Here is a 141,118-nt window from a genome sequence, read left to right as displayed (position 1 = left end):
GTTGTAATTGAGGTAATTATGTCACCGTTTTTTACAAGTTAAAATCTTGCAAGCACTTTCAAAGGAAATGATACGAGATCAGTATAAATTGCATGGATCGCCGGACCAAACCTGGCACGTTTTTAATTGTTTTTGCTGTTGCGGTTAAATTCATTGAATATTTTCTTGCTTTTCGGCTACATCAATATTTCAACGTTAATAATTGTAAATCAGTTAGTTTCATAAATTTAGTGAAATCACTCTTTGTCTCATTTTACTCTCGTGCACCATCGCCTGCCAAATTTGTGATAATTTCTGGCCCTTGGTAACACTGGCCCGCGGGAGAAACTAACGATTTGTTGAGGCTAGCGACAAAATAAAGTTGGACCACGCTAATCAAACCAATTGGGGGATATCGAAAATAACTTCTGGTATTTACCGTGTTTTGTATGAGGGAAATTTAACAAGTTCCTTTGACGGCTGGGGCTTAACCTTGTATCAATAAGCAAGTAGCCACGGTTTTCGAGGGAATGAAATCCGAACCGAAAAGTTACATTTGATCCTTCGTCTGCATCAGGGTCGGCAACCTTTGAGCTGCTGAAGACCCAGTTACACTAATTTTGCACTCAGCTAAAACATGTTTGGAGCCCAGTGCATGGCAGGGATTATTTTGATTTTTTGTAAAAAGGGTCACTATAAGTTTAAAACGTTTCTTATTAGTTTGAGTCAGCTACAATACTTGGGTAGCGAAGCCTGTAAACCTGATTATCTTGATACGATAGCTGTGATCGCCAAGCAAGGACCTGCGCAGTGGGGTGATCCTGCCAATCATGTCATTGCATGAAACATCACTGTGTTATTAGTTTAATTTAAAGTTGTTTTTTCAATGTGCTTGTAAGACTATAGTCTCTATGGATCCACAACAGATGGTTACAAAGAGCCACACGTGGTTCCGAAACATAGTTTTATATCCTCGATGGAGCTTTAATCATTGAACACTAAGTTGTTGTCCGGTGTTTAAGCGTTTTGTATTGAGTACAACGAAGTCAATTGTTACAGCTTATTTATCAACATTGTCCCCATACTCTTCCCAAGGGCTGAGAAAATGCGTAGTGACCAAATGTTGAAAAGTGTGTTTGAAGTATCACTATGCTAATATCAATTGGTTTGAGTTAACAACAAAACATCAGTCTTGGATTGAATGCCCACGAAGCGTTGATCGATACTTGTCGACTGTACAAAGAAGGGCGTCGAGCTGTGAAAATGTATGCCCTTTTCACACATCACTGTATGGTTTAAGCGAGCGTTTGGTGCAGTTCGTATTTTATTGTTGTTTTTTCCGCTTCCTAGATTGGTTCGCACTTTTGTGTGAAACATTTCTATATTGAAAACTGAAAATAGGCTTTGACCACCAGGTATCATAATGAATTATGAATCTGACGTTCTTCTGATGGAGAACAACAAATATACACCTTTTGTTTAAAAAAGATTGTATTTTCTGACGTTTTCCCTGTACGTACGACTAGGCTTCTTCAGAGAATAAAACAAACACAGTAGCGAAGCGAACCCACAGGGCAAAGAAATTGAGCGACGAAAAAACAAAAGGGCGTAACAGCTAAAACACTGTGTTTTTTTTTTTTTTTGTTACGCCCTTTTGTTTTTTCGTCGCTCAATTTCTTTGCCCTGTGGGTTCGCTTCGCTACTGTGTTTGTTTTATTCTCAGTTTGGTAGTCAGGTCTTGTGTGCAAGTGTTTTTCTCGCAAAGATAACGGTTAATGGCGGATCAAATGTTTTTGTAAATCACTCTATTTGTGAACATATGAAGCAGTGTACGGCCTTGCTCTGAAGGTATGTTCTTTGACTAAACTAATAGATTGTTTAGCGATAACAGTCGGACTGGCTTGTAAACCTTCATCTGTTGCGTTATCACAAGGTTGTTCGACATTGTGCAGTATTTTATTAGTTTTATAATTTACGATATTGCCCTCTTGGACAAACCATCAAGTCCGTTCGGACAGTTTTTGGTGCCGAAGGTCATCGCGCAACAGTTTGAATATGAGAATAAATTTCCAAAATCAGGTTAATATGACAATACTGCCCAGTGGTTCTTAACCTTTTTTCTCTCATTTTTCACTGTCAGTTTAAACGAAATCCCCATGGTATTTAAATTTTCAAACTTGGAATTTAAATGACAATAAGTGTACGACACACTGTGAGTATAGAATATAGCATTTCTCTTACAACTACTTTTGTATATTTCGTTGCCGACTAATTGCCCACCTACAACACTATCATTTCCCATCGGTTAAGAACCACTGGTGTAGACGTGACGCAACCGACAAGAATACCTTTTTGTGCTTTCCGGACCGTTACTTGCACTGCCGCAGAGTTTAAAGGGAAAAAGTCAGTTTACTTATTTCGTGTGAGTTGCCTTAATCTATAAAACACAGCATTTGAACTTGTTTGTGGAGATACGAAACAATAAAACAACGTGGCTTTACTTGTTAAGTTTTTGTGCTAGAAAACGTGATATCATGCAACGATCATTAATTCATTTTAATTATGTACATGCATTGGTATTTGCCGCCAGCATGTTAGAAATACAAACCAAATTAAAATACATTAACTCCACTGAAAGTTTTACTGTTCAGCTATAGCGTTCAATTTTCAGGCAATTTTGGTTCCAAGTGTTCAATTAGCAGCTTTTAAAAGTTCTCGACGGCGATCATTAAAGTTGTACAGTTTCCTCCAAGCTATTGAGTGTCGGTTCAACCACTTGGTCTGTAAATCTCGTCCATTGATTCAGTATGTCCAGACATGTAATTAAACCGACCAGGACTTTTTCTATATATTTTGCTGTACTAAAACTTGGTCAGTGGCTACATGTGCAACACTGAAATATACTGTACGGTGATCCGATGGCTGCAGTCACATCTTGTTGTGATTGAGGCAATTATGACACCGTTTTTTACAAGTTAAAATCTTGCAAGCACTTTCAAAGGAAATGATACGAGATCAGTATAAATTGCATGGATCGCCGGACCAAACCTGGCACGTTTTTAATTGTTTTTGCTGTTGCGGTTAAATTCATTGAATATTTTCTTGCTTTTTGGCTACATCAATATTTCAACGTTAATAATTGTAAATCAGTTAGTTCCATAAATTTAGTGAAATCACTCTTTGTCTCATTTTACTCTCGTGCACCATCGCCTGCCCAATTTGAGATAATTTCTGGCCCTTGGTAACACTGGCCCGCGGGAGAAACGAACGATTTGTTGAGGCAAGCGACAAAATAAAGTTGGACCACGCTAATCAAACCAATTGGGGGATATCGAAAATAACTTCTGGTATTTACCGTGTTTTGTATGAGGGAAATTTAACAAGTTCCTTTGACGGCTGGGACTTAACCTTGTATCAATAAGCAAGTAGCAACGGTTTTCGAGGGAATGAAATCCGAACCGAAAAGTTACATTTGATCCTTCGTCTGCACCAGGGTCGGCAACCTTTGAGCTGCTGAAGACCCATTTACACTAATTTGGTACTCAGCTAAAACATGTTTGGAGCCACAATACTTGGAAGGGATTATTTTGATTTTTTGTGAAAAGGGTCACTATAAGTTTAAAACGTTTCATAATAGTTTGAGCCAGGCTACAATACTTGGGTAGCGAAGCCTGTAAACCTGGTTATCTTGATACGATAGCTGTGATCGCCAAGCAAGGACCTGCGCAGTGGGGTGATCCTGCCAATCATGTCATTGCATGAAACATCACTGTGTTATTAGTTTAATTTGAAGTTGTTTTTTCAATGTGCTTGTAAGACTATAGTCTCTATGGATCCACAACAGATGGTTACAAAGAGCCACACGTGGTTCCGAAACATAGTTTTATATCCTCGATGGAGCTTTAACCATTGAACACTAAGTTGTTGTCCGGTGTTTAAGCGTTTTGTATTGAGTACAACGAAGTCAATTGTTACAGCTTATTTATCAACATTGTCCCCATACTCTTCCCAAGGGCTGAGAAAATGCGTAGTGACCAAATGTTGAAAAGTGTGTTTGAAGTATCACTATGCTAATATCAATTGGTTTGAGTTAACAACAAAACATCAGTCTTGAATTGAATGCCCACGAAGCGTTGATCGATACTTGTCGACTGTACAAAGAAGGGCGTCGAGCTGTGAAAATGTATGCCCTTCTCACACATCACTGTATGGTTTAAGCGAGCGTTTGGTGCAGTTCGTATTTTATTGTTGTTTTTTCCGCTTCCTAGATTGGTTCGCACTTTTGTGTGAAACATTTCTATATTGAAAACTGAAAATAGGCTTTGACCACCAGGTATCATAATGAATTATGAATCTGACGTTCTTCTGATGGAGAACAACAAATATACACCTTTTGTTTAAAAAAGATTGTATTTTCTGACGTTTCGCCTGTACGTACGACTAGGCTTCTTCAGAGAATAAAACAAACACAGTAGCGAAGCGAACCCACAGGGCAAAGAAATTGAGCGACGAAAAAACAAAAGGGCGTAACAAAAAAAAACAAAAACACAGTGTTTTAGCTGTTACGCCCTTTTGTTTTTTCGTCGCTCAATTTCTTTGCCCTGTGGGTTCGCTTCGCTACTGTGTTTGTTTTATTCTCAGTTTGGTAGTCAGGTCTTGTGTGCAAGTGTTTTTCTCGCGGAGATAACGGTTAATGGCGGATCAAATGTTTTTGTAAATCACTCTATTTGTGAACATATGAAGCAGTGTACGGCCTTGCTCTGAAGGTATGTTCTTTGACTAAACTAATAGATTGTTTAGCGATAACAGTCGGACTGGCTTGTAAACCTTCATCTGTTGCGTTATCACAAGGTTGTTCGACATTGTGCAGTATTTTATTAGTTTTATAATTTACGATATTGCCCTCTTGGACAAACCATCAAGTCCGTTCGGAGAGTTTTTGGTGCAGAAGGTCATCGCGCAACAGTTTGAATAGGAGAATAAATTTCCAAAATTAGGTTAATATGACAATACTGCCCAGTGGTTCTTAACCTTTTTTCTCTCATTTTTCACTGTCAGTTTAAACGAAATCCCCATGGTATTTAAATTTTTGAACTTGGAATTTAAATGACAATAAGTGTACGACACACTGTGAGTATAGAATATAGCATTTCTCTTCCAACTACTTTTGTATATTTCGGTGCTGACTAATTGCCCACCTACAACACTATCATTTCCCATCGGTTAAGAACCACTGGTGTAGACGTGACGCAAGCGACAAGAATTCCTTTTTGTGCTTTCCGGATCGTTACTTGCACTGCCGCAAAGTTTAAAGGGAAAAAGTCAGTGTACCTATTTCGTGTGAGTTGCCTTAATCTATAAAACACAGCATTTGAACTTGTTTGTGGAGATACGAAACAATAAAACAACGTGGCTTTACTTGTTAAGTTTTTTGTGCTAGAAAACGTGATATCATGCAACGATCAATAATTCATTTTCATCATGCACATGCATTGGTATTTGCCGCCAGCATGTTAGAAATACAAACCAAATTAAAATGCATTAACTCCACTGAAAGTTTTACTGTTCAGCTATAGCGTTCAATTTTCAGGCAATTTTGGTTCCAAGTGTTGAATTAGCAGCTTTTAAAAGTTCTCGACGGCGATCGATAAAGTTGTACAGTTTCCTCCAAGCTATTGAGTGTCGGTTCAACCACTTGGTCTGTAAATCTCGTCCTTTGATTCAGCATGTCCAGACATGTAATTATACCGACCAGTACTTTTTCTATATATTTTACTGTACTAAAACTTGGTCAGTGTCTACATGTGCACCACTGAAATATACTGTACGGTGATCCGATCGTCGCAATCACTTCTTGTTGTAATTGAGGTAATTATGACACCGTTTTTTACAAGTTAAAATCTTGCAAGCACTTCTGGCACGTTTTTGATTGTTTTTGCTGTTGCGGTTAAATTCATTGAATATTTTCTTGCTTTTTGGCTACATCAATATTTTGACGTTAATAATTGTAAATCAGTTAGTTTCATAAATTTAGTGAAATCGCTCTTTGTCTCATTTTACTCTCGTGCACCATCGTCTGCCAAATTTGTGATAATTTCTGGCCCTTGGTAACACCGGCCCGCGGGAGAAACGAACGATTTGTTGAGGCTAGCGACAAAATAAAGTTGGACCACGCTAATCAAACCAACGGGGGGGATATCGAAAATAACTTCTGTTATTTACCGTGTTTTGTATGAGGGAAATTTAACAAGTTCCTTTGACGGCTGGGGCTGAAACTTGCATCAATAAGCAAGTAGCCACGGTTTTCGAGGGAATGAAATCATAACCGAAAAGTTACATTTGATCCTTCGTCTGCACCAGGGTCGGCAACCTTTGAGCTGCTAAAGACCCAGTTACACTAATTTTGCACTCAGCTAAAACATGTTTGGAGCCACAATACATGGCCGGGATTATTTTGATTTTTTGTAAAAAGGGTCACTATAAGTTTAAAACGTTTCTTAATAGTTACAATACTTTTGTAGCGAAGCCTGTAAACCTGATTATCTTGATACGATAGCTGTGATCGCCAAGTAAGGACCTGCTTGTGCAGTGGGGCGTTCCTTCCAATCATGTCATTGCATGAAACATCACTGCGTTATTAGTTTAATTTAAGGTTGTTTTTTCAATGTGCTTGTAGTCTCTATGGGCCTACAACAGATGGTTACAAAAAGCCACGTGTGGTTCCGAAAACATAGTTTTATAATCTCGATGGAGCTTTGACCGTTGAACACTAAGTTGTTGTCCGGTGTTCAAGCGTTTTGGATTGAGTACAACGAAATCAATTGTTACAGGTTATTTTTCAACATTGCCCCATACTCTTCCCACGGGCTGAGAAAAGGCGTATGTGACCAAATGTTGGAAAGTGTGTTTGAAGTATCACTATGCTAATATCAATTGGTTTGAGTTAACAACAAAACATCAGTCTTGAATTGAATGCCCAGGAAGCGTTGATCGATACTTGCCGACTGTACAAAGAAGGGCGTCGAACTGTGAAAGTGCATGCCCTTCTCACACATCATTGTATGGTTTAAGCGAACGTTTGGTGCAGTTCGTTTTTTCTGTTGTTTTTACCGCTTCCTAGATTGGTTCGCAGTTTTGTTTTGTACAAGCAGTGAGCCGATGATGATCGGTGTGTTATTGACAGCGCGCATACAGTTTTGACCTGTCAGGTCTTATCAGTGCAGCAGGTGACTAACGACGAACTAGTCAGGTAACTAGCCAGAAAGAGACTATCTTGTGGTGACTTTGCAGTCGACGTCGAGCCGCTAGATACCAAACTAAGTACGAACTATATACGAAGGTCTTGTCGGCTATCTGGCCAAAAATGCGGCACATTGGCGCCAATGAAACCATATCGCAGTTTGGAAGTCAGGTCTTGTGTGCAAGTGTTTTTCTCACGGAGATAACGGTTAATGGCGGATCAGATGTTCTTGTAAATCACTCTATTTGTGAACATATGAAGCAATGTACGGCCTTGCTCTGAAGGTATGTTCTTTGACTAAAGTAATAGTTTGTTCAGCGATAACAGTCGGATTGGCTTGTAAACCTTCATCCGTTGCGTCATCACATTGTTCGACATTGTGGAGTATTTTATTAGTTTTATAATTTACGATATTGCCCTCTTGGACAAACCATCAAGTCCGTTCGGACAGTTTTTGGTGCAGAAGGTCATCGCGCAACAGTTTGAATACGAGAATAAATTTGCAGAAGTTAGGTTGATATGACAATACTGCCTAGTGGTTCTTAACCTTTTTTCTCTCATTTTTCACTGTCAGTTTAAACGAAATCCCCATGGTATTTAAATTTTTGAACTTGGAATTTAAATGACAATAAGTGTACGACACACTGTGAGTATAGAATATATCATTTCTCTTGCAACTATTTTTGTATGGTTCGGTGCTGACTAATTGCCCACCTACAACACTATCATTTCCCATCGGTTAAGAACCACTGGTGTAGACGTGACGCAAGCGACAAGAATATCTTTTTGTGCTTTCCGGATCGTTACTTGCACTGCCGCAGAGTTTAAAGGGAAAAAGTCAGTTTACTTATTTCGTGTGAGTTGCCTTAATCTATAAAACACAGCATTTGAACTTGTTTGTGGAGATACGAAACAATAAAACAACGTGGCTTTACTTGTTAAGTTTTTTGTGCTAGGAAACGTGATATCATGCAACGATCATTAATTCATTTTCGTCATGCACATGCATTGGTATTTGCCGCCAGCATGTTAGAAATACAAACCAAATTAAAATGCATTAACTCCACTGAAAGTTTTACTGTTCAGCTATAGCGTTCAATTTTCAGGCAATTTTGGTTCCAAGTGTTGAATTAGCAGCTTTTGAAAGTTCTCGACGGCGATCGATAAAGTTGTACAGTTTCCTCCAAGCTATTGAGTGTCGGTTCAACCACTGGGTCTGTAAATCTCGTCCTTTGATTCAGCATGTCCAGACATGTAATTAAACCGACCAGTACTTTTTCTATATATTTTACTGTACTAAAACTTGGTCAGTGTCTACATGTGCACCACTGAAATATACTGTACGGTGATCCGATCGTCGCAATCACTTCTTGTTGTAATTGAGGTAATTATGACACCGTTTTTTACAAGTTTAAACCTTGCAAGCACTTCTGGCACGTTTTTGATTGTTTTTGCTGTTGCGGTTAAATTCATTGAATATTTTCTTGCTTTTTGGCTACATCAATATTTTGACGTTAATAATTGTAAATCAGTTAGTTTCATAAATTTAGTGAAATCGCTCTTTGTCTCATTTTACTCTCGTGCACCATCGTCTGCCAAATTTGTGATAATTTCTGGCCCTTGGTAACACTGGCCCGCGGGAGAAACGAACGATTTGTTGAGGCTAGCGACAAAATAAAGTTGGACCACGCTAATCAAACCAATTGGGGGATATCTAAAATAACTTCTGGTATTTATCGTGTTTTGAATGAGGAAAATTTAACAAGTTCCTTTGACGGCTGGGGCTGAAACTTGCATCAATAAGCAAGTAGCCACGGTTTTCGAGGGAATGAAATCATAACCGAAAAGTTACATTTGATCCTTCGTCTGCACCAGGGTCGGCAACCTTTGAGCTGCTAAAGACCCAGTTACACTAATTTTGCACTCAACTAAAACATGTTTGGAGCCACAATACATGGCAGGGATTATTTTGATTTTTTGTAAAAAGGGTCACTATAAGTTTAAAACGTTTCTTAATAGTTAAAATACTTGTGTAGCGAAGCCTGTAAACCTGATTATCTTGATACGATAGCTGTGATCGCCAAGTAAGGACCTGCTTGTGCAGTGGGGCGTTCCTTCCAATCATGTCATTGCATGAAACATCACTGCGTTATTAGTTTAATTTAAGGTTGTTTTTTCAATGTGCTTGTAGTCTCTATGGGCCTACAACAGATGGTTACAAAAAGCCACATGTGGTTCCGAAAACATAGTTTTATAATCTCGATGGAGCTTTAACCGTTGAACACTAAGTTGTTGTCCGGTGTTCAAGCGTTTTGTATTGAGTACAACGAAATCAATTGTTACAGCTTATTTTTCAACATTGCCCCATACTCTTCCCACGGGCTGAGAAAAGGCGTAGTGACCAAATGTTGGAAAGTGTGTTTGAAGTATCACTATGCTAATATCAATTGGTTTGAGTTAACAACAAAACATCAGTCTTGAATTGAATGCCCACGAAGCGTTGATCGATACTTGCCGACTGTACAAAGAAGGGCGTCGAACTGTGAAAGTGCATGCCCTTCTCACACATCATTGTATGGTTTAAGCGAACGTTTGGTGCAGTTCGTTTTTTCTGTTGTTTTTACCGCTTCCTAGATTGGTTCGCAGTTTTGTTTTGTACAAGCAGTGAGCCGATGATGATCGGTGTGTTATTGACAGCGCGCATACAGTTTTGACCTGTCAGGTCTTATCAGTGCAGCAGGTGACTAACGACGAACTAGTCAGGTAACTAGCCAGAAAGAGACTATCTGATGGTGACTTTGCAGTCGACGTCGAGCCGTTAGATACCAAACTAAGTACGAACTATATACGAAGGTCTTGTCGGCTATCTGGCCAAAATTGCGTCACATTGGCGCCAATGAAACCATATCACAGTTTGGAAGTCAGGTCTTGTGTGCAAGTGTTTTTCTCGCGGAGATAACGGTTAATGGCGGATCAAATGTTCGTGTAAAACACTATATTTGTGAACATATGAAGCAATGTACGGCCTTGCTCTAAAAGTATGTTCTTTGACTAAAGTAATAGTTTGTTTAGCGATAACAGTCGGACTGGCTTGTAAACCTTCATCCGTTGCGTCATCACATTGTTCGACATTGTGCAGTATTTTATTAGTTTTATAATTTACGATATTGCCCTCTTGGATAAACCATCAAGTCCGTTCGGAGAGTTTTTGGTGCAGAAGGTCATCGCGCAACAGTTTGAATACGAGAATAAATTTGCAGAAGTTAGGTTGATATGACAATACTGCCTAGTGGTTCTTAACCTTTTTTCTCTCATTTTTCACTGTCAGTTTAAACGAAATCCCCATGGTATTTAAATTTTTGAACTTGGAATTTAAATGACAATAAGTGTACGACACACTGTGAGTATAGAATATATCATTTCTCTTGCAACTATTTTTGTATGGTTCGGTGCTGACTAATTGCCCACCTACAACACTATCATTTCCCATCGGTTAAGAACCACTGGTGTAGACGTGACGCAAGCGACAAGAATATCTTTTTGTGCTTTCCGGATCGTTACTTGCACTGCCGCAGAGTTTAAAGGGAAAAAGTCAGTTTACTTATTTCGTGTGAGTTGCCTTAATCTATAAAACACAGCATTTGAACTTGTTTGTGGAGATACGAAACAATAAAACAACGTGGCTTTACTTGTTAAGTTTTTTGTGCTAGGAAACGTGATATCATGCAACGATCATTAATTCATTTTCGTCATGCACATGCATTGGTATTTGCCGCCAGCATGTTAGAAATACAAACCAAATTAAAATGCATTAACTCCACTGAAAGTTTTACTGTTCAGCTATAGCGTTCAATTTTCAGGCAATTTTGGTTCCAAGTGTTGAATTAGCAGCTTTTGAAAGTTCTCGACGGCGATCGATAAAGTTGTACAGTTTCCTCCAAGCTATTGAGTGTCGGTTCAACCACTGGGTCTGTAAATCTCGTCCTTTGATTCAGCATGTCCAGACATGTAATTAAACCGACCAGTACTTTTTCTATATATTTTACTGTACTAAAACTTGGTCAGTGTCTACATGTGCACCACTGAAATATACTGTACGGTGATCCGATCGTCGCAATCACTTCTTGTTGTAATTGAGGTAATTATGACACCGTTTTTTACAAGTTTAAACCTTGCAAGCACTTCTGGCACGTTTTTGATTGTTTTTGCTGTTGCGGTTAAATTCATTGAATATTTTCTTGCTTTTTGGCTACATCAATATTTTGACGTTAATAATTGTAAATCAGTTAGTTTCATAAATTTAGTGAAATCGCTCTTTGTCTCATTTTACTCTCGTGCACCATCGTCTGCCAAATTTGTGATAATTTCTGGCCCTTGGTAACACTGGCCCGCGGGAGAAACGAACGATTTGTTGAGGCTAGCGACAAAATAAAGTTGGACCACGCTAATCAAACCAATTGGGGGATATCTAAAATAACTTCTGGTATTTATCGTGTTTTGAATGAGGAAAATTTAACAAGTTCCTTTGACGGCTGGGGCTGAAACTTGCATCAATAAGCAAGTAGCCACGGTTTTCGAGGGAATGAAATCATAACCGAAAAGTTACATTTGATCCTTCGTCTGCACCAGGGTCGGCAACCTTTGAGCTGCTAAAGACCCAGTTACACTAATTTTGCACTCAACTAAAACATGTTTGGAGCCACAATACATGGCAGGGATTATTTTGATTTTTTGTAAAAAGGGTCACTATAAGTTTAAAACGTTTCTTAATAGTTAAAATACTTGTGTAGCGAAGCCTGTAAACCTGATTATCTTGATACGATAGCTGTGATCGCCAAGTAAGGACCTGCTTGTGCAGTGGGGCGTTCCTTCCAATCATGTCATTGCATGAAACATCACTGCGTTATTAGTTTAATTTAAGGTTGTTTTTTCAATGTGCTTGTAGTCTCTATGGGCCTACAACAGATGGTTACAAAAAGCCACATGTGGTTCCGAAAACATAGTTTTATAATCTCGATGGAGCTTTAACCGTTGAACACTAAGTTGTTGTCCGGTGTTCAAGCGTTTTGTATTGAGTACAACGAAATCAATTGTTACAGCTTATTTTTCAACATTGCCCCATACTCTTCCCACGGGCTGAGAAAAGGCGTAGTGACCAAATGTTGGAAAGTGTGTTTGAAGTATCACTATGCTAATATCAATTGGTTTGAGTTAACAACAAAACATCAGTCTTGAATTGAATGCCCACGAAGCGTTGATCGATACTTGCCGACTGTACAAAGAAGGGCGTCGAACTGTGAAAGTGCATGCCCTTCTCACACATCATTGTATGGTTTAAGCGAACGTTTGGTGCAGTTCGTTTTTTCTGTTGTTTTTACCGCTTCCTAGATTGGTTCGCAGTTTTGTTTTGTACAAGCAGTGAGCCGATGATGATCGGTGTGTTATTGACAGCGCGCATACAGTTTTGACCTGTCAGGTCTTATCAGTGCAGCAGGTGACTAACGACGAACTAGTCAGGTAACTAGCCAGAAAGAGACTATCTGATGGTGACTTTGCAGTCGACGTCGAGCCGTTAGATACCAAACTAAGTACGAACTATATACGAAGGTCTTGTCGGCTATCTGGCCAAAATTGCGTCACATTGGCGCCAATGAAACCATATCACAGTTTGGAAGTCAGGTCTTGTGTGCAAGTGTTTTTCTCGCGGAGATAACGGTTAATGGCGGATCAAATGTTCGTGTAAAACACTATATTTGTGAACATATGAAGCAATGTACGGCCTTGCTCTAAAAGTATGTTCTTTGACTAAAGTAATAGTTTGTTTAGCGATAACAGTCGGACTGGCTTGTAAACCTTCATCCGTTGCGTCATCACATTGTTCGACATTGTGCAGTATTTTATTAGTTTTATAATTTACGATATTGCCCTCTTGGATAAACCATCAAGTCCGTTCGGAGAGTTTTTGGTGCAGAAGGTCATCGCGCAACAGTTTGAATACGAGAATAAATTTGCAGAAGTTAGGTTGATATGACAATACTGCCTAGTGGTTCTTAACCTTTTTTCTCTCATTTTTCACTGTCAGTTTAAACGAAATCCCCATGGTATTTAAATTTTTGAACTTGGAATTTAAATGACAATAAGTGTACGACACACTGTGAGTATAGAATATATCATTTCTCTTGCAACTATTTTTGTATGGTTCGGTGCTGACTAATTGCCCACCTACAACACTATCATTTCCCATCGGTTAAGAACCACTGGTGTAGACGTGACGCAAGCGACAAGAATATCTTTTTGTGCTTTCCGGATCGTTACTTGCACTGCCGCAGAGTTTAAAGGGAAAAAGTCAGTTTACTTATTTCGTGTGAGTTGCCTTAATCTATAAAACACAGCATTTGAACTTGTTTGTGGGGATACGAAACAATAAAACAACGTGGCTTTACTTGTTAAGTTTTTTGTGCTAGAAAACGTGATATCATGCAACGATCATTAATTCATTTTCATCATGCACATGCATTGGTATTTGCCGCCAGCATGTTAGAAATACAAACCAAATTAAAATGCATTAACTCCACTGAAAGTTTTACTGTTCAGCTATAGCGTTCAATTTTCGGGCAATTTTGGTTCCAAGTGTTGAATTAGCAGCTTTTGAAAGTTCTCGACGGCGATCGATAAAGTTGTACAGTTTCCTCCAAGCTATTGAGTGTCGGTTCAACCACTTGGTCTGTAAATCTCGTCCTTTGATTCAGCATGTCCAGACATGTAATTAAACCGACCAGTACTTTTTCTATATATTTTACTGTACTAAAACTTGGTCAGTGTCTACATGTGCACCACTGAAATATACTGTACGGTGATCCGATCGTCGCAATCACTTCTTGTTGTAATTGAGGTAATTATGACACCGTTTTTTACAAGTTAAAAACTTGCAAGCACTTCTGGCACGTTTTTGATTGTTTTTGCTGTTGCGGTTAAATTCATTGAATATTTTCTTGCTTTTTGGCTACATCAATATTTTGACGTTAATAATTGTAAATCAGTTAGTTTCATAAATTTAGTGAAATCGCTCTTTGTCTCATTTTACTCTCGTGCACCATCGTCTGCCAAATTTGTGATAATTTCTGGCCCTTGGTAACACTGGCCCGCGGGAGAAACGAACGATTTGTTGAGGCTAGCGACAAAATAAAGTTGGACCACGCTAATCAAACCAATTGGGGGATATCGAAAATAACTTCTGTTATTTACCGTGTTTTGTATGAGGAAAATTTAACAAGTTCCTTTGACGGCTGGGGCTGAAACTTGCATCAATAAGCAAGTAGCCACGGTTTTCGAGGGAATGAAATCATAACCGAAAAGTTACATTTGATCCTTCGTCTGCACCAGGGTCGGCAACCTTTGAGCTGCTAAAGACCCAGTTACACTAATTTTGCACTCAGCTAAAACATGTTTGGAGCCACAATACATGGCCGGGATTATTTTGATTTTTTGTAAAAAGGGTCACTATAAGTTTAAAACGTTTCTTAATAGTTACAATACTTGTGTAGCGAAGCCTGTAAACCTGATTATCTTGATACGATAGCTGTGATCGCCAAGTAAGGACCTGCTTGTGCAGTGGGGCGTTCCTTCCAATCATGTCATTGCATGAAACATCACTGCGTTATTAGTTTAATTTAAGGTTGTTTTTTCAATGTGCTTGTAGTCTCTATGGACCCACAACAGATGGTTACAAAGTGCCACACGTGGTTCCGAAAACATAGTTTTATAATCTCGATGGAGCTTTAACCGTTCAACACTAAGTTGTTGTCCGGTGTTCAAGCGTTTTGTGTTGAGAACAACGAAGTCAATTGTTACAGGTTATTTTTCAACATTGTCCCCATACTCTTTCCCCGGGCTGAGAAAAGGCGTAGTGACCAAATGTTGGAAAGTGTGTTTGAAGTATCACCATGCTAATATCAATTGGTTTGAGTTAACAATAAAACCACAGTTTGAATTGAATGCCCACGAAGCGTTGATCGATACTTGCCGACTGTACAAAGAAGGGCGTCGAACTGTGAAAGTGCATGCCCTTCTCACACATCATTGTATGGTTTAAGCGAGCGTTCGGTGCAGTTCGTTTTTTCTGTTGTTTTTACCGCTTCCTAGATTGGTTCGCAGTTTTGTTTTGTACAAGCAGTGAGCCGATGATGATCGGTGTGTTATTGACAGCGCATACAGTTTTGACCTGTCAGGTCTTATCAGTGCAGCAGGTGACTAACGACGAACTAGTCAGGTAACTAGCCAGAAAGAGACTATCTTGTGGTCACTTTGCAGTCGACGTCGAGCCGTTAGATACCAAACTAAGTACGAACTATATACGAAGGTCTTGTCGGCTAACTGGCCATTTACTGGCCATCTTGTCGGCTATCTGGCCAAAATTGCGTCACATTGGCGCCAATGAAACCATATCACAGTTTGGAAGTCAGGTCTTGTGTGCAAGTGTTTTTCTCGCGGAGATAACGGTTAATGGCGGATCAAATGTTCGTGTAAAACACTCTATTTATGAACATATGCAGCAACGTACGGCACTAGGTACTAACAACGAAGGTTTTGTCGACTAACTAGCCAGTTTGTACCAAAAACGGCCACACGTATGACAATAACATGAGAAAAACATGGCAAATTGGCGCCGATGAAACCATCACGCAGTTTTTATTGGGAGTCAGGTCTTGTGTAAAAGTGTTTTTCACGCAAAGATAACGGTTAATGGCGGATCAAACTGGTATATCAGATGTTCGTGGAAAACACGCTATTTGTGAACATATGAAGCAATGTACGGCCTTGCTGTGAAGGTAGGTTCTTTGACTAAAGTAATAGTTTGTTTAGCGATGACAGTCGGACTGGCTTGTAAACCTTCATCTGTTGCGTCATCCCAAGGTTGCTCGACATTGTGCAGTATTTTATTAATTTTATAATTTATTACGATATTGCCTTCTTGGACAAACCATCAAGTCCGTTCGGACAGTTTTTGGTACAGAAGGTCATCGCGCAACAGTTTGAATACGAGAATAAATTTGCAGAAGTTAGGTTGATATGACAATACTGCCTAGTGGTTCTTAACCTTTTTTCTCTCATTTTTCACTGTCAGTTTAAACGAAATCCCCATGGTATTTAAATTTTTGAACTTGGAATTTAAATGACAATAAGTGTACGACACACTGTGAGTATAGAATATATCATTTCTCTTGCAACTATTTTTGTATGGTTCGGTGCTGACTAATTGCCCACCTACAACACTATCATTTCCCATCGGTTAAAGAACCACTGGTGTAGACGTGACTCAAGCGACAAGAATATCTTTTTGTGCTTTCCGGATCGTTACTTGCACTGCCGCAGAGTTTAAAGGGAAAAAGTCAGTTTACTTATTTCGTGTGAGTTGCCTTAATCTATAAAACACAGCATTTGAACTTGTTTGTGGAGATACGAAACAATAAAACAACGTGGCTTTACTTGTTAAGTTTTTTGTGCTAGGAAACGTGATATCATGCAACGATCATTAATTCATTTTCGTCATGCACATGCATTGGTATTTGCCGCCAGCATGTTAGAAATACAAACCAAATTAAAATGCATTAACTCCACTGAAAGTTTTACTGTTCAGCTATAGCGTTCAATTTTCAGGCAATTTTGGTTCCAAGTGTTGAATTAGCAGCTTTTGAAAGTTCTCGACGGCGATCGATAAAGTTGTACAGTTTCCTCCAAGCTATTGAGTGTCGGTTCAACCACTGGGTCTGTAAATCTCGTCCTTTGATTCAGCATGTCCAGACATGTAATTAAACCGACCAGTACTTTTTCTATATATTTTACTGTACTAAAACTTGGTCAGTGTCTACATGTGCACCACTGAAATATACTGTACGGTGATCCGATCGTCGCAATCACTTCTTGTTGTAATTGAGGTAATTATGACACCGTTTTTTACAAGTTTAAACCTTGCAAGCACTTCTGGCACGTTTTTGATTGTTTTTGCTGTTGCGGTTAAATTCATTGAATATTTTCTTGCTTTTTGGCTACATCAATATTTTGACGTTAATAATTGTAAATCAGTTAGTTTCATAAATTTAGTGAAATCGCTCTTTGTCTCATTTTACTCTCGTGCACCATCGTCTGCCAAATTTGTGATAATTTCTGGCCCTTGGTAACACTGGCCCGCGGGAGAAACGAACGATTTGTTGAGGCTAGCGACAAAATAAAGTTGGACCACGCTAATCAAACCAATTGGGGGATATCTAAAATAACTTCTGGTATTTATCGTGTTTTGAATGAGGAAAATTTAACAAGTTCCTTTGACGGCTGGGGCTGAAACTTGCATCAATAAGCAAGTAGCCACGGTTTTCGAGGGAATGAAATCATAACCGAAAAGTTACATTTGATCCTTCGTCTGCACCAGGGTCGGCAACCTTTGAGCTGCTAAAGACCCAGTTACATTAATTTTGCACTCAACTAAAACATGTTTGGAGCCACAATACATGGCAGGGATTATTTTGATTTTTTGTAAAAAGGGTCACTATAAGTTTAAAACGTTTCTTAATAGTTAAAATACTTGTGTAGCGAACCCTGTAAACCTGATTATCTTGATACGATAGCTGTGATCGCCAAGTAAGGACCTGCTTGTGCAGTGGGGCGTTCCTTCCAATCATGTCATTGCATGAAACATCACTGCGTTATTAGTTTAATTTAAGGTTGTTTTTTCAATGTGCTTGTAGTCTCTATGGGCCTACAACAGATGGTTACAAAAAGCCACATGTGGTTCCGAAAACATAGTTTTATAATCTCGATGGAGCTTTAACCGTTGAACACTAAGTTGTTGTCCGGTGTTCAAGCGTTTTGTATTGAGTACAACGAAATCAATTGTTACAGCTTATTTTTCAACATTGCCCCATACTCTTCCCACGGGCTGAGAAAAGGCGTAGTGACCAAATGTTGGAAAGTGTGTTTGAAGTATCACTATGCTAATATCAATTGGTTTGAGTTAACAACAAAACATCAGTCTTGAATTGAATGCCCACGAAGCGTTGATCGATACTTGCCGACTGTACAAAGAAGGGCGTCGAACTGTGAAAGTGCATGCCCTTCTCACACATCATTGTATGGTTTAAGCGAACGTTTGGTGCAGTTCGTTTTTTCTGTTGTTTTTACCGCTTCCTAGATTGGTTCGCAGTTTTGTTTTGTACAAGCAGTGAGCCGATGATGATCGGTGTGTTATTGACAGCGCGCATACAGTTTTGACCTGTCAGGTCTTATCAGTGCAGCAGGTGACTAACGACGAACTAGTCAGGTAACTAGCCAGAAAGAGACTATCTGATGGTGACTTTGCAGTCGACGTCGAGCCGTTAGATACCAAACTAAGTACGAACTATGTACGAAGGTCTTGTCGGCTAACTGGCCATTTACTGGCCATCTTGTCGGCTATCTGGCCAAAATTGCGTCACATTGGCGCCAATGAAACCATATCACAGTTTGGAAGTCAGGTCTTGTGTGCAAGTGTTTTTCTCGCGGAGATAACGGTTAATGGCGGATCAAATGTCCGTGTAAAACACTCTATTTGTGAACATATGAAGCAATGTACGGCCTTGCTCTAAAAGTATGTTCTTTGACTAAAGTAATAGTTTGTTTAGCGATAACAGTCGGACTGGCTTGTAAACATTCATCCGTTGCGTCATCACATTGTTCGACATTGTGCAGTATTTTATTAGTTTTATAATTTACGATATTGCCCTCTTGGACAAACCATCAAGTCCGTTCGGACAGTTTTTGGTGCAGAAGGTCATCGCGCAACAGTTTGAATACGAGAATAAATTTGCAGAAGTTAGGTTGATATGACAATACTGCCTAGTGGTTCTTAACCTTTTTTCTCTCATTTTTCACTGTCAGTTTAAACGAAATCCCCATGGTATTTAAATTTTCAAACTTGGAATGTAAATGAAAATAAGTGTACGACACACTGTGAGTATAGAATATAGCATTTCTCTTCCAACTACTTTTGTATATTTCGGTGCCGACTAATTGCCCACCTACAACACTATCATTTCCCATCGGTTAAGAACCACTGGTGTAGAAGTGACGCAACCGACAAGAATTCCTTTTTGTGCTTTCCGGGTCATTACTTGCACTGCCGCAAAGTTTAAAGGGAAAAAGTCAGTTTACTTATTTTTGTGTGAGTTGCCTTAATCTATAAAACACAGCATTTGAACTTGTTTGTGGAGATACGAAACCAGAAAACATCGTTTTACAAACGACTTAGCGTTCATTTCGTTGTTGCGGAATAGGATCAAACATTTACTTTAGGACAGCAAATGGTTAGTTTGTTCTCGGTTCAAGCCGTGCACACTAATTCAAAACTTGCAATGTTTGGTATCCTGTTCAACCGTTTCGTACCCTGCTCAACCGTTTCGTACCCTGTTCAACCGTTTCGTACCCTGTTCAACCGTTTCGTACCCTGCTCAACCGTTTCGTACCCTGCTCAACCAATTCGTACCTGCTGTCAAAACATAACATAAAGATCGTAGGCTGATTTTGGGAATAAACGTCGAACAAGCAACACTTTGGGATGTGCTGAAGGAATGGCTGCACCAGTGGTGGGATTCAGCCGGTTGGCACTCGTTCGCGCGAACCTCTTCCTGGAATTTAATGACCTCTAAGCGAACCGGTTGTTGATAAGACATATACGTTTCATTTCGACCACTGTATTCTCGTGGTTACTGTGACATGCCGCTAGTGAGAGAACCGGTTGCAAAAATACTTGAATCCCACCAATGGCTGCAACTGCATGTCAGCACTCACAGGGGGATATAAGGTTTGGTTCTCGTCTTTTTCTGTGGCAGCCGCGTGGAACGCGATGTTCTGTTCTTCGCGATAACTTAAAGCTTAAAAGGCTCAACCAAAGTGAGATTGGGCGGAACGGTGGAAGTGCTGATATCATGTTTTTTGGTAAAAGTACAGTTCCTAATGGCAAAGTACGAACAGTGGCAGTTATTTTTAAGCTTTAAAGTGCACGTTCAGTCTGAGGTTTTATGCTTATGAGTTCAACAGTTGGTTGCGAAAAACCCAACGCTTGATGTGATTTTCAATGATAAGGAAAAATTACGTGGCAAATAGTTTTGTGCATTTGATGCAAGGGTTTGAAAACAACTGTTTTCAATTGATATCGTCCGCACATAGTCAATTCTGACGTAATTTTTGCAATTATCAGACGCATGGAAATGTCAAAAGGAGTGTTTATTATGCATTTTATTAGAATTTAAATTTTATGTTTTGGCAACAAAATATAAATATGATGTGATTACAGTGAAAGACTGCGTTGTATATTAATTCAGCTTTCACGCCAGGTAGCTTTGTTGGTTCACCTGATATAGAGTGAGTCTATTATACGACCGCTGTTTGCTCGTTCTCCGAAGTTCCTATTTTGGGCAACTGCTAAAGTTAATATTGGTGCTTGATAGATAAAACATACATGCGTGTAACACCGCTGTCCTATACCTTGAATGCGGCATTTACTAAGTCATTCTAAGTAAACGCTGCTCTTCTCCCAAAAATTATAGGACAACTGATATGAGGCATATAACGGCTGTTATTGATTTTACCATTGTTGTGTAATTACACAAGCTAAAACTAAAAACGCAGTAAACTTGTATTAAATACGTCAATTTAATATTATCGTTCTTTGACAACAAGAAGCGGGTTTGAAAGTCACAAAAAGGCGGTAATCGTTTTTGTTTGAAAAATCATTTCAAGATAAAATCGCAGCGTCATGGCATATGCAAGCACAAAAGAATTCGGCTGGACAAACACAAAAGAATTCTAGACAATGGATTTCCGCTTAGTCGTATTTTAATCAAGATTCTACCAACATTATTGCCTGGTTGTTCCACGTCATTTTACGAAAAGCACTAATTGTACGAATGATGATATCAACACAATTATTTTATGATGTCTATTGTGAAAGCGGTTTCATTATATTTTTTTTAATTTTCGCTATCACATCTACCTAGCTGCCATAAAACGATACGGGTTATTGTGCCCGACGCCCATGTCAACAGAGATTTCCTCACCGAGAGTAACGACTTGCCGAATAGGATCGCAACCAGTCGCGATGGGTGGTGATGCGGGTTGACGCCTATGACGTAGTACTTAGTATTAGAACCTGGTGGGCTGTATTTCGACGAATCAAAGATTTTATTACGAAACTGTATTGTCAGCTCAACATATTTTTCTTAAAATACGGAAATGATTTTTGGTTACTCTTCTCCAACTCTCAAATTTTCGGATTTTTAGAGTAATTTGGTGTTAAACGCAGCACAAGATAGACTGCATTGATGCAGATGCAGAAACTTTTTTTTTTCTGGTTCATTGACTAGTCAAGTATGCATGCGCGTCGTTATATCTTGTTGCTGGGTTGGGTTTGGCAGCCTTTGCAGGTATTTCGTTGTATTCGAAGTAGTCCCAAGTTTAAATCAGTTTTTGTAGATGCTTTATAAACGCGTCACTACTTATAATTAAACCTCTGCTTACCTTGCAGTGCCGCTATAAATAATTCACATTGCGATCATATTATATTCACCACACTGTCTGGTACAGTCGCTGTCGGAAGAATGTCGTGAAACACTACAGCGTTGCGCCAATAGTAATTGCACAGGCGATTCCTATGTAGTGTTATTTGTCGGCATTAGAATTTGCCATTGGAGAGGTTTTAGTGCAGACGTCCCTTGTGTGCGTTTATCGTGATACTTGTCCTGGTACAATTAAGAAAACTTGTAGAACTTGGACAGTTAGCAGTGGGATACTTGAATCTTGACAAGCTTTTACTTCAAATCCAGAAGAACTGTTTATAAATACACATAAATAGTGTATGTTTTGTATCTCTTTCTAAAATCTATCCTTTGTTCGACATTTGATTAAAAAAAGTTTGCCTCTTTTTCCAATGTTGTCAGCCACAAATGCAACAACTAATTCTTGCATTATGCGCACTTGCAAAGTGTCAAACTAAATTCGCTGTGTAAACTGTTGGTGTTTTAGTTTCAATGGTTAAGATGTTTCAGTCGGTCCTCTCTAGCTATAGGCTATAGCCTAGGTATGAAAGACGTGCCATAAAGCTGTAATATTATTTTAAAGGACTGCATGGTTTCGATGTCTTACTGCCGAATAAGTTTCCCATGATAGCGTTGCCAACAGCCAAGTTTTGCGTAATGAAATAATCGTGAACAGCGCACGGGAAAAGCTCGCTATGTTAAGACATGGTTAAAGCTGTAACAGTATAACCCTGCAGTAGCGATTGGAAATCACGGCGACAAGACGCTGTCTTAGCAATTTTTGTGATATTTTGTGGCGGTATGGAGAGGTGTTACAAAAAACATGCGGAAACATTCCAGTTGTGTCAGAATAGTGGACATTCGCCCACTTGTTATTATAACAGCCGTGTACATCTCCCGGGTATCGTTACGTGGCTAAATAAACAATGCGTTTACATGCATATGAGGCTCGTACATCAGTACAAAAGGTTTACAGACATTTGTATGATTTTGCTAAAAAAAGGTTTAATGATATTTATTCGGAGTACGACTCGCTTGAAAAGTGTTCACATGACGCCTTTCACGGAAATACTTGAATTGAAAGGAAGTGACGCGCTTTAGACGACAATAAGCACGCACCCCAGTAGCGTGGCATGATTGGAGCGGATATATTATATTTTGAGACTTGATACATACAAATTATTGGCAGCCAGTTAGAGCGGTTGTTGCATGGTAGGGAAACTGCTTCAGCGTTTTGCAACATGCAACCAAACAATGCTGGCCTCAATGCTAATACGCATTTCAGCGGAAAATTCTAGATTTATTATTGCCTCTATTGTGCATTAGGTGATAGCAGGAGGAATGGTAAATCTCCTGTATTTAAATCTTGTGCCTGGAGACCATTTACAGGAGAAAAAAGATGAATGTTAACTATAAGTGATAAATATTACAGTATGCAAAAGTTATGTGAAGAATTAGGAGTTGTATTTTGGTAGGTTTTGAGATTAAAGATTACGTCATCATGACGTTTTGCTGTTACTAAGTGTTGAATATTTATTCAACTTCTAAAGTATGTCGACATAAGAATTACTATAGGTAGACCCTTAACATTTGGTCCATTTTGAATACACAGGTTTGAAAGATAATCGAAGGCCTTAGTGTATAGTGTTCGTTAGGTTTCTGTACATGCCATTTTCTTTATAATAATGCTTTTCTGACCGCGTTGGGTTTGGGTGACGAATGGCGTTGTGTTTTAAACGCAAATTCCTACCCGTGGCTGGGTTGATAATCATCCTTGTGACGTCACCCATTGTTTACATCACAATTGGTTGGGAAGGGTCAGTATTTACTCGTCGTCATATCAAGGAATCCGGGAAGTTCCTGCAAGAGTTAAAAGAGGTCGGAGGATCAGAGGCCAGGATGCGAAATCGCGATATTCCGCGGGAGTTTGGAAACTCGGAAGATGATCAGTTGTGCTGGGATCTTCTTCTTGGTGCAGCAGAAGGGAATTCAACCAATCCGCGTCCTGACGTAACGACAGACGAGCAGGTGTGGAAGACAATGCAGGACGGGTGCGACATGTTTAAAAAGAGGTGGGAGACTTTTAAATAAATCACTGTCGTTGCTTTCTATGGTAGCGGTTCTCAAACTTTTTCGCGTTTATAAAAGCTTCACCCCATTTGAGACGAATCAATCATATGAGGACGTTTTGTTACAATGTTTACAGTTTTCTGTCGCAGAACTCTGACCTAACTTGTCATTTGGCTCCAATTTTCCTAAAAGCCACAAACTAAAAACGCACCAGGGCGCCGGGACGCACAGTTTGAGAACCTCGATTCTATGGTGGAAACACATATGTACATTATGTTTTTTACACTAGAGTGTTTGTTAGGCATTGATTAATCCCATGACAGGCGCGTTATGATTTCAAGAAAACCCGGGTTACATTGGTTTGATTTGGTCATGGAACGAATTAATAATAAAATGAGTTCAAAAAGCTCATATTGTTATGCCACTGGGTGCGAGCCGATCGCTGTGTTGTGTGTAATTTCAAGTAAAAGTTTCCGTGCCTAGTCACACTTACGTTTTGTAAATTATTAAAGATCAAGTGCCGAGTACACTGGGATACCACGTACACGACTGTGAAACAAATCAGTCGTTCACGTCCACCATTACTAAAATCTTACATACTTAAAAACTTAAATGGTTTGTGGTCTTGTGTGGCCCTTAGTTAAAAAACTACATTAAAGACCATACTGCTGTAATAGCTTTTGGAAACTAGACATGATGTGATGGTGCTCGATGATATTTTGTATCAATGTCTGGGTCAACATAAAAATTCTCTTAATTTTTTCAGTGATATTTAAGGTTTTGCTGATTATATCCTTGTGCACGCGGCTTCCTTTAAGCCCCAAGTTCCAGTAGATATGTTTGGTTATTCGTGCGTAAATTGCGGCAAGCGTCACTCCCAACCACAGTGCGAAAGCATTTTACCGTGGTTCACTGGGTTTGGTTGCGTGGTAAAGCAACATTTGAGACGATGCGAGGCAACCTTGTGTTCAGCTTTCTGCCTGCGGAAGTACTGACAACCACACAAAGGCCTCATTTGCTTTCAGCGATTGCTTGTCTAGAGTGAGGTTCAACTGTAGCGGCTGAATCTTGTTCGAAAACCTAACATTTTGCACAATTCGTCAAAATTATACAAAATGATGCAATGCAAGTACACACCATTCATGTGAACAGAGGTTAAATATTACTGTTTTCATCAATGTGTATGTGGATGGTAGTGGTTTGAAATAAAGAAATCTGCCGTTTCAGGTTTTTATTCGACATCAACGAGGACCCGACCTATATAACAGATGAAGAAGTTAAATACCCGATTGCGTTTAGTATCTTGGCTCACGAAAACGCAAACCAGCTAATTCAACTACTGAGTGCCATCTATACACCCCATAACGTGTACTGTATTCACTTGGACAGGAAATCTCCTGACGCTTTGAAGAACACAGTCAACAATCTTAATACATGTTTCCCCAATGTTTTTAGGTATGTTACGCATAAATAATTGCGCTACACTGAAAGGGTTCAAATTTGGGATAATAATGCTAATGTAATGTGTGTGAAAAATAAATATTAAAACGTTGCAACAAACTAGCTGATAGCTATAATAATATGTGAATGGCAATAAGAGTTATTTGTTGGGCTATTCTGAGAGGAAATACCAATTTTATTACGAGTTTTATTTCATGGAGTGCGAAATTGTGCTGTATTCTGTTTGTCCAAATCTTACCAAACAATAAAACGATACTAAATCGTTTTATTTCGGAAAAAATATCACAGTTCATTTCGTAACAACCGAAAGTTAACAGTAAACATCAGCCTGTTGGCCCTCATTCTATGTCAACATTATGTGAAACTAAAGAAGTGATTCATAATTTAGATCAATAAAGAGCGAGGACATTGTGTACGCTGGTTTCTCCCGTCTACAAGCCGATATTAACTGTATGAACGACCTGCTGGATCACAAAGTCCGCTGGATTCATCTTATTAACATGTGCTCCCAGGTAACGGAAAAAGTTTAAATGTTGATTATTTAACTTTATAAGACATGGAATTATACAAACAATTACTGTATTTGTTCTTTCGAATGTATGAAAGGTTTGCGCAAAAACGGCCTAAACTTTACTGCGTTGGCAAACATTGCGTTGGATTTGAGCAAACAAAAGAAATGGGAGAATTCTGTTCAGAATCCTTCCATTTCGAGCGATCCTGTCAATAATTCACTGAGTATATTTTCCGTGAAAGGGAAACACCGTTTGTTAAAATGACGACTTCCCCAAGATTTTCTTCAAAAAAGTTCATTATAATTACACCGTCTTTAGAAACAGGTGTTTTTAGGGTTGAATTTGTTGACTTTTGACAAATATATTTCGCAAAAATCATCGTCATACCAGTAAAAAAAACAACGAGAAGGGAAACATTGCACATAGAGACAGAACCGCATACCTCCATGCCACAAACATGCGCTCTTCGTGCAAATAACAGCCTTCGCACATCTAATAGCCAGGTGTGTCACACTCCAGACAGGTTTTAACCCTTGAATTACAAGTTTCCATACAAAGAGAATGGTGGAAATTGTTGATCATATTAGGGCTAGAATAGGGAGTGATTCCCGGAATCGCAATCTAATATTGCCAAGAAAAATTGCAGGATTTCCCGTTGCGCACGAACTTGGAAATGGTTCAACAACTGAAAGTGTTAAAAGGTCGCAACGCAATTGGAGGCCACCCGCCGTCTGAAGGAGAGCTGGAACGAACTAAATATGTTTACAAGTAAGCACTTACATTGACTACTACATGTCGTGTTGGACTTTTCAGGCTGGTTTTGAGGCCCAAAAATAACTAATTCGGGCCCAGTTTGACACTCGGTCACATTTACGACACCATTTTACTATCACCAAAGGTCTTTTTATGACGTCAAGCGCTTCTCCCTACGCACCGACATAGCCTTGTCATAGAATCCCAACCTCCAGATTCGTGTTCTCATATAACGAACAGCGATGATTTCTGGACTTGACTTGAAAAAAAAACAATTTTCGGTCATGTTTGAGTTTTTTTGGACACGGTTACATCTTCACGTTGGCGTAACTCGGATATTCACCTGTCAGCACCTATCGCAGTTCGTTATATTAAAACAGCGCATACATGAATGAAATCATTTGTTATATGTAGCACAATCACGGCAACGTTTATTTCCAGGGTAAAATTAGCTATGTACTTAAGATCAACTTGGTACTTAAGACAATTGTATTTCGCTTTGAAAAGCATCGTTAGTGTCTACTTCAAAAAGAAAGTAGTATATCTGTTATCATAACATTTAGTTATCTGTTATCATAACATTTAGTTATCTGTTATCATAATATTTAGTTATCTGTTATCATAACATTTAGTTATCTGTTATCATAATATTTAGTTATCAACCAGTTATCATACAAGTCTCTGGCGGGCACAGGGTTGTTTTTGTGAAGCTAACCCAAACCAAACATGTCGTTTTACTGGCATTCTTTCCTTAAAACACATGCTTTTCCATGTGGAAAGATATTCGCGTACAATTTAGCTCACTGTTGTTTGTTCCCAGGCAACTCGTGGACGGTTTCAAAATCCCCACACATGTGATAAGCAAACACATTAATAGTAAACATTGCAATTTATAGTTAAGGTATTTGTACTTGTTTGAGTAAACATTGAAAACTATGCCTGTCAAACCTTTTTATTGTTGCGGGTTGGGAAAACCTGTCGTAAACTCATATATCATAACCACGTTACAAGGTCGATGACCGCATGAGATTTACGAGGTTTTTGGCAGAAATTAATGAAAAGCTTATTTTCGCCTCACAGAGTAGGGAATGTGACCCGCAAGAACGCAGTGGTCGAGCGCGCCCTCGTGCGGACAGATCAACTCAAGTCGCCGGTTCCGCACGACATGAAAGTTTTCAAAAACCTCGCGTACAACGTATACGCGCGTCCCTTTCTGCACTGGGCCCTGAGGGTGAGTCAGAAAGCCAAGGATCTCCTTGAGTGGTCGAAGGACACCTACAGCCCTGACGAACACTACTGGCGCATGTTGGATGAGCTAAAAGGCGAGGCTCCGGCGTGCGGCATTAGAACAGATGAATGGCAGGTTTCGCGTCATATACAGTGGTTTGGACCGAAGAAGAAGTGTGCTGGTTAGTTATGGTTATATGGGGTTGCCTTATTTTACGGCTGGCCTACTTTATGTGCGTATCATTGCCTATTGTTTTATTTACTCACACGACCACGTGGTTTAAGAATGTTGCTTAATTTAGGGGTAGTCGACGACTACTTAGCTATAATTAACCTTGAAATATCGTACTGATTGTAGTAATGTGTTATGACACTTTGCTTTTAGGTGATGCGAATTTTTGAACGGAACAAAATGGAATTTTTTTGTCTGTACTTTGCAGGTTACTGGCGTCACTACATTTGTGTGTTCGGGGCACGTGACCTTGAATATCTGTGCACAAGTCACGTGATGTTTGTCAACAAACTCGACTCGAGGTTCGATTCCCTACCGCTCATCTGTTTGCGCAAGTGGCTGGATGAGCGCAAGAGCCACATCCACGCTAGGAACCCACCAAAACTGCCAGTTATTCCTTGATGACGTCATAATGACGTCACCATGGTGATTGTTACGTGGGACCACGAGTGACTTGGTGGCTTGGGCTTATGTGGTGGAAGTTTCGGACAAAGGCTTGTGATCTCCGAACTCCGAAGGCGACAAATTTCGCTTGTCTTGCGGATTCGCACATGCATATGACGTCATGGTGTGCTACGTCATTTTTTGTGTTATATAATGTGTTACATTCCAATATACGTTACATAATGTTATTTCTTCTGGCACTGTTGTTTATCTTAATGTTCTGGTTTATTTGGAAGGTGCAAGATGACGTCATCGTTTGCATCAGGTGGAGTCATTAGTATGTGCAGGATATTTGGTTAGTTACGATTTTTCAAAACAGAAGATACTTTTCCACAAAAACGCCTACCCCAAAGGATCGATGTCTTAACAGCAACGAGATTTAATTTTGTGCTTAAGTTTTCTGAATGTTTGAACATTCGCGATATGTGACATAGCCAACTAACCGATACTGTGAACAAGGGTTTGTGATGTTATTACGGCTCTTGCCTGTGGCTTCATTGCCCGAACTTTCTTAGCCTGCGTGCAATTTTTTTCAATACCTTGCCACAGCATAGGTTTGCACAGGAGATAATTCGTGATCTATGCATTCTATTGAAAATAAAATGTTTGGGAAATTACGAGTTCGATTCGTATTGTTGTGAATAAATACACGGCCGTAATAACAAATGAACATATATGATTCAACTTTCTATCGGTTACTGCGAAAGGTCTTCTGGTAGTTTTCCCACTCTCTCACCACACTTAGTTGTTGTTGCGAAACAAAAAATGAGTCAACAGGTTGTTTCCAATTGCCCTGGAGATACAGTTACAGACAAAATAGAATTTTCGTTGCCCGAAGCAATTTTCTGTCTATGATATAGGATTGAAAAAAGCAAATTGTTTGTCACGTATCCTGGTGAGAACCAAAGTGTGCATTTTTCAACCCACCAGCTTTCTGTGCAAACAACTTTTGGCTGAGTTTAAGGTTTACAATGTTATCTTTGTTTGATCGAAACTTTAACTGATTATAGGCACCAACTTATACGTGCTGGACAACAGGGTATTGAATCAAACACGTATCTATATTAAGAATGAATTACCAAAACACTTCTGAATATAGTCTGTGCAATAAACTTAAAGCCCTGTATCAAAGCCAATATAACAAGCATACACAACTCCAGCCCAATCGTGTTACAGTGATTTCTACAAGCGCGCGAGCACCGAAGGACAGGATAGGTCACGGGGTCAAACCAAAAAAAAAGTAAGAGTATTTCTTGTTTCCACTTTGTTCCACACAATGTAGAATGAAACACGAAATTTGCTTAAGTTTTATTCAAAAGTTCAACGCCTGTCGAACCACAAATATGGAAAATCCTTTTTGAATGTTAAAAAAGTTCAAAATGCACGAAAAATTTTTAACTGCGGCATTGTTTGAGTTGCCTCGAGCACTTTTGTGTTGACGTCGTCGTTCGGCTAAATATGAATATAGATCTTGACATTCCATTGAAACCTGCGGACAGACATCAAGATATTTGATATTTGTCTTTGCCAAGAATAGAGGATGTGGAAAATGTCAGCACAAAAGTTGCAAGATTCGGTTGCGCACTAAAACCAAAATTAAAGCAATGCTTTAAAGTTCATGCCAAGTTTGCGGCAATGGTGTTTGGTGACCTTGATGCTGCAGAGTTGCAGATTATCGAGTACGCGTAAAACTTTCCACAGAGCCTGAAGCGAAACTCACAAAGAAACCGGTGTAATACGTTTTAAATGAAACACAAAATACGTGATTCATCGCACGATTCTAAGTGGGATTAGGATTATAAAAATGCCCACTGCAATGAACAACAATGTTAGTTGCGTTTAAGTGAAGTAGGCGAAGGTTCTGCGGCGCTTCGTAACCTTTAAAATATCGCATCAGCAGTTTTGTTTGCGTCTTTTTTCTTATATTAAAAGGTTAAGCAAAAGAGCCCCGAGAAATTTAATTTTGTTTTACCGGCATGACGGGAATTATGTTTCAGTGCCAATATGTGAATTAATGAATTGTGTAAGTAAAGCGTTTAAGGGCATAAAAATCTATTGACAATCTCACTTTGTCATTTTGTCATGTAAGTTGCAATATAAATGCCCCCCAACCCCTAAAAACATAGGAAAAGCACGAGGTTTAAAGTCTAGAACGGGACTTACCTAAAATCTTGTGCGAAACCGAAATAAAAGCATACAGTGCAGACAAAGTATAGATGACGCCGGTCGTATTATTAATGCTACATACTATTGCTATGTCAGTGACCTGTTACTCTTTTTCTACCTGAATAGCATCGAAAATTAAAAGGTTAAAATTATTTCATACAAATCCGTTTTCGCAGAATAAGATTTTTTGATCTGCTTTTTATTATATTTGTGTTTTGTATTCCTAGGGGTGTTGTTGCCTATTTTGCTTCGTAGGTGATTTATATCCAATAACCGTGATGAGAATCCGGGAAATGGAAGATTTTCACGGCACGGCCACCAGGTCGTTTATAAGAGTGAGACCATTCTTTGCCGGGTTGAAAGCCATCACGTCTCTTGCAGGGATTGCAACTCTATGTCTTACCTGCTTTTATCTGGGATCAGTAAACCGACAAAGCCAGTAAGTGTGCTTAAACTTCGTCAAGAGAAAATGTTAACATGCTTAAAATTGATGACAATAGTACAAGTGTCGATGCATCATGTACAAGTATATGAAAATATAGGTTTGATTACCACCGTGTATGAATGTAGTTTTGTAATCATTCCACTCTGAAAAGCTCTTGGCTTTGTGGTCGGATTAAAAGATCAAGGTCAGTGTTTGCAATGTTCGTGCTGATGGGTTGAAGTCGTCTCTTCATCAAGTTTTAATCTCCTCTAGATATGTCTTAAGTCTATTTTTGTATTGTGACTAACTCCAGACATTTTGTCCAAAGTACCTCAAACCGATTTTACCCTATGGGCGTCTGAAAGTTGGGACAAGTGGGACATTTGCCACCACCCTGGAAAACGAAAACTAATACATATCTATCAAGGCAGGAAACCGTAAAATTTCCCCGCCCATTTCTTTTTCTGCGTACGACCATGTTTTCCCCTTTGAATTTTGTCGAAATTTGAGGAAACTGCCGCGTTTCGTGAATTCGCACTCTTATTTTTACCATTTGTGTTGCAAAGGCTTGAAGTTCATGAGGTTGACGCCCTGAAAAATCTGCTTGAAAGCGAAGCAGTTGCCGGGCGCGCTAAAAGAAGTGCAGAAAACTTGGATTCGGCGAACGGAGCTCCTCTGCTAAAACGATTGGAAAAACGAAGTGCGAGCGAGGAGGTGAGGAAACCTTAACAGCGAAACTGGTAATAGTTTAAAATCTCGTTTTGTCTCGAAAAAGGGAAAACAGTTTTTTGTTGCTGGCGTGATTATCACGTGACGTGTTGCTCACGTGTCCTGCTTGGTTTGTACCTGGGAAATTTTTGGTACAATTTATCCATAGCCATGCTGTTAGCGTCTTGCAAAAATAAAGTCTTCTGTTGGTACATGAGCATTTAACCTTTAAGAAAACTTGATATATGAGTCATGCAATGGATCCCACTGTAAAGAATAAAGAAGTTTTATTACACAATACAAGCAATATTTTTAGGTGCTTCCCGTAACTGTGAAAAAGCGAACATTCGGTAAGATTTGGAAATACAGATATTGTGTGAAACCTTCTTTTTCCGGTTTTTAAAATTGTAATTTCAGAGGGTGGCGTGACATACACTAGATGGGGTAGAAGAGACTGTCCAACTTCTGTAGACACGAATCTCGTTTACACAGGTTGGCTTTCGGGTTTATTAATTCCAGTGTTTAAAACGTGGAAAATTATAAGAATGTCTATTTGTGCCTTTCCAACGATGTTAGAGTTAATTTGAAATTAATTAAAAAAAGACACATACTTTGAAATTAAACTTGTTTGGACCTAAAACTTCTAAATCGCGTTTTTTAATTGTGCATTCTGCATTCCCTTACCGCTTTTGTGGGCGCTTGGTCGCAACTCAGTGAGATAGTTCACAGCACTGATGATGAGCACAGCAGTGTTCGAAACATTTGTTTATATTGATCAGCATATTAGTTTTGGCTTTTTCAATTGATTGTAAACTTGGACAGAAAAGTGAAATTTGACATTGACGTCATTTTGTTTAAGGGGTCGCTGCCGGAAGCCACTACACCCACACTGGAGGCGGCGCCAACATGCTTTGTCTCACTTATAATGTAACATACGAGGAAGGAAGGTTTATCAATGGATTTCAAGGTAAAACATTGTAATCTATTCCGAAGATGCTTGTTCCTATTCTACCCTTCTGGTGTAAAATATATCCTTTGAGAAGTAACTCGACTGCGTATGTCCGTGAAATTTTGACGTTAACTAAAAACTGTCTGCAAGCAAGAAGTGTTTTCCAGCTAATAAATTTGTTTTATTTCACGATTTTTTCTGTGTTACTTCACGAACTTTGACTTTGCTCTACTGTGTTTTACAGATAGTTCTTACTTATACGGGGTTGAGTACAGAGTTCCTGCAGCGTTAGATGGTCTGTGGGACTTCACCGCTACTGAAGGGGTTGACTTTCGTTTGCACGCGATGCCGTGTGCAATCTGCATGGGTGTTGCAAGGCTTAATCAGGTAAACCAATGGATGTTAAACAGTTTATTTGAATGGCAAAATATTGTCTGTGTTGCTGCATAATGGTTGTGCAGCTGCTTATAGCACTCGTCTGGAAACTAAATTTGCCTTCTCCATAAAGTTGCGATTCGACAAAACTGATATAACTACCATGGATGATAATATTCGCACAGACGCTGTTAACATGCTGTATAATCAGGGGTTCCACAAAAACTACAACAAAACTAAACACTTATGATTCTTTACAGCTGATGATTCCAGGTGGGGATAAATGCCCTCCAGGTTGGGTCAAAGAGTATTCCGGTTACATACTTTCCAACGCTCATGGCCACAAAAGCAGCGGTGACTACGTTTGCGTTGATGACGTCCCACAAGTTGTGCCAGGTTCGGGCGGGGACCAGGCCGGTACTTTGCTGTACATGGTGGAAACCCAATGTCCTTCTCTACAATGTGAACCCTATGTTAACGGGAGAGAATTAAGATGTGTTGTGTGCACCATATAAGCACTCATATATGACACAACTGAGAGTCTAAATGCTTGAAAATAAAACTAACCTTCCGTTTACTAATGAGAAAGTGTAATGCAATTATAACTTGTGACGCTTTTCCATATAATTTGCATAGCTCGTTCTTTTTCGCTGAAATCATGAGCGATTGGGAAATTGTGGTTGTATGTGTTGCAAATGGTAAGGAATTGACTTCATTTGTTTCTGACAATAAACACATCACTCGATGCATATACGATATTATTGTCCTTCTTTCTAGATTCCAACCTATTTACGATCCGTTCTCGTGTGGAGGAGCCACATTCAGCATAGAGATAAACTTCCTGTTTGGTTTCAGTTAGGCCATGTCATAGAATTTCACACCCAACAACTTAGCTCTATGGCAGAGCAGTGTGATGACTTGTGCTCAATTTATGTTCACCAAATATGTTTAAAACTCGGGGATTTAGTTAAAGGACAGCTGTTCAGCCAACATGTTGTTTGAGGCCTAGTATTGACGTTTTTTTTTAATGTTTATTGCTTTCAAGTTGTTTCACAACACTAGCGGATTAACTATACGAAATGGAACCAATTTGATACGTTTCCGTTATATCATTTCACAATGTTTAAGAATAGGAAATTAATCCCAACAACATTATTGTGAAGAACATTTTAACCAATTTACAAGTGGGTTTGTCATAAAAGAATGCACCTTTTTTAAAATGTTCATGGACCATCTCTAAAGAAAAAGATGGAAAGTACAAAGATGTAGCTCTTTTATTTAACGTGTAAAGGAACGCGTATGGGACAGAAGATGGGAACATGCATATATGTCTGCAAACTGTTTGATTCCTAAATCAGATTGGTGCAGTTGAGTCTGTGCTACTCCGCGGTGTTCGACTTAATTAGTTTGTTTACATTGAAACCTATGATTTTGTTTTGACAACGTAAGAGAGAACTCTTTAAGGTTTCATCGCTTTAAGTTTGGGAGCGCCAAATTGTGGTAGATGTAAAATAAGAAAAAGGGAGTTCTGTGTCAAAATTGTATGATGGTTGTCACATTTGTGAAAACAGCTAAGTACAATCATTTGTAGGAACGAACTTCAATTCAAATTATGTTTTTAGCATATCGTCAGCATCGGTTTTGCGACGTGGCCAATTGGTTCATAAAACCTGTGCGATTACATCATGCACCAACCGTATGGATGTATTTACTTGCATAGCACTATTTAGAACCCGTGGTATAGAAAAATAATATTTAAAAATACATCAAACATGATCCAACCAGAACAAGGTGGCAATTAGATACATAATATATATATATATAATGCTGAATGTTTGTTAAAGTTTAAGAACCTAAATTTTAGTCATCGCTTACCTAAAGCTTTTATTATTCGTTATTTTTATATGTATTTTTTCTTCCGATTAGTAACTTTTAACTTTTACCCGCGACGTAACATTAGATCGCGTCCACGGCAATTTGGGAAGTGGCGCGCGCAGTTTCCGTGTTATGTGGCCACGTGACCAACTCACGTCATCGCTTTTTTCTCACAATGCAGCAGCGCCGCACAAGCCACGCGATCTATTACTTAAACCACAGCCGAGCCGATAGCGCTATTGGATCCCAAACAGTTGTTTTGGCCATAGTGCGCTCCACGTGGTTCGTCTGTGTTGATTTGTACCTAGTTTGGTACCCAACATATTGACGATTGACCGAAAGGTACCACAAAGTGGAAATCTGTGTGCCTGCTAGTCTACCAGCTAGCACAGTGCCACTTCAACAGCTGCACTGATGAGACCTTACAGGTGGAAACAGTGCGTGTACAGACCCTGTCTGCAGCTCTCATTGATTACTATGGCTCTTTTGCGCATACAAACCGCAGTGTATTTACATTACCAAGGTGTTTTTATTGCTTTGTATGTGCGATTCTGGATTCTATATTCTGCATTTTCGCCGCAATGACGAAATCTGAAAGTATCACCTCATATGTGAAGCTGCACTATGGGTTTAGTGTGATATCAAGTACTGAATTTTGCAGACCCAGTGGGTAATATGCAGAAATCCGAACAGGGCGATTCAAAAACACCTTTTTATTTATTTTTTTTCAATGTGGATTTTTCACAACAACAAGCATTCCAGTTCTATTCTTCGTCCTTGTCGTCATTTGCATCTGTAAAAACACGTTCATTGGATTCGATTGCGCATGCCTACAATATACGTTACGCTGGTCTTATATTAAAGCATTACTTTCAAGATACAACCATTGTAATTTCCTATGTAACAGAGCAAGCAACAAACCATTGTAATTTCTACGAGGTGTGAATGCGTCGCTAGGGATATGGTTGGGTAACTCCTCACGGCCAACATCTTCTGGGTCCATTTTCCGTGCGCTACAATCGAGAAACATATCCGGTGCGAAATAACTGAATCCCACTGCTGATTAGGACCAAAAATTATTCCCCAAGCATAATCTTGGCAACAAACAACCGACTCGTATACACTGTCTTTTTCCACGGTCCAAAAAAAGTTATTTCATGTTTCTTATTTTAATATGGAATAAAATTGAAATGAAAGCACGCTATCCACGTCATATTACATTGTTTCATTAAATATTTCAGTGATAAACATATCGAAGACCACTGTTTCGACCTGTAAGGTTAGCTCGGCCATCAGTACGCAGCTCAAAAACCCGTATTATTGGCTCCTTAACTATTAAGATAAGCATTTCGTATACACAGGTTATCCAATCCAAACTACTTACTCTACGCCACCAAAATTTCCACCAGCAAACATCAGCATTAAACATGCCACAAACAAAATGAATTTTTTCAGGACTAGAATGATTTTTTCCCAAATTTTTTGCAAAAAAATATAATACGAGGTCTCCTTCTTAAGTCGGTGAATGACTATGAGTGCCTAACTGGGAGCAAGCGTTAATATAACATATTTTATTACAACTACGTGGCCTTTCTGTTTGGGTAGAACCACGTTAGAAGCGTTTGAAGGGTTGAAGCATGTGACAAATGTGGTCAACCGTCCCCCCCAAACCTTAGCATGCGCGTAAACATAACAAGGAAGTAGAATGCGCTATCCCACAATCAAAACAAAGGAATACGACTGACGAAATTTCCAATACTGCAAAGAAAAAAGTACACTGACAAGTTACTAAACGCAAACATTGGACAACATATCGTTATTCTAAGGAAATTTTTATAAAAACTTGCCTGGATAAACTCTGTGATATTTAAAGATTGCATTTAACATTTTCAACAGCTTAACACCAGCCTTAAAACTGAATGATGGAAAAAAATTAATGAATAAGCCGCCGAGGATGGGGGAAAGCGTGCTGGTGAGTATGTAGACCCTTATAGTGTTGATCATGTATCACACAATACCGGTCTAAATCTTGATTTCCTTATCAAACTATTATGAATTACAAAACAGACTTTGAAGGGAAGATGGAAATATTTCTTTTGTTGCAGAAAAAAAGCAACATTTTGACAATAAAAGCAACTCACATTCCTTGACGTTATGATATTGAAAACCTTATCAGTTAACTTTTCGCTTCCAAATATTTCATAACGCACGCCGTCCTTTAGTTGTTGTCATTCATACACGTAGGTTTTGTGCTGTACGGTCGATAACATATGCCATAGTTTTCGGCTGATCATTTCCTAAACCCGCAAAAAGTTGCGGAAATCAAATCATTGTTGTTACAAATTCTACTGTTAACAAATTCTACGTGCTCTAAGTTAACCGGTCTCAGTCAGTACTTGTTTCGGTGAAGTTCGTACTCATTTGCGGTTTCATGCAGCTTCTATGGTGACTGTAAGTCTAATAACATTTAGTTCTTTGACGAAAAAACTTTATTTTTAGGAAATTTATGTTTAAAGTGTCTGATCATACTCCAGTCATGAACAAGTTCGTTGTACATGTGGCAAGTTTAGTGCTCATGTTTTCATGCATCCATTGTCAAGAAGCAAAGTAAGTACGTTGTTGCAAAACACTTTACTCCCGTTGTGGGTTTAAATATTTGTTTATTTAGGCCCCCAGCTGACCGATATGTTGGGCCCTCAGCTGACCGGTATGTTGGGCCCTCCGCTGACCGATATGTTGGGCCCTCCGCTGACCGGTATGTTGGGCCCTCAGCTGACCGATATGTTGGCCCCTCAGCTGACCGGTATGTTGGGCCCTCAGCTGACCGGTATGTTGGCCCCTCAGCTGACCGGTATGTTGGGCCCTCAGCTGACCGGTATGTCGGGCCCTCAGCTGACCGATATGTTGGCCCCTCAGCTGACCGGTATGTTGGGCCCTCAGCTGACCGGTATGTCGGGCCCTCAGCTGACCGATATGTTGGGCCCTCAGCTGACATGGATGTTTGGCCCCCAGGTGTCCAGTATGACGGGCCCTCAGCTGACCAGTATGTCGGACCCTCCGCTGACCAGTATGTTGGGCCCTCAGCTGACAGAGATGTTGGGCCCCCAGCTGACGCAGGTATATTGTTTTGTACATAAGTTTGACCCTACGACAATATTTCGTTTACAGCATGACTAAAAAAGCAAATTTACAGCAGGATGACTCACTAAAATGGTTGAAACATGGAACATTATTTTTTCAATACTGGTTTACTCATATTTTGTCTACAGATGGACGCGACGTAGCTCCCTGAATGCGGTCAGCTCGTAATGTGTCAACAATTAACAGGTTGCACAGGAGAATACCTATTTCGGTTGCTTGGCTTGCAAACAATAAAAATAGAACAACCGAAATTTGTTTGTTATTTTTAGTCTGTTGAGTCCGCTACTTTCAATGTTAAACTTGGGATATCACCATAAAGACGCGTGGGATGCTTGGTGTCAAGATTTTTGTACATAAATTGATGTTTTTCAAAACTATGCGACGTGATTATGTACATAACATAAAAATCTATGAAAAATATGTCAAACTCGCGAGCTTTTCAACACAGAATATTACGTGTACCGAACATAGGTTTAATCGGGACGCAGTTGTATTACTTTCCTTCGTGTGTAAGTTAAACGCGTTTGATTCATTTTCAAAATTTTACTTTTCCCTATATCACGTGTTCAAAACCCCGGCGAAAACCGTGCTTTCTTGTACATAAAAAACCGTGCTTTCACGCACATGAAAAACCGTGCTTTCACGCTAAATAAGCTTGCTGGGAACATAAAACAAAAGCCCACGAGAAGCAAAAAAGTATTTCATGGGAAATAAGGCGTCAAAACAAGATAATAATTCTTTTCAAGACAAGTAGGTAACGATTTTTTTATGACTACGTGGCCTAAACAAATATTTCCCGCCACCGTATGCTTTGGTAGAACCACGTTAGGAGCGGAAGGGTTTAAGCATATGACATATGTTTCAACCGTACACCCCAACATTAGCATGCGCATAAAATTAACAAGGATCAAATGTTGGTTACTGCTGGGCTTGATATTGATTTCATCAGATTTGAACTATCACCACACCACTCGTTAGGTACTACTTTGTATTTTGTGTTGCCTTGTTTATAAACTAAATCTATTCATAAACCGATATTTTGATGGTAGAAGCAGTGCAACAACAGACATTTCATGGCGTATTAGGAGCTATTAAACTCGCTTTCTTCTCCGTCCACACTTGCATCTGTAAACATTAATTGGTGTTGGTTTGCAAAAACTAAAGCTTAAAGCAAGTCGACAGGCAGGATACCATGGTGTGTATCTTGACGATTCCGGTTAGATGCGAATTCGCCACCGGGTACTTGGTCCAGAAATTGATCACTATCTCTATCCCAACCTTTTCCATTTACTCTGCAATTTGTTTACAAAGTATTTAAAAATATATTCTTACCGTCCATAGACCTATGAGTTATAAATTCAACAATTGATTTGTTTCCTAAACATTATTATGACCAAACAATATACTTATTCGAACCGCGATAGTAAAACACTAACAAATATACCCTATGCTAAGTACTTATGGTTTAGTTAAACATTTTAAGACTGTGTCAACCAAACAAGATTTTCTTCTATAAAAAATCAAATTTTACTGAACGCTATTCAATTCTCATGACTTCGTTTAATGAAACTTTAACGTGTTTCATTGATCAATATATTGTTAGTTCAAAAGAGGTTATATGTCAAACCACACACTTACTCTCTGCAAGGAATCATCGTTATTAAACAGGCCACACATACCAGAAATTTAATCATCGTGGAAGTAATATCAGAACTTTGATACCTAAATTTTCCCTAAAAAAAAGCACCTTTCCACATAAATAAGTACGAAAACATTAAACCGGCCTAAGCTGTAAAACCCACCCAAACAAAAGCTGGCTAATGTAAAAGGGAGATAGTTAACAACAGAATTTAAAACAATGACCACCTCCAGCTTCGGCGTGACCGGATTAAAAAACATATGATATATGTCGCAGTCAGAACGGGCAAAATCTGTTTATAAGTCTGATGCAAAGGCGATTGAACGGATTGAATTATTTTCAAAACTCTGATTTTAACCTTGAGAGCCATAAAACCCTCGATTAAATGAAACCAAAGCGTTATTTTGATAAACATGAATTTAAGTAAAGTGACTAATCAATGTAACATAGCAAGGAACTTAGAACTGTAAAACCTATATGTCAATTCTTTTCCTAAAAGAAAAAAAAGATTGGTCGCAAAATCCCTGATGGTTGATATATCCGAAACATGAAACCAATAATATGGTTAGGTTTAAACAGTGGCCATCTGTCTGCTGTTCAAGTAATTTCGCTGCAAACAAATATAGAAAAAAATGGTGTTCATTATTATTGGTTAAATTCACCCAAGAAAAGTCACGTATGGCTGGTTAAAGGGAGGAAGAACTTTAAATAGAATTTATTACAATGGAATTTTCTTTCCCGCCACTTTGTGCTTAGGGAAAACCGGATTCGGGGCGCATCAGTCGAAACATATGACGCAAGTTGTCCAGAGTGTATATGTAAGACTGACATGGACACACCAGCAATCAATGTCCAACGTTCGTAGCGAAAGAAAATAACTTTTGTAAATGAAGGGTGAAGTTTAAACAAACATTTCTGTCAACTTGTAACAAATGAATACAAACAACACAAACAAACACGCCATAGAAATCATAAGTTCCGTTTCAATCCGCTGCATTGCAGGGTGTTTTTCGCGCCTGTATTCATCCAACAGATCACATCCCTTATTCTTGTGTGGAAAAGGTCGGTCGGGGACTGGAAGGTCCAGGAAATCACACAGTGGTTTCCAACCTTCCCTCACTTCGTATATTAACAGTTGCTCTTCAGGAACTATCTAAGCATTCCAGATATAGTTAGTACATTAAAAACAGAAGATTCAATTTATATGAACTGCAGACAGATGGCAACTTTTCCGACCTATAAGAGTTCATCAGTGCAGCTTATGGTGTGACTCTTCTAGACGAGTTTGCCGACCATACGGTCAGGCAGAAACTTCCACTTTGTGGTGACTATGCAAATCACCGTCACCCACCAATATTTACGGGTCGAAACAGTGGCTATCTGTCTGCAGCTAACAGAAATCATAATATTGGCTCCACTTTGTTAAAATAGAAGATTAACTATTTGGTTATCTTCCACACTTAAAACCACTGTTTATTATTTGTGCAGTTTTAAATTATAGCTGATTGTTCGTACTTGTTTTATGTTGCGTTCGTGTCTCCTCTTAAAACATGTCAGAGCTTCGTCGCAAAGCGGAATGCCTATAAAGTTCGGCCACCTTTTGTATCTTGCAAGAAAATGATCTGTGTAGAAAAATTCCTCGTCAAAAGTTGTGAAAAAAAAACTTGTTGTGCATTTTCAGTTAGGGTCAAAGGAGGTCAAACAACGACACGAGGGAAAATACAGTTTGCCGAATAGCTGCACGTCTGTCTCTCGGGACGACATTACATACCACTAAATAGGCTATACATTATCACTGTTACGCTCTCGGTGTTGGATTAAGGCTCTGTTGACCCTAAGGCTGTTTGCAATGAGTGGCCTGCAAATACACATAGATTACGTTCATCAAGAATAACAGTACAAAAACAATACAGAACACGGCAAAGTCGTCAAAAATTTGTGAATGAATTTAACTTTCGCAGAAAACATCAAAGGCGCTTTAAATCTGAACTTCAGGCATGAAGTAAATCATGCGTCGTGGTTTATTCGCAGGCCCTAAGGCAAATATCTTGTTTATCTTATAGTAAATCAAGCAATGCACGCCTTAACAGCAGCTGTGAACGATATAAGAGAGGATTCCGTTTAATTGCCCGCAGCGAGAAACTTGTTTTAGTGTTGTATTAAACATCCTAGCTCAGGAGTGTCCGCCTGTTATAGTAGTACTTTGTTATAGAAGCGATCGAATGACCAGTATATCTCACAGCATTGCCCTTACCGCATAATACAATATGTGATTGCGCCTTCAATCCAGTGTAAGTAAGAATGCGCGCGAGACGAAACTTAAAATCGGCTCCAATCTTCTCCACATGGTTTTTCCAGCTTCGCAACCACACATCATCTTCTCGAGTTATCAGAATGACCTGAAAAAAAAGGTTTTTCAAATATGTCGTGACGTAACAAATTTACAACCTTGCACGCAAGATGACGCTTTATTGAACAACTCACGTAGTAGGCCTTACATTTACTCAGCAAGAATGTTGTGAGTGACAATCGCATTCTCAATGCACATATTAATATTTGAGCAGCACTGGCGAGTTCAAAGCAAGGGCTTTCGATGCAAAGGATATATTTGACAATAACTTATTATAAAAACTGTTTGAAATGTCACAGTACAGCAGAACCTACAGTAATCAGTGCCGATTTAACCACCAGACCAACAAGGTACGTGCCTTATTCAAACATCCAGGCAATCGCAAAAACTTTACGCAAACATTTGATGGTGTGAATATGTAATAACCTTGACGTCAGGAAATGCATCGAATATTTCCTCCCAGTAATAGTTGCACGGACTATCAACAACAGCGTCAACATTCTCATACATTCGCCTCATGTCCTCCATCTTAAAACCATCCCTGACTTGCTTCTCCCAATCTTCACCGAGGTAATATAAGTTCTCCATGAAATCGTAAACCTCGTATCCTAGCAACGTTAATGCTGTTGCCATGGTTTTAGTTCCAGTTTTTGCCAAACCGGCCACCAACATCTTCATCTTTACGACGGTGTTTATGTCAAGTTCAACTGCTGGGCCTGTTATGTAGTGATCATAACAAGTTACTGCATGCAATGGAGCGTGTAAGACGAAAGAAAAAAAGCACTACACAAAAGTCTCGCTCAAACCTTGGCAATCGAACTTGTTCATGTAAAAGGTGCATCGGTATTTGCAACAAAATACACTTCGCAAACTTAAAGTCTTTAGAAAATTTACCAACTAAAAGTAGTTTTAAAACGTTGCTCTTTAGTTTTGAAAAAAAGGCAAAACATTCCTTCAAATTTTCACATTTTATTGGTGATGTCATCAAACGGGCAACGCTGCATATTGATGAATTGATCTGATTCGTGCTGATATGTTATTTGGTTAAGTCATGTGCAGCCCAACCAGCAGAGCATTAGCCGGGTCACACAAAAAGTTCACAAATCAAATCATTTGTATTTCCTGCAAAAAACTGCTACGTAAGTTTCTTCTCAATCACAAATAATATTATAAAGATCGGAAACCCAAAGGTTTCATTCACACACAGAATTACTTTTTACGTTTAGTTTGCCACGAAACAAAGTAAGAAAAATGTTTTGTTTCGTTAAAAAACACGTCAGTTCACATCAGCATTTCCGACACCTTGTAACAACTCCAAACCAACAAAATAAACAAGCACAACATAGAAATCAAAAGCTCAGTTTTAATCCGTTGCATTGCAGGATGCTTTTCGCGTCTGTATTCAGCAAATAGAAGAGAACCCTTATTCTTATGTGGAAAAGGTTGATTGGGAACTGGAACGCCCAGGAAATCACACAATGGTTTCCAACCTTCATTCACTTCATAAATTAGAAGCTGGTTTTTGGGGACGATCTAAAATTTCATAAAAAAACAGATCAGACAAAATATGTCAAAGATGTCGATATGCAAAGAGATCATAAAGCTCACAAGAAAACTTAAGAATGAATTTTCAGATTTGAATCTCAGAAGATAATGATTGTTGGTAGGCCTATCCATAAAATACTCATACATTGTACCTGTTTCACATTTCGTTCGTGTCTCTTCTTAAAACGCGCCAGAGCTTCGTCGCAAAGCGAAATGCCACAATAGTTCGGCCACCCTTTGTATCTTGCAAGAAAACGATCTGCAAATATGAACACATTGAAAAAAAAAATTTATCACTGTTATGAGCAGTTTCTAGATAGCAAATATACGGGCACTCGATTTAACCTTCTGCATAAATTGCATAAAATTATATTGTTACATCCCCAGCGTCACTGACTTTATCAGAAGTTTAAACGTAAAAGGTGACATGTTATCTTTTCCATGTTAAACAGGTACTTCGTATACATACTGGTCAACATTATTTTAACGAAACCAAAGGCCCCAAACCAAAGCTCTCACCGCATATTAGTATATGAGATTGCATCTTCAATCCAGTGTAAGTTAGAATGCGCGCAAGACGGAACTGAATGTCGGTTCTTAAATTCTCCACATGGTTTTTCCAGCTCTGTAACCACGTCTTTTCTTCACGGGTGGTCAGAATGACCTAAAATATATGGTTATAAAACAGGAAATAGTGAGAAGTTATCATAAAATTTAGAGACCCCCTTCTACTGCAACAACAACGAAAGACACTTATGGGCTTAAGTTCAATATTTTACAAATTTTCAGAAGTGGAAACAACTTCAGTTCTAAAAAATTGTTGCACCTTGACGTCAGGAAATGCATCGAATATTTCCTCCCAGTAATAGTTGCACGGACTATCAACAACAGCGTCAACATTCTCATACATTCGCCTCATGTCCTCCATCTTAAAACCATCCCTGACTTGTTTCTCCCAAACTTCGCCGAGGTAATAAAAGTTCTCCATGAAATCATACACTCCATACCCGAGAAGTTTTAATGCTTCTCCCATTGATGTTGTACCAGTTTTGGCCACACCCGCAACCAACAATTTCATACTTTTGTTTTGCTACAACCGAGTAAAATTAGAGCCTCGCCCTTTGATAAACAATAAATACAAGTTATCAAAAAGAATTCGCGTTTTCAGACCTTCATTCTAATTAAGTCATTTGATACATCGAAGAATACGAAATTTTAAACTCCAGCTAAAAATGAAAAATTCACCCAAGTTAACGCCGACTGAGGCTGGTAAAGCGAGAGTTAATAATAGAATTCATAACAATGGAGTTTTTTCCCGCCACTTTCAGCATGGTGGTCATAAGAGCACCATTCGGAACATGTGACATATGTTGTAATCCGAACGCTTTGAAACATAACTCGCGCAATAAGGACAGCTTTAGGGAACGTAAAGACTGATTATGTCAACACCCCATAAATTGTGAAAGGAATTTCCTGATAAATCCTTATATTCAGTGTATCTTTGCAAATAGAAAACCTGAATCTTGTTCTCCTTACCGAAGTTTTGCGATCAAGCTGTGCCGTTTCATTTTTACACCTTCTTAACAATTCTGATAAGCTGCTGTACAAAGACGCCCGGTGTTGGAAACCATTTGCAGGGATTAGTTAGTTTCCAATTTCTGCCATTTCCCTTCTGATGGCGCAAACGCATTGAATCTTTGGGAAAACAAAGGTCCGTTGGCTAACAATTGCCTGAATATAAAATCGCCTCTCCACAGCATTAACTGGCAATCAGTGTAATGCGAATAAACAGTTGGTTATCGGGCTTGTACGAATGAATCCCAAGCAGCCGAACAGCTGGATGCGTCTCAGATATGATAGCAGTGTGCTGTCACAGAAATAATTTAGAATCGAATTGAAGATGTAACGATTGATCTGATTGACGATCTGACTGATTGGAATATGTAAGTTTGCACTGCGATTTAACGCTCCGATCACGTGACATAATAGAGACACTAAGAAGAGGAATGCGATGTTACACAGTTACAATTGAAACCCATATTTGTCAATCCATTTTATTTACCCCACAGTCGGCAACACACGCGATACAAATTGCCGAATGCAATGACATATGTCGGACGATCGGTTAAATCCATACTTGGTCCTAGCAAAAGACAAGACAGTAATGTTTTCATGGAATCGAATGATGGGTATGATCCTTACTTGGTCCAACAGCTGGGTATAAGAGTTATACTTCGCCAAATTTTGAGGTTTTTTTATGAAAAGTCGACGAAACCAAACAAATTTACTCGATATCGTTCGTAAACTGCAATTAAACAAAAATAAATATTCATGCAGAAAGAACCGGTTATATGACCACTCGACACGATTTTAATTAATTATTGCCAACGCGTTGGAGTTTCCGGCACGTGCAAACGACACGTTGTCGATAATGGATTGTGGCTTTGAATCATAGTGTTTATCTTACGCACATCTTATTGCGTTAAATTGGCAAACGAACTGAAAAGCTGCAAACGCAATGCACGAATGCAGCTAAACTTAATTTTTTTAATGTTTTCAGGAATTTGATCACCTATTTTATCGACTTTGTATTTAATGTTTTATTTTGCCCAATTTCGTTGATGTGCGTGGTTAGTTTTGCTTCTGCTTGTGTGAGCATGGACATTAGCTACTGGTATGAAAGTAGCGAAGCTATATTGTGTCGATGCTTTTTGTATTTGTAAACAAACTTTCCAAGTTGCAGTTTGTCCCGATGGAATGAATTTTGGTTCCTACCTATGGTTGACAGGAGAGGATGCGGAAAGCGTGTTTGCTAATATGTGCAGTGCTCGATTTTGCATATTTATTATATGATGTATAATTGCTATAGGATTGTCTGCTGCAGTTGCAGTAAATGGTTAACCGGTTATACATATATCACAATGAGTCAACGTGTTTGCAGCAACATGTCGAAGTATTTGTGCGTGTTACTCTTCTTTAATTTCCTTCTTTCCAAAATTGGTCTGAAGTGAACCTCTGAACATCCAAGTCACCATCGAAGCTACAGCCATTCCAATGTAAATCCACTGGTTCAGACGAAGTTCTGCTCATAACATATTGTGTCAGATAAAATGCAGAACAAAATAAAAGGATCATGATTTGTGTTTCTATAATAAAATAATAAATTAGCTCAAAAGAAGTTTGAGTAAATTTAATTGTGTCATATTAAAAATGCATGCAAAGTCGATACGCACATGAACAAGAAACGTGAGGCATAAATTGGCATGGGCACTATTAAAACCATAAGGGTTATCGAGTCAGGCGCACAAGAACAACCACATTCAAAGTGACACTTTTAAACTCGTAAGTAAATCAGCCCCCTGTAGAAATCCCTCGCCTCTGGTTAAATCGCCACCAGTTTACAAATAGCATGACTTAATTTGGTTTTCATTTAAGGTTTCTTTTTCTTACCTCCGTCCCACATACGATTTTTAACGGACAGAACAGAAATAGCGGTGTAGCAAAACGTCGGATAAACACTTTTTATGTGCTTTGTATGGCTCGGGTACATGAAGATATCCAAAATAACCCAACCGATGAACAACAAGATAAGTCCAGACAAGGACATGGTTCCACAAGTAGTTCTTGGGTCGCACAAACCTTGACAAAAAAATTTTTATGAGAAATTTTTCCACAGGCGTGAAGCTAACATATATTACTCTAAAAAGTATTTTAGTTTTCCTAATACAGCGGTTGACTTAAAGACTGGGGATCGCGGTTGACTTAAAGACTAACAACTATTATACTCGAAGGAAAAGGAAACAAAAATCAAATAAAACTAGTTTTGCGCTAGGGAAGGCGCGAATGAACTACGTATGAGACCTTGTGTTATCGAAATCTCTGTTGTTTTTACGGCCAACAAAGACTTGGTAACAGATTTCTCGAACAACACCTGTAACTAATTCTAAGGCATTTGTTTGACGTTTTCTTAGCTTTATATATTTCGTCTGTGCTTGCAGGCATCATGGTTATCGCTATTTGAGTAAGATTCTATTTGAATATGCGATACCGATGTATCCAAAAGTTATATTGGAATGATAAAATTTTGGAGGTTAGGTTTCAAGTCAGGCACCAAAGCATTTTTCTATTATGAACTGCCGATCGCGCAACCTTTGAAAACTGATTATTTAAAAACGAACAAAGCGGGCAATAATAAAAAAATTAAATAAAACCCACTTTAAATGATTCAGTGATTTACCATATTTAGGATACAGTCTGCGTCACTCATTTACTGATGGAAAAGAAATAGTACATTTACCACTTAATGTAGGTTGGTTCACTGGACCATGGTAACCAAGCCCAGCTGCCCCGAGGAATGTGACAGCTTGTTGGGTCCAAACAACAAACATTGGAGCAAGTTGAACGGCAAGAATATCGTACCACGAAAATTGGGAAGCTTGAAACAAAAATAATCAACATAGTTCATCCGATGTTTAAGAGTGAAAGACCAAAATTACGTTCAAAAATTTATGTTTTTTTCGAATTAAACTTTTGTCTCTTTGCAACTATTGGTTTTGCAACTAACGTTTTAGCACCTAACAGGTTGAAAATGGAGCGAAAAATCTTCAGTTTTAGCCGTGCCACAAACCAGTGTTGCATTGTCAGATGAATAGCTGTACCCAGTAACAGTGAATATTTTGCAGAGGTTTAGGTTTTGTGACATTCGGTGCCACCTATTAAAACAGGTGGCCCGATTAAGTGAAATAAATTGCAGTTGATTCATTGAATAAAAGGAGTAAAGGCGAAGGTTCACGAAGCACCAAACCAAAGCAATCAATGCCATAATGATTCAACCTCACCTGTAAGCTTCTTTTGTACTTTGCCTCTTTGTTGTAGGGCCCCATAGGTAGCAAAAATAAGAGTACAGTTCATTAGCAGTAAGTGAGCACAAGCGTAAAATAACTTGCCGAAAGAATAGGTGTAGGTGAAGCAAGTCAAGGTAACTTGCCCACCGATCCAACCCACATGGAAAATCTGTAACGTTTAGAAGCGTAGAATTGTCAAATTTACTTTCTTTGATGCAAACTGTGTGTGATAAATACTTTGTAAATTATTCAACATTTCTGTTGATTCTGACCGATATAATAGTTTCTGCTTTGTTTATTGTTTCAGTTCCCTAATAAATCGCATATAATTCTTAATAAACAAAAAACCTGGAATGATTCCCCACTGACATCCTCTATGACGTTGTTTTACGTTACTTTTGTAATTATGTTAAAAAAAAAATATCAAAGTACCGTAAGTTTGTTGCTAATGCTGCCAGGCATATTACTCAATAATTGAAGGCACTTCTGGCAAAAAAACTTGTTTGTTGAATAACGACCGAAACGTCGTCCAAACAAGTTTTTTTGGCAGAAGAGCCTTAAATTATTGATTGTACCGTTAGGTTTGGAAGGTTTTGCTTGGACCGCAGTTTCCACCACCAACCGTGGAATATGGTCGTACCGATATACACTATTGCCCAGTAGGTCCACATCTGAAATAAAAAAATGCTTGATTTGCAATCTGTGCTTGAATTGTTGCCATTTCAGAAAACTTGGAATTGTTCAAGACAAATACTTACGAAAAACCGTGGAGGAAGAATGTCCACGGTGTATAATTGGCGAAATTTTGGTCGATCCAATGAACCTGAATGCAAAGTGTAGAAAAGTTTGCAAAGCTTTTTTACTCCATGTAGAAGATAGTGAGCCAAAAATCATATGCAGAGTGTAGACGGTGCGCATTGTTTACATCAGTGCAGCTGGCAAATTAGACTGCAAGATCGTGCTTAGTCATCAGCACCACTAATGAAATCAAATCAGTTTTGTTTTGTTTCACTTGTTGATGAAAAGTAACATTATTATATAACTTGGCATCATTTTGCCTTTTGAAATTGTTTTTCAGCCAGTTTTTGTGTTTGTGTTTTGTTCCTGCAGGGTAAAACTTCGAGGGTGATAGCAAAGGGCTTCGAGGGTAGATAGCAAAAAAAAATTTTTGTTTGACAAATCCCACTTACCTGGGAAATCTGGTAAATACACTGGAGTGAGAAGAATCAACGTTAAGTTAATTACTGTCAGACTCAATACAATGAAAATGCAACATGCTTGAAAATCCATATTTGAAACTATGGCTGCAAAAAATCCAAGTTCAAGATGAAAGTAAAACAACATTAAAGGTTGCACAAGGAAAATAAGTGGTCAGTCAATAAGGTGCACAGACATCAATTCATTGTTAGCTTGCATTCAATTAAAAACTTTAGCAACTTGAACCGTGCACTGTCGAAACGACCAACTAAATACGGAAACGCTGGCTTTCCTTAGTTTTACTTACAGAGCACACTGCAATTTACGCTTTTATTTAAATTACATGGCTTTCTTTAGCGCCAGCAGTCAACAACACATTGCGTCCTTGACATTTATAAACAAGTGGAGCCAATGATTAAGTGATTAAGTGAGCGCCCAAACAGATGACGGTGATCAATTATCACCACAAAGCGGAAGTCTTTGCCTGGCCGTTTGGTTTGCGATCTTCTAAGAGTCGCACCAAGCTGCACTGATGAGACCTTGTAGGTCGAAACAGTGGCCATCTGTCTTCAGCTCACTTAAATATTGCCTCCTTGGCTACATTGCCATTTTTATTGTGGCCACGTGACTAACCACATGTGTTGCACTGCGTTTCCCTTCAATAATCACTGCAAAAAGTCACCCACGAACTAACGTTACCAAAAGACCTGTAACTGTGTGCCATAACTACATGATGACAAAAGAACGATTGCGTGACGTAGGTTGCCGACACAACAAAACGGAAAAGTTTGGGATTTTGGTTTGCAATCCGTGACGCAATATTGCCTGTCACGTCTTTAGCCATCGTGCTATTTTACTTCCTAATTGTCGCGGGTTTTCAAAATAACTCACAAAGAATGATGGACGATGAACGTCTGCTGATCTTCAATCACTCTTCGTGGGTTGTTTTGGATAACTGACAAGACAGGACAGATCCGTCGGTACCACTTAGCAAACAGGCTGATTCTAGTTGTCTAAATGCCATTTTTCGCTTGTCGCGGGTGAATTGTCAAGTAAAACTTTTAATGCCAAGTAAACAAGTCCACACAATAACCAGACAAAAATAGAATAAATCGTAGTAGTGAAGGTCGGATGCTGTTACGGAAGTGACTCTATTGCGTCACAAGCCTAATTACTGTTGTTTACAAGATATAATGCGACAATGTACATGTTTCATAAACTGTTTCGCTTTCCACGTTATTTGGCAGACGACAGTAAGACATTGAAAAAACAGCCATCGCGTCATCAATGGGCCTGACGTCACAATCCTGCAGACAAAGCATTGTTCCTCCAATCTTTACCTGCAGTATTGTGACGTCGGGCCCATTGATGACGCGAGATCGGAACCACGAATTGTGCGACTAAATGCAAACCTTACTTTTAGCGATCTACTAAACCATTGCTTCCGACTTTTCACATCGGCGGTAGGGTAAAATTAAAAAGAAAACACAGTAATGTACAACTTGCTGCTTTGGAGACCTGTTTTAGGTTGAGAAACAATCATGTAAACTTTTTTACACAAACTTTGCAAAAAAGTAGCATCATCTGGCAAATTTAATTTTCAACTAAATTTTTGCTCTGTATTTCCATGATTCAGGTTGTTACGTGTTTACGTAACATGGCATTCAGAATATTGCGAAGATTGGTCACAAAACAGCCAGATTACGTAATTGAATAACGTCAGAGCATCTCATTTCAAAATGAATTTAAACCTCAATTGTATTTTGACCAACGGACTAAGGGTTGCTATACGTGATATATTTGTATGTTAATTAACTGTATTTCGATCAACCGAATAAAGGTTGTCACGCAATGTATGTCCAGCGTTGTTTGTAATGTTATATAACATGTTCACGTTTTCGTGCGACCTGTCCCGATTTGTGCAACCGTTGTCACGCAATTCCAAGAAATGTTTCTTCCTTCGACCGATATGACATCAGATCTCCTGCATAGGAAAGGGGGCAACCCTGTTTTCGAGTCATTGCTTGCCAAGTCTAAAGGTCACTGATCGCTAGGTCTGTTGATAATCGTGTTTTGCAGAAATGTCAAGCCGTCTTTCATCCATAGGTTATATAAGTGAATGGCTTCTCGTATAATTAAGTCTAAGTCTACTCTAGTCTACTTCGTTTTCATGTAACTTTGCGTTTTGATTCGATATATTTTTGCAATCTTCTTAAATAAATAGTTTCGTACTTTTACATCTGGTTTTGTTATGAAACATAACAGCAACTCACATGCGATCTTATGTCAAATGCCCTAATCAAATAGGATTTTCTTACCAACTGTTAAGTAACATTTTTAGGACACAACTTTAAGCTGACATTGGGGATATAGGTCGCAACAAGTAGCATAACGGGTTCAATCGAGTGTACGACTTATTACAAGTAGCAATTAATCAGTAAAATATACCATCAGAAAACTTGTGAATGCGCAACGTTTGGCACAATAGTTAACGATTTAGTTTAGGTGTAGAGTTCCTTAGTAAACCTCACATTAGTTTATTGTCTGTTTTAAGGCAAATGGGCCTCGGGTCAGCAGACCTTGGCTTCATGTTACATTCTTCAGTAATATAATATAATTAGTCGTTTTTAGCAACTAAAATATGTTTATTCTTTTAAGCCTTATGAATCCAAGCAGTGCACGTTACAGAGTTAGCATGGCATTATTCTCCAGACTGCAAACGCAGGCAGCCCAGAGGAGAGGCAACAATTTACAGTATTTCATGAACTAGCACTTGACAATTCAAATCGATTTGCTTCATAATTTAGCTTGGTAATTATAAGATCGTTACACATCAAGCATACCGGCTTTTCTTACTACACCTATGCACCTACACCTATATTAAGTGCGTTGAGGTACTTGGTTTGTCAATTCACACTTTCTCCGTTTACTCGAAATCACAAAAAGTATCCACTGCCTTGAATGCCAACTTTGAAACAACAACCTGTTCTTTATTTTGCTCCAACCAGCAAACCGTAGTAAACCGTTTTCTGAAGACGACAAATCAGACGACAATTCATAAACACTTTTACAGCGAACATTCCGAAAAATTCTTTGCCAAGACAAATTTCGCAGAGGCCACGCGCAAGTACGTAAAAGACCGGTGGTAACGTGACATTACAAGTAACACGTACATATATCACACTTCCACCAGGTAAGTTTCGAATATATTCAAAACAAAACTCTCTCCGGTACACTTTAAATCAACCAGCACGATTGAAAATGTACCAAAGACTTGCTGAAAGAAACGGCATAACTTGATATTAACACGCTGCAAACATCACTTTAAATTTTGTTGTACTGGAACGTAAAGGCAAACAGCTTTGACTGAAAAGCCAACAATCTTTTCTGACTTTCTTATTGAATTATATCTCTCTTCCAATTATAACTGCATTTCCCTTTAAGACGCTGCAAACGATCAGAACAGAATGTCAGGCTTGCAAAAGCCAACGATGGTCAGTAAGTAAATGACAACGCCAGCGGGCATATGAAAAAAAGTTTGAATCACGGTAGCGTTTATACTAGCTTTAGTTATCACACGGTGTGACTTTGACAAACGCTATCAGTGACGATGTACAGGAAATTACTCACAACAAAGCCGACGGTTAGGCGCCATGTATAGCCTTTTTTTGTTGGTAATAATAATCCGTTGCATTCTCTTGCAAAAGCATGATTTCGTGCAAGGTTTTCATGTATCAGCCAGGAAATAGGGCGGTTCCCGCAGTCGAATATTTCAAAGCCTGTTTACATTAAAGCCACAATTGTGTAATCCATCGACACTCTTGCGTCAACGTACCATGCAACCTGTGAGCTATAAAACGTTTAAAGTATACAGGTCCTACTGATTGAACGACTTACGCTGTATCTACGATCTCAACATATATTTCGACTAGACTGGGTTGTTAAAGCTACTGCAAAGTATCTCAAAAGTAATATATGCAAGAAATGCATTTCTAGCCTTAAATTTGATCTACAAAACTCTCAACATAAAAAGGTCATAATAAAACGACAACAATAAACTAAAACGTAAAACGTACAAAACGTTATCCAAATATTGTAAAGTTCTATAGTAAAGGGTCATTGCATGCAAAAGTGTATGTAGCAGCATGACAAGGTATTGTTGTGTTTTACTCTTCTTTTAATACCTTCTTCCAAAAATTGGTCTGCAGTGAACCTCTGAACCTCTGAACATCCAAGTCATAATCGAAGCTACAGCCATCCCAATGTAAATCCACTGGTTCATGCACATAACATATATCAGGTAAGTCACCAAAGCAGTGATGATTTCTGATAGATCAAAGTAGTGACCCTGTTTACAGCTCACTAATAATATGTATTGTCGTCGGAATTCACGTATAATTTAAACAAACGGCAAAAATAACTTAAAAGAAATCAAATACATACGCAGTACGAAACCATGGGTCGTTTTATGTATTTTTTTCGGTCACATTTACGATTTTATTGGAATTTAAAAAAAAGCTCATTGTTCACAACGTGTAACAAAACCATTGAAGCATTAGGTGAGGTGTTTTCAACCTACGTCCGCACAGCAACTTTACCAGGCCCGCAACGTCTTTGCGAAGGGCAATAACTAATCTCCGTCCCACACACGATTTTTGACAAACAGAATAGAAATGGTGTAGCAAAACGTCGGATAAACACTTTTAATATGCTTTGTATGGCTCGGGTACATAAAGATATCCAAAATAACCCAACCGATAAACAACAAGACAAGTTGAGGCAAGAACACATTTCTACAAGTAGTTCTTGGGTTTTTTGCTATCAGGGATCGGTGCTGACATTTCCATTTATTTTTGACAAACTAGTATCATTTCAATTACAAAATCTAATGCAGCAATATACAGATGTCCGAAGGTTCCGCAATGTTAACTGGCATCGACTATAAAGTACCGGCTTTTGGTGGAAACCGGTCTACCAATTTTACAATGGCAGGAAATAGGCATTGAATTTACCGGTCAATGTCGGTTGGTTTATGAGACCATGGCAACCGAGTCCAGATGCTGCAAGGAAGGTGATAACGTGTTGTGACCTAGTAAGAAATATTGGAGCGAGTTGAACCGCAAGAACATCGTACCACAGAAATTAAGAAGCTTGAAACAAAATTAATCAAATTAGTTTAGCACTGTTTCGACCTGTAATGTCTCATTAGTGCAGCTGTTAAGTGGCACTGTGCTAGCTTTTACACTAGCAGGCACACTAGTCTCCACTTTGTGGTACCTTTCGGTCAACGTCGATCTGCAGGGTACCCTATATACTAAGTACCGAACAACAGAGACGACGAACCACTGTGGAGCGCACTATGGCCAAACGGATCTGCTTGGAAACCGATAGTGCAAAAGGCAAAAAAACACCAATGCAATATATGTGCAAAAAAAGCCATAATATTGCAAAGCTGCAGACAGGGTGTGTACACGCACTGTTTTGACCTGTAAGGTCTCATCAGTGCAGCTTTGGTGATTACACTATTTTATCAAAGATTTCTGAAAACGCTCATTACTTTGTTGAACAACACGCAAAGATACTCACTGTTAGCTTTGGTAAGTTTTTCGTGGATCGAATTCTCGACCACCAGATTTGGAACATAATAATGCCAGGATATTCAATCGACCACACTGGAAACATCTGGAAAAGAAAAGAAATGTTTTTGTTTTCCACCAATTAATTTTCCCAACGGTTAACGGGTTAATGTCTCTTTCATTTCAGAGATCAATGATTACAAATGTTTCGGTCGAAACACCGCTAAACTGGAGAAGTTTGAAACCAAGTGTTTCTGATTACCGTCAGTCAGTTAATTTATGAAATACGAAAAATCGATTTCGCCTACAAAGGCATCATCAGTTTCTGCAAATAAAATGCAATAAAGCACTCGAAGCTACCTGTACACAAGATAGGCAAGCAAATAAAATAAAACAAAACTAAAATGATGAATACACTGTGGCCCCTACTACTACTACATCTGCCCAACTGCGAACTGCACTGCTGTGCAAGGCTTTCTAACACCGGAGGCAGAAAGATAAGGGAGTGCGAATCACGTGAGCACGTAAAAGAGTAATGACAACCCGCAGCATGAACGCAGGACGTCATTGAACAACATTAAATAAAATTTTAAAAGATGTACTTGTCCATAAAACCACACAACAACATAAAGCATAACCAGCACCCGCAATTGCCAACGAATTCGGGGAGGATCATTTTTTTAATGTTTATTGAGGCTTGAGTGCGGTTCAGCCATTTTGCTTCGCACACATCCAGCTTTACGGCCATTGGTTGTTCTACGAATACCACCGAAAAACAACTTGAAATGCTCAGTTGCGTTCCTGCCAGTGGGTGCGCGTTTGCAAAGTGGTGGCGCAGAGCCGTTTAGTCGCTACCTCCCAACTTGCCTTGAGCTGAATTCCAGTCTGACCGGTGCTGTGTCCATCTTATTGAAAATTTATTTTTGGTTTGGCCAACATATTGTTCCTGACAGATCATGCATGTCGCAACATAAATGCCGAAAATCGCACACGTCAGATGTTACAGCAGTTTGTATTGTTTGCCTGTTTTTGTTGTTATTGTGGACGTTTCGGTAACCATGGATGTGTTTGCCTGTAGAAGTGTTTATCAATGTTATGGCCTGCATGTTCGAAAAATTGGTATATTTAAATAACCCACAAATTTAGGTTATTTACATTGCTATAAATAAATAACGTAATATAAACCGTTATACATCAGGAGGTTAATTTTCTTTCAAATAATATCCCAGAAACCAGGGCTTCAAAACATTGTAGCGAGATAATATCCACTCTGTAGAGTATGGGAAACTGAAGTCGATACATCGTTCCCAAAACAACACAAAACACAAGTGATTAAAGCGATTTCAGTTGTGAAGTGCCTACACTGATTTTGATCAAAAATTGTTGGTTCTTGCTTAGAAATTTTTAGACTGCTTTTTGTTTCAATCCTGGGTATTCTTACTTATTTTGACACTTTTTTAAATAACCACACTTATCAGGAAGATATGATAAATAAAGTGGTGTGGTAAATATCGTTATCAAGTTGGCAGTTGTTAAGCTTATAGCACAGCATAAATGTAAAATACTTGCAAATCTATATTCCTGCCACACAGAATCTAAGCAGAAAAAAACATAAAAGATGGCAGCTGATTTTGAAAGCATATAAAGTACTTACTCGATTGTTAGCCGCCCTCGATTGTAAGCCGCACGTAAATGTAAAAAGCAAACTTAGGTGCTCTGCATCAATATTTGTCAACAAATCAGCGTCCTCTTGAACAACTGTTTCAAAACTTAGCAATACTTCACCGAACTATAACAAAAATAGGGCATTCGATCTTTCTTGCCAACACTACAACTATAATTCCCCTGGTATATACAGTAAGCATTGCAGAAAGTATGCCTTAACTATAGGGAACAGGTATGAATTACGGAAATGGACGCCTATATATTCGTGATGTGTTCAAGCTTCACATTGCTTCCTTTGCAAACTGAAAGTACAACTTTCTCCACTGCTAGGTTGGTTTTTGAAAGCCCTCTAACACCGGTGCTTATATAACCTTTTTACAGACTGTTAGCACTTTTTTCGACAAGAAAATTTTAACCGCACAATGCGATCTAACCCATGAAATGGTTCTGCAGCCCAGAGCAGAGGAAACAATTTACGCTATATCATGAACTTACACTTAACCGTTCACGTGTAAAACAGGATTTCCTTAATAATATATCTTTGTAATTATAAGGTCGTTGCATACTAAGCAAAATTTTGTGACGATGTGCAAAATTTGTTGATTTGCTTTGTCATTGAGTACCGGAACGTTGCAGAGAATATTGTTAAATTTGCTTAACAATGATGACGAGGGTCGCACGTATCAATAGACTGAAAATTAGGTGTAGTTCCAACAGTTCTCAAGGTTTATGTTGTAGCCGCACACCCATGTTTCCCAACTTAATTCTTCACACATTTGGAACACAGACGGACCAAAGGCTGCAGACGAAACAGTCTTCTGGCATCCGGCTCGATGGCAAACCTTTTTTTCATGTAACTTGTTAAATACCCGTTCGCACTGTACTCTAACAATCTCTTATTTCACTTTGCGATTTAACTAAGCAACTGAAACAACGCCGTAATCACTCGAATCTTAGCTTTCACGCGCACCGTTATAATTGCGGCACTCGCACATAAAGTTGTGGAATGCGGCTCCACTGTAAAAACTTTGGCGTTTGTAAAAGTTCCACCATTGTATATAGACAACTTTTTAGGTGTATCATAACCAAATTGAAAAAAGTCGTAACAAGAAGTGAAAAAATTCAACTGAAAAGGCCAATATATCGGGTGATTGTAACCCGCACCATGTTACCAATAATCACAACAAACTCTCATATCCGCACTGTTGCGCATGAGGTTGAAAAGCACTGCCCTGCGCGTACTTTTTTTATGCTCGATTGGTGATTTAACAAAAAACATTCGAGTTTGGCAATGAATGAGCGGGTAAAAGCAGGCACAATTTGGTCCACATTAGCTGGCTACTAACTTCGACGCGCACCATTGTATGGGTCGTTGTCGGGTTGTGGTAGCCTTGATTCTCGAGATATTAAGTTCCAAATTACAAAAATGATTTTACAAAAAACTATTACATGTTCGCGAGAAAAAAGAAATGGTGTTTCAAAGACAACCCGACAAATAAAGCACCGCACGTAGGTTGCAGTTAAAACATCTTGGATCGGCAATTTCGATGTGAAAAGTTTGTTTATTATGCACCGAAGGGTGGTTGAAACTAAAAGGTAAATTCCCTATGGTCATCGAAATCAGTTGTGCACTGCATATGATGCTTAGAGGCCTCTGATCTATGCAGTAGTTCACCATTTAAACTAAATTGAATTAATATTTAATTGCGAATCATAATAATTATGGAAACATTTTTCTTGTGGTTGGATTTTATTTCATTTTTCCATTTCGTCTTATGAAACAGAAAAGAGGCGTAGAATTTATTCCTCGGTTTCTATTGGTTAGTCACGCTTGACTGCAAATTTCCAGTCACACACATTTATTAAAACAGGCATAAAAATGATAAATTTCATGACCAATTCACATGGCACAATTAACTATTGATGACCACATGTTGGAAAGCCTCGCTACCTGTAATTTGTAATAGAGGTCATTAAAGTTTGCATCTGTGTGCACAACTAGGCATGCAGCAAAATACCAGAGGGATGTTAGTTGACAAAAAAAAAATCGCCAGTTAACAAAAGTTTGAACGCGCGTTACTCGGCCACCTTACGAGGTAGCGCCATGATTTTTTCACACGATACAGATCATAGGCTGATCTTTCCAACGATACCAAAATTATTAAAAAAAAACATATTCATATTTGGTTATTAATATCATATGCGTATTATGACATAAGTCGCGAAAACAAGATTCGCTTCGCTAAATTTTAAAGCATAACATTCTACGCGCTAAACCCTTTCAAACGATATCAAAACTTTTGAAAAATTCGCTGGGGCTTGTACAGAAAAATGAATTTATATTTTTGAAACATGAAAAAATATCGATTTTTCCCTAATAACTTTTTTTATCGTTATGGCCCAAGTTTTAATTTACAACCATACGAAAGCCCAAAAATCAAGCTTTCCAAAAATATTAAACATGTCTAAAAACACATTGAGCTGCCGCTGTACGAGCCGAATACACTTCAACCCTACACCCCCCACTGTAAACACGGTTTAGGGGTGCTCTGGTGCATACTTTCACCGATAAATGTTGCTACAAAGCGAGTCGCAAGCTTTTCTTTTGCACAAACCACCTTATACCATCCCACTATCGAATGAAATCAAAGTTGAATCAATTCAGTCAGAGATGCTATGCTAAATCCAACGATTACTTACTCAAACCCGACCGTCGCCCGCCCCTTTTTAAACCGCCAAGCCATATGTATGGGCGTCACGTACTTTCGCCGATAAATGTTGCTACAAAGCGAGTCGCAAGCTTTTCTTTTGCACAAACCACCTTATACCATCCCACTATCAAATGAAATCAAAGTTGAATCAATTCAGTCAGAGATGCTATGCTAAATCCAACGATTACTTACTCAAACCCGACCGTCGCCCGCCGCTTTTTTAAACCGCCAAGCCATATGTATGGGCGTCACGTACTTTCGCCGATAAATGTTGCTACAAAGCGAGTCGCAAGCTTTTCTTTTGCACAAACCACCTTATACCATCCCACTATCAAATGAAATCAAAGTTGAATCAATTCAGTCAGAGATGCTATGCTAAATCCAACGATTACTTACTCAAACCCGACCGTCGCCCGCCGCTTTTTTAAACCGCCAAGCCATATGTATGGGCGTCACGTACTTTCGCCGATAAATGTTGCTACAAAGCGAGTCGCAAGCTTTTCTTTTGCACAAACAACCTTATACCATCCCACTATCGAATGAAATCAAAGTTGAATCAATTCAGTCAGAGATGCTATGCTAAATCCAACGATTACTTACTCCAACCAGACCGATTAGTATGAAAACTAACATTATTACATGTTCATATTATAAAATTGTGTTTGCAACATTTGTTTTTATAGTTCATTACTACAAAGAATCTTACTATCAGTTGTTTTCGCAACATTATTTTTGCGTTGGACCCCATTAGGCGGGGGTATCTGATAAGTCGGCGAGCCGAGTGATCGGAATCAGCGAGGCTCAAGGCCGCGCTGCGGGCAGAGAGATCGGGGGCTACGAGGCTCAAGATCGGGCGGCGTGTTTTCTGATCGGCACAAATTGGGTAATTATAGATTCTTCAATATAAGCAAACACAAACAGAAAGTCATTCATTCTCATTGAGAAACCAATTGCAAACGGCGAAGCTACGACATACGTTATTACGAAACAAGCTATGGAGAAGTCGATCATTGAAAACTGGTTGAATGTTTGTACCCAGCCAAAGGTAAGAACTCTTTTTCGAGCATTGTTTATTGTTAATGTGTATAAATTTAACTTCGTTTACTTTTTTTGCAGCCATCAAGAGTGGAGAAGTACGGCCTTGGGATATCTGGGAAGCAAACGATGTGGCGGGTTCCCGTCAAAAGCAGCCGGAAACGGTTGCTGTATATTTCCGACAGCAATGCTCGGAAATACGTTTTGCCTTATGAGGTGAAACCATCTAATTCTTTTTCTTTTGATTTTGCAGCTTTAAGCATGTCTGGTGGTACCATCTGGCATGCAATACAGGAACTATCTTCATCTCCAATCGTGGAAGACGTCGAAGTTGTTGTCATAGGGTTTGGCACCAATGATGTTCTCGCAATGAAAGGTGACAACCCTATGAATGGTGGCATTAGCGGAATTGTTGGCCGCATGAAAGCTCTTGTCCGATTGGTAAGGACACTTTACCCATTCGTCAAGGTATGTAGAAATACTATACATTACTTTGTGTCATTTAAACAATATACGTTCTAAGTATTTATACCCTATTTCGCGTTGCAGATTTTTCACACTGGAATATTGCCTTCGACAAAAAAGCCACGTTTGGTTACATCCCTTAACAAAGAGTTGAGGAAGTCAGCAGAAGAAGTGGAACTTCGGTTTATTGAGGGTGGCATCCCATCGCAGTTACTTAGTAACGATGGGATCCATCTTTCAGATGAAGGGCTACAACTTCTGCTGACACACGTGGAAAGGACTGTCCAATCACAGGAGGTGGTGGTCAAGGCTTCTATCCAAAATTTCCCCGAATTAAATGCGGGAACAGCGATAACGCCGGGTCCACTGTTGGTGAGTACACATGTGTTTACAACAAAACTATAACAATAACGACATTATGTTACACTAGGAGTCCATGGAGCAGATGGAACCGGTGAAAACAAGGCCAACATTTCTCGATATTGTTCAGGAAAAGACGCAGCAGGTAAATTATTACATAATATATCACAACCCACTGTATCGTAGTATAACTTGCAGTTAAACAAACTACATTTGTATTTGCTAGGTTGACAAACCGTCATATGTACGGTTAGCTCCAGTACAGCGATCGGCTCCAGAGTACGATTGGCTCCAGAGGCCTTCCCAAATATGGGGAGGAGGAGGAGGAGGAGTACTGGATTCCAACCTGCGGTCGTCCACCAAACTGCACACCAGACGACAACGGAATGTGACGCAAGCATCGGAGTCCGGATGGATGGTTGTAACAAGGCGAGGAGGAAGAACGTCGGGGTACTCGAGCAGCGAGGAGTTCCAGCCCAACCCATCACCAGAGGACATCGAGATGACCAGCCCAACACCAGAGGACACCGAGATGACCAACACCCCACTGAAGAAGTGTATGAAGAGAAAGAAGAAGAAGAGTCCTAACGCCAAGAAGGCCGCGTCACCGCAGATGAAGTGCGCTCGAAGGGAAATTCCCGACAACAAGAACATCACGTCACCACCGATGAAGTGCGCTCGAAGGGAAATTCCCGACAACAAGAACATCGCGTCACCACCGATGAAGTGTGCTCGAAGGGAAATTCCCGAGACCGTCTCGCCAACGTCTTGTAAGGAAAAGAAGAAACAAGGTAATTTAACAATTGATATATTTGTGAGAGCAATAACTACGTTCTCAACATTTGACCCTCACGCCCTCTCGTCGTGGCATGCTTTGGTTAGTTTTTTTTCTAAAAGAAGAATGTCAAACGCAGAACGTCGCAAAAAAGTTCGTAAACTTCAAAGATTTTGGGAACGCAATAGAATTGACATAACAACGTCTCTTCGCGAATCATCATGTAGTTGTAATATTGTTGGAAATGATAACGCCGAAGAACCTGTTTGCGCTGCTAGTCCATCCAATGTCGAATTTAATGTAGTCGACTCTAATGCCGATGACAATCTTGGTTTAATGATCACAAAGATAATTGACGCTTTAAAACAATTTCACACTTTTGACCCAAATAATAACGATAACTGGCACACGCTTTACTGTTTAATATACCAAGGAAAACACAATAAACTTTATATTCGAAACAAGATCCGGTTACTTAAATCAACTTGGGAGCGCAACCGGGATGAAATTGTAAAACACTGCGCGAGCAAATGCGAGATTTTTGAAGAGGGTAAAGAAGTAATCCAATGCGCTGATAGGGGCGACGAGAGTGATGGGGGTCAAAATAACGTGGATGTTGCTGATGTGTGTGATGAGGATTTGGTTGATGTTGTGGAATGTTTGAACAAATCGGAAGGTGTAAACGAACAGGTAACAGGTTTGACTGATGTGCGCGATGAATGCGATGAATTCGGCGAGTGCGATGTTGATGAGTTTGTCGAGTTAAACCGCGACGCGCATTGGTCTCCGAGCACTTTTGCACAGAGTGCAAGTTTTACTTTAACTACAGACGAGTTCGATCATATTAGTAAAGGTATTAAAGGTAGATATTGTACAGGAAAGGAATGGCCGGAAATCATTCGACGCGCATTGAAGGACAGTAATCCGTACTGTTCTTTCGCGGCAAAGGAGCAAAGATGGTATGTCAAGCAAAAAACGGGCCGCTTTTTTCACAGCAAATTTCGGTGCACATTTGGGACTTGTCACTGTGTGGCATCTATCGACTTGGTTTGTTTGGATAAAAAATATTTTACAGTAAACTATTCATCAATTCCTGTTCATCCAACAGGAACAACAAAATCCACCCATTTAAAAGGTTTAAGATTGGAAAAAGTTAAACAACTTGTAACGAATAATTGCCCCCGCTTAACGTACCTTGGTATGCTCGAAAAAATTGAACCTGGCGTCTTAGAATCAGGAAATAGGGATGACGCGCCATCCAAGGAGGTGTTAAAAAAGGCTCGAAACGCTGCGATTAGGATAGGCGTCCCGTCCAAACAGGAATTAGAAGCGCTTGCAATTATGCAGAAAGAACAAAAGGTCGACTGCGTTACGGTGAAAGGAAAGTTGGGCGGAACGTTGCAGCATGTCACTTCGACTCCCAGTATCATGCTGTGGTCGCAAGAGACGTTAGAGATTTTCCACGAACGCACTAAACGTGATATAATGTACATAGACGCAACCGGCAGCGTGATTAAAAACCGAGGTAACGATGCGCATTTTTACGTTTACGAAATAGTTGTTAGAAACCCCAACAAAGGAGAAGCGCCGTTAGCTGTCGCAACGTACGTCACAAACCGCCATAATATCGCATCAATTTCGCAATTTTTAAAACTCTATAAAAGCGACGAAAATAAATACATCGGTAAAACGAACGTTAAACTTATAATGTGCGATAGTTCAATGGCGCTTATTCGTTCAATTTTAGTCGAGTATATGGTCGAGGACTTCCACGCTTATATAGAACGGTGTTACGCGGTCGTATCGGGAGAAGCAAGTGACAGACAGTTAAATCAGAAGCCGTTCCTACATTTATGTAACAGTCATATAATGAAAAATTTGAAGCAATTATGCGGATTAGTAAAAAAGCGTCGCGCCGAATCGATGTTTATCGTTGGTTTGTTGGTAGCCGCAGAGGGTATGAAGGAAATTGAAGAAATTTTGTTCCACATGACTTTGCTTTATAATTCAAAAGACGCAAATCAAGCTAAAACCAATTGGGATTTGTTAAATGGTATAAGGTTGTTTGTGCAAAAGAAAAGCTTGCGACTCGCTTTGTAGCAACATTTATCGGCGAAAGTACGTGACGCCCATACATATGGCTTGGCGGTTTAAAAAAGCGGCGGGCGACGGTCGGGTTTGAGTAAGTAATCGTTGGATTTAGCATAGCATCTCTGACTGAATTGATTCAACTTTGATTTCATTCGATAGTGGGATGGTATAAGGTTGTTTGTGCAAAAGAAAAGCTTGCGACTCGCTTTGTAGCAACATTTATCGGCGAAAGTACGTGACGCCCATACATATGGCTTGGCGGTTTAAAAAAGCGGCGGGCGACGGTCGGGTTTGAGTAAGTAATCGTTGGATTTAGCATAGCATCTCTGACTGAATTGATTCAACTTTGATTTCATTCGATAGTGGGATGGTATAAGGTTGTTTGTGCAAAAGAAAAGCTTGCGACTCGCTTTGTAGCAACATTTATCGGCGAAAGTACGTGACGCCCATACATATGGCTTGGCGGTTTAAAAAAGCGGCGGGCGACGGTCGGGTTTGAGTAAGTAATCGTTGGATTTAGCATAGCATCTCTGACTGAATTGATTCAACTTTGATTTCATTCGATAGTGGGATGGTATAAGGTTGTTTGTGCAAAAGAAAAGCTTGCGACTCGCTTTGTAGCAACATTTATCGGCGAAAGTACGTGACGCCCATACATATGGCTTGGCGGTTTAAAAAAGCGGCGGGCGACGGTCGGGTTTGAGTAAGTAATCGTTGGATTTAGCATAGCATCTCTGACTGAATTGATTCAACTTTGATTTCATTTGATAGTGGGATGGTATAAGGTGGTTTGTGCAAAAGAAAAGCTTGCGACTCGCTTTGTAGCAACATTTATCGGCGAAAGTACGTGACGCCCATACATATGGCTTGGCGGTTTAAAAAGGGGCGGGCGACGGTCGGGTTTGAGTAAGTAATCGTTGGATTTAGCATAGCATCTCTGACTGAATTGATTCAACTTTGATTTCATTCGATAGTGGGATGGTATAAGGTTGTTTGTGCAAAAGAAAAGCTTGCGACTCGCTTTGTAGCAACATTTATCGGCGAAAGTACGTGACGCCCATACATATGGCTTGGCGGTTTAAAAAGGGGCGGGCGACGGTCGGGTTTGAGTAAGTAATCGTTGGATTTAGCATAGCATCTCTGACTGAATTGATTCAACTTTGATTTCATTCGATAGTGGGATGGTATAAGGTTGTTTGTGCAAAAGAAAAGCTTGCGACTCGCTTTGTAGCAACATTTATCGGCGAAAGTACGTGACGCCCATACATATGGCTTGGCGGTTTGAAAAAGGGGCGGGCGACGGTCGGGTTTGAGTAAGTAATCGTTGGATTTAGCATAGCATCTCTGACTGAATTGATTCAACTTTGATTTCATTCGATAGTGGGATGGTATAAGGTTGTTTGTGCAAAAGAAAAGCTTGCGACTCGCTTTGTAGCAACATTTATCGGCGAAAGTATGCACCAGAGCACCCCTATACCGTGTTTACAGTGGGGGGTGTAGGGTTGAAGTGTATTCGGCTCGTACAGCGGCAGCTCAATGTGTTTTTAGACATGTTTAATATTTTTGGAAAGCTTGATTTTTGGGCTTTCGTATGGTTGTAAATTGAAACTTGGGCCATAACGATAAAAAAAGTTATTAGGGAAAAATCGATATTTTTTCATATTTCAAAAATATAAATTCATTTTTCTGTACAAGCCCCAGCGAATTTTTCAAAAGTTTTGATATCTTTGAAAGGGTTTAGCGCGTAGAATGTTATGCTTTAAAATTTAGCGAAGCGAATCTTGTTTTCGCGACTTATGTCATAATACGCAAATCATATTCATAACCGAATATGAATATGTTTGTTTTTAATATTTTTGGTATCGTTACAAACTTCAGCCTATGATCTGTATCGTGTGAAAAAATCATGGCGCTACCTCGTAAGGTGGCCGAGTAACGCGCGTCCAAACTTTTGTTAACTGGCGTTTTTTTTTTGTCAACTAACATCCCTCTGGAAGCAAAATACAACGTTTCATTGATAACCATATTTAAACCCATTAAGACTTCTCAGATCAATTGTAAAGTTATTGAACAAACGCACCTTGCAACCCTAGCTTAAAGTTATTGTTGCATCTTGTTTTTGTTAAAACAAAGTTTCCCACACTGATGAAATGCCCTAACGTTTAGTGCAAATGACAACTGCAGACTATATTACTGATTTAGCATACAGTGGATTCAATAGTCGTACAAACAGAAAACACACATAGGTGCCATGCTGGTGCCATGTTGGTGCCATGCTGGTGCCATGCGTGCCATTTTGGTGCCACGTGGGAAAAATTTGGGGACATGCGTGCCATGTTGGTGCCACATGGCCCGTGCCGCTTTTTGGTTACAACCGCTGTTGTCATGCAGAGTGCAAAAGGACTGACTCTATTTTTATTATTTTAAAGGCAAATTTAACTCGTTTGTGTTGTACTACGTTATTTTTAGTACTCAATATATTTTTACTACATCCAAGTTTTTTTTTCTGTGTTTTGAATTAACTGTTGCTTTTGGATACAGTTTGCAATCAATCATTGATTTTTCGCGATGCAAAGATTCCAGCAGGTCTTGTGCCGCAGAATCAGTCCACATACCTTTGCAAGCAGGCATAGAGGGACCAGTTGTTCCCGTAGCCATCCACAATATTTATTCAAAGAGAACAATCTTCTTTTGAAACAACATTCCCAAAACTTTGTTGGAACGAGTTGGAGAACTCTTTTCACAAGCCAGACTTTAAATGGATCCACTGTGTCCTTCCAACTGTCTGATATAGGTGAAGGGATTAAAGAAGTAGAAGTGAAAGAGTGGTATGTTGAAGTTGGAGAAACAGTTCAACAATTTGACAACATATGTGAGGTAAATGAGAGCTAAATGGTAATACACCGGTTTGAAAAGTTTAAGTTTGCATGGATGTATTTTTTCGGCGAACGTCAAATGCACGTACAAACTGATGTTTTTCATATGGTAATGCATAAGCTAATTGTGTTTGCAGAGATTGCTTATAAAATTTCGAAAATTTGCACAGCATTCATTGCAATCAGAGTAATGCACTTGTTCTGATAAGTTGTACATTAATCTACTGGTTGTCTGATTGGAAAGTTTATAATTTTCTATGCACATTTTGATAAAAATATCAAGACAAAGCCTATATCAATGTATTGCAGTCGATCGGCCTAAATCAAATGCACCATTGATTTTCTGGTTTTATGCAGGTCCAGAGTGACAAGGCATCAGTTTCTATAACCAGTCGTTATGACGGGAAAATAGTGAAGCGTTATTACAATGTGGGGGATATTGCTCAGGTTGGAGATCCACTCGTTGACATTGAGCTGGATGCAGAGGATGGAGCTGCTGAAGGTAAAAATGAACTGTTAGATTGATGATGACATATTTATTGTGCTTGATCACATAAACATATTTGCTTAATGTGAAATAAGTTACTTTAGGTTACTATCTTGTCTTGAATTGATCCGTGGTTGTATTATTCATGTACAATTCATTTTTTTCATGTTATGTAATTTTCTTTTTTATCTTATGGTGGAGACTTTTACAAACTCAATATGCACATTACTATATATATACCTTTAGGTGGGTGATTAGGATGAAGCTGTTTTGTGCATTGTGCACTTTTTTGTAAAGAAATGCAATCAACATTTGTATCTTAAATAGAGGAGCATACAACAAGTCCTGCACCTGAAGTTGACGTAACTACAGAAACAAGCCAAGCATCCTCATCCACTGACCCTGTTCAATTACAGACTGACCTCACATCTGACAAAGTTCTTGCCACTCCCGCTGTCCGCCATTTAGCCAAAGCCAAAAACATTAGTCTGTCTTCAATCCAGGTAAAATATGTTTTAAACCCTGATCGGCTGGAAACTTAAGTTTTGGGTTTGTGCGCATTACCTTTTATATCACAAATATTTTTCCATGAAGTCACAGACTTTAGTATTCTTGGTTGGGACGTTATGTAATAAATAAAAAGACCATGCATATAAAGGAAACCATACATTATTGCCTAAAGAGCTAGTTCAACCATGGTTTGTTGTGTAGCATACAAATGATACAGTCATATCCTTGTTTTTGTTTTGATGTTTTTTATTAAATAGGAGGTGGCACAATTTGTTATCACAAGTTATCGGCTATAGCTACCAAAATTTTTTTTTTCTTAAATCCAAGTTGTTACTCTGAAATGGAACATTGCACTTGTCTTGTCCACCAACTTATAATGATGTTAGACAGCGAACTTGTATTCGAATGTGTTTTAATGCCACAAACTCACCAACAACTTACTGACTTGCTGCAATTAATTTTATAAAAATATTGACAATCTTTCATGTGTTGTCAACACTGCTGACACATCAAACTTGTTTTAGGGAACTGGAAGAGATGGTCGTGTGCTGAAAGAAGATATTTTAAGACATCTAGGTGAAACTACCACTGTATCTACTCAACCTCAACCACAAGCACCCAAAGTCGTCTGTTTGACACAAGATACTGTTGAACCAATACGGGGAATAAGAAAGGTTTCAAAGCACTAACATTAATTTTTCAAATTCTACCTTTTGTAAACTGTGTTATACCCAATAAACAAGACTAAGACTGTATGCTACAAATACCTTTCTGGTGTTTATGTTGGGGGTTAAGCCATTTTGTGAACCTAGTGTGCATTTTTTTCACAGGCAATGTTCACCAGCATGACTGCAGCTCTTGGCATCCCACAGTTTGGCTACAATGACGAATACAATATGACCAAGTTGGTTGAACTACGCAAGCACGTTAAGAAGGAGGTCCAGTCAACTATTGATGGAAAGCTCACTTATATGCCTTTCATAGTGAAAGCTACTTCTATGGCACTGTCCAAATATCCACTTCTCAATTCACAAATTGATGGAGAAAATCTTGTGTACAAGGTAGTTATAGTAGTAATAGTCAACAGTAGTAGTAATTACCAAGTAATCCATACAGTATATTCTATCGCCTTTACTTGCTTTATGGCTTTAATCAATCATTTTGCAGTAAAATGAAATTGCTGATTGCAAAAAACATTAAGTAAGACTTCCCCCACAGAGTTAACTTCAACTATATGTGTTGCCATTTTATGCTTGTAAATTTTAGGTAGTTGGTAGTATTTGGATTTTTTTAGGCTGACCACAACATCAGCATAGCTGTGGACACCCCTGAAGGTCTACTAGTTCCATCAATCAAAGAGGTGCAAAATCTCAACATTCTTGAAATAACCGCTGAACTGAATCGTCTGCAGGAGGCTGGTTTCAAGAGCAGACTATCTCCCAATGATCTTGCCGGTGGCACTTTCAGTCTTTCAAACATAGGCAATGTAAGTTTGTCCTTTAACAATGAATATTTGCTTGTGTTGGGGCTAAAAAGTGTGGTTGTAATTGTATTGTTAAGTGCCTGAAACAAATGTGTTGTGATGATGTCTGCATTTTGTTTTGTTTGATTTGTGTACACCCAAGGTTTTTACAGAAAACTTACTAATAATGTGGCAATAAACATCCTTTCAAACTTATTCTATAAACTATAGAATCACTTTAGTACAAGTATTTATGTGAAAAACATTTTACAGACAAGTTATTTATTGTAGATTGGTGGGACCTACATGAGACCTGTTATATTTCCTCCACAAGTTGCCATTGGTGCTCTGGGAAGAATTCAGGTAAGTTATAACAAACATAGTCTTGATTAATAGAACATGTGACAGCTATTTCAAGATCAATTTTATAAAATCATGTGTATGATAAATTGGAAAATGACTTTTTTGTGGCCCTGTCTGTATCAAAAGTAATCCAAGTGTACCTTATTTGTTTTGTTAAAAATCTCAATAAAATGTTTTTGTGATAAATGAATACTGGATTTTAACATTAAAAAATATGGGAAAAAAATGGTTTAGTTTGGAAAGTTAAACTTTGGTTATAGACACTTTTTTTAACAAAGTATTACTGCTTTTAATTATTGTTTATATATATTGAGAAATGTCAACCCGGTTATTTTGTCTCAGATATTGCCACGATTTGATCGCCATGACAATGTAACCAAAGAACACATAATGTGCGTGAGTTGGTCTGGGGATCACCGTGTAGTGGATGGGGCAACCATGGCAAGGTTTTCGAACCAACTCAAACAATATCTGGAAGATCCTGGAAAAATGATCCTCCACTTGAAATAATCATGTTTTCAAGACTTAGAACAAAGTTTATTTCATGCTAAAGAATTCTTCATTTACTGAATATCAAGGATTCGTTACACTTCTTTACACAATAGTGGTATTGGGCGTTGCTTTTTATATTGCTTACCTACACCTAGCGGCTGTTTTATTAGACAGGGCATGTCTATTAGTGTGCTTGTGTTTTGCAAATTATTTTTCTGCAAAAATTATTTAAACCTATATTTGCATTTAATATCAGAGCATTACCAAAAAACTATCTAGATAAAAGGGTTATGGTACGATTGTAAGTGTATGTGGTAAAAATGACCATTTGCAAAGACAACAGCAAAAATACTAGCAAATTATCTTGTGTACACTTTATGCGTCAAAGTGCTTTGCTTTTGTTATTGCAGACCTGTTGAGTTATATGCTTTCAAGGCCAATATGTCTTTTTATCATGTGAAGTAAAGAATTGTGAAAATGAAGTGACTTTTCTATTTCAAACGCTTTTTTTTTCAATTTTGCTCATATACACACAAAATAAATTGTGCTACTGCCTCGATGTGATGTTGTTTGTTTGCATAAGCATTTCAACAAAACAATTGACTTACTCCCCAGCAAATAATTTGTGCTTATTCCCTGGTCAACATTTTCTTTTGTATTGCGTCTATGGTATACTATATACTTTTGAAACACAACAGCCTAAACAACATCTGCATAACGTAAAAACATAAAAGTGTTTGCATAAAAGCAATAAAAATAAACAACTCTAAACATGATCCAGAAGAGAAACAAGTTGGTTTTTAAATGATCAAACAACCACAAATCTCCCATCTGATTACGTCCAAATATCTTCTAAGTATCGCTTTTGAGAAACGACTTCTTTAAACTTGACTAAAGCTTCATCATTCGTACAACTTGTGTGTTCTGCAATCATCTCCAGAAAACTCTGCCTCACATCTTTAGCCATGTTTCTTGCATCTCCGCAAATATAAAATATGGCGTTTGTTGAAAGGAGCAAACTGACTATTTTGTCCGAATGCATTTTCAAACTGTCTTGGACATATTTGGGAAATGGCTTTGCATCGTTGCGTGAAAAAGCCACACGAAAGTTTGTTAATACTTTGTCAGCTTTAAACTTTTCGAATGTTTCCTTGTAAAGGAAGTCTTGATTCTCATGGCGACATCCATAAAAAAGCCACGCAGCCCCAAGTTTTGCCTGTGTGGGGGATTTATTTTTGATGCGATGTTCTAAAAAGCCAACAAATGGAGCCACTCCAGTACCTGGTCCAATCATCACAATTGGAAAACCAGGATCTTGTGGCAAACAAAAACCCATGTTTTTTGTCGGAAAAATGTTTAAAAACACATCAGAGTTATTTTGATTTTTTAAATCAAAGATTCTTTCCAACATTCCAGTGCATACACCATTTCTAACATAAGTCCTGTCCCTGTTCTGAGCAAATCTTGTGACATTGAAAACAAATCGAACTTTACATGGATCTGTGTGAGGTGAACATGCCACTGAATACCTTCTTGGCATCAGCCTTGGCAGGTGTTGAGCCAACAGACAAAAGTCAGGTTTACAGGAAGGAAAGGTGGCCAAAATGTCCAGCAAGCAAACACTGGACTCTCGCACAAATTTTGTGTATTCTGTTCCCCCCTGTTTACTGACCAGCTCCTGCAGACGGTGCTGTTCCTTCGTGTCACCTGTACACTTTGAAAGAGCAGAAAGAAATGTTTTCTTTGGCACTGCACGAATTTCTAAATGGGACTTGAAGGCTTGTCTGATAGTGAAAGGAGACGCAAAGTGTGCTGGGGTGGATTTTTTGGGAAAGTTGTCAGAAACATACAGCTGGGCAGGTTTGTCAGCAACATCTTGTAACGACAGCCTACGAAAAACAAACTGATTTCAATTTAAAGTTGAATTGATAATATTTGGTGATTTTTTTAGTGTATAAGCTGATTTTTTTTATTTCACTACAATTTAACCACCTCATATAAAAAAATCATATTTAAAAATCAAAAGCAATTGATAAATGTTAGAAATCTAAAACATGTTGGTTTACCTTTCTATCAACCAATCCACCTCCTTATCATCATTTTCACAACAGATTGCAAATGAGTCACCAGGTTGAAATGGAAACATTTCATCTGAACTTAATGTAAACTCCAAAGTTCGTTTAAGTGCATCGTCAGATGTAAGTTGTTGCATGCTGGCAATCTTCGCCTGTATAACATCACCATTCTGCACTGGAAATTTTAGCCTTGTTTGATTTGATTCTGGTGACTGAAATTCAGAATCGAGGAACTTTACTTGAAGATAGATGGGAAAGACTGGGGGCAGAGTCAATGGGACTTCAGTTAAATCATCACTGCCTTTGCCAAGATATGGCTCAGACATTCCCTCTTTTTGAGTGATGTTAATTTCTAAGAGTCGTTTTTCCATGCTTTCAATTGCTCGACTCTGATCATTGATGTCAGATGAATTTGCATCTAGATGTTCATGGATTGGTATAGTTTCGCTTGCATTATCTAAACCACCAATTACTTCACTGTCACCACCATCGCGCACCTTTTCTTGTTGAAAATTTTTACTACTATTAAAATAAACTTCAACAGCTTCCCAGAGACCGTCCAACCACGGTTCTATTGTATCTTCCATGTCAGTTGCATCGTCAGCGAATGCGGTGTTATAGAAAGAATTGGCACCACATCTTTTGAAAGCCTTTTCCAACTTCTTCGGTCCACCACAGAAGGTTGAATAGTTGGTGTCACCAAGACCAAGTAAGGCATAGTGCAAGCTTGATAGATAGTTGTCAGGCAAGGTCTTACGATTCAAAGTTCGAATAAACTTTCGGGCATTTTCAGGTGGGTCGCCTTCACCTAACAATAAGAAGTACTGGTCAGATACGACACAGACAAAAAAAATTATTCAAACAAGTCAAGTGTTTCACAAACATTTTTGTTCACTGAACCCTACAAGACTATTGAATTGACAAGCAATCCCCAAAGTTTAGAATAGTAAACATATATTGGAGAGCTGCAGACAGTAAACATAAATTGTTTTATCATCAAAATGGCCTTTCTTTTAGAGGTAACATACATGTTCAGTAGTTATTTCTAAAAACCAGATGCTAGCAGTATTATTTGGTGGTGGAACCTCCTTTAGGAAATACTGCTTTAGATAATAAAGTAATAGTGATTAAAACAGTTCATATTAATTAACTGTAGATTTGTTGAAGGACTTCCTTGCAACAGTTTTTAATAGAAACAAGAATCCAACCTGTTGTTGAACATATAACAATGGCACATTCAACTTCAGTTATATTGAAAAGTTTTTCTTCATCTTTCAGACAAAACAGCTGCACGTCGTAGTTACGGAAGACACCATCTTCGTGTATATCGGTGGCGATTGCTTCAGCCTGCCCTGGAAGTTTTAAAGGTGTAAACAAAATTAAACACATAATCACGAACTTTATAATCAATGTACTTCGAATTTTACCTGTTTGGGATCCGTACAACACGATCACCTTTTTCCTAGACATGTTTTCGTCTTAAATTTCTAGTTCACCAAAATGACCAATTTACATCTGATCACTGCACACCAGAAGTTTTTTTGATTTATATCATTTTATATCGTTGGAAAGTTCAGCCTATGATCTATTATGTGTAAAAAAATCAAGACGCTACCTCGTAAGATGACTGAGTTACCGCGCCCAGCATTTTGTTAACTGGTTTACTGCACGCAGTTCCTCGAAATTCTTCATTACGCAATGTAAAAAAGAAGGGAAATTCCCGCCTATGACTATTAAGTTTTTATATGTCATAGAAATGTCACAGCAATACTGGTTACTAATTTATTTTAAAAATATACACTTTAGGATAGGTTATTTGGAAAACAACCTGTTTTTTCTCAGACACCCTGCCTTACGTCACATCATTTTGCAACGTAATCAGCGTTGAAAACACCACAAACAATAGCGATAAGTGCACATTTTTACGTCAAAGACGCGTAGTAAAAGAAACGTAAAAAAAAAATTAAAAAAACTTTGAAATCGTTAGATACAGGATAGTGTGAGAACCATTCAAAAGATGAGTAATTGTAAAATGTACGTAATGTAAAGCTTACGAAACCACCCCAGTTATAATCACTGCAGTGATTATGCTTACACACTGTATAAAACATACCAATTTTTTTTTTTTTGAGGTTTCATTACGGACCCCTGTGCAGTCGTTGCGGACCCCGGTTTGGGAGAACCCCTGTTCTAGACAGTAAAACAACTAAAATTACCTTTACAAAAGTGGCATACCGTTTTATGTGAAGTTTATCAGTTAATCACCAAACCTATTCACCCACAATAGCTTTTCGTTGCGTCTTGTGACCGAATTCAGGCATCACCGGCGTAATTGAAAACCGCAGTTACGTAACGAAGCTTCATTTAAAACTCGAACAATTCCCTAGGGAACATCACACACACACTCGTCCCGATGAAGGTTAATTACATGCACGATGCTACATGTAGACATGCTGTGGGGGCTGGACTCAGTTTTGTTATAACTGATAAGAGTGATGCGGAATTGGATCTGATATTGGAGACGTCGGATATCGCCGACGTTAAAACGGAACACTTTTTTGGCGACATGCGGTAGTAGTTTTGAAGTACTGAATATCGTTTGATTTGTACAAGTTTTAAAGAATATGAAAATACACTTTACAGCCAATTCAGTTAAGTTTGGTTGATACCATAGGATTACAATAGTTTTAGGGTATTTTGCTTGGTATCACGAGTATATTTATCAGGAAGCCTTCAGAGAAAACTTCTATACACGACATTTAGTTTCAATCGCGTTTATCCAGGAAGGTAGAATAATAAGGTGTTTTTTGAGTGTTTGCTCCAATTTTTCACCTTTTTATGATTCGTGTATCTAAAGTCAAACTTCTCGCAATAAGGCTATATACGTCTAACAAATGCCGGACTTGATTATCTTTATGGTTTAATCGGTGCCGAGCCATTGCTTTTATTTCTTTTGTATATTCTTCATCTGCGTAGTTGTTTTTTTATGCGCAAAATACACATGATTTGATTGTTTTTTATTTCTATTATGGATTACAATGTTTTATCCAAAATTAACTCTTTGTCATTATTTTTCACATTGTTTTAGTATACTGTTGGCACCCGGCAAGGTTGTAAGTTTAGGAACGAACGCGTAATGTATGACGACAAACGAACTGTGGCAAGTGGTGATTTCTTGAACTACAACAGAGCAAGGCGGGTCGTGTGTTTGCCTGGACATTCTGGCTGGGATCTTTTGATCGACCCTTCTACCCCCTTACGCCATTGCACGCAGAGGTAAAAACATGTGAATTTGAACACAGTGTGATGTAAAATAGCAAGCTCAGCATTCTTCAAACATAAGTATAAAAAAGTCGTTCTATTCTGTTTGAATAAGTGATGCTGATAATGCCTAATTGTTGGAGAAATATACACATCAGAAATAACATGACAACAAATGACTGAAGGTTTTTGTTGTTTAATTTGTTAAATAAATCAGATACAAGTCTTTGCTGCCCTTATGAGACTTTTTGATAATTGATAAATATAATGTTAATTTTAAAGAAAAGAATATTTTCGAAACTTTGTTATTGTGATACTGATGCTGCTAGGCACACTGGCAGTTCAAAAACGCTTTTCTGGCGATATAGGTAACCGCATGAAGATTGTTTTATGACAACTGAATTTTCAAGCGAAATGCGGCCCTGTAGCGTCACAAGAGATGTTTGCTTTCCTCTCCGACATGCATGCAAACAAATAACCTTTGCAGCTTTGGCGCTAATAACTCTTACACAATTTATACTGATTGCTTTGTTGTTGTGGTTTTTACGTATATTGTGCTTTGTTTTCAAAGGTTTAATTTATTTTGGATTGAGTTTATAGGACTTCCTGGAACCGATGCATGTTTTACAACCCGACATTATTTTGTTGAAGGCGTCTGCTGTATTTTATCATCACCGAGTGGTAGCTTACGGCTAAGTGCACGGCTTTCAGCTTTTCAATTTTTGCTAATCCACTAAACTCGAAGGTCCAGACGCGGTATTGGCTAAAAGTTACTGAACGTGATGTCATTTGATATCTATACAGTTCCGGCCGTGGATTAATATGTTTCGACCATTAACACCCTATCACAAACATCATAACAATCAAAAACAAAATAAGAATATCTTCGCACTCTGCGTTGGAATGTTTGCTTATTTTATCCATTCATAATCTCAGTGACCAAGGTCGAGTGTGCTCCCTAGAGTGTCTATTGATTTAACAGTTGCGCCCTGATGTCAAAATAAGTTTAGGAAACACTACTCTAGCGATTGGGATGTGGGTTTCAGTGCTACAACGCAGCAGACGCCTTACATAGCGCGATGGTCATTGTGACGTTTATTTTTACAGGACATTTGTCTTTTTGAATTCTATTAGACGCTACCGACCATGGAGGAAGCATTATGTGGTGCTGCGCACTGTGGACAAGTACAACACGTCATTGAGATATTAGAGTCGGGTGACGTCACCGCGGATGCATGTGACGCGGTGAGTTCACGTCACAAGTTTGTTATTTTGTAGTTCATGTGCCCGTTTTCGGTGATGGTGTAACTGCTCGATAGAAACAAGGTTGATATAACAACGGCACTGGTCGGGGTCGATTAAAAGGTCGTCATTTAGTGTTAATATTTCCATGCTGTTCGGCTGCCGGGTTGGGTCAAATGGTAGTTTCAATGTGTGTACGTTTGGGTTGCAGAAGCGATTTGGGAGTGTTCTTTTACCCCTTACTAGGGTGAAGCATTCAGTATAAGATCGATGGAAAAACGTGACAAAAAGCATTTATCAAATAATTCGACAACATCCGACAAAATCCAATTATATTCCGTGACATTTTGCATGATTGATTTCGCACTGACCATCATAATGAGAGTAATAGTTAAATATCCAAACCAATCCAACTACGCAACATCACACACTATTTTACCTCATTGTGGAGTTAGTAGTGATAATGTGTTTCGAAATGCATTGGAAAGGACAAGTATTGTCTCCCAAGGGAGGGATGTGGTATGGAGGAGAATTTGATTGCATGCGTCATACGCCAAATCCCTCATTAAACTTTTAACCGATCCTGCAGACCAACGTCAATCTGCTATTTTCAATTAGACCTGCTGTGATAGTACGACGTCATCATTCGGGCAATTTAATTTCGTTTTAAATGTCAAGTATAGGGACGAGATGGTCGAAAGTACGTCATTCTATTTAAAATCAATACGGCCATTTGGTCTCGGCCCATTGTGTTTGGCATATATCAATCAAAGTAAATAAATTCATATTTTTGCAAGTGCTTAAATTTAATTTGCGTTTAATTTGTACGATAGCAGCCCCACTATTGTAAATTCAATGAAACTCCATCAGTTTCAACGAACCCATTGTCACAAAATACTGTTATTCCAAAGCCACAACAAGTAACGAAAAAACAACACTGTTTCTTCAAATATTTTTTTTTACTTGACAAACACAAGCATTTTTTTGAAACGTTTTTACTATCATCGTGCTGGGTATAACTCGTTGTGGTATATTTCCTGCATTTCGAATTTTAGCATTGACGTTTTGTCACTTCGAAGCCTAGTTTCTGCGAAGCGTTTCGAACAGTTATGACATCATAAATAGGCCAACGCTCTGATTCACGGCGATCTTGTATGTTACGCGGCACGTCGACGGAAGTGACGTCATATTCGGCGTAAAGTTAACATGTGATCGCATGGAGTAAAAATCTTAAGGTAGAATTAAGGTTGAGCAGGGTAGGTAATGTTGGGTGAATGTTAACAAGGTTCAAAAGTAAAGGAAAAATGCAGAAAAAAGGAATGACGACTTGGCTGTAACATTGTCCTGCGTGTAATAAGTCACAAAAAATATTGAGTGTTGGTGGCAAAAAACAAAGAAAAAAACGGTTTTTGTAATCCATAAAATACTTTTTACGTTGAAATTAAGTTAGTAAATGTGCTAGAAATTGTATAGCATTATAAGTTCCTTATTTAATTTTTGTTTAAAAGCACAGATAGATTTACCTGGCAGAGTTACAGGAGTTTAAGATAGCCCGGCAGTCGATATGAGTTCAGAAACACCCGACCGCAGTCAGACCGCAAAGCCTGAAGAGGAAGATCCTTCCATTGCGAGGGGACTTCTTCTCAATTACGAGGCAGTGAAAGGGACTTTCCCGGCCATCGCCGCGACCGAGGAGCTTTCTCTGACAAAACTCGCCTCGATGCAATCCCCGGCCTTGCTCACGCAAAATCTTGTCGGAAAAGCGAATTTCGATTCGCCGATTTTGAGCCCGAAAAAGGACGGGGAATCCCCCGAGGGGAGCGGGGAAAAGAAGCAGAAACGAAAGGTGAGGAGAGCTCAAACTTTGAAGGTGGTGAAAACGGATGAGATCGGCGGGAAATCTCCGCTCGCTTTGGCTCACATGGCGACGTCTAGCGGTGAGTAAATTTGTCGATTTGTTTTGTTGTGCTGAATGCTAGTTTGAAGTAAAAATGATATAAAATTCGGCAGGTTTGGACGATAAAGAACAAAAGACAAAGTACAGTAAGGATTCAGTGATTGACGTGAAGAACTTCAAACATCAGGAAGTTAAGAAAAGCTTTAGTGATGGTAATGACAACATAATCTCAACTCAATCCGTGTTAAAATGTTTGTGGTTGCGTTCCAATAAACTCCAACTCACGTACTTTTAATGCTGCAAAGGAAATGTTGCTAAGTAAAGTTTAAATGCACGAGACAGACGAATCATCATAACTTTTTTTCACTATTTATTAGTTTTTCACATACAGAGCAGTCAATGGTCCACTATGGTGGTTAATACTTTGTTTTACGGCAATAAAAAAATGATTAATTTTGAACGTTTTACAAAAAAGTTTATTAAATTTTTCTTTAGTTTATGTTGTTTAATTTTTGCATTGCAGAAATGTCCGTATTTAAACGAGCAGCGAAGAACATCGCTCGATCTCGTAAATCAAAGATTGACGTAAGTTTACTTCGTAAAACAAGTATGTCTAAACACTATAAAACCTTACCTTATACATTTAGCTTACCAAAGACAACTCGAAAAAAGCCCAATCTGTATTGGCTGATTCAAGTCATGTGTCACATTTGAAAAGCGAAGAAAATTTTTTTGTAACATCTAAACAGGTATTTGTTTAATAATGCAGAAAAGCTCTTGAAACTCAAAATATGTACATGATACCGTTTCCATTCATAACACAACTATTAATTCTTCAGAATGAATGCTATTGTTTCATAACAAAGGTACTTTGTTTGGTCACCACGTTGTGTGTTTTAACAATAAACAATACCAAATATACAATAGCTGATTTTCCGTCCAATTTATTAACGTACAACTTTCTAAATAGTTAGTATCGAAATGCCAGCACCCTGGCATACATACTTACAATTTGAGAGTACTTTCAACTGTAAACTTTGCAGGCTAAGCCACCAAAACCAGGTTCAATAAAGCTCACGTCCTACACGTTGTGTATGGAAGATCGTCTTATTCGTAAAGAGGACCCCCAATTCCACTTTGACAATTATGTTGGTGATAGAAATGTGATCGACGTGCGTTGGTATAACTCGCTGCAAGCCAAACCTGCCCGTAAGTGTGATGTATTACTGTGCACGATAGATGTGCACGATTAACAACCTGTATCAGTCTGCAACGCAAGTACTATATTGTGATATGTGTAAATTGTTTGTGTGAATTTTAAAACTAGTTCTTTTTTCTTGTAAGCCGCGCGTAGATATTAAATATTGCAGATGTTATTACGTGCATGTTTTTACAGGTGCATTTTAATAAAATAAACTTGTGAAATTAACCCAACAGCTCTTTTTCCAGACAAGAGGGGCCACAATCGGACAAGATCAAACAGCCACTGAGAAACAAACGTCACATTCGCGGAGAGAGCAGCTGTTTGTTTGCTTCTGATGCATAGATTTGTGTTATTTATTGTAAGCTATGATGTTAATAAAACAGCGCCTGGCCATGCGGTCTGTGCTTTCTGATGGACTATAATGCATTCTGGAGATTTGTCAATGAAATATGTTGGTTGGAAGATAATAGACTGACAAATACAGCGACCAGTATTTTGCAGACACTTGCAAATATAAATGCTTCCTTTAGACTTGCTCAGTAACTGTAGAAGAATCAAACCCTTAAGATTATATTTGAAAAAGAAGCTGATGATGCACATAATACATCAGCGAAATCGATTTTTCTAAATATAAACTTGCCGACATAAATTAAGAGTCTTGTTGCTTTACAATAAAGTAGCCTTAACTAAGCACATAAAAGGTTGTTTTTCCTTTACTGTGCTTGATCATAGAGTACTAAAACAGTATTCTATGGCTTGATTAAGGCTACTTCGGGAAACTAATGTAGCTTTGTATTGCTTTACAAGCAAATCAATGTCAAAAATAACACAGTGATCGTATTTGTTTCAATTTTTCAATGTTCGTTTTTACGTCACAGGAAATGACGTCACCCCTCATGCTTGCTTGTTTGGAAGGTCACGTGGATGTTGCTGAAATTCTGTTACAGTTTGGCACCTTTCTTGATTCTAGACGAACAGTAAGATGATTGTTACGTCATAACGATCGCTTATTTCTTTTTAGAAAAAACTGTTTTGTTCACGACAGCTTGTGTTCCGTGGCCGACTGCTTGTGGTATTTAAAAATAACAACGTGTTGTTTAGTCTGGATCAACTGCCTTATTTCTTGCTGCTCAATGTGGTCAATTTGAGGTGGTCGAGTTGTTGTTACAATATGGTGCTATGATGGACGCACAAAATAAGGTAAAACATATCATGATAAGCTGTTTATCATTGTAGAGATTTCAACTCAAGATAAACGGGCTTTGCCACCATTCATAACGACAAAACCTTTTTGGGTATAAAGAGACTGGCCTATATTGCTATTAACATAGTCATGTTTATCAGAAAACGTTTCGGCAAAAACTTATGCCATCATCAGTTTGAATGACGCGGTTGGTGTAGCGAGCCTTATCTGTGACATCGGTCAGGTCAGCTCCTTATAATGATGGAGCTACACCAACCGCGTCATTCAAACTGATGATGGCATAAGTTTTTGTCGAAACGTTTTCTTTTATACATGACAATGTTAATAACAATATGGGCCAGTGTCTTTATACTCAGAATTATGTGGAAAACTTTTTTGTTTCAAAATAATTGATCTGTGTACATTTTCATTGTGACGTAACAGTCGGGAGGCACACCTTTATTTGCCGCCGCACAAATGGGACACGTGGACATTGTCGAACTTCTCTGCGCAAATGGAGCCAATGTGCATTTATCATTAAAAGACTGGACCACGCCCGTTTTTGTTGCTGCCCAAAACGGCCATTTGGAAGTTGTGCGGTTACTCGAGCGCTACCATGCGGATGTGAATTGCAGACGCGAGGTAAGATTTTGTTAGCAACCATCTTTCACAGCTACCTATTTTGCTAACGTTTGCTGCGAATTTATTTATATAATTTCGCATTATGGTCCCAATCTGTAGCCAAAACATTGTGCAATGGATATGCTGGTATTATTTTTTAAATACGTTGAAAACTTATTATAGAACAAAAATTGCACCTTATCTGGTAACAATAAAATAGGGCTAATATAATTGAATTTTTGCCAGGACGGGGTATCTCCTCTATGGATTGCCAGTCAAATGGGTGAAGCGGATATTGTCGCGGAACTGTGCAACATGGGAGCTTTGGTTGATAAGTATGTTGGAATCTATAACATGATCCTACTAATTTTTAGAGGGGTTTACAAATTCTTGGACGCACAAACGTTGATTAAATTTACATAACGTGTGTGAGCGGTTAAGAATATTGTGGAACATAAACCGATTGAGTAACATTGTGAATGTTCAAGGGTTAAGAATAGTCGTTTCCACCTTTACATGCACATTTAAGTTGATTTATTGTTTTTTTTGTGCGTTACATAGGCCTCGGAATTCCGACGGAGTCACTGCATTGTTTAAAGCTGCTTCAAAGGGTCACGTGGGCGTTGTGGCTTCCCTGTTAAAGTATTTTTCGAACACAGGCGTCCAAAAGGTTTGTTAACAAAGTTTCCCCGGCCAACAGGCCAAATCTGGACCATTGGGTCTTTTATTCTGTCGTTCAGGACTCTGTATAAAATCGTGACCCTACAGTTAAGAACACTATATATTCTGCAGTTAAATCTAATTTTTGTAAACGTTTTTTATTTTTGGTCGCAAACTTAAAAACTTAATTACTGTGATTAGTTCATAAACCTTAGTGTAAACACACAAAAATTTTACGTGTTATCTCTTCGCAGTGTGGATACTCGCCATTACATGCAGCTGTTTCCCATGGACACCTAGAGGTGGCCCATCTTTTGCTGGAACATGGAGTCAAAACTGATAACAAAGACAAGGTTAAAAGCTGTTAAAAAAACATTTCTTCTGTATATGGTAACATTGAGTGATGTTAATTCGTTCGATCTTGAACCAAAATTGCGAACGTTTTACAATTTTTAAAACTATTTTTTTGTTATTTGAAATTTTAGGATGGTTTGAGTGCTTTCGAGGTTGCAACACTCCAGGGATTCGACGAACTTGCATCTTTACTAACTTCATTTTAACCGTCATTTTGCACTAAAATAAACGTTTTCGTTATTTGTGTACATCGTGAAAATTCTTGTTTTATAAATGAATAATTTTTTTGTGCATCTGGATAGAATATTAATATCCAATAGCAGATAAACAACTCGTAATTTTAAATTAAACATTAATTGTGAAGTTCGCAAAATTCAGAGGGAATACTTAGGGATCCTGTAGCTAAAGAGATCAAATTTAATAAGGGCAGTTTCGCCTTAACATAGGAGTCTATTTATACGACATATTGGAACCAGAGGGATGTTAGTTGACAAAAAAAAAATCGCCAGTTAACAAAAGTTTGAACGCGCGTGACTCGGCCGCCTTACGAGGTAGCGACTTACTTTTTTCACACAAAGATAGATCACAGGCTGAACTTTCCAACAAAAGAAAAATCAAAAAAAAATTTGCATTAATATTCGAATATGAATATGATATGTTTGCTATGTCATAACCATAAGTAAACATCGATTCCCGCTGGAATCCTTAAGGGTAGATATTCTTTGGTGTCTGTACTATCTAAAAATAGTAAACTTTTTCGCGAGAAAAAACGCGCGCCCTCTCAAATTTGAAGAATATTAACCATAACCCCCACATTTTTCAACGCTCTGCGCTCGCCGCGAAAGGTAACAAAAAAAATCGCCAGTTAACAAAAGTTTGAACGTGTGTAACTCTGCCATCTTAAAAGCCAGCGACTTACTTTTTTCACACAAAGATAGATCACAGGCTGAAAAAGAAAAATCAAAAAAAAATTTGCATTAATTTTTGAATATGAATATGATATGTTTGCTATGTCATAACCATAAGTAAACATCGATTGTACATTTCCGACAGCAATGCTCGGAAATACGTTTCGCCTTATGAGGTGAAACCATTATGTTATAATCACCATCCAGAACATCTAAATTTTAACGAGCCATCGCTGCGAACTGATATAGAAAAAATGTTGCGCAATTAAGATGAAGAAGCTTATCGTAAACAGAAGAAAGAACAGCGAGACGGTTGCGATTCATTGTAATTGTAGACTTGCAGAAAATAAACAATATTTTATTGAATGTAGTAAGTGTAAAGAATGGTTTCATCCGGAATGTTTAGAGCGCGCCATACCGGATGAAGCTAAAATCGAGGGCGTGCATTGGTTTTGCGGAAAATGTTAATGTATCCAGCGGGATATTGTAGTATAAGCTAAGTATAGGCTTGCCAATGTAACAAATGTGTAACATATTTTTTAAGTATTTTTCAGGTTGGTCGCTGGGTTGTTTGTGGCCTATTTGGCTCAAACACCAAGTCATCTGTGTACCTCCTCGTGGTGCGACTGGAAGCAGCTTCGGCTGACCAAACACAGAGGCGATTTTTGAAAATATGGGGGTTATGGTTAATATTCTTCAAATTTGAGAGGGCGCGCGTTTTTTCTCGCGAAAAAGTTTACTATTTTTAGATAGTACAGACACCAAAGAATATCTACCCTTAAGGATTCCATCGGGAATCGATGTTTACTTATGGTTATGACATAGCAAACATATCATATTCATATTCAAAAATTAATGCAAATTTTTGATTTTTCTTTTGTTGGAAAGTTCAGCCTGTGATCTATCTTTGTGTGAAAAAAGTAAGTCGCTACCTCGTAAGGCGGCCGAGTCACGCGCGTTCAAACTTTTGTTAACTGGCGATTTTTTTTTTGTCAACTAACATCCCTCTGGTCATATTGGATGAGGTAAACACAATTCTCGAAAGAAATGCAACTCGGTCGGTCGGTTAGCACATTTGCAGTGATAACAATTGTGTTTTTAATTTTATGTTAAACTTTCTATAATTTTGAATTGTACAATTAGATCATTGTTTTTGCAGTTAGCATGCTAGAGTGGTAATGTCGCAAGCTGTGTTACGGTCAGTTATAAACCAACGTGTGCATATATCACGTGTTGTACTTGCATCGCGTTGCGTCTCAAATGAGGCTCCTTTGAATCCGGAATGGATTGAACTGGCCAAGAAACAACTCCGTGGCGTGGATCCGGCCGAAAAGTTGACTTGGCATACTCCAGAAGGCATTGATTTAAAGCCGATTTACACCAAAGACGATACCGTGTCCAAGGAAGATGAACTGCCAGGTTAAATTCAATTTATTGTTTATACAGTTATTTATACTGTGCTTGCACAGTAACTGCAACCTCTTCTGTTGAATTTACTTAAGTTAAAGCCAGTCCAGATGCAATCCAGATTGGAAAAAAATTGTGTGCAAAAAGGGCTTTTATCAAGGAATCAAGCTTGTTCTCATAAAAATACAATTATAGTTACAAACACAGTCAAGGATGGAACTAGCCACAATAAACCTAGGAATCATTCTGTATATGTATACTACTCAGCACCAACAACTCTTCCTATTTTTGTTAGCCACATTTACATTTTATACATCTTGTAATTACTTTACTATTCAATGATTACCAAATATTAGGAGATGCCTTTTGTGGGCTATTATAACTTTAATGAATTTTGTCTTTTTTAGGAAAATACCCTTACACCAGGGGACCTTATCCCACAATGTATGCAAATAGACCATGGACCATTCGTCAATATGCAGGCTTCAGCACTGTAGAAAAAAGCAACCAGTTCTATAGGTAGAAAAGTTTTTTGTAAATTGTTATTGTTATTGGTGTTTCGTTGTTTGATGGCATGTTCATGTGATATGTCAGTTTTGTGGTGTACAAGATTTAGTAAAATCATTGTTTTTATTTTACAGAGACAACATAAAAGCTGGCCAACAAGGTCTGAGTGTTGCTTTTGATTTGGCGACACATCGGGGATATGACTCGGATAATGTAAGGGTTAAGGGGGACGTTGGCATGGCTGGAGTTGCCATCGATTCTGTTGAAGACATGAAACGGTAAAATCATCCTATTTTTTAAATTGTTTCAATGATTGCAGCGTGTTGAAATTAATCTTTCTAAAAATGTTAGGTTTTTCTTGTTTCTAACACTAAATAGTTACACTTTTTTAAATTGCACAGATTGTTTGAGGGAATTCCCCTAGATAAGATGTCTGTCTCCATGACGATGAATGGGGCTGTTATCCCAGTGTTGGCCATGTTTATTGTGGCTGGAGAAGAACAAGGAGTCAAGTCTGAACTGCTCACAGGAACAATACAAAATGACATCCTGAAAGGTGGATGCATTTTATATGTTAAATGGTGTAACTTTAAAACGTATATGTCCCAAAATAGGTATAACAGCAATTTTTCATAGTTTAAATTTGGAACTCTATGTGGAAAATACTGAATATGATAACAGAAATATAGTCACTCCATTAACATATGAATGTAGTTTTTCAAAAAAGTAAGTTTAATTTTGCTGTGCAAGTTCATTGATAGTATTATAACCATTTAAACTGTTTACAGAATTCATGGTAAGAAATACATACATTTATCCACCAAAGCCATCAATGCGAATCATATCAGATATCTTTGCATTCACGTCAAAGAACATGCCAAAGTAAGGATTATTTTTGCTCTTGTGTGGCTTTGTGAGGTTAAAATAAAAATTTATTATAATACAAAGCCTTGATTAACTATTTTTTTTTTAAATAATTTGCTGTTTAGATTTAACAGCATTTCAATCAGTGGTTATCACATGCAAGAAGCTGGAGCTGATGCTGTCCTCGAACTGGCATTTACCATTGCCGATGGAATACAATATTGCAGAACTGGCATTGAGGCAAGTTTATAAAATACCATGGTGCCCATGCCATCACTAACATGTGACACAACAACTTACTTAGGAACATAACTGACGGTTTTATATATCTTTAATATAAACAAGATAGCCAATACAATGGTAGAGAACTTCATACAGACGTTTTGATTTCGAACTCACTTAAATATGTACTTGGTGCACTGCAGTTAACAGCAGCGTATCATCAACAAATTCCAATAACATTTTTACTATAGTTACTGGTGCACTATTTTTGATGGTGCTTAATTGGCATGAGCTTTTGCAAACTTCTCATTGCTTGATCAGGTGCTACCAGAAACTGGCCAGGCATATCGCAGAAATTGCATTGAAATCTTGAATTAGACGATGACTTTTTTGCAGGCCGGTCTCGACATAGACAACTTCGCGCCACGCCTTTCTTTTTTCTGGGGCATTGGAATGAATTTTTACATGGAGATCGCAAAGATGCGAGCAGCAAGAAGACTCTGGGCACACCTCATCACCAAGTTCTTTAAACCTAAAAACCCCAAATCTTGTATTTTGAGAACACACAGCCAAACATCAGGTGGGTGTAGTTAAACTTAAACAATGATATATGCGAAAAGGATAAAATGAGTGTTGGTGATATTTTTGTCTTTTCATTGTTTAAGTGTTTCAGAAATTATTTCCACCTTTTTTATTTATGGGTAACTATAAAAAATTACAAAACAAACATGAAGGATGGGAGGCATTGTTGTTAACCACAGCCTCACTTGCTTTTGCTTGTTTTCTTATCATGTTTTGCTTATTTTTCCTGGCCTTCACACAGTTTTTTTGCTTGTGACCCTTCTTCAATGAGTTAATTCCAACCATGATTTATGTTTCTTGGACAGTAATATGTAGAAATTTTATTCAGTTCCACTGAAATGAATGGAAAATTGTCAGAAGGGTGTATCTTATGAAACATTACAACTTCATGTTGTTATTTGTGTGACATTGAATCTTTGCGACTTTTCAACCGAGCATAAAAATTAACAAACAGAAAAAGTGAAAAAGTAACATGAATTGTCAACAATCACCTCAGTTGCTTTTGTGTATTCTGATCATTTTTAACTTTTCACAGCAATATGCAGTTATATTGTTGCAACAGTTGACAAAACGACTGAAATCTGTCAAGACTGGTGTATGTGATAAAATAATACTATGTAAACCACATGTTGTTATTTGTGACATTGAAGTCGGCGCTCGACTTCCAGTTTGGGAAGTCCTGTGTTTAAACCATCGTCTTCCTTAGGTTGGTCACTAACCGAACAAGATCCGTTCAACAACATCGTTCGCACAACTGTAGAAGCGATGGCAGCGATATTCGGTGGAACCCAGTCCCTCCACACTAACTCGTACGACGAAGCTCTCGGTCTGCCAACAGTCACCAGTGCCAGGATCGCAAGAAACACCCAGATCATTTTGCAGGTCGAGTAAAATCTGCATTTGTTAACTCTGAAATGTGTGCAGGCTCTTGCAAAAACTAGAGATTTTTTTTTTGGCTTTTTTTTCCTTTCTTTGCTTTGAATTGCTTAGTGACACAACAATCAGTACACTATTTAGTTGGCGGCATGCGTCGGTAAAGTACAACTGCATTTGTATCAGTATTTAAAAGTGTTAATTTATACCAAGTAGTTCCACATCATATAAAGAAGCAAAGTGGAGCTAATAATATGATTTCTTTGAGCTGCATACAGATGGCTACTGTTTTGGCCTATAAGGTTTCATCTTTTATAATCCCACATTACTTAAGATACAAATAACTGAGGATTTCGTCAACTTGGGTGTCTTTTTTAGGAGGAAAGCGGGATAGCGAACATAGTGGATCCATGGGGAGGATCCCATATGATGGAGTCTCTTACAGATAAAATATACGACGCCGCACTTAAGGTTTGTTCACTTGGTATCCCTCAAAATAGTTCACTAGACTGGAAATTATTTTGTCATTTATTAATCTTGTTTGGTTAATACTGAACTGGTTTAAATAAAAACTCTGAACAATAGAAATAAAAAAGAATGTTTTTTTTTATGAATCTTGTTGATCAAAGAAAACAGTTTTTAAATTGGTTATTAGAAGTAATTAAAATCGATTCTCTTAAGTAATAAATTTTTGAAGTGGCCAAAATAAAGACAATGGCTAACGAGAGGGAAAGATTCTGCTAACAATAATGAGTTCATCACTGAACTACGAAATATTGACGTCATCAGGTTATTGAGGAAATCGAGGAATTGGGAGGGATGGCACAGGCGGTAGCTGAGGGAATTCCCAAGTTAAGGATTGAGGAATGTGCGGCTCGCCGACAAGCGCGGATAGATTCAGGTAACTACTTTAACTCGCCCCCATTACCACGAAAAAGTGATAACATCATACTGGAATTATAATAATAACCTTGTTTTTTGTGTCAGGTATATAGATTTAAATTTTTTTTTTGCAAAAAAAAATTAAGAGGGGGGACAATTTTTTTTTTATTTTTGCGTTTTTTAATCTCCGCCCTGATACGTATATGGGTCAAGTGTCCTGATTTTTCAGGGGCAGGGAAAATCCCCCTTCGGATAAAAAATTCGTAAAACTTGTGTGGTTTAAAAAATTACCAAACATTGTTATTACCAAAAGAACTGTCCTTCTGGTACATAAGTAGATTTGATTGTAAATACTTTTGAATTTATATTACCTGGCGACAACAGTAGCACTATACTATTGTTGTCGTACCATTAATTCCGTAATTTGTTGCTTCCAGCGGTTGAGGTGTTTGCTTTGTTAAGTCAGGGTTGCTTTCCACAGGTAATGAGACGATTGTTGGAGTTAACGCGCATCGTTTGGCGAAAGAAGATCCGATCGAAGTACTCGAGATAGACAACACCCAAGTCCGAGAAAGTCAGGTATTTAATAATAAATAACACGGTTGTACTTCATATAAATCTTCATATTACTCAATAAAAAATGTCTTTGACCGTCGAACGACAATGTGAATACCGAGGTTTGCTTGGAATTAAAGGAATAAAACATAAACAGCCGAACTATTCCAACAGCTGGATGTGAGGTTTTGAAAAACAAACATATGTGGCCAAAGTGCGTTGGAAACCCCAACTTTTGACTAAAAAATGACGGATTTTGAACATTGTTTTACTGTCTGTCAGATCAACAAGATAAAAAACATCCTTGCAACACGCGACGAGGAAAATGCACAGAAGGAACTGTCAGCTCTTACTGAAGCCGCAAGGTGTGGGTTGTTATTTGATTATGGTGGGCAGGTATTTCGGTATTTACTTCCGAGCATTAATTGGGAAACAATGTGTTGTAAAGTTGTTTTGTTTCGCTTAAACCTTTGGAATATTCTATTAGGTTATCTACATAACTAGCGGCAGTTGTATATCTTCGTTAACAATTCGTTTTGTTTTTTTAAGTCATGAATATTCGGTGGCGTGGAATGAATAATTGCAATCAAAAGTAAACAGAGTATTTGAGTCTTTTATACATGTATATAATTTTCCTTTTTTTTAAAAGATTTTTTTAAGTATAATACGGCTAAATGGAGAAATAATGAATATTAGAACTAAACTATTTTCGCCTCTCACTCACTTGCATGTTTAGGGGGAAAGGCAATCTCCTTGAGCACGCAGTAGCTTGCTCGAGAGCGCGTTGTACTGTTGGAGAAATATCGACGGCAATGGAAAACGCATTCGGACGCCACAAGGCTGTGGATCGACTCGTCAGTGGCGCCTACAGGTGAGACAATGTAATAATATAAACGTCAGTACCTGATTGGCAGCATTGGTCAAGCGCCCGACCCTTATACCAAGAAGAAAACCATCATATCCTGGGTTTAAACCCTTGGTGTGGCCAAAAGAACAAAAAAAATCCTTCATTACTTGACACTTTTCGCAGTCCTTTTTCGATCGAATGGATTTCTACAAAACAAACGGCAACTTGCCGTGCCCATGTATCTACGTAGTTTTTAGCAATCGAGCCAACCGGGTTGCAACTAATCCAAGTTTGAAGTGGATGATTTCTCATTTAAAAGTTACCCGTTCTTCTGCAAATTGGCCACCAAAAACATGTTACTTGATTACAAAAAAAAAAGTTCTGCAAGAGAACGCAACTGTTTGCCGCAAAGTCTTAAGTTGTGTGACGTCACGATAGCACATTTTCCCCCCGGATAAAAAACGCACGTTTCCAATTACACTGGAAACCAACCGTTTATTTTATCCTACAGCCACATTATTTCACAGAACCGAATTCGGGGCCAGCGACGAAATTGAGTCGGCGATGAAGAAAGTTGAAGAATTCGAGGTCATGGACGGACGACGGCCCCGTATTCTGGTGGCCAAGATGGGCCAAGACGGCCATGACCGAGGGGCCAAGGTCATAGCTACCGGGTTCGCTGACCTTGGCTTTGACGTTGATATCGGACCTCTATTTCAGGTACGGTAAAACCTTTCCGGCATTTCGCTAAACAGGTAGTTTCACCGCTTATAAGTTCTGCACTGAATCAGTAGGGTTAATATCACAATTAATTGCATGTTTGCATGCATCGTCTCACAAAGGCCCCCATATTAGCGTTTGAAAAATTGTGAAATTTATGATGACGAAAAAATAAACAAATCTTGAATCTTAATGTTTAGTTCGGTTGCAAAGGCATTGTTACGAAAATGTACTAAACATGACGATTGCGGTGACACGAAGTTGAATCTCGATGTTATTGGCAATAAACATTGCTTCGTTATCTCCCGCGCAAAAACCCGTAACTTTTGAAAACGAAACGATACAGTTGGTTGCATCATTTTTGCGACAAAGAACAGCCCTGGTTTAACCTTCAAAAAACTTGGAAGTATCAGTAACGTCAATTAATGTATGACAAGTCTGATAAGTGTATGTTTTTAATATGCTATATGGGGTAGATCTTTAAACGCTGAAATATTTAACTCATTTAAACCCAATTTACTTCTCATTCTATTTCAATAAACATGTTTAGATTCATTTAAGTTGTTTATGTTAATTTATCCGCTTATTTTCAATGTTTGTGAAAGTTTAGCCAACTTTTATTAAGTGGAAAATTTCACTGGAGTTGTCCTTCTGTGAAAGCAAAATCGTATAATGCATATTCTCCTGATTGATAAGCGGTTTAGACAACCGAGCAATCATCTTTAATTGCCGCACAAACGTTCTTTGCATAAACTAACCCGTATCACGACCTTCTTCACAATAATCTTCTGTGTATCTTCTTGTTCGCCCCGCCCCCCCTAGCAAGTAGGTGCTCAGCGATGGGCGTGTATAATTGCCACTTACCGCTCTGTGTATGGAAGCACTCTCAACTTACCCGATGAGAGGGTCAAGTGGCTCAACTCCAACAATGCCCGAAGCCAAAAAAACAAATTGTGGTGAACTTATTTTTATTCTCTCCCCACTTATGCATGTCTGTAGCTTTTAAAGCCACCTGTTGCGGTTAATCGTTGGGGTTCGTAAGGTTATATTCATCATTGGAGTCAGAAAGCACAGTACTGTTGGTTGTAGCATTTGCTTGGCCAGCACAGTGTCCTGCCCTTGGTTTGTTTTTTGGCATTCCTTTATTAGTGACGAGTGTGACAATGCGCTTTGGAATAATTTGCATGTACGCAATTTTATGCCCAGCCGAATAATCGCCTCAAAAATCCCTTTTTCACATTTTGGTTGAGTTATAAACATGTTGAGTGTGGGTGCTGTTACGTAACATAAGAAAAGAAAACTGGTTCTGTTACGTAAACCATAATTGTTTGTGACATCACAGACGCCGTCGGAAGTGGCGCAACAAGCAATAGACGCAGACGTGCATTGCGTAGGGATCAGCACCCTTGCCGCCGCCCACAAAACCCTCGTTCCTGAATTGGTGGTGGAGCTGAGGAACATGGGAAGGGAAGATATACTTGTGATTGCTGGAGGTGAGAAGTTTAGCGGTTGTTGTAAATTCCTCTTCAGCATTCGGCTGACAGTTTTACATGTTTTATGATGTCACAAAGGCAGACGCGTTAGCAGTTCAGTCTTTTGCCTTTTATCGTGTAGTTATCGTTAATTTTTTTTAGTACTTTTTTAGTAAGGTTAAGTACTTTTCGGGTAATGTTACATACATGTCTATGAGTGTTTGCGTTGTGTGGATATTGTCTCATCGACAATAATGCATCATATGAGTGTTACTTAGCATTGTTTTATGATAATGTTTTACTGACACAGGTGTGATACCTCCGCAAGACTATCATTTCCTCTACGAGGTTGGAGTTTCTTGCGTGTTCGGTCCGGGCACCAGACTTCCCAAAGCGGCAGAGGAAGTTCTCAGCCTTATTGTGAAGAACGTCGAAAAGCGCAGGCGCTCCGGATAAACCTTTTATCGAGGACGCAATTTTTTTCACTCTTTTGCCTATAAATTATTATTGCAAAGCTTTATTATCGCTTGTTGCTTCTTGTGTCGATGATGGCGGGTCACGACCGTCCGCTAGGTGTCGCTAAAGAGCAAGTCGGTTGGTCAATTACACAGCGAGGTGGTCTTTCATGATACTGTGTTTTAAATTAACCTAAAAAACTTTTTTGTCAAAAAAAATTTAAAACTCGGAGCGCAACAAAGAGAGTTATTTGAAATAATTTAGAATTGTGTCTGGCATCTTCAGTAAAAAAACTACTTTTTTCTTTTCATCCATCAAATTATTTCGTTGTTCAGACGAAGGGCCGTGAGTTGGGCGGTTCAACATTTATTTCGTATCAACTTCATATAAAACTTTTAATGCGAAAATATATCAGCGGTGGTTCCAGTGTCGGAATAAAGTGATTCCAACTGCAGTTGTTTTGGGAAAATAAAGAGGCTGTATCGTCTTTCGTCGGTTCGGAAATTAAAAAAAAACTGACTCGGATTTAGGCATCTTATTCATTCGTGTCTGTTTAACGAAATCAGCATCTGGCAAAAGTTCGCCAAAACAAGTTCTGAGTCATTTTATATGTTTTCGTAAAGTTTACGTTATTTATTCAATGCCTGAACATGCGATGGTGGGGATTTCCCTAAAATATGTGTCGCTTGCAACGTCGGGTATCTGTGATAATTCGGTCCAATTACGATTGCTCTAATTTACTAACATTACCACGGATCCTGCTTTGTTTTGATGTTTATTCTGTTTATCCAGCGTCGATGCGGTGCGTTGAGAACAGGGAATACCAAAATACCCGGTGTTGGCTAATTTGCATTTTGCTTTCCAGCGAATTCTCCAGCTGCAAAATCCCAAATTCCAGAACACGACACGATTCAATAAATAAACAAAAGATAGCAGTGTGTGTATAAGACCTTTCCGAAATGACATCAATATTAAGGATTTACTCTTTTTACGGTTAAAACATTCAAATGTTTCTTTGCTGTTATGTGGATCTCCATGAAGTACATTAGTGTCTTCATCTTGAGGAAAATCTTGAAAAAAACCCGCGGATAATTATAGAATAGTGAGCCGGAGGCAGAGAACTTTAAAGATTCGAAAATTAATCGAGTGGAAAGTTTTAATTCGAAAAATGTCCTCTCTTTCGAAGATTGCTGATGTGCTGAAAAGATTTAAGTGGAAAATCTCTGCTGCAATGGTGACTGGCACAAATTAAGCCACAGCCAAAATTCATTTGTTTTGCAGCAGATTAGCAGATCGAAGCTCTTCACTCCATTAAAAGCATTTTGCGTACAAACGTGCTGACAACGCAATTACATGAATCGTTGTATATTCATAATTAGAAAAATCTCTGGTGCAACTTAAATCGTGCGGCCAATTTGCAAACTAATTCAGCTCTTGCATGGTTGAAAGCATATTAAAGCCCGCAAAATTTGCGACAATCAAATAACTGTTGCACCGGTTTAGGACGTTTCGACAACAACTCGATGCCAATAAAATTCAGTTCAACAAAAATTTCACAATTGTATGATTGCGTTAAATGGTCGTGTGTGAAGTAAGCATTCTTTTACTCACAAACATGAAAAAAATGGATAAAAAAGTGCAGCAAATATTTCAACATTTACTTTATAAACGCCCAGAAATTTTTGGCAAAGTATTCACAGAATGTGCAGCAATTGTTCCTTGCATTGGAAAGGAATCTTCACACTGTAGCAGCACGTTGTATGCTTGATTTTATCAACACATCGTCGGTATAAGCGTTTGTAGTGGTGTATTTCAATGTCAGATGAGATGACTCCAATTAAAAACACAATACAGCCCACGGTTCAAACCATGTGGTAGACTCAACTTATGCGGTCAAGTCTCATTAGAAGAGCAAGTTGTGTGTGACAAGCCATCGTCCAATCAAATCGACGAGAATTAATGGGAATTCCTCGATGGCGAAGAATTACTTGGTCACGAGAAGAAATCCGTAGAATTGCCCGAAGCTCTAAATTTCCACATCTCTCTGATGGTTTTGCGCAAGACAACACACGTAGCACCTGTTGTGTAAATATAAGCGATCCAATAAGCTCTCGTCTGACTTGTGGCCAATGTTGTTGGGAAAAAAGAGAGTGTCCGATCGTGCTTGTCACGTATCTCCGCTTTTTCTAGTTCTTGGATGGATACCTGGTTCGATAACATTTATGGCTTTACGGCTATTCATGTCATTCTATTTCTTTTCTGTATTGTTCATCAGCGTAGTTGTTTTCTTTTTTGCGCAAATTACACACGATTTTGATTTGAACTGGACAAGTTCTACTTTGCACTTTCGCGATTGCGAACGATTTAATCTGAAAAACGTGTTTCAGTAGTTTCGTTTTGCTCTTCTCTGCAGTTGCCTGCCCGCTTGTGCGTTCGCCTTGTTGCAACTGAGCGGCTTATACCGTACAGTACTGATGATAAATACAGCAGTGTTACAAACGTTTGATCTTATGATTATCGTATAAGGTCTGGCTTTTCTGTTCCGTGTAACATCAAAAACAAATGAGCCTTTTCCCCGCTATTTTTCTCGATTCTAACTGTTATGATTTAAAAATATAACGCACGTTTTGACCCCACATGCAGCTGTTTTGGATAACAACAAAAATATGTTATGTTACAGAAAGAGGCCTATCCAATCTCTAAATGTAATTTTGCCTTAGGAAATATTTGCTGGCATATTATTTACACGGGGTGTTTTCGAGACCTTGTCACGTGCGCGTCTGTCGGTTTTGTCGTTAGCTCTCCACAACTTGTTTGTCAGGCTGGAGTCTTTTCCCGTTTACACCATATGTTCGACCAAGTGCACATGGCCTATGACAAGAAAATTGCCAAAATATATTGTGCTAGAGGCATTATTTAGATACGCCCGAAAATTCAACCAATCGTTGCATATTTTTCCACCGTTTTTATTGTCGGCATTGGACAAACCGATTGTACGAAGATGTACCGAGGTATTCGTTTGGGAAATATACGATGTCAAATGCGTTTGCTTGTGCGGAGATTCTCGGAAATACCAAAACATGAATTCAACGTTTTGAAGCTATTATTGGCAAATGCTGTATTGAGTTAAATGCCACCGTACCTATTGCCTCACCAACGGAATGGTAACATTCAATCAAGGGGATCCCCCTCGCAGAATATGTTATCATGCTGAAAGAGAAGTTGTACTGTCAGAAAAAATAGTTGTCTTAAGATTTATTTCCTATTCTTTTATCACCATAGTGTGCGTTGTCTGGCGCATCATGCGTGGGTATCATTCCACTTACTTAGCGACTCACCAATTAGCTCGTCACAATAAGTTTTGGATGCTAACCGCCACCCCTCCACGGTTCGAAGGGTTTGTGGTAGATGTTTTCCTTTAGCCTCTGGTCTGTTTGGTCTACAACTCCGACAATGCGTTGACGCGTGCGAACTAACGGAAAAAAGTGTCTCCTGCAGTGCGGCTGGCGACAGGCTGTCAATCCACACAAGTCCAAAACCTGTGGAAATCCACCCCTTGATCAATCCGCGGCTAATTATAGACGCTTCCATGGCAACCACCGGACGTTATGCCACCTGTCATCCAGTTTTTGGCATGCCGACATATGACACCTGACAAATTTCCCACCACCGTTGCCCTTCCCTTCATGGGCCAGGCGTTGGGTCCACGTCAAAACACCGGAAGCGTGTTCTTGTTTGGTCACAAACGTCCCTTGTTGCGTCACGACGGTATTTTCAATTTCTCGCGTTGTCTGGATGTGGTCACGTGTTGTTAAAGGGCACCCGCGTTTAAAACGTCAGTGACGTCAAAAACCGGCTACCTATTGTGACGTTATTTGCGTTCCGAACGATAAGCTTTTATGCTGGACATGCGGTTTGTTTGTTCGTTTTGACGACATTTGAAAGGGTTTTGTGCTTTCCCTCCAAACATCCTGTGTCGAATTTTATTGGGAATTTCTTACTGTTCCTGGAACAGTTTGAATGTCACATGCTGGGTGGTACGAACGTGCGTAATCTATAGAATTATAACAATTGTAATGTGTAAAATTATGCAGAAATGCCCATATGCCCTGGTGGTGTCTGGAATGTGCTTGAGATAGCATGTTTGCTGTACTGGACGAAACACCTCACGGCAAATAACATGTTTTCCAAGAACAAACCAACTTGTTCAAAATATGAAGAGCTGCTTCCTTCATTCGTTTTTCAGTTTAGAACTATCTCCAACAACACGTAAATTATTTTTTAAGTTAATTGGGTGAAATTCGGGAATAAAAATCTTATCGGAATACAGATGCTTTATGTAGAAGTTCCGATCGCCTTCATTCAGTGGTTTTCATAGTTTGCGCGACGTACGTATGCAGCTTCACGTATAAGCCACCGAGTGATATATTCGGAATTAAGGCCATCGTTAAATATATAGGAAAGATTTGTTCCAAATAATTATTTGTCGAACTACAAGAAAAACGCAGAAATTTAAACGTCAGAGTTATTATGTGAACAGTTTTGTGAAGGAAATGTCTCATGTAAAAATATGATTTCGCAAATTATTACATGACCCTTGATAACTTAAATCGTCGCATAGTTTGGGAACCGCTGACTTACACAATGCTTATAGCGCATAAAGTGTTAACGCAGGATTACTAGTTGAACTAAGTTTTTGGTTTATGCAACAATGTAACTGGGCTCTTAAGATATGCCCGCGGCTCATCTGGGACGTCACAAACATTTCAATGTGACGTCACATGCAGATGCTTTTTTGGGCAAAAATATTGGCTTCGGGCAATAAATTGCGGTCGTTCCAAACTGTGTAATTATGGAATGAGAGGTTGTCCGCTACGATTACTATCAATCGCTTTGAGGTAAGTGCTTTCCACTTCAAAACGGCGTAAATTACAATAACAGCTTGTTGTTTACTTCCCTGGTATAGTTTCAAAGATAAATAAATTGTATAACTTTGTACGTATTTCAACGCAATGCAGCCATCGGAGTTTTAATAGGTGTTTGTAAATCGTTCTTACATTTCAAAGCAATTTTGAATACTGGATGCGAAAATATATGTCAGAACTTTTAACTGAAAAATCCTTCGCCCGACATTTGGCAATCAGCTGTTTAAATTTTCCCACTCAGAATCGTGCAGGTACTTGGATACTTTGCAGCACGCACGCGTCACAAATGCCTACGCGTTGCAACGATTATGACGTCAGAAGCAACAAATTGTTACAACGATAAAAGAGAGGCGGTCAACAATTATCGGCGTGCGTCGCGAAACCACTTCGTTGTTGGGCGACGGTTGTTTAATTTTAGTAATTTTGCTTTCGAATTTGGCCTAATTTGATCGCAGTCGGCGCACGAACCGGTGTGAAATACCGCTTTCCGGACCCAGTCCCGTTGGCGTGGTGACGTCACAAAATGTGCAGTTATTTTCGAATATTCCCGATGGCAACAGAGGTTGGTGTTTTGAAGCACTGGAGCCAGATAATTCTGGTTTTAACTTGTCCTTAAAACTATTTTTAAATTTTATGTCCTAAAATCACGATTTTGGAATCGCTTTTTTACAATAGTTTATTTCCATGCAATATAGTTGCAGCAGGTAAATATAGTCGTTTGTGAGCATCTGACCATTTAGAATAGGTACTGTTATGCTTTTGAGGTTTGTCTGGAAATCTCAACACGTTGTGTAAAACTGTAAAGTGTGAATATTACAAAAAACTATAAAGACATAATAACTGGACAGAATAGTTCGACAGGGTGTTTACAACCCTTGCAAAACGATAAAGTTTGTTTTTCGAGCAACCGAGCCTCACATATTGTTGTTTTTACGGGAAACCAAGAGTCGCTTGACCAAAAAGTCATTACAAGTACTTTTGTGTAAAGTGCCCTGAAGTATCTATGCCTATAATATTTGCCAACCTACAAATGTAAGATAGTGTTATTACTTTCTGCTCATTGAGCTTCGAACCTTTTTTCTCAGAATTAATATCCCACACCATTTAAAAGTTAAAACTACGCATCAGGGCGTTACGACGCTTAGGAGCCACTATAATATAATAAAAAGGTGATTCCAGTAATACGCGTGTTGGGCTTGTCGTATTTTCCCAAGATCTGTTGTTGGTGGGGATTTAATATATATTCCCAACGTACACAAGAGCACGCTTTGTTAACATTGGACGCAAACGCCCTTTCAAGTGTCATTCATGCATACATTTGCGTGCATAACAATACCCTCAGCCAAGCTTTAAACCATCCATCCTCAGCCGAAATTAACCATCAAAATAACACAGCGTGAAGTAGTTGTTTTAACAATGAGTTATGAACATTGCTTTCTTTGTGGCGTCACACGTAATAACGATAATGCAGCGGCGGCAGTATTTAATGAGTTATCCGAGTGCGAGTTGATTCATGGCATTATTGCAATCTCATTCCGAATGCCAAGGAATCTTGCGACGACTGTTTAGTAGTTGTTGTTGAGCATATAATGTTTTTGTTGCTGCCAGGCATATTGTAACTTAATAATCTGTTCTTCTGGCATATATAAAAACGTAACTTTATTCCGACGTTTCGCCTGTTATACAACAAGCCTTTGTTGAGCATGTTGCAAGAGCATCAGAACACGACCCCAATATCCCTAGAGTTAAGGCTTTTACTTTTCTATGTCATCAGACCATTTCCCTGTTTTAACATTTGTTTAAAAACAGTGATGCAATACTGAGTTGCCCCAGAGATAAACAGCAAAGTTTCAGTCAAACAGTCATTAAATGCATGGTAATAACTTCCAGTTCACCAGCACCCTGCAGTTCTCATCAGTCGATTATATGTATCATTCCTCAGTGTCAATGTCACCCGTCGTTTGGTTCTAAAACCCTAAACCACTTCCCCTCCATTATGCTGTCATAATGTCTCTCTGTGACGCAACCGCAATCGAGATAATGCTACCTTTAGATGCTCGTGTTGTTTTACATTTTGTTGCTGGATTACACACATGGTACTGCTCGGGAAAATACGTCAGAACAGTTCGATTATTTATGTAACAGGATTTTCCTGACCGCTGCCATAGCAACGTCGGCGACTGGAAACCGAAACGTTATTTTATTTCGCCAACATGAGCGAAATAATCGTGGGAGGGCAAGGTGTCAAACCGCTTCCTCTTCAGATGTTCCAAACTGTCGTGCCAAAATTAAGATGCATGTAAATTCAAACCGCTAGATTTTATAAAGGGTAGTATTCTCGCGAACAACACGATTTTCTTGCTATTTGCAGGTCGTCGTTGTCACAAACAATTCCTGTTAGTGAGCCTAGCTTCTATTTTGGGGAATTTGTAAACCGTGCATTTGGAATGTTATTTTTTTTCGAACAAAAATGTGTGTCAGAAAAAGACATGGTGAACTTTAATTGAACTTTTTCCATCAACTAATTAGGAATTTTTTCAAACATCATGTTTGCTACTGTTAATGTCAATCAGAAATTCGAATCAACCAACGTGAAATATGTTGATTGAATCAAGATAAATGCAGCTAGACCTGTGGTTCTGAAGTTTTTTTGCACCACGGTCACACTTGGTTACACCACTACTTACGTAAGTGCAAAATTTTCAAGTTTAACTTTAAATTACACTGTATGCAATAATCTTCTGATTTAATATAGGTACGCAAGAGCTTTTAATGCTGTGTATTAGGACAGTCTACGTCAACAAATTGTCCTAATTCGTGAATAAATGTCGTTAAATTCACCCATTATTTCGCATCCACAGCTTTCAGTTCCTAGCCTTGTTTGTTCTGTCCCGAGCGTACGCCCGCACGCCGGCGTATAATGAAACAAACAAAGAATCCGCCGGCGCAAAGCGTGAGTGTGGACCCGGCCTTCCTTAGTACCATGAAGGAAAACCCCAAAAGAGTTATAATGTCAGTGGTAACATACAAGCGCCTGTCTGCTATTTACACAACACATTCTCAAACGCTTCGTCATATGATTTACTGTTTAGTGAAGCTTTTGCCGTTTCGAAGTACACGGTTCAAGAAACCAGGCTTTAGACTTTGTACGACCTTCGGTAAATACTAAGACGTACTCAACCTAATTTAAAGGTCTTGGTGGATAGGCGGTTTCATTTCTCTTCGCCACCGGCTTTAATTAAGGCTTTGCGAAGCTGAATTAACAATCAAGACGGACAGCCGCAGAATGTATAGCCAAATAGGGAATTTGTAGAATGCTTTGGTTTATTTTGGAAACTTGGCTGCACGTTGCTGTTTTTTCTGAGAATATATATATTACTGAAAAGCAAGCTTGCACAAAAACGTAGTTTTTTTTACCATCAAAAAGGTACACCACCTCGAAGCAATCGTTTGTTTTCGTATATAATTGGTGAGTAAATACCACAAAAAATATACAATTGTGACAAATGTTGTGTAAAACCAAAATAGACCCGCGGCATTGTGACCAAGACCGCTAGGTCATTCCTTTAATCATAATTGAAACTTACAGACGTGTTTTTAATACCCCGGCCTCGTTTTCCGTATAAGGCAACGTCACGTGATACACACTCGCCAATGGCATGATTAAGTTGTCATCGACGTCAAACGGTTGCCGAGGTTAAAATGCCGCAAGCCTTGCAGCAGAGTCTGGTAAATTGCAGCTTGATGTGCGGTCTTCCTTTTGAGCCAGCGGCTTTGGCTTGCTGAATAGATGGGTTATAATTAAGAGCAAAATGCTCACATAGCATTTTTCGATGGTTGCTTTGCAGCATAATCTATTGCCTAATACCGGTATTGATTTGCTAATTTTCTTTACTTTTTTAGTTATCTTGACTTTGTAGGCAATTCTAAGAAAAGTTACATGGTTTCACATGGTAAAGCAAATTAAAGCAATGTGAGTTAAGGTAACCTTCCAACTGTAATCGGGTACTGAGGAAAGGTTGCTTCCCAACATATAATATATTTAGACAAGAGTTGTACTAAAATATTGTTATAACATCCAATATTTTCTGCCCGCTTGATACTTTTTGAAACGCGTTGATTAGTATGTTTTAGCTGTTGTTTTTTTTCTGGTCGTTTCTGCAGACCACATGCTCAGCTTGACTAAAAGGTTGAACACGTAATCGTGTATTCCGGTGCAGGGACTGTTCACGTTTGCTCTTTTGGGTAAAGAATTTGATACATTACAATGTTGTATTTGAAAATTCTTACTTTCTTATGCAGATTGTACGCCTTTTAGTCTACTGTTAGACCACTCGAACTAAAGTGGCGAAATTTATAGGTTGTACCTATTTCACCCAATAGTATTTCATAAACTATGTTTACAGATATGTGTGTTGTGTGGGTCACTATAGTCTTTTCATTGATGTTTTGATAAATATCTTTAAGTTTGGATTTAATTCAGAGACGCTGAACTAAGTAGGATCGCAAGAGAATAATGTACGGTTTCACCATATAGGCATAAATGTGTGGTTTAACACGCCGCGGTTGTCTGGGATAGGCTCTTTAACTACTGGCATATACCGGCAATTAACCTAACACTGGTGGTGTATTTCGGCCCAGTATGTTAAGTTAGTCGCGAGGTTGAATGTGATGCTTTTTAGCCCTCTACTGCTGGTATATCTTTGCATTCGTCATGGCTATTTTCAAAGTTAGCCAGTCTTAGATAGAATCAAATGTTGACAATGAACATTGGGTGTGGTAACAAGTGACTTTGTTGCGTCACAAACGCAATTACTATTTATCATTGAATGTATCGAATGTAGAAACATTATACCGGGATTAACCAGCAGGTTTGTCAGTTACTTTGTGTCTTTTGCGAGCGTTTATCCGTCAGGAGTATATACACAGGTAAATACTGAGTCGATGTTTGGGAGAAAAGCGAGTAATACCTTAAAGACAAAATCCGAAATCCGGACATGGGGTCTTAAGGTTGCAAAAACGAGTTGACTGTACAACTTCCAAAAATTCTACGCGTTTCAAGCGAAGCAGCATGACAGACAAAACGTTGGTTAAATACCATCTACGTTAATAGTATATGCCAGAAGGTCAGTTTAGATAATTTATATTTAAACGCACCCAGCAGTCTATGTAAATGCGGAATTTTCGGATAAACAACTGCTGCATTCTGCTAAGCGTATGTGGAGGGAAACCCGGAAACCCGCGATGTGTTTGTGAACTTTGTTAATCCCTTGTAAGTGCACTTATGTAGGACTGATATTGTCCGGACCAGTGCAACTTGCTGGCTTGGTGGGAGTCGCCGCTTGCCACGTTGTCAAAACCGATTTATTGCGAAATCGTACGAAAACCTAAAAACGGTTTTTCAAAGTATTTACGCAAATGCCTTTGGATATAATTCCATTATCTTTGTATGGCGTAACAACCGCTAATAACATGGTGTTCGAAAACGCAAAGCAACAATAGGACGGTTTGAACCATGGTGGGTTACGCTTGAACGAGTTCAATCCCTAAATATACGTTGTGAATTCTGGAATTACGGCCGTCTTTCGTTGTTAGCAACTACAAAAGCGAATTTTCCTTGTCTGGATCAGACAGTGAGGTTGCCAGGACACTTAAGTTTAAAACTTTGCGCTGCTTTTGGGCTCAGCGTAAGTCATATTAAGTTATAACGCGAATGTAACAATTTCGTTTCTTGCATTGGTACAGAGCAGCTATTGTTCACATTAACGAAGTTTGTCTCCGATTTGTGAAACGCGAGTTGTTTTTGTTGAAGTTGTATTGTTTTAAAAAGGGAACAAAATTCCATCCACGTGTATCGAGATTTAGGCCACCCACAAACAAAAAAAAGGCATTGTAGAATCAGCACTTTAACTACAGAAAGGAAGCCAATATACATATAACAACTAAATGATTCGATCAAGCAGATGCTTTGATTGACAAGTTCACTGCTGCTAGCGCGTTATTAAAAATTTCTCAGAAAGATGCGGTTGCCGTAATATTTGGCCTGTAAGCGCTGTTTGTTTGTCGCTTACACATAGCAAGCTTAGGGCGGGTCTACTAGCAAGATGTTCAAATACAAACTTAGTTGTATCGTATGGCGTCACTGACAGTATTTAAAATCTGTCTTTGAGCATTTTTTTTCAAGTCCAACTATTAACACAAACAGGAGAAATTCACAAACAGGAATAATACAACTCGTTTCAAATACCACGTTTTTTTAGTTTTGTCCAGATCCAATCAGGTAATTTACATCAGAAACCACATGCTTTTTAATGCAACATACGATATCACGATTTGTTGTCTATGCGGTGGGAAGTCTAATTTATAGAGGATCAACGTCGACTTGTGTGTGTGTGTGTTTGTGTTAACATAGGGAGGCGGCTAGTTAAGTGTTTTACCAAACCGGTTCTTAAAGTTTTGCAAACCATTAAAAATGTGGGTGTGTCGGAAAGTTTGTTGTGAAACATTATGACGCCAGAGGGTGTTGTATAACCAGTGCTGCAAGGATTGCTACATCAAACAGCAAACGTTCATTAGGCAAATGCATTATTAGGAATTGGTCCCTGTTGATGTTCAATTGTACAATAGATTATCGTCTTTCACGTTGCATTTTGATTAAATCTTCAGAAAATTTGGATCGAAACACGTTTACGTTTGTTTTCATGAGCTTTAAACAGTGTTTCACAAAATCTTTTTCTTTATCTAGCTGAAAAAAGAAGGTGATTGGGACAAGTTCTTTGAAGTCTTTGCTCAGCCTCAAAATGAGCCCGGTTTGCAAGCAATGACGTCACCTCCGGAAATAAACCCAATCAGGCGCCAAGCGTGGTGCAAAAGTCATTGCAATACACATTAGTCTTTGACACGAAGGCGCCGAAACGCCGACTTTCTGGTAATTATCAACACATTTGATACATGTCGGTTAATCGTGCCAGGCATACTTGTCGTCGGTGTCAAAAATAGAAGTTAATTCCTGAAACTTCTGCAAGACTGCGGGGATTTTTGTGGAATCGTGACTTGTATATTTCCTGTTTGCCACAGCGTGCTGGTCGTGTCTGGTGGGATTAAATTATGTTAAAAAGTAATTCTATATTCGCTGAACCGGTTAAAGCAAAAGCAAGACAGCGAAAAGAACATTTTACTGCTTATTCTATATAAAGTAAATTAGCGGCTTATGGGGGGATTCTTTAGTTCCTCTGTAAATTGTTAAGTGTTATGTTTACGAATCGAGCGCATCTGCACATATGGGTTCAACAACTATGATTAAATGTCCCCAAAACAGTCGACTACATCAAATTTTTCTTTATTTTGGAGCAAAGTTGTTTATTGCTCTTCAGAATACGTCTTGTATCGTGCGCAGGGCGTCGATTTTTGCTTGTTTCTCCATTCTAAGTGTTCGACACGGGACGCCACTGTTCAACACCGGCGGAATGAAAAAATGTTAAGTTGCCGGTATGCAGTACCACGAACAGACCAAATTGTTATCAACCAAAGTCCTTAAATTGAAGTACTGCTGTATATTCTTGTACACAATAATGCTTTTTTGTGAATTTATAAAGCCTAACAAATTGGTCACGCAAATTCTGCAGCATTTTTCTGTTTTCGAAGATTGGGGGCATTCAACTGATTTCGAAGATATTTTCAGTCATTATCAAACCACAGCATTCAACTGATTGGTTACTTAAAGTCAAAAGCCTAATTCCATTATCGTTTGCTACGCCGTATCAGCAATGAGATACTATACTGTTATGTTTCCAAAAAAATGGCATGCAGGAAAGCTTCTATTTTTCGTGGAAAAGCTTAGGCATATCTAGGGTGTGCAAGGGTTCCACGCTTTTGTGAAATATTTTTGTCTGTTTAGATATCTCCGAACAAACGCAATCAAAATACTTTTTGTCGAAAATATAATTTTTTGTTGTAACACCAGCACTTTCTTTAAAGTACAGCGAAAAACCGCGTTATGCTTAAACTGACCATTGTTTGAAAACGTGGAACATTGTTACCGAACACATGGCATTGTTATCGAACAAATGCCCTGTCACGAAAGTACCATTTTTTGTTCAATTAAACGCTAAAAGACATGCAATGTTTGAAATGAAAACTACGCCAGACCGTTCTCATGCGTTAGTCACCAGACTACGATTTTTTGCTATTCGACCCCCGCGATAATTTTTCTCTCCTTGTTCGACACGCAATAAAAAACCGATGCCCTGATCGTACGAAAGCGAACTTGGTAGCAAAATATTGAAGCAGACATCTTCCAGGCCTAGTTTTAAGTTTAGGAACAAAAGTAGTTTTAAGCCTATGGGCCTAGTTTTGCCTTCGCAAATTTACTTTTCTTAAACTCCATTATTGACGCAGTTGTTCGCAATATAGAAAAAGCAATGATTTGATTCAATTTTGATTTCACATTAAATACCATCAGTCCAATGTTTGGTCGCTTGCGCTAGAACCTTTGTGTATTTTCGTCAAGCGAATGCAATCGCTATGCATGAATGGCACACGGTGCGTAGGTATACAACCCGGTGGGCGTAGCCTCCAGTAGGGCATTTTAAAGCGGAGAGCACACCGAAAAACAAAACACTACAAATCGCCTGGGTTATGTGAATACCACAGCCTCGGGGCAATGTTGGTGTTGTCAAGCTTTTGTTTCCGCTCTCTCCCTGTTTGAATCTGGCTCAGCGTGTCCCATGTTATTCCACCTTGTGCACACAGAGCCCGGGGATTTAGTGGCCCATTTTGCCCTGTGTGTTGTCGTGTTGGACTGTGGAAATATATGTGTGTGTTGTGGCTGTGCTTGTATGCACTTAACTACTAGTTGTTGTCGTCATGTTTTTTCTTTCGCGTACAAGTCGGCATCGTCAGTATCGCATGCTTGTGACGCCACAGGATTATATTACATGCAAAGGTTGCGTTTAATTTGAGCAAGGTTGATCGTAGACCAGACGTTCTGTGACCGCAGTACAGGTATATGGCCTGTTGCACACAATATACGCATGGATCGGCTCAAACTCTCAGCGGACACAGTGCAAAGTTCGCAACCAGCGTCATGCGGTTGCGACATAGGAGCTGTACAGATTTATGTTGCTCGTGGTCTATGTTAAAGTGAGAAAAGGTGTAATGCGATTGAATGTGAAGGTTGTGTGTCGTGTATATTATGAATGTAACATAGAAAACACTCGTAAACTTTTGACATAAAATACAATCCGCGTTAGTTTTTTGGCAGTTGCTCGTTGGTGTTGCAATAACTTATTGCAGTGCGGTTTAAATTGGCCAACTTGCACGAAAGGGTAACGTCATATAATGTTTTGCTTTAGATTAAAGTAGCAGAGTATAATAATGTGTGTCGGAATCGTTAAGTAATTGCGCATACTCTTTCTGATTGCAGATACAAAAACTATTAGTGACTTACAGACATACGGGAATAGACAACAGAAAAGTGTATTTTAGCAGAAAAGACAAATTTAATCAATAGCAATCACTAAGAATGAGATATTTCGGTTTCATTTGAGGTCCAAATTAAGCGCGAAGAATTTTTCTAATCGTGGTGCCCAGAGAATCTAAAATAAATTATAAATGCACGAACTGTGCATTTAAATGCAGAAATGTCTTGACGATTTAACGATCTAATCATCCTTCCCAGCTCTTATATAGGACTTGCATAAAATGGGCCAAACTGTTGCGTTGGTCAAGAATGTGAACATAATAACGTTGTAATTCCCCCATGCTGTGTTTCCTACTCCTCAACTAAATTTACTCATTCAATGAAAGATCGTGAATCCAAAAAACGTTTGTACCATGTGGGGCCAGTGCAATAAACTGTTCCGAACGAGCACTGCAGGTAGTAACGGGGGCTACATGTCGGTGCCTGGCGTAATTATTTATTTGCTTGTTTATTTATTTGTTTATTGCGGCGTGTCAAAGTTGTTGCGCAAACAATTTTTTTACACCGGACAAATTGTTTACTTTGGCACGGAATGTTGATCCGTCAGGAGAATTGATGTGTCCGAATTTTTGGTCACGTTTGCTAGAAGTTTTGCTTCCTGGAAAGAGTTTCTTTGCCACGTTGTGGCCAAATGGTAACATTGATGCATTGTTGGTTTGGAACACACTTCTTCAAAAGAATGTTCAGTTGAAGATGGTAGAGGTTTGACTAACGTACTTTTATCAAAGCTCGTCCGAAATGTGTTATAAGCTATCGAAACCTTATAGATTTGAAACGTATTCAATGTATGCGTTTCCAAGGTTACTGTTAATAAATATTCTCCGAAATAGCTTTAAAACTTCCTTGGAGCTACGAAACTTTCGTAAAGCATGATCTGGCGGCAACGATGTATTGTAATATGTATTAAAGTAAGTTTAGCAAATCCCAACACCAGAAAGCAGTGATTTCAACAAGGTTGTCACACAGCGGCTGACGCTTGCATCAACCTTTTGCTAATGAAGTTACTTGGCTCATTGAGAAATTTGTTTCGCGTAAATTTAATTAACGTCACTACTAGTCACGAAACAGGGAAAGAACCTGAAGCACCAGACACGGTGATTTAATAACGTTTTGTCGCCATGCGACCTTCGTTCCCAACGGCGCCTTTCTGACGTTGAACCTCGCAAAGGTAAAAAAACACTTTGATCGTCAGACATCCTTGTGAGTGCATCCTTCGCTTTTATATGAAAACTTGGCTGGCGCTTGGTATGTAGCTGATCAAGTTCAGTTGCTTAGTGACCATGTTATTTTTTATGAATTGCAACGGCAGATCTGGTCAGAAAAGATGTGGGTTTGTTTTGGTCCTGCATAGACGATTTATTCGGCAACTTAACACTTGAGGTTTTTTATATATATTATTATACCTTTGCAGAAGCGTGCACGTAATACTGTATGGAGGCCGAAGCTTTCACCGTGTCTGTCAAAATCCACCGAGACATTCACCATTAATTCTTTATGTTCGTTTGCTGGTTTGTTTAATGTGTCATCAATCATAAGCGGACTTGCATACAAACACACATATGTTAGACAACCTATTTGCAGCCTTATTAGCGCGCAGGCGGCGCCAGTTCACCTTCAACCAACACTCCCCACATCGTGTGTTTGTTTCCAAATCAAGCTGTTCGCCAGCAGACTGTAAATAGACCCGAGGAGACGACGCGAAGGTCCGACCACTTCACTCGGTTCTCAACCCAATCACCAAGGCATATGTAGACATTGCACTGTGGCCTAAAAGCTGAGCGACGGCGACATCGAATCGGTAACGTGACACGCGATTGCTCGGCTTGTGTGAAGCAACTTTTGGTTCGGCAACTTAAAACAAGCGAATATTATCCTTTTAACGCTGGATTTTTTTCAACGTGTGTCTACGAGCATGCGGGCAATCTACATTGCATTTCTAATTTTTCTTTTTTGCTTCAATTGCGTGAACATTTTGCCAGTAATATTTACTCGTCCCGGCGTTTGTTAATGTTGAATTGCTATTGGATTTATTGGTTGAGGAATCCCTGGTTTGGTTTTACAAACCTGACATTGCCGACCTTGAGAAGACGATGCTCTGAATGTACAAAACATATTCGTTGTACGTATGACTGTAGATTAATTGTGACATCGTAATATGAAATAACAAGCACAAATTTCACCGAAATCGATATATGCGCGTTTTCCAATTTGGAAAACATCGTTTCTGTAAACTTATTGGATGTGCGCACTCTGTCTTATCGTTTGGTATCCCGCTGTGAACCACCGCTTGTCTATATTCGCCGCATGACGTCACATGCCGAAGTCACGTGATGTGTGTCGCGGAATCGTCGCCGTTTTGTTACCTGGAAATGATCGTGCAAACATTACAAGGAATCGATTTAATTTTTATACCGGTTTTCGATGCGCGGCGTTAAACCCCGATATATCAGCGGAATGCCCCTAGCTGTTTTGGAACGCGATCGGCGTCTAACGATTTGGTTGCAATCGAAAACGGCAATAAAATAGCTGAACAGTCGTTGCTATATTTACAAAGAATGACGTGATTAGTGACGTACGCTTCTTTAGCTGAAACGCAATAAACATTGTGTATGTTCTTTTCCATCATTTGAGAATCGTTAATGTCGTGGTCTGTGTCGTTTTAGAAATTAACCACACGGTAAAATTCGGTTAATCCGGATTCGATTTGTCCGGATTGTTCGAATAGGGATTACCCGAGTTTCACTGCGTTTCTATATACCAACTGTAAACCTTATCGGTTTGAAAAGGGTTATCATGTCTTGTTATTCTTGTAAACATTTATAATATAATCCTGTATACATGCACATACTATGTAATCCACAAACAATATTAATATGTAATAGGAGTTCCAATGTTCCCAAACTGTGTGGCGTTTGTGGGAAATTAAATGAATTTAGATACAACTTTTTCTGAGAAATGCAGCTTTTGGAGCCGGATGAGACACAGAACTTGTTCGACAAGTATGTAATCTCCCGTTAATTCGCGTGCTTATAGCGATCTTGTTGCCTCTCACCCATCGCCTTAACCCCACGAGGCTTTGGTTGTGGATATTCAGTCATTGCAGGTGGTAATTTTTTAGAAAAAGGTTATGCGACGGTTTTGCAAACGCTCACTTCGCCGTTTGATGATTCATAGCGACTACCTTTCGCTTTAAATCATGCATAAGTGGAGGCTTCGTCGAATTTTTACGGTTTTGTTTTTCATTTTTGGAAATTTTGACTCACCTGAAAAGCACAGCAAGATATGTTTAACCCATAAATAAGCCGTGTTGTTCTGCGACGCGAAGCGTGACGACACCAATACAACGGTATCAGAGATTGCATGTCCGTAGATATATTTCCTTCCATTGACAAACGGTTAATATGAATCCTAGAACGAGAGTTTTGTCGCCAGCGTGCATCGGAAACGAACAGACCAAAAAAAATTCCAAGCGACGTCTTGTGCAGTGTCTGTTGTTACGCATGAACTAAGAATCTATTTTTGGAACGCTGGCCCGTAATTTGATCGTTTTCATTTCAACGCGATTTGCTAGTTAGTGGTGACGTCACAGAACAAGCGACCAAATGTTTTTTCCGTTTCGGTCGCGCGTATTTCAATATGCTTCTTTTTTTAGCATTGAACTGTTGATGTTTGTGCAGTTTGTGCAGTTTGTGCAGTTTGAACGTTTCCTGTTGTGCAAAGTGGGTGGTGGTATTGGTTTTCAAAATTTTGCCTAGAAAAATCCGCACTTTTAAACATAAAAGAAATGAAAAAACGCGTCGGGGACTGATTACATATAAATAGCGGCCGAAATGCAGGGTGTTTGTATCTGCTTCTATTGCTTCTTGCGTACGCAGTTTAATATTCTTGTACAGAGTAGAAGTTTCATTTTGCTATGTGGAAACTACTGGTCGTGTGTGCGAAGCAGTAATGTAGTGAAGAGAAAGATGAAATACGCAAAGGTTATTTGTTTGTCATTGTTTGTTGGCTATCGAGCATGTGGTCATGATGACCTTTCATAAAGCAGTCAGCACTGATGAGTCACGACAGGCAACTCATGAAAAACCGCCGGTGAACTTGAACTTGAGCGTCGTCTTGCACGACTGCAAGTGGTTTGTACATCAACTGAATTTGTTTTCAAAATTTTCAATGTTGTTTTTGCCAACTGTCGCCTGAAGCGAGGAATATAAAGCGGTATTCAGTATAAAACCGCGGAGAAACAGCGGGAAAATGTTTTTGTCGAACCTTACACCAATCATGTTATTGTTCATTGATGAAAAATGCATACCGCACAATTGCAAAACCATATAGATTACTGCCTAAAACATTAAGGAAATGATGGAATTGCATCGATATAACACGTGTCACTGGAACGTAAATTATAGATAAGCGACCGAACGCATGCAGTATACGTGAAAAGCAAAATCCGATACGTTTTACTGACGAGCGGTGGACGACAACATTTTTTGCAATTCTTCTTGAAACATTATCACAAACGTGAACTCCCTTGGTTCGTTTTGACGCTAAAACTGTTTTTTTGTGGTAATGACAAACTGCGTGCAACTGTATAATAATGTTTTGCGTGGGGCTATTGTGGTGAAGAATGAAATTTGATTTTTGTAACTTGAACTTAACATTATAACTCATAGTCATCTGAAATACAAGGTCAGGCGATTCCACCTTAAATTTTCATTTGTTGTTTGTTAACACAAATTTCCGTGGAAGATTTAACTGCTTTAAGGTAGAGGTTGATCTCATGGTAGAAGCAATGAGGGTCTAAATTTTTTGGTATAAGCGAAAGCCCATCTTCATCTATTTTTAGACGCCGTTGTTCGATGTACGTGGGTTATTTTTGTGACGTAACTGTTTTGTTTGCTTCCAACCGTTTTTGACCTCAGTGACTTCCTGCATCGCGTGACATTGGATGACAAATTTGGACTGACTGATTTGACCTTAACTGTTGTTTTTTGTTCTTTTCCAGCATTCAATTGTCTCCTGGCACTTTGTGTATACAACATTAAACTGTTATATGTAATTGTAAGTGGACGCAGAAAAATGTCCAACACAGACTTTTTGGTAAAAAGATAGGTTTCGGATTGCAGTGTTAACATACGGCTATATCGTTTCCATTAAGCACGTGTGCAGGACGTCCCACAAATTGCGACTTTGCTGCCCCACATAAGCCACAATTTCACATTCGCCACATGAACAGAGTCTCATTGTTAGATCTCAATATCTCGCCAAACAAGCAGCTTCAGTATGAATTCCTTCCTCGTCTCTTTCATCTACATACATACAACACAGTGGATATCCTTTGACTTGCTCATTGTGTTGCCCACGAATGTGGGGTAACGGGTTGATGACCCGCCAATCGTCACCGCTTCCCATCGCACCTGTGGCTCTTTATTGTCGGTCGCACACGATGGTTCTTCAACGATTCGACCTTGAAAGTAGTATACTTTGACCTTGCGCCGGTTTTAAATCGGAAATAAAACGTCTGGTTCCGAGATCAAACATGCTGTGTTGCGGCGAAAATCTGTGAATTTTTTATGCGGAATTCTTGCAGCTGTTTGTTGCTTTGCTCTCCACAGACGATAGGAGGGATTTTCGTTGACTGCCCAAAAACTCAGATACCGTGGAATCAAAAACCGCATTTCATTTACACCTTGAGCTATACCTTGAACATTGATCCAAACTTTTGGCAATAGAAAGTCTTAAAATAAACCCACAAAGTGGTTATATTTATTTATCGCTTAATTCAACTCCATATTCTGCGAACTATAAATTGAATTCAATTTCATTACCCGGGGCCCACGGATTAGGAAGCGCCATATATGGACAATCTTCTGACGGTCACAACCATGACGAACCACTTTAAGGTAAAACCCTTAGAGCCACGAATGCAAAAAAGGTCTTGCGTTTAAAATTACCTTCCTAACGACCGGTTGACGACTCTTGTTCCCGGTGAAACCCCTGTATACGTCACAATGCGAGCGTTCTGTTTGTTTTTTGCATTGTATTACCGACGTTTTCGATTTTCCCGAGTTGGCGAGAGGGGAAAGTCAAAGTCAGTGGAAATTTTTGACTCTCGAGATCGATTCTTGTTCGCCCGTTGTTTTTTTTTACTGGTGGTTGCGCGAAGGTGACGTAACAATATGCGATCCAGTTCCCAACCTGGGTTGTTGTGTATTGCGCAACAAACATTCACATTTGGGGTTTTCCCGAAAGAGGAAACCACCAGGTTAAGCAAAACAAAAGGTCGGTTGAGGAGAAATGTTCTGTGGCGGTTCCGCTTCCATCCGCAAATATTTGATTAGTTAAGTTAATCGATGCTGTTCGCGTATCGCCCACAACTGGCGTCGTAAAAATGTTGGAAATAACACGAACGGTGGTAACCAAGTCGTGTGTCCCTGTATCGGATATTACTATTTTTTTTGTTCGTGAAACCATGTTGTACTCAACCGTATAGAATCGCATTAAAAAACTCATCAAAACGCACTTTGTCTTCTGAATACAAGAAACCATCTTCAGTTTCTATTCACGCATGGAATAAGATGCATTTTAGCTAAACATGTAATAATAAAATTAAAGTTTGACGCGACGTTTTTTGAAATAGTAAATTTAATTTTTCAATTCTCCAGCTGCGTGTCGCGCGAAAGCAGAGAGTTGGAAAAAGGTTGATTTCATGGAGAAAATCTCAATATTGCGCCATAAGATCTGCAGCATCACACCGGATGCCGTTTACCTGATGGTAAGCGCGTTTCGATCGGAATTCAACGCACTCAAGACACACTTGGCTTTTCAGCGCGAGTCAAACGTGTTTAAAAAACGTTCTTCGTCGAAAATGTACGAACGACAACAAATAACATCTGCTCGATTTGATCCGAATCGGTTTGGTGTTGGTCTTGCCCTTTGGACGTCGGATATTTGTGAGATAAGACGTTTTCCTTAACTCGAAAACGAAATGTTCATCACGTTTTGTCATCGAAAGCATATTTACTTTGTTTCTTCATTTGTTTGCTCGAATTATTGTCGTTGTTTTTATTCCCCCCACGTGTTATATTTAAAGCAAGCGGAACCGCTAATTATAATCCTTCTTGTTTTCACGGTAGGTGGGTAAAATTTCCGTAACGGAACTGTTTCAGACTCCGACATAAAAACTCAAACTGCTCGCAGTAACGGTCATTCACTGACTCAAGCCCGTTCCAGGAAGTTGGAGTTTTCGCTTTCAAAGTTGAATTAACTGTTTGTGTGAGAAGTTCAGCCTATTGTGTTCAGGAATTTGTGGTTCTGTTGTACAGGCGTAGATGCCAAAACCAAAGCCAACTGCCGCGGACCAATCAGAAAGCAGTTTTCGCCAAACTTTGTGTCGGAGCCGTGACTTTCGGTGTCGACATTACGAGAGAAAGTGTTTTACTGACCAAGTTTCTGTTTTGGTTGTTGGCTCGAGATTCGGGCAACCAGGGTCTGTGTGACGTAGTTTCTAGGCAAGTAATTGAGTAGATTTGTTTCAGGTAAATTAATACCTCAGGGTTTCGGTTTATTTCACCAATTGTTGTTGCAACTAAAACCATAAGGTCCTCACAGCATTTTCCTGCGCAATTATCTATTAACCCGTTATATCCCGCCGCCGAATTTGTTCAAATACGAGCGATTCCCTGTTTGTCCGTTTAACTGCTTTTGGCAGCATAACATAACATAACAAAGCAGATTTTAATTTGGAAATCTCAAGATATAATCAAAAATATCATTCGATGTCACAATCTAGCTATTGAATTTTTTTGCTTTTGTTTTACATTTTGACAAAATTCCGTGACGTTTAAATCGATCGAGTCAATCCTAACGTAAAATATACACGTCCCGGGTTGACCCGAAACCTTTCGCGAAGACAAACTGGAAACGCCGCGCTTTCCGCATTGTGACGTCACTCGAAACTGAAGCAACTTCTCGCCTTGACGTTCGCTTTCGTGCTTCAGAATTTACCGAGAAAGTCTCGCGGTCTCTGTTAAAAGGGACGGAGGTCGTTGCTTTAGTTTATTCCGTTAAGAGAAGGAGTCAAGTTGATGTTTAAAGTTGATCAGTTACCCTGACTGGCCTCAAGTTGAAGATAGCATTAAATTACGTTAGTTATGCTTTCATGTGTGTGCTATTGAAAGCTGAAAGTGTGAGTTTTTGATGCAAGTTGTGAGGAATTAACGTTAAGAGTTGAAGCGAAACGTTGAGAAAGTATTGGTTGACATTCTTGCCAGAAGGCACAGTAATATGAGTCAACACAGTATGTTGTATGACTGCTAGCCGGCAAGTTTTTAAAAGCTCAAATACACGTGGTAGATTCGCGTTCGACTAATATAGCTTTCATTGGCCTCGCTTCAATACGCAGAGAAAAGATTTTGAACAGATTAGTCAGTTTGGGAGTAAAGGAAACCAAGTATTGGTTTGACGTGTTTGTTCGAAAGTTACGGGCAAGGGAAATAAAAGGCAGACGCGTCGTGCTAAGGTGGTTTGCTACTTACATACCTCATTTGCGTGTTATGTATTGGACATGTTGGAATCAGTCATAACATGTTGGGACAGTTCACTTTAATTTGTTATAGCATGTTACCTCCTTCAATGACAAACATTTCTCGTTCCCTCGTACAAATTAAGCAAGTCTGCCAGCGTTTTAAGTGCACGTGTTGTTGAGATTTCGTCTCAAACTTGTTGTTTACTATGACGTAACATAACAGTGTTGTTGCGGAAACGTGAGTTGAACGTCGGGTAGGCAATATAAACACCTTTCCACAGCTTCGGTTTCGCGTTGACCTGCGGAAGCTTGTTACGCCAAAAGCCGTGTTCCCTGATCAAGTTATTCGTGTTCGCGCTGCAAACATGTTTACCGAATCCCATATATCGCGGTTAGATATTCCAAGAACCGACCAGACTTCGACTTCCTCGCTAATCTCGCGATCGCTGCTGCTTCATGTTAAGTTTTATTGACAATTTAAACAACGACGAAGGCGCTGGACAACCTAACCTACTTTGGGGGTTCAATAAGTTCAAAAACAAGTTTATTAGTTATTGCAATGCACTGCTGTTGCGATAGTATGTTGTTGTTATAATGCTATACATACCAATTCCCAACACATAACCTGTGACAAAAATATACGCAAATCAGTAACAAATTACAATAAAATACAAAAAAGTTGGTTATGTGTACCCGTCGGTCGAACGCCATGTTACAGTTTCGTGCTGCAACACTTGGAAAAATGACCAAATGCAATTCAAGGCGAGGCAGAAAATGAAATTGTGCATCCAAAAATCCCCTCAGATAAATATAGCCACTATTGTTTTCCAAAAAAGCAACAAAAGACAACTTTTCGTGTATGCCATTTACACCTTCTGACCGCAAAATACCCGAGTGGAATATAATACTAAAATCGTGATCTCGCAGAGGAAGTTTTGGGGTCAGACGATGGCAAGTTTGTTGCGCTGTAACTTTTAGCTGAATACAGATCGAGGAACGGAATTTTTTCGGCAAAAGTTTCACCCTTTTAGTGAAAAGACGGGTCCCAAGTAATGACAGCGTCTTCGCGACAAACGTGCAATAAACCACGACCTAAACTTACATTTCGGGGAAATCCCACTTTCAACAGTGGTGTAAACGCATCACGTTCGCGACTGACGTCACATGGCTGAAGAAACTTGTTGCCATTTCTCTACGGGAAGTTATCTTCAAGCGATTTTTGCTGAGTGATGTTTTTTAAGTTGGTAGTTGGTCATGACTCATCGGGGCGCGCTATTCGATTGTTGTTTATTGCCGCGAGTAACTGTAAAAAGGCAGGGAAGTCAGGGAAGTCCTTCAATGTGGTTTAGCGCTACTTGACATTCGCGGAAACCCAATGAAAATGTCAGGGCAACGGCTACTGCACGATATATTGGCTGAAAAGTTCAGAACTTTTTGTTATTGCGCTGAATCCACGCTCTTCTCTGCAGAAGAAGTTTATCGCTCGTATTTATTCTGTGTCAGTAAATCCCCTTTTTCTAGCATGTTGGACTTTCGTAGATGATGAAAATGACTTGACGAGGCGCATATTTCAATTTTTTAGGTGAAAATTGTGAACGGGAATATTTCCGGAAAATTTTTGTTTGCTCAGCCACTTTTGATGCTGGTATACGGCGACAAGCGCCATTTGCATTTTGTGCAGAAACACCAACGCAAGTGCGCTTGTGCAGCCGTGAGCAAACTGGCAGGTAATTTTAGAAACCCACCCCAGCATTTATTTTCCTCCGTAATTGGGCGTAACGTAGAACCTGTGGCACAAAATGATGAAAGATCTCATTTACTTGGCGAGCGCAAATTCCCGCAAGGGAAAATTCTGAGGTGCATGATACCGGCTTATCGGTGTCGGTTCCTTCCGCGGAATTGCGCCACGCCGGCCTTTAACGTTGGTGAATTTCCCTCTTTTGTGGGCGAAAAAATGAGAGCATGAGAGAGGCAGGTGTTTTTGCGCGAGAAAAAAGAACTCGAGAGAGGGGAGAGCGTAACTGCTCAGGAGAAAAAAAGAAACAAATTGAGGAGGCTCAGGGCACTCATGTGGAACGTGAGTGGAGATTGGTGAACGAGATGGAAAAGAAGAGAGGCGATTTTCGGCTGCAGCGGTAAGAGCAGAGATGTTGCAGCATTTTATGTAGTTTTGTACAGCAAGCAAGCGTTTTTGCTTTAACTTGACGTGAAACCAGTTGAACAGGACAAGTTAGTTTCGTGAAAGTGCAGTCGTACTGTTTTGTCGCTGCTTGTTGAGTTTTGCAGCAACTGTAGTTCAGTTTATCATTAGGGACTGTAGTCCACGTTATTAAGTGTTCAAGGCAAGACAAAAACGATTTAAAAATTCCAACGCCGAGTAGAAGTTGAGTCATGAACTCTTCGTTTTTGAATGGTTAGTTTTTGCCTTGAAAATACCGAAATACCAAAAGTAATCCCAATCTTGCTCGACAGTCGTGTTAATCAACTCGGACATGGTGCAAACCACATTTTCACAAACCCGCACGCTCGCTGCAGTTGTTTCTCTTTAAACTGCCAACGATTTCCGTTTTCCGATCCTTTCAATACCTTCCCGCCCTTGTATGGCTTCTATATTGGGCAGTGTCGTTTCAGGCAACTTTCCCGTAATCTTTTGTGGAAGTTTCGGCGCACAGTCAGTCGGTACGGGCGATTTGTCAATGGTTGTGTTATCACTATTATGCAGCCCATAGCTAAAAGGAAATGTAACACAGTTTCCCGCAAACGCCACAGCTTCCTTGATTTAGCATATTTAGCAGAGTAATGAGAGGAATCTGCATTAAATGCTGTTGAAAGCGATGATGGAAGGTGTGTTGTCGTTTAGACTGCGGACGCATATTGGAAATGTTTACAATATGAGTAAAACCATTTGGTTTGTTGCTTATTAACTCGCAATTGTAGTCTGCAGGTGCTTGTTTGTTAGTTTCCTAGCTTGAAAGGGAAATTGTTTCATAAACCACCAATTCTTAGTAATTTATTGCGAATAAACGTGTTTTCACGTGCGATTTAAACCCTGTAATACTGTGCCTAATTTGTGGAAAGTTAGTTGTTGGTATATTCTATTGCAAAAAACACTACGCAAGGTTCGAATCTCCTTTCTCAGGTAAGTTTCTTTCACCCTCACTTGAGCAGAAACCTAAACCTAAAGCTTCTTTGTTTGTTCGTGTGTGGTTTTTGTTTATTACGTATCGAAGGTGGTATTACATTCATGTTCTAAACCAATCTGGCTAAACAATATGAAGCACATTGGATCAATAATCAAAGCCGAACCAATTGAAAATGTGCCTTGCGCAATAGTTTAATGAATACCAGGGATTTAAATACTAGTAAAAATCACATGTGCTTGGAAGCCAAACCAATCAAGGCAAAAGATTGAATTGGGCAGTACATTGATATGTGAAGCATTTAATCCCAACCCACAATACAGCAGCTCAACCCGAATTCGTTGCAAACTTTTTCGCGCATCATTTCAAAATTAAATGCGACATTATAGGTGGAACAATGTAGAATCAGCCACGACGCGCGCTTTTGCAGCTTCCGCGAATTCCGCAGCAAGGGTCACGTGACATTCGAAAGGACCGCCGCCGCCTACCCCCTCCCGTCCTTCCGTAAACCCGACAGATCGTGTGTCAGACTCGGCGCGTTGTCCAGCTCAGTGGTTTTGGCGACTGTAACCACCACACGGACCACCGTGAATCGAAATCAATTGGTTTTGTTTCCGCCGCGTCGTCTGTTCCGCCCAACACTTTCGCACCTTTTCCAGTACCGCCGCCTTTGTCTTGTACCTGCCGCTTCTTCAACAACGTCACCAATCCATACTTCAATTTTGTAGTTGTTTCTGTCTAGTCGCCGGAAACGAGCCATATTAGTTGAAGCTCCATTGCGCACAGGCGTAAGAATTTTTTCTGGGGAAATAGACCGTATTTAATGCATCATGCCACGTTCAGTATTGATATCAGCGTAAAATAGTTTAAATCGTAAGCACTTTTTGGCAAGCAAATACTTTTATGTTTTGAGTGTTTCAAATTTGTACGGTCATATGCGGTCATAACAAAGCTTACATAAAGCGTCCCAACCGTCATTGATTGACGTAAAAACCGCACTAATTTGTCCAACTGCTGGCATTTATAAATGCTGCACCTATTCGCTATTTCAGTGCTAATTTTGCCAACCCTTATAAATAATCGATGATTGGTCTCATTTGTTCAGTGGAATTCCACGCTAAAAACGTGGACTACAACGGAAACTTCCCAAAACATTTAGCACACGCTCATTTCGTTTTTTTTGTGGTTTCGTGAGTATCGTCCCAATCCACAAACATTCTTGGTGTGCAACGTTGCATCTTGCGACCAACACCAAATATATTGTTTTTTTGACGGCCGATTCGTGTTTTTTTTTACCGGTATACATAAAATACACATTATTTTCCCCTTGAATGGATTTCTTGGTGCAAAGTGCATACTTTGGCCTTTTATAAATATATGGAATTTTTATGATATGTTCTTTTCACCGCATTTTGGCTTTGATTTTTAAAGTCGCTTGTCAACACACAAGTTGTTGAGAACCACTGGTTTAAAGAGTCGTGTATTGCAATAGAACCCCCTACTTGCTTGGTGTTGCTTGGCCTAAATTTCCATTTCACATTCCTGAAATTTCCATTTGAAATGTGGTAACTTTGAGCAAAACCACAAATTTATTTGTGTGGGAGATAGATTCCGCAGTATATACCCACCATTCCCCAAACACTGCGTCTCCATATGCAGTGGATGGCTGGGGTTTTAGTGTAAACAAAACAGCCGATAATAATGCGGGACCTCATCCTAATATTTAGCACCAAATACCGAATCACATCGGACCGTATGTTTCCTTACTTAATGACAGTCGCTCGTGGGGAGGCTCGTGCTGTGCGCCACTCAATATACAATGCCGGTTAAAAATGCCCAAGCAACATATGGTTGTTGTTTTGCTTCAGTTGCTTTGTTATGGGAAAACGCCCAGATCTCACAGAAGACCCGTGCTGTTGTTGACGTGAAAACGAATACCGAATGCTGTTTTTTTATCGTTCAAGCTTAATAGGTAAGCTGCTGTCAATTTTATCTTGCGGATATCTAGTTCTATAGTTGTTTCCGGCTAGATGGTGGAAAGACACTGTTTTTTTATGATGTCATACAGAAGTCCTGTTTGTGGGCAATGCCATTAGATGCCAATAAGTTTGTGAGACGATGTTTGTGAACTCCTCGCCTTAGCTATGATTAAATATGACGTTATTTTTATGCTTGTTTTGTGGAGATTCAAGGTCTAGTTTTGGTCGTTGTTAAAATCGTCGAAAAAAATCGGTTTTAAATCCGGATGAGGGTGCGGCAAACTTTGAAGTTCTCTAAAGAAACATAGGAGGTTTCGCGACCTTTGAACCGTGGAAGGTCGCCAACCCCAAGTCAGGTGTGGTCCGGTTGCCTACGTCAAATATTTATTTATGTATCACCGTCGGGTCAAATGGTCAGCGAGGGTAAGAGAGAATCTTTTTTTTTTTGGGGGGGGGGAGGCTTTGGCCGCGCAAAGAAAGCAATTTAGGGCGTAATTTTGATTCAATAAGTCACAATAACAGAACTTCGTCAATGTAACTACCACATCTGTCCACTTATGTCTATACTGTAGTAAGTTTTGTGAGCAACAACATAGAGTCCGGAACACTGGTGGTTGATTAACGCATTGTAACATTCCAAAATCACAAACATGTGGATAAATAAACACACGAGCAAAAAGGCTTAAGGCCACCGAACATACTGGCGTGTCGGCCTCGGTTGAGCGTATATTGGACGAGAAACTCTTGGACATTGTTTGATGCAATTTTGTGCATGGCAGCAGCGAAGTATGCGTTGAACAACTTTACAAACTCGACAAAAGGTCATTGATCGCATTGAAACGGCCACGAGTGAATAAATCATTTACAGCCTTTTATCTGTTGTTTGGTTTACGTGTGGAGTACCTGCAAAAATCAAAAGCCAACAACGCGATGTCTACTCCTGTCAGAAACCTTGTATGTTATTGTTTTGTCCAAGCGAGTGGCGGGAAACTGGAAAGTTCAGTCAGAAGTTTCATTAGTAATATTGCGAAACATAAATTTCCTGTTTATTTGTAATTCAATCCTCCTAGTTTTAGCTTGTGTTATATAAGGTTTAATTGGTATTGCAACCGTCTGTCGGCGTGCCAGGGTGTTCGGTCGCTATTTGTTGCATGTTTTGGTTGATTACTTCAGCATAAAAAGTATAGATGGTATATAAATTTATGCAGCGCAGCGTTTTTAAAGTTAACAGTTTTGCTGGTGTTGTAGGACGTTTCTTGTTTCCGGATTCCGGGATTATTGTACAGACTCCTACGTCGATTCGCTGGACGAAAACCAAAAAGAAAAAAGCTCCATTGTGTTAGTTTGACACACGCCAAACCCGAGATCTGCATTCGCGCCACGCTTGACAATATAAGACCTGGTTTCTATCAAAATCACCCGGCAGTTTGTTTAAATCGACCCGGCCCACTTGCGCCGGGAGGGCAAGGCTGCGTTGAGGCTAATCCGCGATTTGCGCCGCTTTTCCGATTAGTTGGCAAAGGTCACTGAACGATATAAGTAGCTTACCAGTAGAAGTCTGCGGTTAGTATTTAGCCGTAGCTGTTGAGATCAAAAAGCAGTTATGTTTGTATATTTGTGGGGTCCCCACCAGATGGGGGCAGCGTGTTGTTTGATGGGAGGGTGAGACGTTCTTCCTTAATGCAATCTAATCTATCGTAAATATGTCTCGCACCGGCAAATTGTTTTCACCACAAGAGCCGTGAATGTATTTGTGCACTTTCTGTCTTCAACTGTTTTACGCGAACGTGTTTACAGCGGCGATGGAAGTTATTACTGCAGTTTATTTTACTTCGTAATTGTGGGCGAAGTGTTGGAACACAAGATTTTCGCAAGCCCGAGACTTGCAGGGGGGGGACGAAATACTGAATGTGAAACTTTTGGTTTAAAACTTCTCCTCGCAAAGAGCTCTTAACGTAGATTTGGGAGGAATGGAGACCGTTTCTGTCCCTTTGGCCACTATACGCCAATGGCCCCTGTTGTGCTGAAAGGGAATTGTTCCATTTACAGCAAGGGCTATAAAATCCTGGATCAAGTTTCGCTATAAAATGCATTATCATGGTGAGAGGACGCCGATGCTCGTAACTGTTGCCAAACACGGTAGCGCAACAAACCTCTATGGTTTAAGTTAGCTTCAAAAAGCTGTGCGTTTATGTTTTGTCCTTGAACTGAAGATGATTTAAAACATGCTTGACCATAATGCGATGAAGCCTAATTTTATTTCGATGTGACTTTCCGACGAACAAAACGTCTTTAAATTTTACGAAATCGCAATGGTCGTATTGCATGTTTTTGTACATCACGAAACGGCAAACCGAAACAGAACTAAATACGTATGATACAGTTGCGCTAAAACGAATCAAAACTTTGCGGCCGGAAGGCGAAAGATTGTGACATCACTAAGTGGGGCAAATTCTAACATACACAGTAACGTTCGCAAAACTAAACGCGAAAATCGAAAAAAAAGATCGAAAAAAAAACAGAACTGGCAGCTTATGCAAATAACACATCCGCATTGCTTTGGCCGCAGGGCTTGCAAGATCTCCGTCGTGACGTCTATATTGGACACGGGCGCTGCCACCTAACCGGATGATAAAGCACCTTACGGGCTTGTATTGTTTTACGATTGCAACGGAGTGCGTCTGATTTGCCGACGACAATTGTTTGGTTTCTGCGCCGTCGTTTGTTAGTTGCTAACTGATATACGTTCACAATTGCAGGCGCCTGTAATTAAGGTTATGTGCAGCAGTATAACCTGTCACTGAAAGGTTACGGAGCGCTTTATTAATTAAACTTGAACCGGTAACGCTCATTTGGACCTAAACGAGTGGATTCTGTGCTCGCAAGTCGGAAATTCCAAGAAATTGAGGCGAATAGTTCGCTTTTGTTTGTTGTGCTTAGTTTTAGTCGGAGTGCTTTGTATGACTCTATTGCTCAGCGTAACGCTGAAGAGCTCCCAACACATAAAAGTAGAAGAAATACATGAAAATGCATGAAGGCAGCAGAAATAGAAGTCGCTGGTGATGACTTAGATGAAATCTTCCCGTAATTTTTACAAGTTAACCGCGTTATTTTTGGTAGCGCAGAGTCAGCCTATGAGTAACATCTGCATCCGGTGTCGCAATTATTTATATTTTAGGGCAACCGCAAATGTAACGGATTTGCATACTTAAACCGTTGCATATATGTGTTAGCAACATCAAAGGATAGTTTGCCGTCTTGTTGCGGATTGATGTCAGTCTATATATCGATATATCTGGCAGTCTGTGTATATTTGGTGTTAAAGTGCGTGGTGCGTTTTGTCGGTAGCTTAGTGAACATGTATATTTTGGTCACTGTTCGGTGCAAAGTATGCGAGTGTTTTGGGGCGTCATTGTCGCTTCTGTACTAAATTTAAATATCCGCCAAACTCGAAACAAACGTTTCACTAATTATTTCAAAAAGTATTACGACGTCAAGATATAACGAAGATTTCCTGTCAGTGTCAGCGTTTGGCAAATATAACAAAATTTGGCACCAATGTACGTTGCTATTTAATAAAAATATCTTGAAACTAATGGCATAGTTTAGCATGTACTTTCGGCAATACCTGTGTTCAATATACGTAACGCACATGCGAGGCACATTTAAAAAAAATGTGGGCCTGCATTCCACCTGAAAAAAATTATGTTTTTTTTGGTCTTTGCGGGACCAACTCTCATGGGATGCGTTGGGTCCGATTTGGCCAAATCAGTCAAATGTATCTAACACTGGCCCAGATGTACTGTACACGTGCTGGTGTGTGTAAGTGAAAATATGAAGAACAGTGAATTAGGGCAAGTACGTGAGGCATGTTTAACAACCAGCACCAATGCAATGAAAAACAGGCAAACGGCACGTACAGAGCACCGGTAAGTGCCCTCAACGCTAAGGATGTTGTTTCCGCTAAGTGGCAATTCGTTGCATCTGGCCACCACTCCACGCCTGTCGTATTCAAGTGTTTGCAAACCACAGCCCGTAAGGAGAAAACCGGCGCACGCTCGGGTAACCATTTCATGCAAACACAGGGTAAACATCGAGATTTTCGTTCCGTCGATGGTGCCTTTGGCAAGCGAAGATATATTGGAAATAAGGTCGAAACACACATAACAGGTGACTTTTATATGTGCAATAACACACACAGACATAACCTACACGTGGAAAATCAAATCTGACGTTTTGAATACGCTTTTTGTTGGATTTCCTGCTATTGAAAAAGGTCGTATTTCATTTCCAACGTACAAGGGTTGGGTTGCGTCAAGTGGTTTCGACTCAAACTGTTTGTAACACGCGCGCTTCACTGTAACGTACATAAATTAGCGGGGAGTTTGTACTGATCATGGAACGCACACACGCTTAATGCACGAGGCGTTGAATGCGTTGAAACCGTGGGCAATGTATTCAGTTTTAATGGGGCGTTTAATTAGGTATTTGGGAGGTGAGTTAACTTTTGATTAGATTGGAAATAGTAAAGTAATGCTTGGACGAATCGAAAAGCATTTTATTTTGAAAAAAGTTGCTAACAGTTTAATATACATATGTCACATGTAACAATCCCTATCCCCCAAAGTAAACATCGCAGGTTTCAAAACTATCCCCGGTGAGGGCAGCCCGCAGTAAACTATTTGTGACACAACAATGGAATGGTGGTGGCGCCGCTACGACTGTTTTTGTTGTTCGTTAATAATTAAAACTCGTTCTGCGTGTTTGGGTATAAAGTGCGACCGATTTACCTGGGCGACGCTATTATTGCGCAATAACACAAAACCATCGAAAGCAACTGTCCGGTCAAGCCACGCTCTCGTCACTTCCGGCTCGTGTTTTACCACTATGACGTCACGAAGAAGCATCAATCGATTTTCTTGTGTCACGTGACGCTGGTGTCTATCTTGTAAATTATTTCGATCGATCCCTATAAAGTATGCGCATATGACGCAGTTTCCAAATTACCAATTTTACCGTATGGCACCTTACGTTAGGGTTGCCATGGTTTGCTTTAAATATACTCACTCGCTGCCACGTAATTACTCGATTTGGCAAAAAAATGGATCGAGTAGGCTGCTGCGATTTGTCTTGCTGTGAAACGGTATACAGTTAATTGTCATCGGTTGTAGTATTCCAAAGTGGATTTTATTTAGCAAAAATTAAGTGTTTGCTTGAGCTACTTTGGCTTTGCGCAAAAAATGCTTGATATATCCTTTACTTGTTTGTACATGAGATCAAAACCTAAAAAAACGAAAACGGCAATTCAGGTGAGAAACGTGTTTGTTAACGTGGCGTTTGTGACGTTTTGTGGGTTTCTTGCCAACTTTGATAAAAACATTTTAGGAAAGACTGCGATAAGTGGGCAATTTTATGAAAAGAAGTACTGTGGTCTGCCGCAAAGCCAGGTTGACGTACTGGCAGAATGGCAAGTAGTTTATTACCAATCTGGATTTGCAGAAGTTAAAGTTACTTTCCTTTGGTGATTTATTGCATTTGCTCCGCACGAGTTTGACAGATAATGCAGTTAAATGTACACTGGGCATTTGAATACAGCGTCATAATACAGCGCGTAACATTGGTTATTGATGCCAGCCAAATTACAGATGTTATTTATCCCACAGCCTGAGTACCCACACAAAGCCCTGACCAGCAATCAGGCCTTTTTTTCCTTTTTCGGATCAGTTCAGTTGGCTTTACGTTGCTCCAAATATAAAGGTCGAATGCGCTGTGACGTCACAAGGCTTGGTTTGTTGCGCCACAGAGGGGAAAAAGGCAATTGTCGCGTCCTGAGATGCGCTTGTCGTTCAGTCGGCAGTAGTTCAAAATATCTGCTACAGTGGAAGGCGGTGCAGCTGTTTGGTTCCAGATTTTTTGATTTGCTGTCGGATGTATGTAAGGCTTCGTTCAAGAAATAGCCATTTAAAGTCTTGGCGAACGATGCAAAAGAGCTGGGTGGCTGTTGATATGTAGAAACGTTTTCAAGCAATCTGCTGCAGGCGATGGTGTGAAGCAGCAAGACGACGCGCAATGAGGCCACGTACCGATCTAATTGTTCTAATGTTTTTAGCTTACTTGACACTTTGGTGCTGCCGCTGTCTATGCATTAAGTGGTGGTTGTCTGTTAGTTAGCACTTAGTGCCTTGATATTCGAATGAGTTCACCAAATTCCACAGTTGAGATGGTGATCTATATTTTGCTGCTGAGTATTGCGCTACGTCAGTAAACCGTATTTAGTTGAAAGGGGAAACTGTATGTGTGTGTGTAATTGTGTATTCGTCACCAACTTTGCCTCGACGTTCTGGTTTCTGGTTAAATTATAGTCTTGTAATCCGTGGTGACTTACCCATTGTTTGAATCTAAACAGTTCCTGTTGAATTGTCGGCCTTTCTTTAGGAAATTAACTTCAAGGAATCAAGGCGCAGGCGTTCGGCATTCAATACGAGTACTACTTTTTGTAGAGTGCTGTAATAATGTAAATCTGTACTGGGCACGGTTAGTGTTAGGACAGTTGGTGCACTTACGGTGCTGCTAAGTCAAAGTTGATTTTTGACCGTTCTGTGTACCTGAGACGGACCAAGGTGGCCTGTTATGCGGTTTATGTTCATTAACATATAAAGTTGTGGTTTATGGCTTTAATAGTGTTTTAGTGCGCGCAGTGTGTACACAGAGTAGTTGAGACATGGTCAACCTCGAAGTTTGATCTGTATCAAACTTGGTGCGTATTTATTGGGCGGTAGTTCACTAAATTCGTCATTCGAGTGATTTTAACGATGTTCAATGCCTGTTTCGCAACGTGTGGTTTTTCCTAAATAGCATCTCCAACTTTCTAATATTCCAGGTGGCCAAGGTAAAACGACTTTTTTTCGTTGTTTTTGTGTTTTAACCCAAAAATAGTCACGTTTTTGTTTATGTGCATATATATCGGTATTGCAGTAAAACGGTTTTGAAACATGCACAACTTATTTCTGCAGTGAAGTATTCTTTGACCACTTATTTGCAGCAAGACGGGCATTTGGCTCGCATTTCAAAAAAGTGGCCAGCTAGGTGCGTCGCGTTTACTGAAACTGACGATGGAAAGATAGCCCCAAGCTCGGCTGTGTCGTATTGGTTTACATTGGCGGTCATTCTTGGCGGCCAGCCGACTTCCCTTAAACTCCTGTTAGTAGTTTTGGATTTCACGGTCTCTGAGGTGCGTCTGAAAGTTCTTAATAAACTAAAGTCTGTTGTCTATATAAGGTTACGCTGGATTCAATATGTGTCGAATTACTATGGCATAGTTAGAGCGCACTTTTTTATTAAAACATTGATTTTTAGCTGTAGCAAACGTACCAATATCGTCTGCTGGTCAACTGTTTTTAGTAGCGCTCGCAAAAATCGCGTGTACTATTCGTGTAGTGTGACGTCACATTTATTGGTTACGTTTCAAATCACTTCTCACTAAACCCGCATAGGTGGAGAAGGACATGTCATTCAGAGTACAATCGAGGCATGCCTGCTGATTTGCCGTTTCCGCTCTTTCGTTTGGCTGCGTGTCTAGATGCCCTCAGTCGCTGGGGCCAGTTCTTATATATCATGATCGCGTATCGTGTGCAATACTCCCTCAGTTCCCAGTACTAGGCGAGGTCTACGTTGGTGTGATGCAACCAATTCCACTGCGAGGCTATCACAAATAATGGGAAGCTGTCCACACTTTACCAAAGAACTTCCAATGGCGTTTTGTAAAAGGTGTACTAAGTATATCATGTTGGTAATATATAAATGGCTTTTCTGGCACTACAACGCCGCTGAGTTTTGTCGCACGTGATTATCTGGAACGTTTGGAAGTGCTGTATGAAAACTTTGTGTAGTTTGTCGTTGTTGACTAGCTTTTTAGGCTTCGTTAAAGGTGTTTTGTCTTTTTAAACTGTGTTACGCAACTTACGATTTTTTACTTTTCGTTTCATGTGATTGACTTGTGGCATGCATGTTGTACTTCCGGACAAAACGCCAAGCTCCGTTTAACCACCGAAGTTAATTTTAGCATTCTACTGACATATCCTCATGCTTATCTTTAATCGCAGGTTTTAATCGTAACCGTAGACCAACATTAGGTACATTAATCGAATGCTATTGTGACGCAACAAAAACAGTGCAATATCTGACGCCATGGTCACCCCAAGTGGCCTCGACCAACTGCCTGACATCCAGCATGCGCCACCAAGCGGCGCCACCGACTCGCCAACAGTAAAGAAAACAGACTACCTTCGTCGTTTCCAGTTGCTAGGTTACCGGGAAGTAAACCGGCTGAGTGAAGTCATGGAAACCGTGGTCCCTATTCACGGAACGGGGAATTTCCCCACGTTGGAAATCCGTCCCAGTGTTTTTGTTGAGGTTTGTTTGTTTTTTGTCAACAATCTTATTTCCATAACTGGCCCCGGGTAGAAAACTAAAACTAACAATGTCATGTGTACGGAAATATCGCAACCTAAGGAATACAATTCGCACATACTTGTTGTAAATGTATATATGTACAGATAGGAAAACAGCCGCATTTGATAGATGGAAACCTTAATTTGTTAGAATGTAATGCGTGGAGCCGGTTAAATAAGAAAAATAACAAACAATTCTGTGCAGTAAGCAAGTCGCAAAAACTGCTTTGCAAATCTGCCAATACTTGTCACATGGCATGTAACCAAGATCTTGGTATTTCCTTTTCAGTTGGTTCGTCAACGTTTGGTGTCAATTGGTATCCACGTGCACGACATTCGTCTGAACGGCAGCGCAGCCACACACGTGCTCTCGGACGACGTCGAGCCAAACTACAAAGATCTTGACCTGATTTTTACCATCGACTTCCCGCCGAGCAACTTCGGATTGACGGAAAATGTGGAAGGGCGCGCCAGTCCCCTGGGCACTCACCATCCATCAGAGGGCCATGCGAGCAAACGGAAACCTCGACCCACCTCTCTACCCACCACTCCCCGTCAGAGAGATTCTAAAACCGTCCCTGGCGACGATTGTTCCATTGTTGACGACAGTGGTTACACGAGCAGCGGCTCCTCCGTGTCCAGTGCTCCCGGATCACCAACATCCGCATCTTCCCTGATGCAGAGTCTCCGGCTGCGGACACATTCTCTGGAGTCGTCCACGTCATCGACGTCATCAAGACGTGGCGTCACGCCCCTGTCGCGTCATCACCAGCACGTCATCGAGCAACAGCACAAGGATAGATGCTGGCAGCGCATCAAGGATGAAGTAATGGATATTCTTCTTGAGTTCATGCCAGAGGGAGTGTCGCGCACCAGAATGAACAGCATGGTACTGAGCAGCGCTTATGTGCAGAAGATGGTAAAAGTGACGAACGACTGTGACAAGTGGAGCCTCATATCTCTCAATAACAATCTTGGTAAGTGGCAACTTGCTATCTACAAAGGGTAAAGTAGCATCAGCAGCTGTAATAGATTCACAGGTTGCTTGGTCTGTTATCTCGTTTTGCACGCAAAGCCGTCAATTAGTTTTTTTTTTGAGTACTTTTGCATTGAACACACTGTAAATGTTAGGCAACGCTTCATAAACCTACACAAATGGAAACTAAGAATCTAAACCACAAAACAGTGTTTCAGTCAACCGAACTAGCTGCAGTGTATTGGGTCCAAGAAACTGTACAGCTTGTGGTGCGTGGAATGTAGTTTGCTACTCATAATGCCCGGTCTTCTCGAAAAATAGCGGGTTATACCGCAAGTACCTCGCCCCGAACACACCATTAGTGTCTAAATAATTATTGTGCGCCACAAACCCATGAACTTGACTGAAAAAAATAGTTGGGATTGTGCAAAACACCGCTGTTCTGGTTAATCTTTGCATTGGCGAATCTCAAGTCTTGAGTTTGGAGAAACAAACGTAACTAACGATTGTTTACCGGCAAAATTCCGTAATATCCACAAAAAAGAAAAAAAATCCAACGACCAGTTTACATGAACTTGACCGTTAACACGAGAGAAATGTCATTTCACAAAACACACCTATGTATTCGCTTTCTGACATTGTAAAGGAAATCTTTTGTAAAGTTTTGCGGAATTACTGCATTCACGTCATCCCCACCATTCACCTGTTAGGGTACATTTATCTTACCTCCCATATCAGGACATGGAACGATTTTGGTCTTAGTGCGTTGTTTGCTGAGTTGTCTTGTCGCATCGAAATCTCTACACGACTCCTTAAGCTTGTCCACATCATTCACAAAAATTGTCAATTTTTGATTGAGCCCACTTTGATATTGAAATGAAAATGGTCTGCGACTGCAAAGTCATTTTGAAAAATTCCTAATTAGGTTTAATTCATTTTTCCAATTTTTATGTCTTGCTTATTGGAACCATTTTGGTAACACATCACAGCACTTCGGACAGGTGGCATCGAATCTTACCAATGACCGTTTCCTCAATTCGCTCATTTCAGCAAATCGTGGTTCCGCCAATACATTGATTTCTGGTTCCCAAATGCCTTGAGCGACACTGATTCAGACGCAGTCAAACACCAAACGCTCCGCCGAGTCTGGCCAAACACGTTGCGGCATTTGCAAAGGAGCCCGCCCAGTTGTGTACTCACCTGATTAAAAGCCTAGTCGCTCCTTCTGCAAATCACTGCCAGGTCAAATCCATAAAGTCGTATGTCATTTGGTTGTAAGTTAAACATACGACCTCTTCCGCTTGTTATGACCAGCTGGTACCGCCCTGGGATTAAACAGTTTAACCTCGCGTTCAACAAATATCAACTTTATTATTTTACGTTTCTGATATTTGCAGACATACATGCTGAAAAGATTGTGGTGTTAAGTGACACTTTGTCTAGGCAAGAATCGTTTGTAGATTATAATCGATCTCCGTGGGAGCAATGTAACTAACACTCGGTCGTTCCCGTTGTCAACCAAATTAAGTACTTTTTTGTGTTTCAGTTGAAACAAACTCTTAAAACTTACACTTTAAATATATTTCTTTCGGCCAATATATACTTTCCCAATTTAAAAATTGCTTGTTGCAAAATTAAATCACGGTTAAGCGATTTTGCGGGGGTTTAAATGGGCGCAGTAGCGCAATTCCACATCCCGACCACTTCAAAAGTTCCAGAAAATTCTCGGGCTCGCGACGCGACGCGACGCGACGCAGGTCTGACGTTGTTACGCAACAATGGAGAAGAAGGGGTGCCGTTCCCTGGTCAGGCTGCCTGCATTGTGCGCTGTGACGGTCCGCTGGCCTTTAATCCGGTTCGCTCAGGCTTTCGTCACGTGTACAGAAATTGTTTGGAGCGTGAACGATTTGTTGGTTCTTACGTTGTGCGTGAAACGAGACCCTCGCTGTTGTTTATGTTGAACTCAATGTAAGATTTACCCGATTTGTCCTCGCATTTTTTTACCATCCCCACCACGTTGTAAGCGGCTTGTTACTTGGACGTTGTTTTCTCTAACGAAACCAAGTACTAACATGCCAATCTGTTTTAAACACCTAATTCATATTATTATGTATCGACCAATAAAGGTTGAAAGAAGAAGTTTTAACGTGTTTGTATTGCAGGCCGGAACCTCGAGCTGAAATTCGTACAACACATGCGTCGACAGTTTGAATTCAGCGTGGATTCCTTCCAAGTCGTCCTCGACACTTACTTGGCCTTCTGCCAGGCAGCGAAGGCTAAAGAAGGCGATGACCAAACCAGTCTGGAAGTCAGCGAACACTTCCACGCAACTGTGCTGGCCGAGAGCGTGTACGGGGATTTCGCTGCGGCAATTCGACACCTGAAACACCGCAGAATTTGCACACACCGACCTGAGGAGATACGCGGTGGCGGTCTTCTCCGTTACTGCAACCTCAGAGTACGCGACTATGTCCCGGGTGATTGTGACGACAAAGGATTTAACGTTACCTGCACCGACGACCCATCATCGTCGGCGCATCCAAAAGACGTGGAAAGGCTGGAGCAGCACATGTGCTCGAGATTCTTCATCGATTTTAGCGACATTGACTGCCAGCAGAGGAAGTTGATCAGTTACCTTGATGGTCATTTTACTGACGAACCCGACCTAAAACTTCAATACCTGGTGCGCCTGCGTGATGTCGTGGAGACGAGGACGGTGTGTCTGATGCAGCAAGAAAGGATGCTCATTTATGACCTCATAACAGTGCTTGTCCGGCAAACAATGGCTCAGACTGTCGCCAAACACGACGCCACTTACCAGATACCCACATTCCAGGAGCCGATTTACGGCAGTTTGGACCAAATGCACCATCAGCCTTGTTACTACGATTGTCCCCCACCATTCATGACCCCTGTAGTATACCACGGTATGTCACAGCAACAGCAACCCGTTGCTATTAGTGACAGGTCGTCACCCATGTCTACTTACTCGTCGTTGGCCCCATCTACCCATGGCGACCCATGTTCACCCTCACCAAGCCCTGCGCCCCATTCAAGGCCTATGACCCCTAGTGGAAGTCAGCAGTATAACATGCACGGGACATACCTGGACCCGAATGCGTGTGATTATACCGCATCGCACGGTTATGTTCCATACCAAGCCCAGTACAAGAAGTGTTGTTGTTGCGGCTGTTGCTGTTGTTGTGGGGGTCACATGCACGACCCCTCCTACCCCCAACCCCAGCCGTATTACCACCAGCCAGCCAACCCAGTGTACGAGCAGCATTTATCCAATCACCAATTCCAAACGCCGACAATGCCGCCGGTCTATTATTCCCCCAATACGATGAAGTGCTTCTACCAGCCAGCTTCTTACGCAAAACCACAGCAAGCGTGATGACGTCACGAACTGTGTCGTCATGATTGGACTTGTAAACATTTCGCGTTTATTTTTGATATAACTGGAGACAATTTCTCTGCAAGCTGTGACGTCAACGTTAGTCACTGACGTCACGAACAATGGAAAGCTACTACCTAAAGTTATGCAACTTGCTATGAAAGAAGGCCAGATGGCGTCCTTCGGATTTCGGGAGCAGAGCATTCGTTTAAATCGCAAGTTGAGTTATTTGTTGCCCATATATTTTGTTGTAACTTTAATTTTGTCTTTGAGTAATTGCCCATCGATTTTGCCTTTCATTTTCCGACTTGGGTCTCGTTTAGATGGCAAGCCCTATAGAGTCACAGAACCACAATAATTTGCACTTAAAAACTGCGCCGTATGACATTAACACCACTCACCCTTAAAAAGTTCCATTGTAGAGAGATCGACTTAGGTGCGGAATAAATTGAGAACATTTTGTGGCAGATATTCATAAATATTCAGTTAATTTACCGAAAATTCGTTCTTTGCCTGTTTTGGTCGCGCGCAAGAAACTTATTCGGGAAAACAAACTTATTCGCGCCCTTAACGGAAGTAAGATTTGTTGTAAACTTTAAGGGGGCAAATACGCGCCGTCCATATCTTGCGTGCTGGGACATCACTCCATCAACAGCCATCCGGCAGCGCGCCTAAATACCTTCTCCTTGAGCCGGCCATAAAGCTGCATCAACAAACAGTCTAACAACACTCGAAAAACTTGAACCGAACCCGGACTTCCAGTCCTAACGTTCTTCGCCATTGTGACGTCACTGTGGGAGAACAATACCCACCGCGTCCGGGTCGCGGTTTATCGCTATTCGGCCAGCCTATCTGAGTGCGAATATTCCAAGCAGCAATTGACAATAATGGCTTAGAACCCGGATGTCCGTGTCCAGAACCCCTAACTCACTGGCGCGGAACGGCTCAAGTGGCTCACCGTCAGGTCACTTGCTTGGTTTAAACAAACGTTACCCCCTCAACTAAGTTTCTGTAGGGAAAAAGAATAAAACAAAACAGATTTTGGTCTTCTCGTATGTTATTCTAATGTGGTCGCCGTTGCTTTAATTTCAAACTTGTTTCGTGTTTTCTTGAAATGCCACTTTTCCGCTGCTTAATTTACGTTCTGATAATTATTGCGGTAAGGGTCGTGTTACATCAACCGCGACGTGACGCACAAAGTCATTCAACCGTGCAATCAGTATGCAGACGCTTGTATTGTATTGCAAAGCGTCGCCCTTTTCTCGTTTTCCTGGTTCACCCGGCGCAGTTCTTGCGCAACAAACCGCTGTGTGACGTCACAAACACGCGTTGATGTGTTGAGAAGTTCCAGTAGACAGCGTTAAAGTGTTTATCAAGCCATCGGAAGTTAATTTTTCCAAACCCTGTGCACTTAAACAACAAAACATTGCTCACAATAGGCCGGTAGAATTTTTCTTTTGCTTGTAAATACCGAGGTACGCGTTGCTTGTCCCGAATGCGGGCGGTTCATTCCTTTTGCGGCTATCTTTATCGCATCATTCCCCCTAAAGCCACTAAAAAACTGCGTGTAGCCATAACTCCCCCGTCCTGATTCAACCAGAAATGTATTGCTCGTGTGTACGCTTCTGTTGGCGACGTTATATTGGGTCTTAGTTTCAAAAGTGCGTTGTGTAGATAGTTATCGGTGGGCGTACATGTGTCTTTAGGCTGCCACAACTGTTTTTTTTTAATTTCGTTGACGCGGTTATGGTCGTTAACTATCAAATCCCTTTAAAATGTATTCAACAGTAGTTTTAGTTGCAATGAAATCCTGCGATTTATTTATGTAGAATGACTCAAACTGACACAAGTGTAAAAGAAACCGGTTAATGTAGAAGTATATTGCACTAATCCTTGTAGTATAGGAAATTTAGTGGAATCCTTTGTTGTTTCGCTTATAAATTGCAAAATATATTTATGTGCGCTACCGTAAAAATAGATTATATCGTCGTTGTTGGCGAAAAAAAAAACATTTGCGATTCTGATCGTTTGCAAGAAAACCTACAAACAAGGTGCCCAATATATATCAGCATTAAGTAGAAACAATGTGTACCTAAACATACAACTGGACGCGCAAAATTTGATCTCAAAAATGCGTTTTGTTTTTTTGTGAAAACCTATTTTGCTGTTGTACCTTTCCAACGGTCGCGGTCGTTTTTTTGGCAAAATGGATTTTTAATGCTCGAAACGTTATTCTTGATATGCTGCCTTTTCGGAATCGTAATAAGCCAGGCTTAATTACAATACGCCGACACAACTCTTTAAAATACTTCGGATTTTTTGTTTACTTACTGTTTTACCTAACATTTCTGCTCCAGATTTTTATGATTAGTTGGTATTGCATTTTTAGCGTTTAGTTTGTGTTTTCTTTCGTATATTTTCACCTAATGGTTACCGAGCATTATATATGTCGCCTTTTGTTTTGAAATAATACCTTGCGAGGTAAAGCCGTCGCCATTCGCCCGACCGGGGATTTGAACCCGGTACCTTTTGATCGTATCACTGCTGTTTTCTTTACAATTCCACGAACCTTTTGCCGCCTTCAGCCCACGAATACAGTTTGCTTTACCCTTTTCAAAATCCCACTAAATTATTCTGTTTCAAAGTGGCCCAAAACCCGTCGGTTGCCATGTTTCCTGTTGTCACTATCACCTCTCTTGTGTTGCTACCCAGAAAAAGTTTCAAGGAGCGGAAGGAAAAATGTCGCCCTATCTTTTTTCTACGTCGCTTCAGTGTTTTGCAAAGTTCACGCCCCCCAGCCTTACAAAGTAAAACCCCTCGCGGTTCGATTAGTACACGCAATCTACATATTACTGTTATCGTAGCGTTGAACCCTTTTCTCTATTTAAGCGCCACCCGCTCGCGTGACGTCATGCCATTTTAAGGTACCGGGTAGTGACGTAACAATGGCCGGGTGCTTCCGTCATTATGGTTGTCGTTTTGTGGGTTTGCTGTGTGTGCGGCTTTAACCGGTCACGTGTATTTTCCTCTTTCCTGACTTTCTCCGCAAAAACTTTCAAATAAAAAATATGTGAAACACTGTTTGTGAAGTTTTTGGTCCGATCGGAGAAAAGTTTGAATTATCTAAGGATAAAAAAACGGGAATCCAACACGTAACCTGTTGATGCTGCTAAATAACAGCGAAAAAATGGTAAGAGTGGTTGTCACCCTGCAACGTATGAAAGCAAGCATAAGATAAACCCTGCCTTTACTTTCCAAAACAATGCAGTGATATGGGGCGAGAAGGGTGATATCGGACTCCAATTGATCTAAATTAAGTTCATCTGGTCATTTCTTGGCAGGCGCTCATATGGCGTTCGACCCTTATGTACCAACCCGTTCGGGAGTCGTGGTCAGGATATTTTTTGTTCGAATTGCGACGTGGGCAAAGATTAATTTATAAACGCAGAACCAGTGTAGTAGGGAATGTGTTACGACTTAATCAAGAGTCAAATCCAACGGCTTTCCAGCAATATTTATTAATTGCTATTTCGTAACATATAATTTACCTTCAATGCGAAGCTCTTGTGTTTTCAACTAAGTGATCGAACACCGACGCGAGTTCAGTGACGTAAGATGCCGGGGGATGATCTGAATGTCAGCTTTGTGAGTCACCGAAAGGTTACCTCGGGTCAAAACCACCAGACTGTTGAACCCTCTATTGTCGGTCGCGGGGTGGTTAAAAAACCTGACGCCTTTACAATCTCGTTGGCACCAAACAACATGAAGCGCAACGTTTTGAGGAAATTTTTGCCGGCCGTATGTTGTACATGCAGAAGTCACCTCTTAATGTGGTGATCATATATCCCTGACCTACTTCTGTCTAATATGGATTGAAATTCAGACAGCGACTAACTTAATTAATGACATTTTCTCAGTGAGTGAAACAAAGAGAAATTGTCACAAACATCACTGGAATCAGTTTGCACTGGTCGGTGATGACCGAAGAATCTGTCCGCTCCTGTTAAAAAACTTTTTAAACCAGTAAAACTACTTTAGGATGTGTTGTATTTAAAAATAATGCCTGTTTGTTAATTTTGTTCAAGCAAAATTGATTTCAAATATTCATTACGATTCAACAACTTCGTGCCTAAATTTCCGGCTGATGGTAAATTCCACGTACAAGCCGTATCTTCTGATCAAAAATCCGTTGTGCAGGTTTAGGCACAAAGTCCGATATTCCCACTCCTATTGTTGCATTGCACAACACAGAATATACATAGCTTACTTTGCTTAGGCATTAAAATGCATGTATGTCGAGGTGCCGCCTCCCATTCGGTCTGGATGCCTAAAAGACGCAGACTAATATGAGACAGCAACAACACCATTAACAAACATCATCACATGGCGGAGACTTCACCACCACTGGTTTGTTTTTAGTGCAAAGTTTAGGTGAGCTGGAGAATAACTCAAGAGATCAACAGGTTCGCAAGCATTGCAGCCAAGCTGGATCAGCCACTTTTCCCGACAAGTCGGAGCGAGATTAGAAATATCAAGCTCCCAGTGAGGTTTGAACTCACGACTCTAGGCTAACCACAGGGTTTATATAATTCAAGAGATTTGCCTTTTTCTTAGATTATGAGAAATACGAAACGACCGTTTTGGGCAAATCCTTTAGTCCATGTCTCTTACCCCACTTGCTTCGCATTGAACCTCAGCGTTTCAAGCAAAGGAGGTAATTGATTAAAGCTCTTAAATTTTTTAAAAAGGTCTGACGAGGAACCGTAGAAAGATTGTCTTGGATTCGAATCTCGAATTAGTTGTTCATTGCTGTTTAGAATGTTCTAAAAAATAACGGGATTTGAACCCTCTTTCGTTTAGAATCAAGAGATAGCAGAATTCGGCAATAATTTCATTGCACTATACTAATTCTTTGACAATATTGACATCAGTGCGACACCAAGCGGTCAACGTGTACATTTCCTCTAGGTTTAATTTTGGTCGATTGTTAGCTTAAGGTTGTGTATCTGAGAAAGATGTTTATTTGCAGTGTTTGGGTACATCGGAGATGAACCAAAGGCATCTTTTATATTGATGGATATATTGATGAAATGATTGTGCCATTTTTTATCTGAAGCAAATTTTTCTGCTACGCTCGTCCCTTTCCTTCCTTCTTTCCGTTGTATCTTGGCAAACTTTCAAAATAGTTTTTAGTGCCTGGTGTAATTTTGGGTTTTTGTTCTGATTTCGCCTGGTTAAAAATGCCCTAACGGATGCATGAAACGTATGCTATTTAATATTGCACAAATCGAGATGTTACAAAAGTGCCAAACGCTGTGACATAATCTCTCATTTTTATTAATTTCCTAAGGCTGTATTGTTGATGTCAGAAAATGGAGACGACCCAGCGGGGGATGGCACCATCCCTTTTGTAAATAATATTACGTTTTTTCGGATACTTCCAAGGTTTCAAGTAATTTATAGGAAACTTGCCATGAAACGACTGGTACATTCGATTTCAAACGGATAAAACAGCCGCGTTATTTACGCATGACAGGAAGGCTAACATCTTCATCCTTTGTTACGTCATAACAAAGACAAGCATGAACAAATGACGGCATCGACATTTCCTCTCGGCGTTTCTCCGATCCATCCGTAGGACATTGACCTTATTTGACCCAAGTTCCAGTTTAATAACAAGCAGACAATTCTAGAAATATGCCCGGAAGCTTCTACGCAACAATGGGCCATTGTTTACTCTCCTTTCCTGCAAGAGAGCTATTTCCAACCGAAGATCGATATTCTGAATTGCGCCCTTCGCCTGTTTGCGTCATTGTGACGTAACAGTGGTGTATGGGGAGACAATGGACGCGCATTAATTATGAATCTTGAGGAGGACGCTGCGTCAAATGGAACGTGCTTTGGTGAGCGTTTTGTTCTAAAATTATCTCGCGAGGTGCTCGCGAGGTGCTCGCGGGCCGCGTTCTGGTTGTATTCCTGCTTAGAGAATTCGTTCGGCTTGAATGAAAACTCGAGAATATTGAAAGCTCCGATAAATCCTCAGCGGTTTTATAATTTCAAAGTTGTGAACGTCGCGTGAATGTTTATAAATTTTGGGCACTTCACAAGAGCAAAAATTTTTGACTGTTGGTTTTGATATTTACGGGATCGAAACAAACGATCAACAAAACAAAGTATAGTACATAAAGCATATTCAAAGGTAAGTGTGACTCGCGATCGACCAAAACACATTTTCCATCGATCGCGTTTGACCTTCAAGTTATTTTTCCGAGGAACAAACGTTGTTCGGTTGCACCCACATTACTTATGGTTAAAGGGCAGTCGGTTCGTGGGAATGTGGTGACGCGGATTTAACGCATTTCAACAAACCGAATAATGTTTTCTGTTTTTCGAGCACCTGATCTCATCGCCGTGAGAATTCATTTTATTCCCAATGGCGTAAAATCACCCGAACTATGTTCGTTCAGGGAATTTGTGCGCGGTTATGTGATGCGAGCCAACTGGGAATTGCTTTTGTAGTTCTGCAGAATTTTCAAATGTTGTTTGCTCTGTGCGATTATATACAGTATATCAGAAGCCTAGACCGACCTACTTATGCGTGTTCGTCAACAGGATGATTAACATAGTTATTTTTGTGTATAAGCTGCAGACAGATGGCCACTGTTTCGACCTAAAAGGTTTTATGGTCACACCAGCTGCACTGATGAGACCTTTTAGGTCGAAACAGTGGCCATCTGTCTGCAGCTTATACACAATTCATATAATTGGCTCCCCATTGCTTATCATAGTTATTTTTATTTGTCCGCGGCAGAATTTCTTTCATAACCTTTTCTACGGTTCACCATCAGTTTAAATAATCTAACGATGCTGCACGTGACAAAAGCCATCTTCGCG

General features: G+C 39.5%; 11 protein-coding genes across 12 annotated transcripts; 7 read left to right on the top strand and 4 right to left on the bottom strand.

Annotated features, from left to right (window-relative positions):
- Positions 1 to 23,399: 23,399 nt before the first annotated feature.
- Positions 23,400 to 29,099, top strand: LOC145894375 (N-acetyllactosaminide beta-1,6-N-acetylglucosaminyl-transferase-like). The gene is made up of 6 exons (XM_082982940.1): positions 23,400 to 23,855; positions 25,081 to 25,308; positions 25,703 to 25,826; positions 26,473 to 26,594; positions 27,660 to 27,988; positions 28,247 to 29,099. Exons 1-6 carry the CDS (start codon positions 23,503 to 23,505, stop codon positions 28,438 to 28,440), a joined length of 1,350 nt encoding a protein of 449 aa, XP_082839066.1. The 5' UTR covers positions 23,400 to 23,502; the 3' UTR covers positions 28,441 to 29,099.
- Positions 29,100 to 30,879: 1,780 nt separating this feature from the next.
- On the top strand, positions 30,880 to 33,850 carry LOC145894847 (uncharacterized). The gene is made up of 7 exons (XM_082983508.1): positions 30,880 to 31,087; positions 31,639 to 31,786; positions 32,097 to 32,130; positions 32,198 to 32,272; positions 32,640 to 32,747; positions 32,974 to 33,116; positions 33,365 to 33,850. Exons 1-7 carry the CDS (start codon positions 30,927 to 30,929, stop codon positions 33,617 to 33,619), a joined length of 924 nt encoding a protein of 307 aa, XP_082839634.1. The 5' UTR covers positions 30,880 to 30,926; the 3' UTR covers positions 33,620 to 33,850.
- A 6,550-nt stretch (positions 33,851 to 40,400) lies between these two features.
- LOC145895098 (uncharacterized) lies at positions 40,401 to 42,831 on the bottom strand. Its single transcript, XM_082983851.1, has 4 exons — positions 42,536 to 42,831; positions 42,014 to 42,158; positions 41,275 to 41,381; positions 40,401 to 40,912 (listed from the first exon to the last, which is right to left on the bottom strand). The coding sequence occupies exons 1-4, from the start codon at positions 42,785 to 42,787 to the stop codon at positions 40,661 to 40,663; spliced, it is 756 nt and encodes a 251-aa protein (XP_082839977.1). The 5' UTR covers positions 42,788 to 42,831; the 3' UTR covers positions 40,401 to 40,660.
- A 559-nt stretch (positions 42,832 to 43,390) lies between these two features.
- LOC145895861 (uncharacterized) lies at positions 43,391 to 44,732 on the bottom strand. Its single transcript, XM_082984642.1, has 4 exons — positions 44,481 to 44,732; positions 44,174 to 44,318; positions 43,807 to 43,913; positions 43,391 to 43,642 (listed from the first exon to the last, which is right to left on the bottom strand). The coding sequence occupies exons 1-4, from the start codon at positions 44,730 to 44,732 to the stop codon at positions 43,391 to 43,393; spliced, it is 756 nt and encodes a 251-aa protein (XP_082840768.1).
- A 1,322-nt stretch (positions 44,733 to 46,054) lies between these two features.
- Positions 46,055 to 49,797, bottom strand: LOC145895299 (uncharacterized). Its single transcript, XM_082984088.1, has 7 exons — positions 49,689 to 49,797; positions 49,257 to 49,321; positions 49,074 to 49,169; positions 48,493 to 48,667; positions 47,952 to 48,089; positions 47,105 to 47,293; positions 46,055 to 46,736 (listed from the first exon to the last, which is right to left on the bottom strand). Exons 1-7 carry the CDS (start codon positions 49,786 to 49,788, stop codon positions 46,621 to 46,623), a joined length of 879 nt encoding a protein of 292 aa, XP_082840214.1. The 5' UTR covers positions 49,789 to 49,797; the 3' UTR covers positions 46,055 to 46,620.
- Positions 49,798 to 66,799: 17,002 nt separating this feature from the next.
- On the top strand, positions 66,800 to 71,122 carry LOC145896048 (lipoamide acyltransferase component of branched-chain alpha-keto acid dehydrogenase complex, mitochondrial-like). Its single transcript, XM_082984854.1, has 8 exons — positions 66,800 to 67,250; positions 67,607 to 67,751; positions 68,064 to 68,239; positions 68,771 to 68,920; positions 69,077 to 69,307; positions 69,541 to 69,732; positions 70,000 to 70,071; positions 70,414 to 71,122. Exons 1-8 carry the CDS (start codon positions 66,942 to 66,944, stop codon positions 70,579 to 70,581), a joined length of 1,443 nt encoding a protein of 480 aa, XP_082840980.1. The 5' UTR covers positions 66,800 to 66,941; the 3' UTR covers positions 70,582 to 71,122.
- A 63-nt stretch (positions 71,123 to 71,185) lies between these two features.
- Positions 71,186 to 74,296, bottom strand: LOC145896047 (methionine synthase reductase-like). The gene is made up of 5 exons (XM_082984853.1): positions 74,254 to 74,296; positions 74,066 to 74,160; positions 73,847 to 73,990; positions 72,630 to 73,446; positions 71,186 to 72,452 (listed from the first exon to the last, which is right to left on the bottom strand). The coding sequence occupies exons 2-5, from the start codon at positions 74,106 to 74,108 to the stop codon at positions 71,399 to 71,401; spliced, it is 2,058 nt and encodes a 685-aa protein (XP_082840979.1). The 5' UTR covers positions 74,109 to 74,160; positions 74,254 to 74,296; the 3' UTR covers positions 71,186 to 71,398.
- A 1,434-nt stretch (positions 74,297 to 75,730) lies between these two features.
- On the top strand, positions 75,731 to 83,308 carry LOC145894947 (uncharacterized). Of its 2 annotated transcripts, none has more exons than XM_082983670.1 (9): positions 75,731 to 75,914; positions 77,034 to 77,144; positions 81,121 to 81,219; positions 81,344 to 81,442; positions 81,870 to 82,067; positions 82,293 to 82,381; positions 82,608 to 82,716; positions 82,961 to 83,059; positions 83,192 to 83,308. In XM_082983670.1, the coding sequence occupies exons 2-9, from the start codon at positions 77,046 to 77,048 to the stop codon at positions 83,264 to 83,266; spliced, it is 867 nt and encodes a 288-aa protein (XP_082839796.1). In that variant the 5' UTR covers positions 75,731 to 75,914; positions 77,034 to 77,045; the 3' UTR covers positions 83,267 to 83,308. The 2 variants fall into 2 exon arrangements, with proteins under 2 accessions (XP_082839796.1, XP_082839795.1); XM_082983669.1 differs by having other exon boundaries at positions 77,007 to 77,144.
- On the top strand, positions 78,706 to 80,528 carry LOC145894578 (uncharacterized). The gene is made up of 6 exons (XM_082983199.1): positions 78,706 to 79,078; positions 79,152 to 79,250; positions 79,562 to 79,623; positions 79,686 to 79,787; positions 80,082 to 80,247; positions 80,488 to 80,528. The coding sequence occupies exons 1-6, from the start codon at positions 78,706 to 78,708 to the stop codon at positions 80,526 to 80,528; spliced, it is 843 nt and encodes a 280-aa protein (XP_082839325.1).
- A 1,823-nt stretch (positions 83,309 to 85,131) lies between the features above and the next one.
- Positions 85,132 to 94,228, top strand: LOC145893841 (methylmalonyl-CoA mutase, mitochondrial-like). The gene is made up of 16 exons (XM_082982205.1): positions 85,132 to 85,387; positions 85,783 to 85,894; positions 86,017 to 86,160; positions 86,284 to 86,438; positions 86,671 to 86,764; positions 86,872 to 86,986; positions 87,365 to 87,548; positions 88,257 to 88,432; positions 88,802 to 88,894; positions 89,213 to 89,324; positions 89,787 to 89,884; positions 90,143 to 90,225; positions 90,597 to 90,731; positions 91,235 to 91,427; positions 92,770 to 92,920; positions 93,210 to 94,228. The coding sequence occupies exons 1-16, from the start codon at positions 85,147 to 85,149 to the stop codon at positions 93,353 to 93,355; spliced, it is 2,232 nt and encodes a 743-aa protein (XP_082838331.1). The 5' UTR covers positions 85,132 to 85,146; the 3' UTR covers positions 93,356 to 94,228.
- A 35,279-nt stretch (positions 94,229 to 129,507) lies between these two features.
- LOC145893905 (terminal nucleotidyltransferase 5C-like) lies at positions 129,508 to 137,293 on the top strand. Its single transcript, XM_082982300.1, has 3 exons — positions 129,508 to 129,813; positions 130,141 to 130,828; positions 132,990 to 137,293. The coding sequence occupies exons 1-3, from the start codon at positions 129,589 to 129,591 to the stop codon at positions 134,222 to 134,224; spliced, it is 2,148 nt and encodes a 715-aa protein (XP_082838426.1). The 5' UTR covers positions 129,508 to 129,588; the 3' UTR covers positions 134,225 to 137,293.
- The last annotated feature ends 3,825 nt before the right edge of the window (positions 137,294 to 141,118 follow it).

The sequence above is a fragment of the Ascidia mentula genome, chromosome 3 (assembly GCF_947561715.1).
Source record: "Ascidia mentula chromosome 3, kaAscMent1.1, whole genome shotgun sequence".
In the NCBI taxonomy this organism is placed as follows: Eukaryota; Metazoa; Chordata; class Ascidiacea; order Phlebobranchia; family Ascidiidae; genus Ascidia; species Ascidia mentula.
The sequence above is the reverse complement of the archived record's forward strand: the minus strand, read 5'-3'. Positions and strand labels throughout refer to the sequence as shown.

Coding starts and splice junctions, on each gene's coding strand:
- LOC145893841 (XM_082982205.1), top strand. CDS start 85,147: ATGTCGCAAGCTGTGTTACGGTCAGTTATAAACCAACGTGTGCATATA. Junction 85,388..85,782: donor CAAGGAAGATGAACTGCCAG/GTTAAATTCAAT, acceptor TGTCTTTTTTAG/GAAAATACCCTTACACCAGG. Junction 90,226..90,596: donor GCTCTTACTGAAGCCGCAAG/GTGTGGGTTGTT, acceptor TTGCATGTTTAG/GGGGAAAGGCAATCTCCTTG.
- LOC145895098 (XM_082983851.1), bottom strand. CDS start 42,787: ATGAAGATGTTGGTGGCCGGTTTGGCAAAAACTGGAACTAAAACCATG. Junction 41,382..42,013: donor ATCACATATTGTATTATGCG/GTAAGGGCAATG, acceptor TTTTCTACACAG/ATCATTTTCTTGCAAGATAC. Junction 40,913..41,274: donor ACGAACGCAACATAAAACAA/GTACGAACAATC, acceptor TGGAATGCTTAG/ATAGTTCCTGAAGAGCAACT.
- LOC145893905 (XM_082982300.1), top strand. CDS start 129,589: ATGGTCACCCCAAGTGGCCTCGACCAACTGCCTGACATCCAGCATGCG. Junction 129,814..130,140: donor GTCCCAGTGTTTTTGTTGAG/GTTTGTTTGTTT, acceptor TTTCCTTTTCAG/TTGGTTCGTCAACGTTTGGT. Junction 130,829..132,989: donor ATCTCTCAATAACAATCTTG/GTAAGTGGCAAC, acceptor TTTGTATTGCAG/GCCGGAACCTCGAGCTGAAA.
- LOC145895861 (XM_082984642.1), bottom strand. CDS start 44,732: ATGAAATTGTTGGTTGCGGGTGTGGCCAAAACTGGTACAACATCAATG. Junction 44,319..44,480: donor ATGCATTTCCTGACGTCAAG/GTGCAACAATTT, acceptor CATATATTTTAG/GTCATTCTGACCACCCGTGA. Junction 43,914..44,173: donor ATCTCATATACTAATATGCG/GTGAGAGCTTTG, acceptor TCATATTTGCAG/ATCGTTTTCTTGCAAGATAC.
- LOC145895299 (XM_082984088.1), bottom strand. CDS start 49,788: ATGGATTTTCAAGCATGTTGCATTTTCATTGTATTGAGTCTGACAGTA. Junction 48,668..49,073: donor AAAACCTTCCAAACCTAACG/GTACAATCAATA, acceptor TAAACGTTACAG/ATTTTCCATGTGGGTTGGAT. Junction 47,294..47,951: donor GAACCAACCTACATTAAGTG/GTAAATGTACTA, acceptor TTTTTTGTCAAG/GTTTGTGCGACCCAAGAACT.
- LOC145894947 (XM_082983670.1), top strand. CDS start 77,046: ATGGAGGAAGCATTATGTGGTGCTGCGCACTGTGGACAAGTACAACAC. Junction 81,220..81,343: donor TTCTTGATTCTAGACGAACA/GTAAGATGATTG, acceptor CGTGTTGTTTAG/TCTGGATCAACTGCCTTATT. Junction 82,068..82,292: donor ATGTGAATTGCAGACGCGAG/GTAAGATTTTGT, acceptor AATTTTTGCCAG/GACGGGGTATCTCCTCTATG.
- LOC145896048 (XM_082984854.1), top strand. CDS start 66,942: ATGCAAAGATTCCAGCAGGTCTTGTGCCGCAGAATCAGTCCACATACC. Junction 67,752..68,063: donor AGAGGATGGAGCTGCTGAAG/GTAAAAATGAAC, acceptor TATCTTAAATAG/AGGAGCATACAACAAGTCCT. Junction 68,240..68,770: donor TTAGTCTGTCTTCAATCCAG/GTAAAATATGTT, acceptor AACTTGTTTTAG/GGAACTGGAAGAGATGGTCG.
- LOC145894578 (XM_082983199.1), top strand. CDS start 78,706: ATGAGTTCAGAAACACCCGACCGCAGTCAGACCGCAAAGCCTGAAGAG. Junction 79,251..79,561: donor TAAGAAAAGCTTTAGTGATG/GTAATGACAACA, acceptor TTTGCATTGCAG/AAATGTCCGTATTTAAACGA. Junction 80,248..80,487: donor GCTGCAAGCCAAACCTGCCC/GTAAGTGTGATG, acceptor CTCTTTTTCCAG/ACAAGAGGGGCCACAATCGG.
- LOC145896047 (XM_082984853.1), bottom strand. CDS start 74,108: ATGTCTAGGAAAAAGGTGATCGTGTTGTACGGATCCCAAACAG. Junction 73,991..74,065: donor GTTGTACGGATCCCAAACAG/GTAAAATTCGAA, acceptor TAAAACTTCCAG/GGCAGGCTGAAGCAATCGCC. Junction 72,453..72,629: donor GTGGATTGGTTGATAGAAAG/GTAAACCAACAT, acceptor TGTTTTTCGTAG/GCTGTCGTTACAAGATGTTG.
- LOC145894847 (XM_082983508.1), top strand. CDS start 30,927: ATGAGAATCCGGGAAATGGAAGATTTTCACGGCACGGCCACCAGGTCG. Junction 32,748..32,973: donor GTTTATCAATGGATTTCAAG/GTAAAACATTGT, acceptor TGTGTTTTACAG/ATAGTTCTTACTTATACGGG. Junction 33,117..33,364: donor GTGTTGCAAGGCTTAATCAG/GTAAACCAATGG, acceptor GATTCTTTACAG/CTGATGATTCCAGGTGGGGA.
- LOC145894375 (XM_082982940.1), top strand. CDS start 23,503: ATGGCGTTGTGTTTTAAACGCAAATTCCTACCCGTGGCTGGGTTGATA. Junction 25,827..26,472: donor TTATTAACATGTGCTCCCAG/GTAACGGAAAAA, acceptor GAAAAATTGCAG/GATTTCCCGTTGCGCACGAA. Junction 27,989..28,246: donor ACCGAAGAAGAAGTGTGCTG/GTTAGTTATGGT, acceptor TGTACTTTGCAG/GTTACTGGCGTCACTACATT.